The sequence below is a fragment of the Adiantum capillus-veneris genome, chromosome 9, assembly GCF_014529385.1.
Source record: "Adiantum capillus-veneris isolate H3 chromosome 9, ASM1452938v2, whole genome shotgun sequence".
Taxonomy (NCBI): Eukaryota; Viridiplantae; Streptophyta; class Polypodiopsida; order Polypodiales; family Pteridaceae; genus Adiantum; species Adiantum capillus-veneris.
In genome coordinates this window covers 153,883,186-154,027,364 of record NC_140939.1, presented here as the reverse complement: position 1 = coordinate 154,027,364, position 144,179 = coordinate 153,883,186, and the positions used below count along the sequence as shown (strand labels likewise).

Below are 144,179 nucleotides of genomic sequence, written 5' to 3'. Positions count from 1 at the left end.
CAATGAGCAACTTATTTCTGCAGGTAAAGTTATTTCAGACAGTTCCCTTGTGCAGACTGTTCTTGATGCCTTACCAGATTCTTACCAGACTTTTGCTAGTACTTGGAGACTTATGACCCAAGGAAATCCAGAATTTGTCAAGTTTGATGCATTATGCACATTGCAGTTGCAAGAGTCACTTTCCAGAAAAAATAGGACTAGAGAGCGTGCAGTTGAACAGGCTTGTATTGCTTCTCAAAGAAAGGGTGGTAACAGCAATGCATCCACTTCTTATGGTTTTGCTGCGAGTGGCAAAACTTCTGTTCCTAATGCTTCTGCTGGCAACAATTTGTCGGGCAGTTCTGGTGACAAGGGCAAAAAGAAGATGCGTTGCCATTATTGTAAAGCTAATGATCACTTGATCAAGTCGTTTCCTAAGTTGAAGGCCAAAGAGGCTAAGAAGAAAGAGGGTGGTTCCACTGCAAATGCTGGTTCCACTACAAATGCAGCCATTGTTGAGTCTTCTGTGAAAGGAGATTGTGATGCTGATGTTGATGCAGAATGGGCTTTTAGCGCAGAGTGCACTTACAATCCTGATGTCCATGATGCATGCTTGTCGATTGCTGCAGATTCACATGTGTGGTATTTCGACAGTGGTGCTACAAAGCACATTACCTCACATCGTGAATTTTTTACCTCTCTCAAGTCTGTCCCTCATGGGAATTCAGTCACTTGTGCAAACAACGCCTCTTATCCGGTTCAGGGAGTTGGAAAGATTGTGCTTACTGCTGCTAATGGTAGTTCATTCACACTTTTTGATGCACTTTATGTACATGGGATCAAGAAGAATCTCTTGTCTGTATCCGCACTTGCTAGACTTGGACTTGTAGTCAAATTTGTGGATGACAGATGTACAGTTCATGATCTCAGTTTTGGTGATGAAATCGTTGCATCTGGCCTTTTCTGTCGTGGGCTGTATAAGCTCACTTTATATGACAAGTGTGGACAAAATTTTGCAAATGCTGTTGCAGATTCAAGAGCTATTTCAAATGCAAAACTTTGGCATGCACGTTTTGGTCATCTAAATTTTGCCAGTTTGCTGCGTTTGCAGAAATCTGATATGGTTGCTTCTTTGCCACCTCTTGAAGCACCTGTCAAACATGTTTGTGAAGGCTGTATTCTGGGTAAGATGCAGCGTTCTAAGTGTCCAAAGCATGGTTCAGTCCAGGCCACATGCAGGTTGCAGCTTGTGCATAGTGATGTTTGTGGGCCCATGCAAACTCCGTCCTTGGGCAATTACCTGTACTTCGTGACTTTCATTGATGATTACTCCAGGCATGCATGGGTATTTCCGCTTAAAGCAAAGTCCGAAGTTTTTCTGTGCTTCAAACAATTTCTGGCTATGGCTAAAAATGTCTCGAAATGTACTATGGGCACCCTCCGTTCCGATCGAGGGGGGAGTATATGTCTAATGAATTTCATGCATTTCTAGCTAGTCGTGGGATAAAACACCAATGTACAGTGCCTTATACACCTCAGCAAAACGGTGTTGCTGAGAGGAAAAACAGGTCACTGTCGGAAATGGAACGATGTATGGTCAAAAGTAAAGCTTTGTCGCATTCTTTTTGGCTTGAGGCCATCATGTGTGCCACTTATGTACTTAACAGGTGTCCTACAAAAGCTTTGCAGTCTATTACTCCATATGAAGCATGGCATGATAGAAAGCCTTCTATTGAGCACATGCGTGTTTTTGGTTGTTTGGCATATGCTTTGGTACCACAAGTGCAGCACAGAAAATTGGATGATAAGCCTGTCAAAAGTATTTTTGTTGGTTATAGTGCTGAAAGCAAAGGTTACAAGTTGTATCATGCGCAAACAAAACGTATTTTGGTTTCACGGGATGTAGTGTTTGTGGAAAATTCTGTTCAGCCCTTGCTGTCATGTTCTAGAGACAGTAATGTAAGCTCACAAGACATTTATGACACTTTGTTGCCTCTTTTCAGTGGTGGAAATACAAGTGTAAGTTCCAATGAGGCAAATGTACAGCCTATGGGGGTTTCTGAAAATGTTATAGATCAGCCTATTACTGATGCAGAGTACATGATGTACTTGATGAGGAAAGGGCTGAAAATTAGTAGGCTAGAGGTATGCCAAAATGGCTGGTGCACACGTTGCATGACAGTAAATTGGATGCACCTTTGTCTAGTCGTACTTTTTTAGGCTCTCACCATGCATCTTATGCATCAGATTGTTATGCTTTGGTTGTGTCTAGTTTACATGATGTTGAGGAGCCTCTGTCTTTTGATGAACCACAGAATTCAGAAAATTGGATGGCTGCCATGCAATCAGAATATGATGCACTTATAGAAAATGACACATGGACTTTATGTGATTTGCCTCCTAGCAAAAAGGCCATTGGTATGAAGTGGGTTTACAAGTTGAAACACAAGCCGGATGGTGAGATCGCTCGACTTGTTGCAAAGGGTTATGCACAGCAAAAAGGCATAGATTATGAAGAGACTTTTTCTCCCACTTGTTGTATGACTACTATACGTTTTCTATGTGCATTGGTAGCTCATTTTGGTTGGGATGTACATCAATCAGACATTGTTACTGCTTTCTTCAATGGTGACATATTTGAGGAAGTTTATGTAACGCAGCCTCACGGTTTTTTCATAAAAGGACAAGAGGGCAAAGTGTGCAAATGTAACAAGGCTTTGTATGGGTTGAAGCAATCTCCTCGTGCTTGGTATGAGAAAGCTGACACTCATTTGGTCAAACAAGGCTTTCGTAACAGTCCAACAGAAAGCACATTGTATGTAAAGCGTGAGGGTGATGTACTTCTCATTGTGGTTCTTTATGTCGATGATTTGCTGATCACTGGACCAAATGAGAGACATATTGCTGAATTTAAGGCTGATTTGAATGTTACTTTCAAGATGAAATATTTGGGGCTGTTGCATCATTACTTGGGTATACAGTTTAAGCAGTGTGATGGTTGTATTGCCTTGTGTCAGAAAAGTTACATAGAGACATTGCTATGTAAGTTTGGACTTGAGGATTGCAAACCTATTGCCACTCCCATGGAAACAGGTTTGAAGTTGAGTCTACATGATGTTGGCGATCCTACTGATGTCACTCTTTACCAAACTGTTGTTGGCTGCCTCATTTATGTATGCAACACGAGGCCGGATATTCAGTTTGCAGTCTCACAGGTCAGCAGATTTATGCACAGCCCAGGGTCTAAGCATTGGCAGGCTGTCAAGAGGATTTTCCGCTACCTTAGTGGAACTTTACATCTTGGCTTGTTTTATCCCAAGCGGGGATCATTGCCACAAGACTTACATGCTTTTTCGGACTCAGATTGGGTTGGTTGTTTTGACACGAGAGTGTCCACAAGTGGTTTTTGTTTCATGTTTGGCAGTTCATGTATATCATGGTTGAGCAAGAAGCAACCTACTGTGGTCACTTCGAGCTGTGAGGCTGAGTACAGGGCAGTCTTCACAGCTACGGTTGAGTGTGTATGGCTCAGACGTCTTATGGTTGATTTGGGTGTTGGACAGGACACTGCCAACACTATCTACACTGACAGTCAAAGCGCATTGGCAGTTGCGAGGAACCCAGTTTTTCATGCTCGCACAAAGCACATTGAGGTGCATTACCACTATGTCAGGGAGAGGCTCTCAGCAGGAGAGATCAGCTTGGCTTATGTGCCAACACAGGACAACCTTGCATATCTTTTCACAAAGGCATTGTCTCGTGATAAGCTTGAAGCTTTCCGCAAAGCTTTGGGCTTACTCCCCTTTGTGGACTGATCTTGTCCTCAGGGCATGGCACTTCCCTTTACTCATGTGCTAGCTCTCGTTCACCGCATCACTCCTGGGTGGATTTTTTACCATATACATGTGGTAGTGATGTGTGTGAACACACTAGGACCGCTGGGGCATTTTTTCCCTCTTTAGGAGGTTCCCCCGAGCATTGTTTATACGCCCATCACTCTAGGGCTATCAATATTTCCATTGCACACTAAGTAACACACTCTCTATTGTGTGCCTTGAGCTTCCTTCATCTTCTCCAAGCTGTGTGTGTTTCTCTGCAACCCTAATTCCAACAAAAGGTACCAACACTTATTGAACACAATTAAAAAACATAAGGAACCCTAACCTAATTATTTGCACTCCCTATAGAGAGTCAAGGGAATAGGATATTGTAGATATTGGGGGAGAACCCTAAGGCTAAACCCCTATCCTCATCGTCGAGAAAAACAAAGTCATCATCCGTGAGACCATATGTGCCATCCGTGTAATCATGTAAATCTTCTTCATCATCAGAGGCACCAATGTTTACTAAGAAGGTCACTAGACGCCTATAGGCATCTTGGTCAAAAGGATAGGCTTGTGCAATGGGAGAGACACTCTCTACTAAGTATGGATCAATCGTGGTCAAGAGACGTATCAGCCATTCTAACTCCTCGAAATTCCTCTCACATGCTAGCGTATCTACCAAATCCCATTTACAGGCAAGCATCGAAAAGACCATGTGAAACACTTGTGAAAAGTAATGAGGGTACCTCTCACCCAAGGCAGGAGTGGATGACTCTAGCGTACTAGCCATATCTGTACACATAGATAGATGATGGTTAGAGTGCAAATATTACAAGGGTCGTGTTCTTGTGCATAATGCGTTTTTATGATTTTGTGTTATGTAAAGAACTTGTAAGTTTCCTCATTATTGTTTGGTGGCTCTTGCTCTTTTACTTTTTTATCTTGTTTTTGTGAGTATAAGGCTTTATATATACATTCCCTAGGATTGGAGATTGAGAGGTCAAGGAGGAAGGTTGAGAGAGAATCAAGTGAATGATGGATGTCAGCAAACACTCCCCCCTTCCTTGGGTAGATCATACCTTTTGGAATGATGTAGTCACCTTTTGAAACCAATTGTTCCAAGTTGTTATGGGTGAAGCCTTTAACCAATAGTTCTCAACCACCCTATGCGCTTCATCTAGTTGCAAGGGTGGTAAGGTACTCTCCCATGATTTTATTTGCAACATTGTTGTAGGTGGCGAACTTACAACGGGAGGTGAAAACTCTTCCTTGTTTGTATGGATATGTACAATAGTAGGTGGAGGTTTTGTCGAAGCTTCTATTTCCATATAGGAACTACGTGAAGAGCAAGAAGCTTCATTTGACTTCCCTGTTCTTGATCTAGGTGGAACAAATCGTTCTTTCTTTGGTTCCCAAACTAGCTTTGGAGCGGGTATGTAGCATTCCGTGATTTTTTCATTTCCGCGATCTCCAATTCGTTTTGGAGCCACAGGATTAGGCTCACATGGGCCAGGTGACAAGTAAGAGCACAATTTATGTTTTGGCACCCAGATTTGATCATTTCCTTCATAGTAGCCTTGGGCTTCCAATAGTCATTTTGGAATCCATCATGATTTGGTCTTGACTCTCCTAGAGCGCACTCTTGGTTTTCCATGAGAAGCTTTTCTTGAAATGGGTGGAAGGGTTGAGGTATCTGGAAGTAAGGCCTTGGGGACCCATTGATATGTACTCTTAGGTCGTGCAAGTTGAGTACTTGCAATATTACTGCTTGCTGCAACCACAGGTGTTGAAGTGCTAGGTTCATGGGCAGCCGACAAGGACGAGTTAACCACTTTGGTTTGTGAATCTTGGCTATCCTGCAACTTCACTAGAGTCTGCAACGTAGGTGACTTTGCTTCAATGATAGGGGTAAGAGTCGGTGGTCATGTCGTGACACTACCAGTACCGCAATCAATAGTGCATTTGGTTGCCAACATCCACGTGCGTCCAAGGTTTATGTTATCCTCCACAGTTCCAGCAGGCATGACCAAAAAGTCTTGAGCTACAACCCCATTGTCATAAATTAGAGAAGTGTGCCAAAACCACAATTTTTTTCTTGTTGACACCCTTGACTTGGATAATACTCTCAGATATAGGTGGCTTCCCTAATTGACACCAAACTTGACAACAGATTAATTTAGCACCCATGTCCAATAAGGCATTATATAGCACTTTTTCAAAGGCGCTATTTAGCTCAATGGGGTATCGTAGAGGTGTGTCAAAGTCCGACCAATCATCCTCTGTTTCAATATGGAATGCATGTGTAACTCCAAGGTTGGCCTCTTGTTGGCGTCTTATGTGTTGTTGTCGTTCTTTAGCCTCAGCTTGAGATTGTATCTTCTTCAATTCTGTTTGTGCCTTGGCTGCCTTTTTTTAATGGATGGCACGTAGCTCTTCCTAGCTTAGAGGATCATAGTACCTTTTGAATTTTCTCCCATTGAGGAATCCAATGGTTTCAACTCCATCTAGAGTCTCAACACGAATGGTTCCTTGTAGGGTGATTTCACATACTCTATATAGTCCTTTTCCCACATATTTCAGATTTTTCTTTTCGTTACGCACTCCATACATAAGGACTTTATCACCAACATTGATATCTTTGTTCTTTAGATGACGATCAAACCATTTCTTCCTTCTATCTTTCTCCACAAGTGCATTTTGCACAGTTAATTGCCTCTCTTCATCTAGTCTTTCAAGGATATATAATCACTCACCTAAGGAGTTACCATCCCAACCTTCTTGAGAAGCTACTCGAAGACTAAGAATGACAAACTCCCATGGCATAACCGCTTCTTGGCCATACACCATCTTAAACCGTGTGCAGTTAATGACAACTTTGTACGCAGTACGATAAGCCCATAGAGCTGATGTAAGCTTTAAATCCCAATCTATACGATGAGCCTCAACTGTCTCTGTCAAAATGGAGATGAGATTTTTGTTGGTACTCTCAGCTTGGCCATTTGCTTGTGGATAATAAGGTGTGGACTTATGGTGAGCTATCATGAAGTTGGTAGTGAGTTCTTTTATCACTCCATTTATAAAATGAGTACCATTGTCACTCACAATCTCAAAGGGACAACCAAATCTTGTAATAATGTTCTCAAAGAGAAACTTGGCAGTTGACATCGCATCAGCCTTACGTGTCGCCCTGGCTTCCGTCCACTTTGTCACATAGTCAGTGGCAATGATAATATATTGAGATTGAGTGCTACAAGTTGCCGGACTAATTGGGCCTACAAAGTCCAAACCCCATTTTTCAAATGGTTGAGTCACTTTAACAGGATGTAAGGGCATCCTATCCTTTCATTGAGTGATCTTGTAATGTTGGCATTCATCACATCCTTTTGCAAAAAGTGATGCATCCTTGAATAAGGTAGCCTGATTGCAACACCTTTCTAGCTGTTAGTTCCCCTGAGAAATGTCCTCTGGCTATACCCATGTGAGCTTCTTGCAGTATGTATAAATACTCATCCTCACGGGCACAACGTCTAAGAATCTCATCATACCCTAGCCTGTAGAGAGTTCCTACAATGAGAGAGTAAGGTTCACGTTCTTTTAACAGTTTTTGAGCTATGTCCTTACGAAGCTCTTTGGGTGGAAAGCCATTAACTAGAAAGTTACAATCTTCTCACTCCATTCAAGTATGGTTTTGATTAGGAATAAAGAAGTATCGGGCAATTCAACATCGAGTCCAGTAGGGGCTTCACCATTGGGTATGCGAGACAAATGATCCGCCATGACATGTCTTTTACCAGGCCTCACCACAACGGTAAAATCAAACTCATGGAGAATTAACAACCATCGTGTAATTCTTCCCGTGGAATAAGATTTATTTACTAGATACAACAAGGCTTGATGATCAAGATAGAAAATAAACTTGTTGGAAGGTAGTAGCGAAATTTCTTCATTGCGTAACTCATACCTAAACCTTCTCGCTCTGTAATGGTTTAGTTTCTCTCGGCATCATTCAATTGACGACTTGCAAAGCTAATGGGGCAGTCCAATTTATGTTCTCCTGGTTGAGCTAGAACACACCCAATAGCAAAGTTTGATGCATCAATATGCACATGGAAAATTACATTCCAATCGGGCACTCGTAGAATAGGAGCACTAGGTCTTTTTCAATGACTCATAAGCATGGTCACACTCTGGGGTCTAGTGGAACTCAATAAGAAGTTTGTATAATGGACGAGCTATCTCGGCAAAGATTAAAATAAACCATCGATAATAACCAACATGGCCCATGAACCTTTGAACTCCTTTATAGTTTGTAGGTGCTGGCAATTCAGCAATGGCTTTAATGTTGCTTTCATTTGTGGAAATACCATTTTTGGACACTATATACCCTAAAATGACTCCATGTTTAACCCAAAATTGGCATGTGAAAGGGTTTAAGGAGATGCGATACAATCTGCACTTCTCAAACAATTTTCGTAAGCCTGATAGATGTTCTTTCCAAGAGGAATAAACACGGCCATCTAAGAAAGCTTCACAAAACTCCCTCAAATATTCTCTAAAAGCAGTGTTTATTAATCTTTGAAAGGTAGCAGGGGCATTGGTTAAGCCAAAAGCCATAACACGAAATTCGAACACTCCAAATTTGGTTATAAAGGCTGTTTTAGCTTGATCCTCTAGCACAATTGTGATTTGATTGTAGCCAGAGTACCCATCTAAAAATGTATAAGCTTCCTTCCCTGCAACTCTTTCATGAACATGTTCTGAATATGGCAAGAGGTAATGGTCCCTCCTAGTGGCGGCATTGACCTGCTTGAGATCCACACACACTTTGAGTTTCCCATTCTTTTTTGGCACAATCACTAATGGAGACACCCATTCTAAGTGCTCAATAGGGTATATGAATCCACATTTCACAAGCTTATCAATCTCTTCTTGAACGATCTTTGCATATATAGGATTCATTGGGTAGGGTCGTTGCTAAACTGGTTTAGCCATGCTATTCATGGGGTTTATGTGTTGCACCACGGAAGGTGGAACACCTTTCATATCATGATATGTCCAAGCAAATATATCCCTGAATTCCTTGAGAAGTTCTCTAAGTACACACTCTTCAGTCTCTTTCAGATCTTGGGTAATGAAAACGAGTTTGGACTCTTCTCCTGGGTGTGCTAGCTCTATTTCCTTAACTATCACTAGACCATCATAGACTCCATTGCTTCCATCAATAGGTTTTCTTTGAGCCTTTGTATACACAACCTTAAGTTCCTCTGTGGTGTAGGATTTGAAATGTTCAGGTGCAGGGTGTAAGTCTGGGGGGTCATGTTGTTCTGTGGACTGTGATTTTACTTTCGATTCCTTTGTTGTTGAGCTAACTCTCGATTTTGTCGTCTCCTTACGGCGGCTCAACTTTGGCTTCTTTGTAGCCTCTAGTTGTGTGATTTCAATGGGTTGTGGACTACACCACATAACACTTTGAAGGTATTCACCCCAGTTATCTACCAACTTTCGATGAGCATCACATGCCCCTATATAATTAAGCCATTTTGCGGTAGATTTCTTTTCATCTATTCTAGCACGCACATTTTCTCAATATCGTCGCCTCTTATATCTCTTACTCTTCTTATCTAATTTTCGATTACGGCTGATCTCTAGTGAAGAGTCACTAGATGAATCGCTACTTGTGTCTTCTGCTCCCTTGGATAGATTGTCATCTAGGGTACCACTGGGCCTTGAATAGTTTTTCCCCACAGTTGCACTAAGATTTAACTCAGATTCTTCGCCCTCAGAGTCAATTTCAATTGATGATTCTGACCCCAAATCGTGTGGGCTATAGTCTTGTGAGACGCTACTGGTTCCAATGCCAGTCAAACCTTCATCTTGTAGGTCATCAGAAGCTATATGCATAGCTTCTAGCATATTTAAGGGTACGAGTGGTGGCATTTCATCCCCCTCAGGTGTTACCCAGGTCGTCCCCCTATTTTCCCAAGTGTCTATGGTTGCTGCTAGGTGGACCCAATCCACATTGTCCGACTCAGTCATCCCAGGTAGTACATCCATATAAGGAGAATCTTCCCCAACATCAGTGTCGGCTTTACATGTGTAACAATACTGCAATGGGACCGAGTGAACTGTGTTGTCAGATCTATGATCAATTATAAACATGTTCCTAGAGGATGTGCTCAACCAATTACAAGATCTACTCGAATAACAGAATCTTGGAACTACAAGTAGATATGGTTTTTAGACCAGTCATGCACCATTTTTGCTTCCCTCATGAAAGGACATCCTAAGATCATCTCAGATGCCATAGTGTGCTTGGAGAAATCCATAACAACGAAGGTAATTCGTATTTTATGTCCAAAGACCTTGATATTGAGATCTTCTAGCATCCCAATAGGTTTAACAATAGACCCATTGGCCATCTTTACTACTATGGTTGTGGTCCCAAGGTGAGGTCTTCCCATAGTTTCCCATCAATTTTTAGTCACAATGCTAAACCCAACGCCACCATCAAGGATTCACTTCACAGTTAATCCCTTAGTAGTGATTGGTATGGTCGCATTGGATTCATCGCCCTGAAAGTATTGTCCCAACTTGTTAACAGGTTTTCTACAACAAGGTTCTTATCTAAGCTGGGTTGTGGATCTGAGTGTTCCTCCTCTATTGGCATCTCCCTAGCTCCATCCATGTGTGAAAGTTGTCGTAGCCCGACCTTCAGTTCTCCATTGAGGAAAGCTTGAAGAGCTAAGAATAGCTCAGGGACCCCATATAGTTTGGACATGATGGTGGTTCTAACTTTTGAAGCCATGAAATCCATCAATTTGGCAATATTTAACGGCATCTTTTGGGCTTCAGTCCCTTCACACGGGGAAGATGGGATCTCCATTTCTTTGATAGGATCAGGTAGTCCCTCTGTAAACATTCTTTCCAACAATAAGTGAGTATGCCCACTTTCCTATGACTTTAAGTCACTTTCTTCTTGGATGAAACTAGGTATAGCTAAGGGTCTATGGACTTGGTGAGTTTGTTGTTGCGTAGGGAACATTGTGTCTGTAATCTTGATCTGCCTAGGTGCTGGCTCTAGATCCCTTTGGGTCTCTTCTACCAAACTCATTAATTGCTTCACTCGCTCGATCTCCTCTGTAGGGTTTGGATAAGTTCCTATCTCTTTCTTGGATCCTGGCTATTGTGGCTCATGACAATCTTCCTTGTTGGTTTCTTTCCTAGTGGTCGTTTTGGTCTCCATGGTTTTACCTGCATCAAAATCCTCTTTAGTGTTGTTAATATATACGGGGTCGTCACCAGTCCCTATGTTGGTCTTCGAACTGGGGTCTGACTTCGCTGCTTTTTGCGATATGTTCCTTCGTGTTTTCTTCTTCTTCTGAGATTGGGCAATTCATGTCGTGTCTCTTTTTTCAAGAATATAATTTTGTTTTTGGAGCATCGATCGTGTGAGTACGTTTACTGGTACCACAGGTGTATTTTGTGATGGCTCCTTGGTAACCTCAATCAAGTTTAATGGCGTGATCTCCAGCACATTTGGATTATTTGGACATTGGGCAATCAAATGATCTATGCCACATTGATTACACATGAGTATCGGCATTGTAGACGTGCTCGCTTTATTGGTTTGCATTAGTGTGGCATTCTGTTGTAGCCTAATAGGACACTCGGCCAAACGATGTGGACCTTCACACTCATAGCATTGAAGAGGTGGTCTCTTAGCAGTGTAATTAATATCTTGGCCTCTTGCAGCAAGAGCAACTACTTGATAGACAGGTTTGACTTGTCCCCAATAGCCCTCCATGTAGTATTGTGGACTTTCGTCAAGCGCATCAATCCCATAGACAATATTAGGGTCTATATCTTCCTCACAGCCTTTTAAACAAGCAATAGATGACTCACAACCCACTTGATTCACAGAAGTGATTCTCGGATGTGGTGGTTGCGGTCATAGCACTCGAGGTGGTAAGGGTGTTGTTTAAACAACATTTTGGGCCCTAGGGACCATGTGTTGTGACATTTGAGGTGGAGCTGGCATCAATGCATGCATTCGAGGTGTATCAGTCCATGCTAAGGTTGGTCTATTGGCCATCGTGCACTTAAATACTATACAATCCTTAGCTTGATGACCATAACTCCCACAGGCATTGCAATTCCCATTGAATTTTACTCTAAAAGTAGGGCATTCACTGGTACTATGCGGACCATAGCATACCGAGAACCATTGTTGCTCCTTTCTTGGATACATATGATTGTTTTGTGGAGCACAATTGTCTCTAAGACTCTCTTGAATAGCCTTAGTGAGGTCTGCTAAAGTCATCTCAGATATATTTGGCTCCTTAGCAATAGGCTTTAGGGTCATTGGCTGATGCCCCAATGCTTGCGAGCTAGTAGATTTGGACTCAACAGACACTCTTTCTCCTTGACTCATTAAATTATCCTCCAATTGGATCGCATTGGTGGTGACTACTTCCCAAGTGGTGATACCTCTAATGACTAGGCCATTGTAGATATCCTCATGTCGTAATCCTTTAATGAATCTATCAAGCAATTGATTATTATTGAAGCACTCATTTGGATTACAATGAGAATTCGAATGCTTCAAGCGACTAATAAAGTCTCTCACCGACTCTCCTTCCTCTCGTTGGACTTTCTGGAGCTGAGAGGCTACCCCCAAAGCACTCCCTCTCGTATGTATTCTTTCAAGAACAGTCTCCTAAGAGTAGGGTAAATCGTTTTTTCTTCCGCCCTTAGGGTTCTATACCAATCCCTAACCTTTCCACTTAAGGTTAGGCTTAAAGCATTACTCTTATGCAGGTCATTGTGTTCTCCTAGAGAATCGCATATTTGTTGAAACACTTTGATATGCTTTCTCACATCCCCGTCTCCACTAAATTTGTGTGTGAGCTTGGCTATTTCTACTGCCTTACTTCTAGGTTCTCTATCGGGCGTGTTACGCATATTCTCGGCAATAGATCGACCAATAGCTTGAGCAAATGTTGCCAAGTCACCTAAGTGAGCAGGCACCGGGGTGAAGGCTCTCAAGAGACTACATGTGGAGTAGGTATTGGCATTGGGCTTGGCACATAGGAAGCCCCTGGGTTCCACATTTGGTACGGTGTTGTGTCATGTGGTAGCCCAAAGTTCATAGGTGTGGCCCTAGGCATAGCAAACATCGGATGTGACATGCTAATGCTAGCCAGTATGGTCCCATGGAAATAAGATCTTGGGTGTTGTGGTTGTGGAGCATAGGTTGTTGAAACAATGGGAGGGGTAGGGGCTACATGAGTACGAGGACCTATAGGTGTATACAATTGGTACACACTTGTAGATACTGTTGCAGGCATTGAGCTACCATGCAGCGGTGCTTTACTAACAAATGAGATCCATGGCATGTTTCTTGGCATGCCCATCATTGGGGTAGGCATGGTAGCCATGGTGTCATCAAGGGAAAGATGAGCTAGACTTGGAAAAGTAAAGCTATCACTTGTGGGTTTAGATTGCACTGAGACCCCTGGCAAAACAACATATGGAGGATCCAGTGGACTTATCGAGGGAGTCTCCATTTGCAATAAGGTTGGTCGTTTAGCCTTCCCTGTATCCAAGAATCTCATGAGACCCGTTGAAGCCATGTGGATCCCCTTGTTCTGTCTCTCTAGCTCAATAACCCTATGGATGACCTCACAAACTCTTTGTTGTTGATCCTCCACACTAGTAGCACCCGTTGTGGATTGTAGGACACCTAACCAACCCACGTAATAGGTGTGACCTGTGTATAGGTCGGTTAGAGTTTTTGTTTGTAGTTCGTACTCCTAGTTCTCATTTAAGAACGCTCCATCTAGGATTGAGGTGCTAGGGGTGTCTTGTGAACTAGATGCAATGTGGCTCTCTATGGGTTGACCCTTAGTGGTGGCTAATTCGGGAGCACTTGACTGCTCTCCTAGCAAGGATATTGACACAGGAGCTTTCGCTTTTAACTCTCTTTGTTGCTCCGCCTTGCGTAAGCTCTCGATTTCCTTTTCCCTAGCCGCAATGATATACCGCTCAACTTCTTGTACTTCGGCAAGGCTTCTACCATCACGTAATATAACCTCGGAGGGGAATAGCTTTGAAGTGTCAAGGGGTGCAGTGAATGGAGTATTCACGTGCACACTCTCTAAGGGCATAGGGTCTATGTTGGTCATGAATGGTAAATTTACTTTCCCACCCCCTCATTTACATCGTTAGCTCCATGTTCAAAGCGAGTGGCTCTTCTAAAGGTTTCCTTCAAGCGGCTAAGCATGCTCAGCCCGGACCGTGGGCCCATGGCATGCATGTCTTGGCTTGAGCTGTCAAGATTAGGCATTGGGTAACCCTCCATGATGTCGTAGTCAGAGGAAGAGTCACTAGACGCTATGTGCGGGTCTTGAGTGGTACTACCTTGGGTTCCCGTCGACGGCCCGGAACCTAAAGTAGGTGGATATTGAGAACTCGCATAAGTCAAAATGCTCGCTAGTTGCTCAGCCTCTAACACATGACCAGAGTGAAGATGCATGTGCCTTTGGCACCCTACAAGCGTTGGCGAATACCCTCGAATATTAACCGCCTGATTTTTTGGGCGTTTTACACCCCGTTTCACTCGTTTTTTTATTTTTTTAATGATCGGTTTTTGGATTAGAGTGTGTGATAGCTCAAAATGAGTGTATCGCTCAGAGGGTCGAGGTGTGCTTTCCAGCACAGTGTTCGGTTACCCGAAGCTCCGTTGGTCCTCAAAAGGGTCGATCTTTACTTAGACATGAGGCTAAATAAGTGATTTCAAAGAGGGGACAGAGGCCTGAGCATGAGCATGGGCTTGGGCTTGGACCTAGGGAATATTTTTGATCCCGTTCCTACCTTTAAAACTTTTTTTTGGGGGGATAAGGTCGTCGCGATCGCGCTGGCACATGAGCACACACACACCTTCCCTACCTACTTACAACTAACAGAGCTACTATTACACACTAACACAGTACTACAACAACTCATTAGCTAACAGATCTACTTACTGTACTTTACACAGAGCTAACATTATAGACTTACTACCTTAATTCTAACACCTTATGAACAGAAAACACGATACCTTTCAACACCTTATTAACAAAAACAGTACACTGCAACACAACAAATGTCACAAATCCTTCTCAACAGAACACACACCTTCTTTCTCTACCTTTCCTACATTTCATAATGCACAACAAAGCAGCATAGAGTGCTACTCGAGCTTAATGTAGGGCATTTCCCCGGCAACGGTGCCAAAAATGTGCGCGTCTGTTTGCACGTGTCAATGCAAGGGACTTGCCGTACAATGTGTGCGAGCCACAAATGGCTGCAAGCACACAACCAGACTAATCTAGCAAGCTCAAGAGAGCAAGGGTGTGTCACTCACCGCCCTATGCTCGCCTTCGTGGAGGATTCCTCGCCGCGAAGAAGAAGGAGCTACCGCCGTACCGCGCTCAACCGCCTCGCCTCGACGTGCCGTCGTCGCAACTCTCTCTCTCTCTCTCTCTCTCTCTCTCTCTCTCTCTCTCTCTCTCTCTCTCTCTCTCTCTCTCTCGCATACACACACACACATAAGGAGATGAAGAAGAAGAGGATGGAGATGGAGCAAGAGAACTCTTCAATTGCACAAATGAGAGAATGAGTGATTTTTAGGTTTAGGTGACTTTTATATGAGCTCGCCCATTCACACTTGGGCGCCCATGCTTAGCCAACTAACCCTTGAATGTTCCACTTAGAGTGCACCTCTCATCGGCGATCACTCTTACCCTTTTCCTATTGGACCGACAAGCTCGGCCCATGACTACTAGAAGTGGACGCCGGTGGTTAACAATGAAATAAGGGGATGTGGCTGCTTGGTATTGCAATGGAGATGGAATAAGGGGATGCCGCTGCTTGATATTACAATGGAGGGATTGTAAGGTTCCTCACAAAAAAAGAGTAGAGTGTTTTACATCTCTGCACATGGCTGCTTGCATCTCTGTTCTCAAAACAAGTTGACTATGTAGTAAACACCAAATTTTATGGGCACAAAGGGATAAAGTATAAAATGATGTCATTCTAATAATCTAGTGACAATTATACAAAGATGTTAACCCTCACAGACACCCTATCACCTTTGAGGACGGACGCTTTATTATTTATTTGATTAAGTCATGGACCGGGCTTGTCAGTCCAATAGGTGTGTAGGTGATCGCCGATGAGCGGCGCACCACTTATCTTATTTTTACAGTAGTTTTGCAACAATCGACCACTGTGGATGCCCATGTGTGAATGGATCAAACTCTTATAAGAGGTCCATTTGACCTAAAAATCCTCATTCTTGGAGGTGCAAGCTAAGAAGTGCTCTTGCTCCATCTCCATCTCCTTCTCCTTCTCCTTCTCCTTTGTGTGCTCACGAGTGTATGTGTGTGTGTGTGTGTGTGTGTGTATGCTTGAGAGAGAGAGAGAGAGAGAGAGAGAGATCGAGCATTGCGGCAGCATCGACGGCGGTGAGGCGGTTGAGCGCGCATCGGCGGTGGCTCCTTCTTCTTCATAGCATAGGATCCTTCATGACGGATGTTTTATACTTGATGGATATTTTTCTAGGCGTGGATCCTAGAGCAGACCCGGAGAAGAAAAACCAAGCAAGGATAATTTTCAAACCACCAACCCAAGCCCACGAACAAGGAATTATGGCTAGAGATGTGCTGCTAAAATCTGTTGCCCAGGAATGTGCAATGTAGTCTCAGTGTTAGATCTCATCAATGACTATCCACAAACAAAATGATCACTTCACCATTCAAAAAGGGAGATGAATAAGAGAGAGAGGTTGAACATCGCCGTTATTTCGAAAGAGAGAAAAAGGCGAGAAGAGCACGAGAAACTGTGAGAAATTATTGTGTAACTATGAATATTGGAATTGTTTTTACAATAAACGCAGCAAAACTTATCTTTTGTCTTCAAGAAATTTTTGTCGAGGCAACTTCGTAGGCTTCCAGAACTTTGAATGATAGCGACTCAAGGCTTACACCCTATAGGGCAGCGCACAAATTTTGCTTACACCCTATAGGGTAGCACAATCTTTTTGGCTTATTCTCTACTCTCTCTTATCCCCTAACTCTCAATATGCACCCTGGGCAAGTGCCCTGTTTCTCTCTCTTCCATTCACCATACATGGAATATTTATCTCTCTCTCTCTCTCTTCATGCTCTCGATAGCCTTCAAGGGCTTTCTCTCTCTCCTCTCTCTTCGGTTTTTAACCATACAAAGGGACTCTCTCTCTTTCCTTGATTCTCTCTCTTAATTAGAGAGCAAATCTCTCTCTCTCTCTCTCTCTCTCTCTCTCTCTCTCTCTCTCTCTCTCTCTCTCTCTCAATCCTCCTTTTGATAGCAACCACCGAGCTCTCTCGTTCGATTACGGCCTCTTCCTCCCTATGGAAGAGCCCCCTTAGATGACTTTAATGAGTTTTTTTTAAATTTCCCTCTTTTCGATTCTCTGCAGAGGGCTCAATATCTCTCTCTCTCTCTTGGCGATTCAAAGTAGGGTTGAACCCTCTTTCTCTCTCCCTCCTCGCTCTCGGCAACCCACAAAGGCTCACCTCTCTCCTGCTCGCGGCTATGGCCAAACAACCCCTCGTGATCTCTCTCTTACTCTCACTCCATGCAACAAAACAGTGCCATCTTTAGCCTCTAACTAATCGCCACCCTCTCAACATGGGGACTCGCTCATCTTCGTTCCCTCTCTCTCTCTCTCTCTAACCGCCAAGCACCATCTCTCTCTATCTCTCCCTATTACACTTGGCGATCTCTCTGATGTACGTCTTCTAATGGAGATGGGAATGAACTCATGACATTGTGGGGGAATTGGTGTTGGTTATGGCGAGGGGTTGAAGGATGGACCTGCACATGACGTGTGTTCAAGTCCGCCGGCTTGCATCCGATTTTGATGAATTGTGCAGTCAAAATAAAGATTGTCTCATTCTTGCCCTCAGAGGGAATTGAACCCGCATGATGGCCAAGCCAACAAGGAGCCCAACCGCCAAGGTAACGCCTCTTTCTTGTCAGAGTCGATTAAACACAAAATGTGAATATCTAACATATGCAAGAGGCTGAAAGCACAATCGTTGAGTCTCTGGGGGGGAGGCATTTTGCAATCGCCGCCTCAACGATCTACCGTCCCAACAAGCTAGACACGCTTCACATTGCGCGCCAAAATTGGGCTAAAGTTGTGCTGCCTGAATACACTGCACTGCTCGAATTCATCCCTGATTGCGTTGCATGAATCTCGAATTGCATCAGATCCAGTCCTGGGCACGTGGCATGCAACCATGAAGAGGCACTTGCTTTTGAATGTGCAACCGCCACGGTAGCTATGTTATTTTTATTAACACACATCTAATAGCATTCAATGGCAGTATTCTCTGTGAGCAGTAAATCGATCGATTATTTCATCCCCAATGTCGTTTGTGTCATCCACCATCAATCACACAGTATATCCTTCTAGTTTGGGAATTCGTTAAATTTTCAACTAGATAAGAGGCAATCCCCACGTTCTTGTCAGGGAGCTCATGAAATGAAAAATAAAAATAAACTCTATGTGCATGTACGTGGTCAGAGAAGCATGCTATAAAACTTACGCCCGAGAAAATTTTTGCTGCAAAGCCTCGTTTTAGGCAATTTTAACATGCGTATTACATACTTTAAGTACGTTGTAGACATAAAACGACACCATGGGAAAGAAATGTAAGGAACATTGTATTTTTTGTGGGGAAAGTAACCACAAATGGGAAAAGTGCTACAATAAACCGTCGGCACAATGCAATCATGATGATCATAAAGCTCGGCATTGTTCATTAACATTATTGGAGAAGTTTTACATCTTTAAGTATGACATTGTACACAACAATTTTCATAAACCCAAGGCATGGGTGACCGATTTTATTGGTGCAATAGAGAAAGCATATGTATGGTTTCACAAGCATGGAGGGAGCACACACAATGTGTATCTGCATTTGAATCTCAATAAAGAGTTGCACCAAAACACTCAAAATTTGCATGAGTTTCTTCATCAACAAAGGTTTCTTAAAAATTTGTTGAGAGCATGGCATACCATAGCCAAGGAGGGAGTAGATGATTCTTCAATTGATGATGACGACCGTAATGAACATGGGAATGGTAGAAATGGGATGGAGATGGAGTGAACAAAGAGGACCCTATGAGCCAAGAGAGCCAAGGAGAGTCCCTGAGTAGCCCCGTACTCACATCTTGCACCATCAACCAAAGCATTGTGGGTCGAATTCCATCGATTTTTGATGGAGAGTTGCATAGTTTTGATGTATTAAATGATGATGATGATGACATAGATTTGTTTGTTGATTATCATGAGATGAATCGGGAGATTATTGTTTGCAACTCTAAAGTAAATGAATCATTTGATGAGCTTTGTGATGAAGCATTGAAGAATAATCATGATGAAAATAAAGTTCCCTCACTTCTTGATGATGAAGAAGATGATGTCATCGATGCTTTTGTGAATTCTCTTGCACTAGGATACGATTTTTGTGTTGCTCATGATGTTGAAATGTCAACTAACCAAAATGAAGTTCTTCTTAATGAAATGTCCAAACATGAGAAACAAATTGTGATGTGTGTGAAGCAACCTATTTCACAAACTAATGCTATGCTAAATGAATGCTTGCTTGAGGCGATGTTGTGTGATGGGATATGTGTATTTATTGGTGCCTATGTAAAGCATGAAGGGGTATTCATACCTAGCCATGCAATGACGCTTGAAGGATGAAGATGTTTTTGCTCATATCTTTATGATGATGGAGTATTTTTGTGGATCATTCTCCTAATTTCTCTTGAAGAAGTCATATTTGGTTTGTTATTTGTATGAAAATGCTAATGCATGAAGATTTTTCGGTTAACCAATGCCTAAAAGAAATGGAGTTGTTTTTGCTTGATGCAGGTTATACATTTACTCATGCTGATGGAAGTTTTCTTGATCGAAAGTGTGTGATGGAATGTGTTTATCTATCCACACAACTACTCCTAACTTGAAGCATGATGGGGCAACTTTCCTTATCCATGCCACATGGTGGAATAAATGGACATTTGTATATATCTATGTTTACAATGATGTTAATATCTTATGGCTATTTCTTATAGAAGATTTTGGAAGATATCATGTTCTCTACATGTACTCAATTTTTGAATCCAAAGATGACAAGGTGTTTAAAAATGCTCTTTATGTAGAAAAGGCCAAGATGGAGTTTGTTAGCTATTTGTTTGCTAACAATGTTGAAAATTGCAGAGTGTTCTCATGGAAGATGGTGTCTACTGTATGTCAATGGAGTAGCAATATGCTTATAATTTTTTGATTTCAAAGGTTTCTCTTGTATGAGTTCAAATGGATGTATCTCTAATTGATGGGTTCCCAGCCATGGCATGTTGCCAATAAATGGTGCACTTGTTTTCACCTTTTGGTGAGAAGGCACACTATATCCGGTTTGGTGATTGTAATGCAATGAATAACTTTAGGAAATGTATTTGTGCATCTTGGATTAAGTTCCAGGCACTGTGCTTTGCATTTTCTAAATGCTTGGGGGGGAAAAGGGCGTTGTTTCATGGAATATTGTGGTGTATATGTGTACCTTGGAGTAGACTCCAGGCATTGCACTTTGCATCATGGTATTCTATGAGCACTGAGTTTTTGGAACAAGGGATTTGTGGCTATCGAGTCAAAAGTTTTTGTCTTTGAAAAAACTTTTCACCACCAGACTGTGCCAGGTGTTAAACCCTAATATATACAGTGCATTAGTCCCTAGGATTTAGACTAAGGTCTATGGGAGGAATGAAGAGTCACCTTGAGGGAAGTGCCAAGAGACATGAGAAAGTTATAAATGTGGAGTCTTGTTGTAAACGAAGGATGAATCAATCATGTGAATCAATGAGCAAGTTGGTCTCTCTCTCTCTCTCTCTCTCTCTCTCTCTCTCTCTCTCTCTCTCTCTCTCTCTCTCTCTCTCTCTCTCTCTCTCTCTCTCTCTCTCTTCCGCTCTCTCTCTCTCTCTCTCCTAACCGCCAAGCACCATCTCTCTCTATCTCCCCCTATTACACCTGGGTGCACAGACACCAAGGCATCCCCCTCATCCTCTCAGGTTGCATCATCTACAAACGGTGGTTCCCCCCTCATTGACTACTCCTCTCTGCATGCTCACTTTCGGCGTTTATAGCCATGATACACACTCACTCTCTACTTTCCCTGTCTACCGCCCCACTTTCTCTCCCCAACAGTGCATCTCTCTCACTCTCCATTATCCTCCTCCACTTCCCCCTGTTTCTCCCAACAGAACCCTCCTCCCATGCCCAGGCCACATCCCTCGGCGACACCTCTTCTGCCTCTCTGATTCACGCCGTTTCAGAGCTTGCTTGCCACCCCTTCCAGAGCTCATTAAAAAAAATATTAATACAATTATATTTTTCATTTAACAAAGGTCTCTCTTCAAACTCCTGTTCACACACGATATGGGCCTCAGCTTCCTCATTGCATCTTCGTACATAGGCATACCCACAATGCATGGGAGCTAGGGAAGAATTTTAAAACTTTTTGCACCTTTCATCGGCCTTCTGCACCACAGTGAAACATAGAAGGCACAATCGCCTTGATGTCATCAAGTTGAACGAATGTCTCCAAGGTTTCTTCTCGTTAAGCATGATGATAACAAGTTCGTCGTCTTCATTGCTTGTCAAAAATAGCTCCTCAAGGCAGATCAAGTAAGATCGTCATCATGCAGCAGATAAAATAGCAAACAGTGGCAAACGTTTGAAGTGCAAAACGATCATGTATCAGTGCTCCCCGGCGCTAAAAAAAAACTCCAACAGTACTTATAACAATTTGTTGTGTTATTTACAAGCGTTTTTGCAGTTTTGATGTAGGAGAGTTATGAGCCTAAAATGCCCTTTGGTGATTTATTGTCTCCTTCTATACATCAGCGTCTTATTTCTACCTTTTTGAAAGGTGCTTCAACTAGTGTTTTCTATGTTCAACAAAATTATGTTTGTTTCAAGAGTGTAGCACCTTTTTTATTTAGTTAGATTGATGTTACCATGGTGTTGAGTAGACAACCACAGAGTTGTGAGAGTCACTTGGGATGCTCTTTCTATAGAGGTTGCAAGCTTTGAGCATCACTTCGTACTATAGGTGATGCATCTTATATGTGCTCATGTTATCCCATAGTGTGAAGGAATACTTGCATCATCTTTTCCATAAAGGGTTGTTATGACGTTAAATTTGCCATCAAATTCATTGATGACTCCATGAGCTACTTTCACCATGACTCCCCAATTTCCACAAGTGGATGCCATCATGAAAGGTGCATTCTCTCATTCAAACATGATGAATTCTATGTGTCAAAGTAAACTTGTTGTTGAGAAATTTGAAGCTTAGGTATGTATTGCATTTTTCTCATAATAATCTAATATTTGATGTTGTGTTCTTTTGTTCAAAATGCAGTTCAACATTTCACTAAACATTTTATTTTCTAATTTTCTAAAAATCCATAAGATTTGGAGTGGAAGCCATGCTAATAGTGGGACTCCTAAACTGTTCTTATTTGATGCTTTGGATTGCATGAGATTTTTCTTGCACTACCTCCTCTCGGTGCCCTTCAACAATATGTTTGGCTTCCATCTCTTTACCCACTTTTGTAGACCAGCTATTATGGTAATTTTTTATCTTTTGGGTCAATGTAGTATGTAGTTTCTTCTTTGGCGTATAAACTTGATGAAGTTGATCAATTGTCATTGAAAAGGTCCACTATTACTTTGGCATTTGGTAGTGATGGGTTTGTCTACCACATCTAGATTTGGTATTACGTTATGCAATTTTTTTTGCTTACATGTTTACATTTAGAGAAATTCCTGATTTTGGGAAATACTCATGCTCCTCCACCCCACTTCCAATATGCTGTGCAAGGAAAGCTCATACCACAATTGCATTGATTCTTACAAAGCATTTATAAGACCATTTTTAAGTGCAAACACTTAGGGACGTAACTATTATAAAAAATTGAAGCATCATTGTGCTTTGTAGGTTGTAGCACCACTTGCAAACTTACACCAAGACCTACGCTAAAAAACTTGCATCTATATATATATAACCATAACCACAGGTTGATGATTGACTCGAACTTTGAGCAACATTACACAATTAGTCTTTGAATCATCGATTGCGACTACTACATAACCTTGGCCATTGGGTAATGTAGAGCATTCAAGAGGGGAGATGAAAATCTAGCAAGTGTAAATCTCTTATCGATATAAGCCATACCACTTTTTGCTGGTTGCATTACGGGTTTCTCAACCAAGTGTTTCCGTCTCATGCAAAGTCTCTTTTAGAGTCCCTTTCCACTTTCCCCCAACTAATTCAGATGTTGCCAACACAAAGAAGTAGGAATAGCTACAAAATATTCAATAACAGAGGAGATTGAAACGTATCTTGTATCAACAACTAACAAGTTCTTCCTCTTTATTTTCACCATTTCCCTGCATGTCTGCATGTTTGAAGTTGCATTTTCACCTACAATTTAGCGGAGATCGTCCTGTTTTGATGACGTTCTTACCTTTTGTGGTTGTGTATCAGCAAATAAGGATTTTAGTTGCCTTTACAGCCCAATTGACATCGCTTCCATCGCCTTTGAAACTCTCTAGATGAATGCGGGTCTCTATGAAAATTATTACATGGACATGTCTGCAGCTTAGTCTAAGTAGAATTCGCATGGATGCATCCGAGCACTAGATAGAAAGGTTTATTGTCAAAGCTTTGCATTAACTTAGAAAAAGTTTTTCCAGCAACAATGTATTCAAAGCGCAGGCGGCCCATACATTCTTTTATGTGTCTCCATGGAAGGTCCCTTGAAAGAACAAGTCCTCTTGTTGTTGGTCTCTTGCATCCATTAGAGATCCCTAATGGTAAATAGGAAAGTATCTCTATGGATTTCATTGTGGGTTTACCAACCACCATAAGAGGTCATGACTTGGTATGGATGGTCGTAGACTGGTCCACTAAACTATGCAAGTTTATTCCAACCAAGTCAACAATTAAGACTCCAGAGTTAGCTAAGTTATTTATGGACAATTTGTACAGGGTGTATGGATTGCCAAGTAACATTGTGAGTGATCGTGATCCCAAGTTAAACAATCATTTTTGGAGGGTTGTGTTTAAACGATTGGGTACACAACTCAACCTAAGTACAACAGATCATCCTGAAACGGATGGTCAGACTGAAAGTGTCAATCAAGTACTAGAGGATATGCTATGAGCATACGTTAGCAAGAAGCAATCAGACTGGGAAGATTATCTATCTATTCTTGAGTTTGCTTACATCAGTGCTAAGCATGTAATGACTGAATTTAGTCCTTTCATGCTAATGTCCAGTTTTCAACCTAGGTCACCAATTATGGTGGGGTTAGCAACTGAAAAGATCCAACAGGTGAAGGATTTTATTGAAGACCATATGGATATGCTGAAACTGGCTCGTCAAAATGTTTGGCAAGCACAGGATTGGTATGAGAAGTACGCTGATGAGAAACATCGGTAAGTTATTTTCACAAAAATGGAAAAGTTATTTTTGCGTGTGCCAGAGCATTTAGAAAGTCAGAAGACTGGGGCAACACCTAAATTATCTCTGAGATATTGTGGGCCTTTCAAGATACTCAAGCGAGTTGGTGACCAAGCCTACAAACTCTCGCTACCTGCACACTCTCATATTCATTTGGTATTTCGTGTAAGCTATTTACCTAAACGCTTGCATGGGGATGACAATGTCAATGACCAACACATTTTGGTTGATTTCCTTGAACCTCCTACCCAACTGCATGAACTTAAGCAAATCTTAGATTATCATGATTTATGTACGCATCATCATGTACGTCGATAAGCTTTAGTCAAGTGGAAGATCAACCTGAAGAAGGTTCCACTTGGGAAAACATTAGTGTTCTTAAGAAGCAGTTTCCCACTTTTGTTTTCGAGGACAAAAACACTTGTCCAAAGGGGGAGTAGTGTAAGGACAAGGGCAGGTGGGTCATGAACTTAGGCCAAGGGGCCGACTGCTAGGTATGGGATAAGGGGATTCTATAGAAGATGACCATGGGGCCTATATGATGGGTGGCAAGGCGGAGAATCTCTCAAGGCAGTCCCTGGGTTCTCACAACCCTTCATATTTTTGAGCTCAAGGGATGACTTTTCTGACTTAGATATTGATTCAAACAGAGAGATCTGCTTGCTTGTCATCATTCTTCTGTTTGATCTTAACTTTCTTTTTAAAAACAATTAAATCCTTTTATGTTTCCTTTACAGCACCATCCAAGGATGAAAACCATTTGCTTCAGTCTAAAGGAACTTTAAAAAATTTCCAGGACCTTTGCCTTTACGGAAGCCACTTTAAATAAAGGACTATCCAAGGGTGGCCAGCCAGCTTTGAAAGAATTCTCACCTTTATGAAGTTCAAACAATAGGGGTTTGTGATCAAAGATACATATAGAGGAATCAACCTTACAATTGACCATCCAGTGCTTTTGCAGCAGATCAGAAAAGTACATTTTCTCCGGCCTAGCAACTTTGAAGTAGGTACCCTATTGATTATTACCTCAAGTGAAAACCAGTGTTCCCTGATGAATCCACCAAAGTGTGTCTGTCATTTAATTCTTCCCAACAATGCTTTTCGTTGCCTTGTATAGTCTAACCTAAAGCATTCTAACGATCGTTAAGAGAAGTAACCATGCTAAAATCACCAACAATAAGCAGTAGGGAGCTTAAGGCATTAAGCTTTGTCCATGTGTGGCTCCTTTCAAATAAGGAATTAGAAGCATACGGACTGACAACAATGTAAATGAAAGGCTCCTTTAGTGTCACAACAATCCATTGCCCCTTTTGGCTACGTATGACATCAATGATAGCATGCTCATGTTTGAGATTTATTCCAAACACAACATCTCGTTTACATGTAGAATGGTTAGTAACAGACCATTTGTGCTCCTTAGTGACTCTCTACAGGTTAGTTTCCAAAACAAAGCCTTTAACTATAACCTCCTGCAAGCAGATGAAGTCCTTTAGAGTCAAGAATCCGTTTTTTAATGCTTACAACTCTCAGAGGGTCAATTAATCCTTTTTAATTGTAGGATAGGCCTTTGATGTGTTGAGTCATTTTTTAGAGGCTTTGGAAGGCTTCACGAAGGAAACTGAGGCTAAGCTAGGGTCAATGTTTTTCTCTTTTTTCCTTTTTGTTCGTCTTCTTGGGTCATAAGGATATCCACTGAGGCATTAGGGGATTGAGAAAATTTATTTAGTTCAACATTATCATGTTCTTGAAGTTCCTTATAGAAGTTATCTTCCTCAGCTGCCCCCCTTGGTAGGCATTCCGCATGATGCACATAGGCTTGGAGGTTCTGGGTAGCTAGTATACTGAGCTCATTATCTAAAGAATATGATTCTAAGGATAATCCCCTAGCTTTATCCATGGGGCTTTTTGGGGTTATCATATCATTTGAATGCATAGGAAGTTTGACTGATTCTTGCTTAGGTGAAACTTTATGTTCCTCATCTTCATTAGAAGTTTGTGAGGCATATGCATTATCTGAGAGAGAAGGGTCAAAATCTTCATCTAGGAGAGCACCAAATTTGTTGATGTATCTAGTGTTGTTGTTCCTTCATAGATTCCTACTTCTGTAACTGCTTCTTCTGCTGACTTGTTGGAAACCTTGGTTACTATCCTTGACCTCCTTACTTTTTTCATTCTCCTTCTGTTGTTTGCTTGCCAGCTAGGGCATCCTTTCATTAGATGACCCTGCTTTAGGCAATGGAAGCATGCATTAGGTATATTTTTGAACACTACTTTCTGCATGTGGAGAATTTGCCCCTTTTGATCCTTAATAAGAACACTATCCCTAAGAGGGCATTCAATATCCACTTCAATGAGGAGATGAGGGTCCCACTTTAGGTTGATGCCATTGGGGGCATTTTGCCCTAAAACTTTACCTACTTGTACACCCAAATGTTTTTATCCATGGATATAATTCAATGGGAAAATCAGGAAAATCTACCCACATAGGAATATTAGAAGGCTTCTTTTCCTTGGGACCAAAACCCATATGCCATTTGAAGATTGACATTGGGGTGTTTCTCAATAGCCACTAGCCTTTGCTAATTACTTGTAGAGCACTACCAGAGTCTTCAAATAAGAACAAGTAACAGTTATTAGGGAGGTATTGCACTTGGGATGGGAAAATGTTCATGGACTCCCATTCTTGAGCAATCCATAGTTTCAACACTTCAATTGGTGGTTGAATCCAATGGCGAGACCAATAACCACTCGCACCTGTAATTGTTTAAACCATTGATTTAGCTCGACGATGTTTATCGCTACCTGCGCTTCCACTGGTGCTTGTTCTTCAGTATTGGGGTTATCCTCTGCATGCCTTGTTTCTTCTTTATTCTCATTGTTAGGATCCTCCTGACCATTTGAAGGGGTTTTGACGTTGCCATCGTTGGGAGATTGGGGGGTGAAGTGTTTATCCTCATGAGGTTGGGTGGGGTTGTCAATGTTTTACTAGACATTAGATATTAAAGAAAATGGACCATTATTTGATAGCGGGTGGAAGCTTACATGATGATTCTGATTATGGTTAAGAATGAGGGGTGTTGTAGAGTCCCTTTGAACTGCAATGTTGGGCATTGGTGAGTGGCAGAGATCCTGCTGCTGCAGATGTTGTTGCATGAAGGTTCATGGGGTTGAAGCTAGGGTGAGCTTGCACAACATGACTGTACTACAAAGGGGTGTGTCCTCCAGCTCTCGGATGGGGCGTGATACCTCCAAGAGCTTGCAACTAGGGAGGCAGAGAAAAGCCCCTTTGAGGGGAGGTCGCATACGAAAGTAGGGAATTCATGGGGTTACCTTCCATGCCTGTAACGCCGTTTATGAGCACGTCTTGGAGGGCTATCCCTCATACCCCCCCCCCCCCCCCCTCCCCAGGAAGGAGAAGGGGAGAAGGGAGAATCAGTAGAGAGAGTCGAGGGCTTGTCCTTAGCGAGTGAAAGGGGAAAGAGAGAATGTGTGAGAAGGGTTGCATGAGACAATGAAGGCACTCGTATGGAGCACAAATTACCAAGTTCCCCCAATAGATTCCCTTATGCATCTCATGGGCTTATCTTGCCATTTTGCTTTGGCAATGTGTAGTAAAAACCACCATTGTTACTGTTTTTCTTTATGTAAACACTGAAGTAGGGCTCGAGCTTAAGGCTGCTGTTTGCCTACGGTTTACTACAAACCCTGTAAGAGTATGGACGACCGAAAGGAGAAGCTCGAGGACGAAGACGAGGGCGAAGATGAAGACTTTAGCTTTGAGGACATGGGATTGGACCCTCAGCTCTTGCGCGCCATCGCTAAGCGGGGCCTTTCCAAGCCTACTCCTATCCAGCTCAAGGCTATTCCTCTTATCCTGGTAGCGTTCTCTCTCTCTCTCTCTCTCTCTGTGTGTGTGTGTGTGTGTGTGTGTGTGAGAGAGAGAGAGAGAGAGAGAGAGAGAGAGAGAGAGAGAGAGAGCACGGTGACAGTGTATTATCATCCTGCCTCAAAAGTTGCAAGAGTGTTATTGCCTTCTTGAATCCATGGTCGAATAGGAGAGAAAATTCTCTCTCTTTATATGCCAAAGAAACAGTGGTGGAAAACAACACCAGATTTGAAGACCAGTTGGGATGAAAAAGTATGCAGAGTGATAAATCGCACCTGATCCTAGAGGAGAGAAGAGACCTATGTGTGGGTTGAGTAGTAGCAATGCATGCACTTCCGAGTCCCTTACGGTTCTGTTTTGATAAGAATGAGAATGAATGATGAATTTGTAAGTTGGTGGGTGGCTTGATACAAGATTTGTAGAGCACGTATGTATCTCTACTTAGTGTCGATAAGCACTCAACAATGTGCAAACTTCTCAGAAGGTAGACTTTTGTAAGAATATCCGCAAGGTTGTCACCTGCATGAATCTTGACAAACTTGCATGCACATGTCCTCATGCACCCCACGATACTTCACAGTAGTGATGTGCTTCGTCTTTGCATGATACAATAGATAACACTTTGATTATCACACTGAAAAACGAGAAGGTTTGCAACAATATCCAAATCTCCTATTAGATGAGTATGCCATATAGCTTCCTTAACTTCTTTGCCGGCCTCTCACGTAGTAACATACTCCACTTTTGTGGTAGATTGAGACGTACTATCTTGCAAACAAGATCGCCGTGGAAGTGCTCGCCAGTGAATGCAAAGACAGAGCGAGGACCTTTTCTTGTCCGCATTCCTTGTATAATTTGCATCCGTGTAGCCAATTTCACATACTTTTAAGCCTTCAAAGTAAATTCACAACTTCTTTGTATCATTCAAGTATCTGGTCCTTTCCAATGCTTCTTGCAATAATTTGTAGTAAATCTGCTATTGACTTTCATTGCAAACGTAATGTTCCTAATCATGGCGTAGAGTCCATACATACTATTTTAGAGACAAGTGAAGAATCTTCTTGGTCAAGTCTACTGGAGATATGCCATCACCATCAGGTGGCATCCTAGGTTGGACATCATCTCTGTATGGCCATAATGGCCTTGTCTATGCATTTTTAGCCGATTGTGCCCATTATCGGCTTTTTACTTGCTATGGCATATTTTAATGTGTGCTGGCACATTTATTAGCTTTTTATGTCAGTGGTGATTATTTTGATGATATGAAAGATTTTTAGAACTAGTGAGTCCTAAACTGGGGTGCTCCCTATTTCCATAGCTTTAGGTCACTTAAAGGTATATAAGTGACCTCTTGTCGCTTCATTCTCATTATCGAGATGTATGAGCACTCTTCAATTATTGAGTCTTGTTGGAGTTTGGAATATTTTTGGAATCATTCAATTGGTCTTGATATCGTTGAGGGACAAGTGACAGGGAGTGAGGGCTATTTTGTGGCTGTGCTTGGTCGAGCAAGGTAGAAACTTTTTCTGGCTTGGCCATTTCGAGCCTTGTCAAGCTTGGATCGCGGCTATCTAGCCTCTTGTAGGTGTTAGGTATTTTTCCCAAGCCTTGGATATTTTTCTACGGTGCACTACTGCCTTGATTTACCCTATTTTCCATATTTTCTTTTTTCTATCCTATTTTTTGAGGTCTCAGGACTGATTTGGGTTGGCTAGGCTGGTTGTGGCAGTATATGAGGGCAAGGCGATAAACCAATCTGATCACCATTTGATGGCCTTTGAGGCAGCCCCCTCAACACGTCCCCAAGAGAGGGGTAGTCCGAGCCTAGTGAAAGGGAAAAAAACTATTGGACTTGTACATGACATTTATGGCATCATGACTGCTTCAGATTCTCTAAGGAAGGTTAAACCAGTGGCCTTACCTCTACCTTCAGATTGTAGGGAAAAGGTAGAGCAGGTTGCTTTGCAGCCAAATCTTAGGGATCCAAGACAGATTGGACACAAGTTTACATAGGAATCTTTGAAGGAGCTTTAAATTGGTTGTGATGAGTTTTTAACTCCTATTGAGAAGAAGTGCTTTGAGGAGATGCTTTCCAGACATGGTAAGGCATTTTCATTTAACCAAGTGAGATAGGATGTGTTGATCAAAGCATTGTTGCACCTATGGTAATTTTCACTATACCTCATGCACCTTGGAACTTGCGGCCAATTCGAGTTCCAAAGGCTCACCTGCCGAAGTTGATTGATTCGCTTAATGAAAAGATTAAAATGGGCATCTTGGAGCCTCTTGCACTCCATATTCAAATAGATGGTTCATTGTGCCAAAGAAGAATGGAGCCTTGTGCTTCATTCAAGATATGCAGCCAGTAAACAAAATCACAATCAAGAATGTAGGTAAAGGGTCTATTGTGGATGAATTCGCAAGCATTTGCAAGAAGGGCAATATACTCTATGGGAGATTTGTACTCAAGGTATGATCAATTCCAACTAGCAATGGAAAGCAGGGATCTGACCACCATGAAGACACCTTTGGGATTGGTAAGGATGTGTACCTTAGCAGTTATGATGAATGGCATGAACGAAGTTTTACGGGACTTTATACCCCAAATTACTATGCCCTTTCTAGATGATGTGCCAATTAAAGGATGCGACATAAAAGACAGATGAGGCTTTGGATTCAAAGGGGTGCCACAAATTTGTGGCAAATTATATAGATGATTATGAGAGGTTACTATCCACATAGAAGAGGTCAACCTTACCTTGTCGGGAACAAAACCTGTGTTTGGAGTAAAAGAAGTGCTTTTGTAGGGCATTTGTGTGGTCCTGATGGTAGAAGACCTCGTCCCGCTAAGGTTGATGCGATTCAAAGAATGAAGGAGACGTAAGTGTCATTGAGGTGCAGAGATTCTTAGGTGCATGTGTCTTTTATGTCATATGGCTTCCACTGTCACGTGCACATCTAACCCTATGTGCATGTGGACAAGCTATACCTACTTCTAGGGTTTAGGTAGCTTAAGAAGTGTTATGGCACCTTTGTGAGCCTGTTCGCAGGCCGTGCATATCCAGGCACTTAGAGTAGTTGCATACCCTCTGATTGCACAACCACTAGCATTATCATCAATACCTAGCATGAGCAATTTTCACCACATGAACCCATTTTTGCGACGGCATGTAAAACACCTCTTATAAGTCATTTTATTGATAAGTGACTTATTATTTACCAAATTGTGGGTGCCTTACTGATGGTTACTTGACCCAATTAATTACACCTTTAGAGGGAGGCCAAGGGGCATTAGTAGAAGCAGAAGACAGAGAGGAGCAAGACCCCGATAGTACCAGGCAGTACCCGCATGAACCAACTCTAGCGTTTTCTCAGCAGCATGAACCAACGTTTTCAGCCAGATATCAGCGTTTTGAGTTCAGCCCTTATCCTCGCAGATCCTGCACCCAATCACTGTAGCAGAACTTTGCTGTGACGACCACCAAGCGGGTATGGCATTTCCTAGGGGAAAACCGTCGGGTTTCAAAGGCAGTTTAGTGAGGTGAGCGATAAGTTACCTGGAGGAGGCAACTCCAAAGGGAAGACCGAAGCAAGTCCCGCAGTACGTGGGCCTCTGAACAGAGGTACTTGGTCGCTGTCACGCCCAAATCAAGTTGGCGAAATGGGTCTCTTAAGGGATTAGTCATGGCCCTAAGAGTGTAGATAATTCTGGACTCTCGTAGTCCAGAGGAAACTAGTGACAAAAGCGTCTGCCTTTGGTTTCTGGGTGCATAGTCCTGGTCGTTCTTCTTGTATACTTTTTTTGGTGTATGAGGGGAGCGGCCGGGCGTGCCCTACCCGACTCCGAAAACAAAAAACAAAACCACCAACATTCAAATCCCAGCAGTATACCTAGCGTTTTCAGATTTTAGCAATTAGCCTCGCAGATCTTGACCTTGACGTCGACATCGTCAAAGTCATCTTCATAGTCATCATCGATATCGTTGTCGTCGACTAGTTCCATTGCATTCAGGACCACTGTACCAGATTTGTACAATCTAAAGTAAATACCTCTCTGTTGCTAGAGAGGGGGGCCCTTGGAGGGGGGTTTGGGACCCCATCTGGTGTCGTCTCTTCTCTCTCTCTCTCTCTCTCTCTCTCTCTAGCACTGTCATGCACTTTGCACTCACAGTTTCCACTCTTTGTTTTGGTCATTGCACAATTCTCTCTAAGTAAGGACGGTTCTCTCTTCCTCTTAAGTAAAAGGATTCTTGAGTATTCATTGTTCACTCATCCTGAGCTTACACCGTCATTCATTTCCGCTGCACATTACATTGGTATGAAAGCTCTTTGGCAGTGTTCGGTATCATCACTCAAGGAAAGAAGCAAAAAGAACCACAATTCTTTTTGCTTCTTGTGATCGCACGTAACCCAAGGCCACTTGGGCGTTGTCAGGAGTTTTTTGGAGCAAGGGATTGCGCATATGTACATACACAAGCATGGTGCATCAAATAAAGGATTGCCCATTTTCCAGAGCCAGGTGGTTACGTGGGGCCCACATGTGTACAGGTAGGACAGCATGTACATAGTGCATCGATTTTCATCGTTACCAGTACCAGTGTGTTTTTTCTATAATAATGAGGAGTTGGTAGCGCGTAAAACTTCTCGAGGAAGTTACCGGCGGGCTGACGACATGAGGTAAGCAGGTGCGTCAGATGGCATCTAGTGGCGTCAGGAGGTCGAATGGGGTCAATACTTACACGTGGAGGAGTACGAACACAACGTGGGTGTTTTCTTGTGAGAATTATGCAGAGAGGTCATCATGAGGACCACTTTTTGGAGCCACTCCACGTGGTGGCGGGACGCATTATTGGAAAAAATCGAGTGCCAGGTGTGCGTATGGATGCAAAAAGGTGACAACTATGCACTGCGAGGTCAGTTTTTGGCCTGTTTGGGGTCCGTTTGAGGTCATCTAAAAGGCCAAGGGTGCCCAACTAATAAAGCTAAGTGTGGGAACTGAAAAAACAGAGAGAAGACGAGAAAAAACGTGGAGAAGAGAGGAGGAACAGCCGCAGGTGTGTTTTTGCTCATTTTGGAGCCTGTTGTAGCCGAAAACTGCTCATCTGAGGTCGGATTTGAGCACTTTGACATTGTAGACTGGGGTTTTGGGCCGTTCCGGACGCGATGGCGCTGTCCATTTTGGCAAATTCCTCACTCTTTTTCTGCTGTTTTGGCTGTGTAAGTTTCTCCTATGAGCGAAGCTTCTTCTCCAATTTGTGATTGTATCTGGTATCTTTTACCCATATTGTGTGAGCTGTTTGTCCCATTGGTGTTGGCCCAAGCTCATTTGTATCTAAACATCAGAAGTTATCCTCTTTTGAGCTGAGTTTTTTGGGTGTGTGTGTGTGTGTCTCTGTGTGGAGTGGGCAAGTGGATAGTCTCTCTCCTCTCGCTCCATGGGTGTGTTTCCTGTCTCGGCCAGGAGGGTTGTGTAAGCCGAGTGGTGTCCCATAGTGTGTGTATCTTCCCAAGAGTGTGTGTCGAGTCGTTATAGAGGCGTTCTGTGTGTTTCCATCCCGCTCACATTCTTTTGGCGCCCCTACTGAGGATCTTCTTCGAGTACCTTCTGCTTCGAGCTTCAAGCTTCAAGCTTCGAGATTCGGGATTACAGGTTGCAGATTGCAGATTACAGGTTACAGGTTACAGGGACAGATATAGGTATAGGTGATTCTCACAGGTACAGGTAGCTGGAGTTCAGTGATACATTGGCAAGTGGGAGTCACTTGCAGTTGCCGTGGGTATGCATCAGTTGGCGCTTGTTTGAGCGCATTGTCTGCTGTATTGTACGTTACTTGTGGAAACTGCCATTGTACGCATTTGTGGAGCCATACTTGGTTTTATTTGGCAGTCCCAGCCATTTCTGAGACTTGGTCTGGAAGATAGTCATTTCTGAGACTTGACTATACGCGATTTACGTTAGCCTTCGTGTGAGGGTCGATAGCGTGAGGTTTGATTGAGCTGGGGGATTCTCAAATGTGGAGATCCTTTCGGTGATACAGGTAGCTGGAGCACCCTTTTCGTGACCTCGCCATAGGCTATGTACTAGTGATTCCTACTTGATGCTCGGATTCTATTGTTGACAGTTTATGCATACATATACAGTCTATATTTTGGGTTCTCACTGCTCTACTTCAAGGGAAACTCTGTCAAAATTTTTCCAAGTTATGATGGCTGGTTTTTTGGTCTTTTAAGGCATTTATGTTGTTATGCTACTGAAATTTTGGCAAAATGAGAGGATAAGACAAGTGTGCTTTCTTGGGAGTTGCATGGTTGACTTTAATGGATGATCAAAATGGATCTCAATTCACTCCTTTTCATTTAACTCAAAGAATCCAGATAAATGTTCATGTGTCCAGGAAGATTTTTTTCCAGCAGCGCATAGTCTTTATGTTCGGGCCAAGAAGATTACGAGAGATCCTGGAATGTCCTTTGCCTGTTGTAATTCCAATGATTAACTATGAAAACTCATGCATGTGTTTGTCCTTATCTAAAGCTGAGCTCCATTGAAGTTTCTGGGAATTGAATCAGTCAAAAGTTTTGGGTTCTTGCCCGTGTGTTCGAAGGGGTTCTCGAAGCATCGTAATTGGGTAGCCATGGCTTTCTCTTATCCGGAGTTTCATGGAAGAAGTGATGAAGATGTGGAAGACTTTTTGGAAAAGATGGAGGTTGTATGCATTAGCAACCAGATTCACGACCCGGCGCAGATGTTACGCGTTCTCCAAATTTGTTTGAAGAGTGATGCACGAGTTTGGTCTAAAGCATTTGAAGAGGAATTGCGTGTGGCTGATCCACCTGTAAGATTGAGTTGGGACAATCTAAGGCATGGATTGGAAGTGGAGTTTGTGAAGATAGAAGATCCTGACAAAGTGTGGCAAGAAGTACAGACTTTAGTGCAAAAGGAAGGTGAGCCGGTAGATGCATACATACGAAAGTTCTCATTGGCATGGGAGAGAATGTGCAAAGCCTTAGCACCACAGGTACCCCCGCCTGACATGATGAAGAAGGACAGGTTCTGGGCTGGTCTTTGGGAGAATATACGTTGGAGAGTGGAGCTAAAGAAGCCTAGGACATATGAAGATGCATTGGAAGTAGCAAGGAACAAAGAGTGGAAGCTGAGGAAAATGAGCCAGCTAGGAGTAGAGTCTTTGCCCATGAGGTCTGAATTTCAGCTTATGGACTCTTTACAAGGTCGCATGCCAGGGATTCATCATGAACCAGTGGTTGCTGTTACTCCTCAGGTTATGCCAGCAGTGGTCACTACAGCGGTGCAAGATAATGGACTAAGGCAAGACATGAGGCAAGTGGTAGATTTGATGAAGAATCTCAGCCTAAACATTCTAGGTCAAGTGGGAAATAATCGAGGTCGAGGGAGGTTTGCAAATCAGCCAGGAGGTGAAGAAAGACCCAGGAATGGTGCTGGACAAAGCAATGGTAGGTTTTGGAGGCAGACGCCGACATGTTATAATTGTGGAGAGTTGGGCCACATCAGCCCGCAATGTGATAAGCCACCAAGGATGGGTAGAGACATGTATCCATTGCCAAGACAGGTGCTAACTAGGTCAAATGATTATGGCATCGAAATTAAGGGAGATGAAGGAACCAGTGGATTAACCCAGGAGGAAAAGGGAAAGACAAAAGTGCTAAGTGTAGTCACCTTGGAGAAGGCATCAAAGCTAGAGGATACATTAGTGATGCCTATTGGGAAGAGGACGACAGAGGACAAGGAAGGAAGAAGTGCCCTAGGTCCTATTAAGAAGAAGGGAAAGAGTCATGAAGATGAGGATGTCAAGGCCAAGAGGAAAAGGAGAGCTCGTCGAAAGTTTCATGTTTCAGATTTTCCACTAGGGGATGGGCAATTAAGCTATGACTTGAAGGAGGATCTGACAAGCAGGAAGGCAGATGTTACTTTTGGGCAACTTATAGAGATGGTGCCTAAGCTAAAGCGACAGTGGAAGAGGATGGTTAACCCAATGGAGAAAGAGTCAGAGAGAGGTTCAATTAAGGTGTTGGCAATGGATGAGCTACCAGACATTTGCCCAATAGATGTGTGGCATAAAAGGAAAAATTTGGGACAAGGTTATGTGGATGGTGGAGCCCAAACATGTGTCATTACACACTCATGCGTTGAGAAGATGGGTCTTACAGTGTCTGGGGGTGTCAGGCTTCCGGATTAGATTGACAAACCATCAAAAAGTAAAATGTTTGGGTGTTGTAAAGATTTAGAAGTGGAGGCATATGATGCAAAGGCAGTGGTTGATTTTCATGTGATGCCAGCGGGGTTGGGAGCATATCCTATTATACTAGGCAGACCATGGTTACGTGCAGTGGGAGCTGGGTCAGGATTGGCGACATGGTACGATTAGCCTCTATGGAAAGATAGGTGCCAAGAAGCTATACAATATGGACACAAGGAAACGATTGGAAGAGCTTTATGAAGATGAGGATGGGTCTAGTGATGAAGACTATTCCACAGTTTCTGATGAGGACAGTGATAGTACTACCAGCAGTGATGAGGATGCTGATGTTGCATTTCTCTTGATGGACAAAGGAATCCCGGAGTCTGGTGTAGTCGCATTTGCAAATGACGTTGAAGATGAAAGTGAAGGGTCTTATGAAGTGATTGAAGGGCTGATGCAAACCAAGGTTGAGTTGTCAAAGAAGCAAGCATTGATAACACAAATGATAAGTGGAGACCTCTCAGCTATGGAGAAGGAGAAATATTTGCACATGCTGGCTAGTTTTCCTGATTTGTTCATTACTTCATATGATGAGATCAGAGGGTTCAAGGGTGAAGAGATGCATATAGAGCTGAAAGAAGGTGTTAAGCCAGTGCGGCAAAGGCTAAGAAGGATGGGTCAAGAGCAAATGGAAGCCTTGCGGGTAGAGGTGGACAAGTTATTGAAGGCAGGGTTCATAGTTCCAATAGAGACCACAGAATGGGTGAGTCCAGTAGTAGTCAGTCCAAAGAAGGATGGAAAGTGGAGGATTTGTGTAGATTTTAAGCCCTTAAATGCATCCACTAAGAAGAACCCATATCCTCTTCCATTCATTGATCAGATCTTAGATTCAGTGGCAGGTTATGAGAGGTACAATGTGTTTGATGGTTTTTCAGGCTATTTTCAATTGAAGATTGCTCTTAAAGACCGCACAAAGACAACTTTCATTACGCCATGGGGCTGCTATTGCTACATAGTATTGCCGTTTGGGTTGTCAAATGGACCATCTTTCTATCAAGAGAGAGCAAATTGGGTATTGGAACCTTTTATTGGTAGTTGTGTTAAGGCTTTTATGGACGACTTCTGTGTCTATAGCAGTAGGGCTGAGCATCATGAGAAGTTGCAGATGGTATTGGCTCGATATGATGAATGTGGAGGACAACTAAATCCCAAGAAATGTCATCTAGCACAACCAAGGGTGAAGTTATTGGGTCACATGGTGTCAGAAAATGGCATTGAGGCTGATCCAGACAAGGTTAAGTCTATTATTCTTCTTCCATCACCTACGAGTACGAAGCAATTGGCAACCTTTATACACAAAGTGAAGTACATGGCAAGGTTTATTCCATTGTCTTCTCAACTTCTTTATCCATTACAACAAGTGGCAAAGCATGATCCATTGCAATGGGATGACAAGTGTGAAGAAGTGTTTCAAGAGGTGAAAGAGGTGCTAGGGGGGTTGTCAGCCATGCAGGCTCCTGATTGGGAGAAAGTTTTTTATGTAAATCCATCAGTAGGGGATGATGCCATTGGAGCCATGCTATTGCAAAAGGGGAAGGGCAGCCATTATATGAGGCCAGTGTATTGTGCAAGCTGAGTGAAGTTGGTAGCAGAGAGAAAATTCTCGGAAGTAGAGCTAGTGATGGCCAGTGTGATATTTGCTTGTCGACGATTTCGTCATTACTTGCTACCACGACCTTTTGTTTTCTTGACAAGTTATGCCTTTTTGCCACAGTTAATTAATGGTACTAACATGTCAAATGTGGTGAAGAAATGGGTAATTGAGCTGCAAGAGTTTGAGTTCTCTTTTCTAGTGGAAGACAGTACAAGGGCTACCCTAGCTGATTTGTTGACCTACAAGGAGAATCCCCTTATTGTTAAGGAGGAGGTGGTGAGAAATGTAGTTGAAGAAGTGCCACAGATCAGCAATGCACATGTGTTGTTCTTTGATGGTTCATACAAAAAGAGCCATGATGCCGCTTCAGGGGGTATAGCACTTCATGATCCAGAGGGGAAGCTAGTATGCAAGAGAGGGTTCAAGTTGGATGCGCATAGTAACAATGAGGCTGAATATGCTACTTTGGAAGCCGGATTACACATTTGTTTGAAGCATGGGATTAGAAGGTTGAGCATAAAAGGTGATGCCTTGTTAGTTGTGAAGCAAGTGCTGGGTGTGTGGAAGAGCAAGAACACCTCATTGAAGGAAATGTGTTTCAGAATTAAAGGCCTGTTAAAAAAGTTTGAAGCATGGAGCATCAGACACATTGAACGTGCTCTAAATGGAGAGGCACATGAAGCAGCTCAAGGCATGATTGGGGAGCTATTTGTGTTGAGGACCACTTTACCTCTTTATCATGGCCGGGAAAGTTTGGCTCAAGAAGAGGAGTTTTTGCTAACAGGAATCATTCCAAAGGAGATTCCGAAGTCTAAGAAGTATGGTTTTGTGCGTAGAGCATACAGGTACAAATTGATTGGTGATGTCTTGTACATGAAAGAGGCTGATCTTGTGTTGAGACGTGTACCTTGGCGGGAGGAGCTGTATAGAGTGTTGGAAGAGAATCATGAAGGCGCATGTGGCGGCCATTTTGCTCTAAAGATCACCTTGCGTAAGATTTTGCAAGAGGGGTATGTATGGCCTAGTTTGCACAAAGATGTTCACCATTGGTGTAGGTCTTGCAATAGGTGTCAAGCATTTGGGAAGAGAGTGTTGAAGCCAGAGTTACGAAAAACCATTATGGCGTTTGATGTGTTTGAAAAGTGGGGGATTGATGCAATAGGCCCGTTACCTATCACAAGCAGGGGCAAAAGCTATATTTTGATTGCAGTGGACTATCTCTCTAGATGGGCAGAGGCTATAGCAGTAAAACAGATCACTGCAAAGGATGTGGCAAAATTTGTGTATGATGAAATCTGTTGCAAGTTTGGGGTGCCATTAGAGCTACTTTCAGATAAGGGGCCAGGATTTAGAGCTAAACTGCTAGACTTCTTATGCGCAAAGATGAAGATTAGGCACCAGCATACCACTCCTTATTACCTGTAGTGTAATGGCTTGAATGAAAGATTCAATGGTGAGTTGGTACAAATCCTTTCAAAAGTGACAGAGCACCCAGGAAAGAATTGGGATTTGGAATTGCCTAGTGCATTATGGGCTTACCGTACTGCAGTGCAGACAGGTACAGGGTTTACTCCATTTCATTTGGTGTATGGAAAGGAAGCACTATTGCCTGTGGAAGTAGAGTTGCCTGCAGTCAAGATGCTAGAGAAGTTGCTTGGGCCGCCTAGTGATGCATTCAAAGAGAGGCTCTTGCAATTACAAGAGGTTCAGTTGGATAGGATGAGCGCATTGGAGCATTATGGGCAGATGCAGGATAAGGCTTTGGCAAAGATAAATGAAAAGGTAAAAAGTAAGGGTATCAAAAAGCATGACTTGGTTTTGCGCTACAACAGTAAGCTGGACAACACCTTCCAAAAGAAGTTTCAAATTAAGTGGGAAGGCCCTTTCAAGGTAGTGGAGTGTTTTCCGAATGGTACATATCAGTTGGCTAACCTGGATGGGGCTCTACATAAGTCAAGGGTAAATGGATTGCGTCTTAAACTGTATCATGCCAGGTTGATGATGGTGGAGCAAGATGTGTTTTTTGAAGAGCAAGTGATGTCTGTGAGGGATGAGGAGACCTGTGATGAGGCGAGCCTCATATCTCTTTTTGCTGCTGCTGATCATGAATGATCTAGCAGGCTAGGGGATGGGCAAATTATGTCAGGAGTTTTTTGGAGCAAGGGATTGCGCATATGTACATACACAAGCATGGTGCATCAAATAAAGGATTGCCCATTTTCCAGAGCCAGGTGGTTACGTGGGGCCCACATGTGTACAGGTAGGACAGCATGTACATAGTGCATCGATTTTCATCGTTACCAGTACCAGTGTGTTTTTTCTATAATAATGAGGAGTTGGTAGCGCGTAAAACTTCTCGAGGAAGTTACCGGCGGGCTGACGACATGAGGTAAGCAGGTGCGTCAGATGGCATCTAGTGGCGTCAGGAGGTCGAATGGGGTCAATACTTACACGTGGAGGAGTACGAACACAACGTGGGTGTTTTCTTGTGAGAATTATGCAGAGAGGTCATCATGAGGACCACTTTTTGGAGCCACTCCACGTGGTGGCGGGACGCATTATTGGAAAAAATCGAGTGCCAGGTGTGCGTATGGATGCAAAAAGGTGACAACTATGCACTGCGAGGTCAGTTTTTGGCCTGTTTGGGGTCCGTTTGAGGTCATCTAAAAGGCCAAGGGTGCCCAACTAATAAAGCTAAGTGTGGGAACTGAAAAAACAGAGAGAAGACGAGAAAAAACGTGGAGAAGAGAGGAGGAACAGCCGCAGGTGTGTTTTTGCTCATTTTGGAGCCTGTTGTAGCCGAAAACTGCTCATCTGAGGTCGGATTTGAGCACTTTGACATTGTAGACTGGGGTTTTGGGCCGTTCCGGACGCGATGGCGCTGTCCATTTTGGCAAATTCCTCACTCTTTTTCTGCTGTTTTGGCTGTGTAAGTTTCTCCTATGAGCGAAGCTTCTGCTCCAATTTGTGATTGTATCTGGTATCTTTTACCCATATTGTGTGAGCTGTTTGTCCCATTGGTGTTGGCCCAAGCTCATTTGTATCTAAACATCAGAAGTTATCCTCTTTTGAGCTTAGTTTTTTGGGTGTGTGTGTGTGTCTCTGTGTGGAGTGGGCAAGTGGATAGTCTCTCTCCTCGCGCTCCATGGGTGTGTTTCCTGTCTCGGCCAGGAGGGTTGTGTAAGCCGAGTGGTGCCCCATAGTGTGTGTGTATCTTCCCAAGAGTGTGTGTCGAGTCGTTATAGAGGCGTTCTGTGTGTTTCCATCCCGCTCACAGCGTGTCGATCCCTAATCTGTGTTTTTGAAGAGTGGCAAGTAACCCAAGAAAGAAGGGCTTGTGAAGCCTTTTCTCCTTCCTTTTTTCCACTCATTGAGAGCGGACCTTGCACTTAGCTGCAGGCCAATCGACGTGAGGTGGGAAAAAGCAACCTTGGTGTGAGCGCAAGGCCGCCAAGGGGTGCACCTGCAGGAAGGAGTAAAGCCTTCTTAAACGCAGATTGCAAGCCAAGAACTCAAGAATCTCAAGAACCTCATAACTGAAGAACCTCAAAAACTGAAGAACCTCACGACCCTCAAGAACTCAAGAACCCAAAGAACCCCAAATACCCAAGAACTCAGTGTATGGTCATCACCCGAAGCGGAATGGATACTTTGTGTGAAGGTGGTGAGAGTGGAGTTGGAGAAGACAAAGTTTCTACACCAAGGTATTGCTCCCCAATTCTCCCCCATCGTCATCTATGCCATGGATTGCACCAAAGTGACCAAACCCTGTGGAGGCTTTGATCAAGTCGATGACGGAGATGATGCTATAACTGTCACAGGCTTGGGCACCCCAAGTTGGGAATCCGACACGACACACGAGAGAATCACTTAAAATATTTCACAACTTTAAAATCACAGTTTACTTTGGTTGACACGGCCCGACGTAGTTCCGTGCCCAGAGAGATTGGCCCCAAAGACTGGCACCGCTTTCGGTATTTCTTTTACATTAATGCTTGCTCAAAGTACAACTCCCGCGGGTCCTCAGCTCTCAGACTCTGCGTCCAAATGCTTTGAAGAGTGAGGCCCATGGACTCCTTTTTTTCTTACAAGGGATGCCAAGAGCAGAGCCCCAAAAGCAATTAAACTCAAAAGCAAATTGTCCCAAAAGCAAATGGTCATCAAAATCTTCCAATAAGCATCAACGCAAATTGCGGAAATCCAATTGTAGGCTCACAATGAACGAGGAGGGGTCCAAATCGAAAAATTCTTGAAAGCAAACTGTCCGAAAAGCAACTGTTCCTCAAAATCTACCAAAAAGCATCAACGCAAATTGTGGAAATCCAATTGTAGGCTCACAATGAATGAGGGGGCGCCCAAATCGAAAAATTCTAGAAGGCACGTGAGGTCATTGAGTAGTTTAGAGGAGGAGAGTTCGTCCTCTTCTGACAGTGAACAAATGGACAAGAAGACCAAGGAGTCAAGGATTGGGGTCAAGCAGTCAAGTTTGACACGTTTTCAAGCTACCAGGGGTCCATATAGTAGTTTGACGTCACCTTCTCAGGAAATCGGTTTTTGGAACGCTCCAAGGTGTGAAAGGCGGCATCTACTTGAAAGGAAATGTATAGACTTGGTGGTCTACTCTTGTTACGCAAAGAAGCACTTAAGAAGTGGCTAAATTCAAGAGCATTTTCACTTTTGCCTGGATAATGGAAGAATATGAAGAAGGTGTCATTACGGCTTGGCATCATCTGAGAATGACTAAGAAAGACACGTCGGATGACTACTGCCAGAGGTTTTGGGATACCTATTTGCCAATGTCCTTGTTTCAGAGGGTCACTTTGAGGGGGACCAAATTTAACGGTTTTGTTGTGGTTTGCCAAAAGAGATTCAATAGTATCCGGGTATTGTAAGTCTGACTCTATTCAAAGACTTATGGGACATGCCAATCAAGGTTTTTAATTACATGCCCGCTCATTGACTTATCCTACGAATAAACCAATGTCCACCTCAACAGGGCAAGAGTCTTCCAGTGAAGAGAGAGAACCAATGGAACCGGATGAAAGTTCATCAAAGGATTCCGGAGAAGTAAGGGGATGAGATGATAGTGCATCGGAGGGTTTTGACGAACAAAGGGAACCGGATGCAAGTTCATCAGAGTATTCTGAAGAAGAAATAGAATTAGATGATAGTGCATCCGAGGGTTCCGACAAAGTACACGAATCTGTTGATGGCTCATTAGAGAATTCCGACAATTCAGATTGAGATGGTAGTGGATAGGGGAGGCTAGCAGGGCTATCAACAGGTTGGAGGGCACAACCAAAGAACAAAGGCAAGTAGAGGGGGCTAGGAAGCTGTTCACCAACCCCCCTCACATAGAGACCCTCTCTGTGTTTTTGGAAAGTCCTGCTGATCCTTTAACTTCTTTACGCGGGGAACTGGAAGCCCTAAAGTTACAGCGAGCTCTTCAAGAGGAGAGGTCCTTCTCTCTTAAACAAGAGAAGCCTCCACATCACGAGGCGTTGGAACAGATTAAGTGCGAGCTAGAAGAGCTCAAGTGTCAGCAAGAGACTAAGGCTACGGTTTGGTGTAGCTCATGCCGCTCTCCGCCGCTCTCCAGGGCACCCTCCACAGGAATGCCCCCTTCGGGTTTACTGCCACTTCTGTGAAAAATCTGGACATGAGGACAGAATTGTTACTACCTCAAGGGATTGTGACAAATACAGCAAAGTCTTGGTCCTTCTCTTTAGCAAGGGCCAACACCTGCATCCAACATGGTTTCTCCCTGTGGCCATCCACACCATATGCCACCTTTGCTGACAGCCCCTCCTATGCAAGGTATGCAAAGTACTTTTCTGTCTCAGAGCTTTTATCATACCCATGCTCCCGCATCACCTCAAAGCTTCTATGCGTCCACCTCCAACTCAATGCACCAGGAGCAAGGACCACCTCGCCCTTCGACTCGCTCTTTGAATCGGCCCATTTTATGCTACAGATGCGGAGAGTATGGGCATACCAAAGCAAATGCCTTCTGCCCGGAAGGGTCCCCTCCCTGCCGTCATTGCCCTGATATGAAAGATCACTACAATACGGATTGCCCTAGAATTCGTGCATCCATGGCTTCGAACCCAAGTCAAAGCCAAACTGAGTTTGCCTTTCCCAAGCTCAATTTGATAGCAGTTAGCACTGTTTCTCAGCCGCCCCCTTCTACCCACGTGGTTACCCCTCAAAATAAGCCGCAGGAGTTGGCAGAGGAGCCATCGGGCGTCCTCACCCGGGCCCAGAGAGCCGCTCTCGGTCTTACCATTCCATCAAGTTCAACTCCCCCACACATTCTCACACCAGTGAATACCCTGCCTGCAGCTGTTAACAAGCAATCCCCCAGTGCTATGAAAGAATCCAAATCTTTGCTCTCAGATATTGATGAAGCTTTCTTGGAAGCAATTTCCGATGTATAGAAGATCAAAGTACCAAAGGAACAACAACAGGTAGAAAAAGCGAAGCATACAGCAGAGACAGTCTTGAAGAACACTTTCCAACAAATGTCCCTCCATGACATGCTGCGGCTAGATGCGAGTTTCAGAAGTGACACCCTTGCAGTGATTCAGTCACTTTACCCTGGAGCAGGTCCTAGTGGTGGGCACCTCCCAGTGCGACCGTCAGAGTCCTATATGATATCCAATCCTGCTGCTCCACTCACTAATTATAGAAGCCCTCGCCTGACAGTGTCCGTTTTAGGTCGGCAATTCTCAGGAGTGATAGTGGATGGTGGATCTGGCATCAACTTGATGCCCGAGTTCAATATGTTAGCTCTAGGTCTACAGCATACTCGCCCTGCTCCCTTCACAGTTACATTGGCCGACCTGCGGACAGTCTACCCAGTGGGCATAGTGGACAATGTGCCTCTGCAGGTACAAGACTTTACTTTTAACTTGGATTTTGTGGTGGTTCGTCTTCCCCAGGTTGAGGGCGGATTTCCCTTGCTTATTGGAAGACCATGGCTGCGACACACTAAAGCACTCCACGATTGGGGAAATGATGCAATGTGGATACATACTTCTGGCTCCTCGATGCAACCCACGCTCTTAGAAGGTGGTATGGATCCCGTGGTGCAGCAAGTTTCTTTGTCAATGGAAACCAAACCTGAACAAGAACAGCCTATTACACCTGAAGGGTCAGATGAAGATCTGCTCGAGTGGTTGGAGGCTACAAAATCTATGCCTTGTTATGGAGTCTCTATTCACTCTTCGCCTGAAGGAACACCCTCTTCAAATGATTCCACAGTAACTAAATCTAATGTGCCACCTGAGCCTATGAAGAAGCATAGTAGCAGTAAGAAACCTCCTCTACATGAGTTCACCCCCCCTAAAACATCAACCCTTTTGGCGTCTGCTTCTCCGACTAGAAGAAAGCTCTCCTCTGTGTCTAGCAAACTCCCTTCTCAAAGCCCGTCCTACAAGATGAATTCCAAGATCTTGATAGCTGTATTGCTCCTGATAGCTGGGTGCTCTTTGTTTGCCACTATCTACCCTCTCCCCCTCGCCCTACCCTCCCCCTGACCCCCTGGCCCTAGTCCCTCACCCTCCCTTCCCCCTCTTCCCCTCGCCCTCGCCCTCGCCCTACCCTCCCCCTCACCCCCTCGCCCTAGTCCCTCCCTCGCCCTACCCTCCCCCTCTCCTCCTCGCCCTAGTCCCTCCCTCGCCCCCTACCCTCGCCCTACCCTCCCCCTCTCCCCCTCGCCCTCCCTCCCCCTCTCCCCCTCGCCCTCGTCCTACCCTCCCCCTCGCCTAGTCCCCATCACTACCCTCGCCCTCGCCCTAAGTCCCTCCCCCTCACCCCCTCGCCCTAGTCCCTCCCCCTTGCCCCCTCGCCCCTAGTCCCTCACCCTCCCTTCCCCCTCTCGCCCTCGCCCTACCCTCCCCCTTAAGCCCTCGCCCCCCTCACCTTCCCCTTGCCCCTACCCTCCCCCTTAAGCCCTCGCCCCTACCCACCCCCTTAAGCCCTTGCCCCCCTCACCTTCCCCTCGCCCCTACCCTCCCCCTCACTCCTCTCGCCCCTACCCACCCCCTAACTCCCCCTCGCCCCTACCCTCCCCTCACCCCTCGCCCCTACCCACCCCACCCCCTCTCGCCCCTACCCACCCCCTTAAGCCCTCGCCCCTACCCACCCCTTAAGCCCTCACCCCTACCCTCCCCCTCCTTCCCCCTCGCCCCTACCCATCCCACCCCCTCTCGCCCCTACCCACCCTCTCCCTTCCCCTCGCCCCTACCCACCCTCTCTCGTCCCCTCGTCCCTAGCCAGCCCCCCTAGCCCTCCCCACCCCCTCAACCTCAGCATATTTTTTGGGCTATGGTCATCAACCTTTCAAGCTTATGGTCATCCCTCCTTGCAGTGTTACGCAAGCTTATGGTCATCCCTCCTTTCGAGAAGAGTGTGGCAAAATTATCTGCAAGCATGGACGAGGTCATTTTTCTCTCACTATGGTTATCAATAATAAAGATGCGTTGGATCCAAACCGAGCATATCTCTTTGCTATGGAGCTTTATTCTGTTTAGCCAATTGGATTCTTGGATTATGCAATCATATTGAGTCCCGCCTATCCAAAGGCTTAAAACATTTGCAAGCAGTACAGTGTGTCTAAACTCCACTTTTGGGCCTAGAACCTGCTTCAAGAAATATGTGCAGATGCAGTACCTAAGGGTTTTCTTTCACAGTTTTTTCAGTATTTCCTCTCACCGAGACGGTGAGCGGTCTTATGGCGGGCAACCTGCTATAGTGTCACTTTCAGAGGACACAATTAGTACAATTGGTCTAGGCTGTTTCACATTGGACGGACCCTCTGGGCTAGGAGTGACACGTGGCAGTGGCAAGGTACCGACGGTGGTCTAGTGGACATCGTGGCCAGGTCACCACATGGCTGACATTTATGAGCCATTGGTGGCCCTTTATGGTGTTACATATGAGTAGTAGCGGTTGGTCATCGGGATCAGCTTCTTCACCTTTGGTCCAGCATCGTTCTGGAGCGTAGGGAGTCTATACACAGAGCACGTGTTCACCATCCCTGCACATCTGAGCCTCGACACCCCATTTGTACCTGTGAGTCCTGGGCTGGAGTTGAGTGCGCTGCCACGCCAGAGTCTGTATCGGTGCTTTGAGATAGTCGAGTCACTTGTTGTGGTCTACTCTACTGCTGCTGTTGTGTCTATGTGAGCTAGGGTGTGTCTATTGTTTCCTGTTTTCAGCCTGTTTTGAGTGAGATTGTCACGCACATTGCACTGAGGACCACCCACTGTAGAGAGCACGACACATTATCCGCGCTACAATCACCGCGGTAACTCCTCAAGAAGAGGCACCTCCGGGGCTGATTTGATGCACCTTGGATCCTTCTCGATGTGGGATTGCGGATGGCCGTCAAGGGGCTGATTTGCACTCCCGAGATGAGAGGAATGAAGGGCTGAAAATGTAGATCTCGACGATGCCGATGATGAACAGCAATGGAGCACTCGATGCCGGCGAGGGAATGTCCGAGGTGAGGGCTCAATGGGCTGCCGAAGTACCGGATCGCAACGGGAAACGGGCGTAGGTAGTGTTCGAGACGATCCGTCGCGAGAGGATGGGCTGAAACTGAACACGCTGGCCTGATCTGCAGATATCTGCTGGCGCTAGGGCTGGAAGCAAGAAATGCTGGCTGTTTTGCTGCTGTCCAGAAAACGTCAGGGCTGAATGGGAGAAAATGCTGGCTTATTTGCTACTTGCTGATGGCGATGGCTACACATTCGAAAACACTGCCTGATTGGAAGTCCAAAAACGCCAGGCTATTTGCTCTCCACTTGCGCTTCTTCACTTGCCTCAAAAGGCCAGGCTCATGCTGCTTAAGTATCGGTTATTATCTGGGTCGGGCAAACTGTCCACCAATTCCAACAAATAAATCATTAAAATGATTTATAAAAAATAGGTCAAGGGCGGTCCAAACTTGGGTGCAACTGTCGCACATTCGCCCACCTGGGAATCCGACGACGCGGGGAATGGCTCGTTGGATTCCTTTAACCTAAAACTACATGCTCGTCATGCCAGATGCCCACCGTTGTGTAACAACACCTGTCAAAACGTGTGTACAAACCATTGATGCAAGAGGGTTCCAAAATTGGAAAACCTAATCCAATGGACTTGTCCGGATATGCAGGTCCTGCGAGCAGGCTCACAAAATTGCCAGTACTAATCCTCTTAGGATTCTAGACATCCCTATCTAGGAAGAAGGGAAAAATTGGCTCTGGAAGTCGATGAAGCATGTCCACGTGGCACACAGAGCCATGTGCATGTGACATCCCCTCCTGCTTAAGGTGAGGTACAGGTACCGAACTCCATGCACACCATAAGATGGCCTCCGATGAAGTTCCTGCTAGATGATGTCCTCCACCGCGACTTTTGATAGGCTCCCTTGGTTGATGTGGAAATGTCCAAAAGACAAGGATGGTGATGACGCATCTACTCATAAACAATGGACTGCCTCTTGGATCAACAATGCCCTTGTTGGTTATTCCCGGTCAACAATAACCTTTGCTGCCCCAACTCGGATGGTGTGAACCAAACTGCAAACCGGATGGATGCTCATAGAGCGAATGGGTGGATACGCAAACAACGATGTCCACGAAGACCGGCCAGTCCGATCGACGTGGGGAATGGCTCGTTAGATTCCTTTAACCTAAAACTACATGCTCATCTTGCGAGATGCCCACCATAGTGTAACAACACGTGTTAAAACGTGTGTACAAACCATTTATGCAAGAGGGTTTCAAAATTGGAAAACCTAATCCAATGGACTTGTTCGGACATGGAGGCCCTGTGAATAGGCTCACAAAATTGCCGGTACTAATCCTCCTAGGATTCTAGACATCCCTATCTAGGAAGAAGGGGAAAACTGGGTCTGGAAGTCGATGAAGCATGTCCACGTGGCGCACAGAGCCATGTGCACGTGACATTGCAACATTTTGTTTGATTTGTTAGAGATCAACAAGATCTGGATTTGATGGCTAAGTGAATGTGAACTAAATGTTGTTCTAGTGCATCAAGATGTCTATTTGGATGAGATGACTGGATACTTGTGTGAGTGCATCAAGAGTTCCGGGAGGATGAGATGGCTACAAAGTGATCTGGGTGCATCAAGAGTTCTGGATGGAATAAGATGGCTAGATTGAATGATTGAAACACACTGTTGAGTGTAAACTAAGTGTGTGATTTGTGAATTGCATGCTATTTGGATGTATAGCTTGTGGAGATGGTCATGGGCATGGTTTGCTTGATTGAAATGTGAAAAGAAGGGATATGAATCTGATAGTAACAAGATTTAGGAGATCAAGACATCTGTCTGATGTGATTGCTAAATGGTTACAATGATCATGATTTGTATTTGAGACCTCAACGGAAATGTGATTGATCAGTGATTGATGTCTTTGTGACAGTGCTGGATTGGTGGAGTCTGGGGCATGGGTACTCATAGAATCAGTGTCTACCAAAGAAAATTTCTGTCCTTTGGCTGTTTTGCAAGCGTAATAGAGGGCAGTAAATTCAAGAGGGGGAAATGTCATAAAGTGATGATGGGGCGTGCCCAATTGGCAGAGAAACGGCCGAATGGACAAGAGGAACTGAGACTTGAAGAATTGAACCTAGATAGTATGGCCAAGGGGCCTAAACTGAAGGGGTTAGGATTTTTAAATAAACCTAAGCGTGCCCAACATATGGAGCATCGGCTGAGGGGCCTAAAACCTTAGAAGTCAAAAGCTTGAACTCTGGGTTGTACTTCCGTAAATGGTGCTGACATGATAATGTGGCAGGCTGTACGGATTTCTGTGTTTTGCGTTGGCAAATTTTGGGGGTTTTCATGTGGAGCTTTTGAGAGTAGATGCTGTGCTTTTAATATGATGCTTTTGGGGTTCTACTTTTGGGCATCCCTTGTAAGTTTAAAAGTGCCTAGAGGGCTACTCTTTTGGAGAGCATGTGGACGTAGAGTCTCGGAGAGAGTTGGACCCTTGGGAGTGTACTTTGCGAGGAGCAACAAGAAAGAAATACTGAAAGGGGCACCGGTCTTTGGGGCCTGTGTCACAAAACGGGCACCACGTGTCAATAGAAAAGAACAGACTGAACAGACTTTTAGCACTTCAATAACAACTGAAACTGAAAGAGAGAGAGAGAGCACACGCGACACGGAGCGGCATAATTCCACCCCAGAGAGTATTGGCCCCAAACCTTGGCGCCCCTTTCGGTATTTCTTTACATTTCATCAACACAGTACAAGCCGGTACTCCACGCTCTGCACCTTCTCCCAGAAGAGTGCCAAAGAATGAGCCCTAGCCTCATATTTAAAGGCCCTTGGTCATTAAAAGCAATTATAGTGAAAAGCTTCAAACTTAAAAGCCAAAAGCAGGTGCTCAAAAGTTGCCAGCGTAAATCACGGAAATCCATACAACTGCCACGTAAGCAGTCAGTGCAAAACGCGAAAATCCGTACAGTCTGCCACGTCATCATGTCAGTGCAAAATTTGGGTTTTCCGTACAATTGCCACGTCATCAGACCAGTGTAGATTGCGGAGATCTGTATAGTTGCTGCCACGCCATCAACTCCACGCAAATCCTTTTGTGTGTGTGTGGGTCTTGCTTTATTTATATGCCTTTATGTCAATTGGGCCCCATTGGACGGGGTCCCATAAGTTGGTAGGACTTCTTTTTCTGCTGTTGCTTGTTCTTCTTAGGGTTTAGGCCCCTCGGCCGTGATCTAAAGGTTGGCTCTGTTCTTCACTGACTTGTCACGTCAACAGCTCCACACAAATCCTTCTGTGTGTGTGGGGGTCTTGCTTTATTTATATGCCTTTATGTCACTTGGGCCCCATCGGACAAGGTCCCAGAAGTTGGTAGGACTTCTTTTTCTGCTGTTGCTTGTTCTTCTTAGGGTTTAGGCCCCTCGGCCGTGATGTGAAGGTTGGCTCTGTTCTTCACTGACTTGTCATGTCAACAGTTTGTGACAGGCTGTTCGTCTTGGCTTGGAACTCCGCCGTGTCGACTCTCCTTCTCTATTTAAGTTCAATGATTTTGCCTTTTCTGTCCTTGTGTTGCTATTGAGTTCTCGCTTTGAGTGTCCAAGCCGGTAACACCAAACTTTGATCCCTAGGTTTAGCAGAAGCTTGTTTGCGTCACGTATGCGCATGTGACACGTCCATGCATTAGCCGGGTTGTAGAGCTTGCCGCATTGACGCATTATTTTGTTGGTCTTTGGTGTGTGTAGCTCTTCACTATGCTTTGTGGTTGCACAGGGCTGACACATGCTCTTAGGACCTTGCTGACAGGGTTTATGTTTGCATGCATGGTTGTGTCTGTAGTTAGGTGTAGGTCCACTTCTAATTAGGTCTAAATTCCATATACGTTTCTCACCTTGCAAAGTTAATGATGATTGTCTGTAATAACCCATCAACTAGGAAGTAGCTTAAATTTGACTTCTGCACTTGCATCATAGGCCCTTGTTTGATGAGATTTCGATTAAAACTTTACATGTTGGTACAAGTCAACAGATTTCAAGTAGGAGGTCAATCAATACATCAAAGCTTAAAATTCATGTGGTCCCTATTAATGATATTTTGCTGCAAGTGTGCGTGATTATATTTAGGTGTGATGCAGGAAGGTAAAGATGTTGTTGCTCGAGCACGAACAGGGTCTGGCAAAACACTTGCATATTTGTTGCCCTTGCTTCAAAAATGTGTGGTTTATCACAAGGGTACAATGGTTGGGCCATCTGCTATGGTTTTAGTTCCCACCCGGGAATTGTGCCAGCAGGTGCATTCAGAGTTATCATCACTGCTGGAACATTGTGGAGGATCATGGAAAGCAGTACAGCTGACTAGTGGCATGTCTCAGTCATCTCTGGTAAGGTTTAGAAGAAGTCCTTGATTTTCCCTTGCATTATGTTTTCCCGTCTTAATTTTGGTCTCTTGGCAGAGATCAGTATTGTCTGCAGGCCCTGACATTATTATTTCTACACCAGCTTGTGTGGCCATATGCATTACAGAAAAGTTCCTTCGAGCATCCACTCTGCAAGAAAATTTGTCGACGTTGGTGCTAGATGAGGTAGTCCTATCCTTTTTTGTATGTGGTTGGGTGATTCTTATGAAACATGTTGATACTTAAGCCACTTTTTGGGAAGTGAAGAACCCATGCATGTAGGAATCCGATAGGAATTAGATTTCTACAGGTAAACTTGGAAATGTAAAGAAGCCTCTCTAACCTTAGGCAACACCAGTACGCACAGAGCATCTGAATGAAAGAGTATAGCAATAATAATGCTGAAGCTGTTAAAAACAGGGCAAGACACTAAACATTGTAGAGAGCATTCACAAACTTCTTGCAAACCTTTTGCTAATGGATAATAAGAGGCCCTTAGTTGTGTTGAACACATTGTTTAGAATGGACTCATGGTATTCTCTAGTCACAGATGTCCCCTTCTCTTGGATTAAAGCGTGTTTTTGGCATTAAGCGCCAAATGTATAGATGTTGGGCTGTCATTCATAATGCATGCTGTCTCTAAATGGGCTCGGGTTTTTATTACTTCAATCACTTTTCACACAAACCCTTCAAGCAGGCATGGTAGTTGTGAGGGCTTTGTTTAGGATTTGATAAGGTTTCACTGTTGAATCAATATGAATAGGCCTAGCAGATTTGGTAGTGTCAGCTGAGTTTACAAATTAGTCAACTTGCTTGTAGATTGAGCCAAATTTGGTTGTTTGATTGTAGGCAGATCTTCTTCTTTCTTATGGCTATGAAGATGACATTCGAAGTCTTGCACCACATGTACCACGAAAATGTCAGTGTCTTCTGATGTCGGCTACCTCAAGGTGTGCTATTGCTTTGTCAACAATCTCGTTTTTCCGATAATAGTTTCTGTAGCAAGCTTACTTAAGGCAAGGAAGTCATAACACTAAGATGTGGTCTGGAATGTTGGCAGTGCAGATGTGGAGAAGCTTAAAAAACTCGTCTTGCATAATCCAGTGATTTTGACCCTCACAGAAGTAGAGGGCACGGGGGATGAGATCATACCAGATTCAGTGCAACAATTTTTGGTTAGTAAGCCAGCATATGGCTTCAACAGATTATGTGCTTAAATTAGGCCATTGTGTAACCGTTTCTCTGCTGTTGAGGGTCGTCATGTCTTTCCTAAGTAGTGTTGAACATCCACTGTTTAGCAAAGGTTGCCTTACAAGCATTATGGAATTTTCTTTTAGGAGGAGGGACAGTGTGCTAATGTTGCAAATCTGGCATGTTCCACAGATTTTATGTAAAGCTGAAGACAAGCTGCTTAACATTCTAGCTTTGCTGCATCTTGAACTTGTTCAAAAGAAGGTTCTCATTTTTGTCAATACCATTGATACAGGATTTCGACTAAAACTTTTCCTCGAGCAGGTTAGTGTCTTAAACACTAGTAAGTCTCAAAAGTTCTGTTCAATAGTGAGCTGATGCTCCAAAAATGTTCTTTTCACAATGACACAGTTTGGTGTGAGGTCAGCAGTCTTGAACGCGCAGCTGCCACAGAATTCTAGACTGCACATTTTACAGGTTTGCAATGCCGATGTTATTATCATAGTTTGGAAAAGTGTCACAGTCATAGAATTTACAGGGATTGTTCTTGACTACATCAGGAGTTTAATCTTGGGCTGTTTGACTACCTAATTGCTACGGATGATGGCAACGACACCAAGGAGAAAGTTAAGGAAACTGATAAGCCTGGTAAAGGCATGAAAAATGGTGGCTCCAAGCCTGTTGGAAAGAAGAAAACTGGAAAGCAGCTTATGGTTGACTCTGAGTTTGGTGTGGTTCGTGGCATTGATTTTAAAAATGTGCGAACGGTAAGTTGTTCGAAGAATCTTTGAATTTTAGATGACTATGATTGCATTTCATCAGATGCTCAGAGGTTGATAGTAGAATGAAAGATCTTTGCATTTTCGCAAAAATGTTCTTGATTGTAATGCCTCAAATTGTTTGCATTGATTATTCTTCTACGTGTAAGAAGAATAAACTGCTGTACATAGGTTATCACTAGAGGAGTAGGGTACTGCCAAACTCTCAGTATTGTGCTCAAGACGAGACCTCATGAGTTGTGGAGCAATTCTGGAGAGCCCCAAGTTCTACATGCCTTTTGTGGTGATTGATGCCTTTTCCTGGATATAAAAAATGCTCTCGGGCACTGATAACATGAGCAGGCTGTTGTCTAGGCTATGCATGATGAAAGTGATGATCTTATTCTTCCTGTTTGGACAAGCAGTGAAGTTAACGTTGCATGCTGTAAAGTTTTCAACATTGTATACTTTGGCTATGTTTTGCCTTTGCTAGGTTGGTAGGTAGTAGTTTCTCATTTAATCTTTTGCTTACATTAGGATTGAAGAATTTGTTCTTTTGTCTTTTGTAATGTGTTGTGGTGTGGAGTCTGAATTCTAGAATTAAGTCTTTGCGCTGTCTTATCCATGATGTGATTGTTGAAGTTTCGTTTTGTTTCGTTTCAAAGTCTCAGTCAAGTAAGCTTCACTAATTTGTTTTGTGTAAGCCTTTTCTAACAGTATTGCCAAGTAAATAATTTTATCTATTTTTTGTTTAGAAACAAATAAGGTGGTTTAGTTTTTTTTCTTTCTCCATTTTCTTGTGTGCCTTTGTTTCATGCTTTTGTATTTTGTGGGTGTTATAGTCTCTCTTACAACCCAGAAGTTCAGCCTTTTCTGACCTTATAAAGGTACATCTATTAAAGGGAAATCACCAAACTACTCTGAAATATGCGGAATTTTCCTAAATATTCCTGAAATATTAAATAATTTCCAAAATACCCTCGTACTATTTTTTGATGAAATATACTTCAATTTTTTGATAGTTTATTCTTTTTGACAATAGGGATCTCTCTTTATTTGTCCTAACAAACTTCTTTGCCACTAAATCACAATTAGAGGCATTTGTGTCTACAAATACTGAATTGTTTCATCTTGAGATCCCACAATATTATATAAAATCTTAGTTCTATCATCTTCTATCTATAGGGGTATTTGGGGGAATTTCAGAAAAAGTTAAGGGCATTTTGAGATTATTTTTGCAAAATATGAGGATCTTTTGGGAAATTTTGATTTGAAACTTGAGGGGCATTTTGGGAATGTCACAAATTTGAAAGGTATTTTGGTAATTTTCCTGTATTAAAAATGTGTAAAACATTACTGTGTAAAATATTGTACCCCTCTGTCATCTCTTTGATGGTGCTTTACTGATCTTTAGTGTTGTTGATTTAAGAATTTCTCTTGTGCTGACTTTTGTTTCTATGTTTGGGCTTCAGGTTATAAACTTTGACATGCCCAGAACTCCTTCAAATTATGTACATAGAATTGGAAGGACAGGTCGTGCCCGATCCACAGGTGCATCCATCTCCCTCGTAAGTATTTTCTAGTTTTTATGTTGGTTTGTAATGTAGACCATTCTGGTGGGGGCCTTGTTCTGGGAGTTTCCTTTGCAAAACATATTTATAGTGAGACTGCACCTCGTCATAGCTGTAAATTTTGCTCACCGCCAGCCATGCTATTCGTTGTCGTTCGTTGGCTCCTCTGTACCACTTTTGCTGTAAATGTAGCATGCTGCTTATCCATATGTATGAACCATAATGTACCAATTTATTTCACTATTACATGTTAGCGGGAAGAGATCTAAACTTTTACTACCAGCTCCAAAGGTGCTATTGTGATACTAAGATTTACAGAGACCTTTGGGCTTAAAGAAATTTAGTCAATGCTTTAATGCATTTCCAGGTTTCTACAGAGGATGAGGAGAATTTTACAAAGATAAAAGATATAATATCTGGAAGCAGCAGCGGTGATGATAAAAAGGCAACACACATTGTACCATTTCCGCTCCTTACCAAGGAAGCCACAGAATCTTTGAGATACAGAGCTGAGGTATATCTGTGTCGTCAGTTAAAGTAGTGATAACAGCAGGGTCATCCTTGGCCAACTTTTACTCTTATTTGTTCGTAGATTCTCTTAAGTTTCCGACGATTAGGCCAATTTTTCATTGGTTCATTTTTTTTCCGAAATCTATAATGGAAAATGTATATTGGTAGTCAATTGCATATGAACTGACAATCACATTTTTTAATAATCCCATTGGTCGTTCGATGTGTCCATCTGTCAATTGCAATTTTATCCTTGTTTTCCTAATTGCTGGTCTTCAACAACTCACCCAATGTTATGATACATTGAATAGGTGTTGACATGATTGACTGTAGGTTATTCATATCTAAAGTTTGCTTTGCCCGATTGAGTTTTGTGGACTTGCATACCAATGATGTTTCTTCGTTATTGCCGAAGTATGAGGGTAAGTTCTTGATTGTTTAGGCTTTCGACAAGCTTGACCGCTTCGATCTCCAAGATCCAGACAAAGAGGAACATGCTTGATTCCATCCCAAAGAATCTAAATTGTCCTTGGGAAGATCTCATGCTAGAAATAGGAGAGAGGCATCTTGATGAGCTTTCTGTTTAAAATGTCATCTCTTGGAATGCGTTGATTATAGAATATGCCCAACATGGCTATAACAAGGACGCTTTGGGCTCATTGCTCCTCTTACCTCTACTACGACATCTTATTCAACCTAACTAGAGTAGGCTGTTACTGCGGCGGGGTCCTTAAATATTGTGTTCTTGTCGAGCCAATGAAGCTGCGTCTTTTAACTGAGCTGGATTCAAGTGTCTCAAAAAAGCAAGCTACTGCTGCTCCACGAATGGGCACCCCAACTATGTTTCAGACTTAAATTGTTTTTCTTTAGATGGTCAATAGTGATAGATCAGTTTTCTACCAGTAAAATTCAGAGAGTCATTGCTGCTTTAATGGTTTGTAGATCAAACTGTCTCTAATTTTTGGCTTCTCGTGAAAAGGATGTTGCCAGGGGGGTGACAAAAGTTGCAATTAAGGAAGCCAGGGCAAAGGAGCTGCGGTTGGAGATTTTGAATTCTGAAAAGTGAGGCTAATGATAATAATAATCTTATACTCTCTTGTTTTTTTCAGGAATTGTTTTAAGAGGGTTATGTTTTTTTTTTGGCAGGTTGAAAGCCCACTTCGAAGATCATCCTACTGATTTAGGTGGGTTTTCATTGTCCAAGGTAGAAGATATAATATCTGATCTGTCTCAAAACTTACGTATGAATATTAATAATTGATATGATAATAGGCTCTTAGGAATCTAAGTGTACATAGTGATGCATTTGTGAGCAAGTTGGCTGTGGGAAGTGGAACAATTGAGATTAAAATAATCTCGCTGGCCCCTAGGGCTATTTATTGCCGGTGGCTGTTTTGCTTTGTTATGGTGGTTTTAACACCTTGAGCTGGGGCTACCCTGTCTTGGGCAAATTGCTGGTAGGTGGGTGAGTACCTGCGGGCCTTGTGCCCCGGGCACTATTGGACACCTCTTTGTTGAAGGGGATCTACGGTCCCAGATTATTGATGATTCTGGAATGTCATATTCTTTTGGTGGTGATGATGGTAAGTTTTTTTTGGGGTGGGGGGGAGGGGAGGTGCTGGGGACAAAGGATCAGAGGGCCTGGGATTCTTGGCCTTCCTGTTTCAAAGCAAAATGCTTCTCAATGTGCAAGTGCACATGATTTATTCACACCTAGTTCACAATACTAAAGATGCAATGCACACAATGATTACGCTCGGGTCCCCTTTTATGGTCAATTAAAGTTCACACCTAGCTCACAATACTAAAGATGCAATGCACACAATCTGCAGAAATCACACCTACCTAGTTGGAATGGGAGCGGGGAACAGAGGCCGGAAAATGGCCATTCCCTGTAACTATGCCTTGAACAAATGGTTCAGAAAGGGATCTTTTTTAACCATCTTCTCCTTTAGCTACTAGGGCACGTTTATCTTTTTGTAGGAATGGTTTTTCCATGGTTTTGAGATTTTATATCAGAATTTTTTTTTTCATTTAGGAAGGAATTTTCCTTGACTTTTCCAGAATTTGTATCAGATTTCCATTTCACCCTTGGCCCCTCGTGGTTGTATGGGAGTGACCCCTTCCTAAATTATATTCTCTTGACCTTGAGTCATAGTTGTATGGCTTTATGCTTCTTCTTGTATTGATCATCTTTGGGGCAGCTGTTTTGGGCATTGCAAGTGCCGTCATTAATGAAAGCCCCCCCCCCCCCCCCCCCCCCCCCCCCCCCCCCCCCCCCCCCCCTCTTTAGAAAGAAAGAAAGAAAGAAAGCTTCATTAACGTTTTCAAGAGGCCGAATTCAGCCGATGAGACAAAACGGCGCACATGTGATTGTCCTCTGGGTATCCAGCAAAAAGGACAAGTGCTTAAAATAAACCTGCTATGAAACAAATAGACTGACATGGGGGTGTGTGTGTATGTATATGAGGGGTGAGGATGGAGCTCTAACTTTTACGGATGTGGAACTATATGCATAGGGGAGTACAACCATGATATGCAAAGGGCTAGATAGCTCCATATGGTACGATGGGGGTGTAGTATGGCGGTATAGGTGGGTAGGGAGTGAAGAGTCCCCACAGGAGGGGTCTGAGAAGGCCCCTTGTCTCTCCTTCTGTCTAGTCTGCTCATGTCATAGTCGAGTGGTGTGGATGGCCTTGTGATGTGCTCTCTGGGCTGGGTTTCTATGAGAGAAATGAAATGAAATGTTATATTAACGTCTTCAAAAGGCCAAAATGACCTATGAGACCAAAAAGTTACAATTGGTGAATTTGATACCATGTTTGAGTACGGAAATTGCAAAGTTACAAAGAACTAACACTAAAACACTAAGGAGAAAGGAAATGTGGGGGGGGGGGTTGGGTTGTGGGTTCAGATGAAATCTCTCATCGGTCGTTGTCGGATCTCATCGACCTCCTCCATGGTCAGTACTCTGGTTGGGCGTCTTGCATGTCGAGTTAGAGTGATCTGTATCTTCTGTTGCAGCCTTCGTCGGTAGTGGGAGACCCCCCGAGGTCGTGGACGTCTAGATATGCCAAGCTCAGTGACTTGGTCAAGCAGTGTACCTCTAGTATGAGTAGGCTCTGAGATCTGCTGTAATGATTGCTCCGTTGGCTCTTCTCTGGCTGGTGTAAAGAAATCTGTGATTCGTCTCTGAGACTGTCTTTCCCGTGATGTCCTCAACAAGCTCTCCCTAAGTCTGCGCAGCTCTCCCTCGGTGGGTCTGGGAGTGGAAGGGGTAGGGGTGTAGCTCTCCGAAGGAAATTTGTAAGTTGTGACTGTCTCCCCCCCCCGAGGTCTCTGTAGGTGATTGCAAAAGTGTGTCCCTGTGCCTCGGTATCTCTAGCAAGTAGCGCCCCAACTGTCTCTGATCTCGAGAGTGCATGATATCTCGGAAGGTAGGCTGCCCTCCGAATAGGGGCTCATATCGGCCTCTGATATCTGCATAAGCTGTGCATCTGCAAACAAAATGCTCCTCACTCTCCACTTCCTCTTTGCATACTCTACACACTCTCTCCTCCTTGGGAATGTCATGAGCTCGCCCCACCTCGATCTCTAGTCTACGTGATGACACTCTGAGCTGACCAATCGCCACCCGTGAGTTGTGTGGCATGTAGGTGTCCATGTAGCGTGGTCGTTGTATGAACCCGTCCTCAAGTATGGTAACTTTGTAGTGTGACATCTTCCGCCGGAGGGGAGATGTGATTCAAGTGTGTCTGATATAGAGCTGCCAAAGGTCCTGTTGGATCACCATGTGTCTCTCACTACGTGAGAGATGAAGCTGGGGGGAGTCGGGGTCGTACTGGACAGGTGGCAAATTCTCCAGGTCAAGGCCATGTGCTCCGAACCATACTCTAGTGTGTGTAGCATGCTTTGTCGTATCCAGCCTTTGATATTTGTATAGGTGACTCAAATGCTCGTCGTGTGAGTCTGTTGGTCGGGAGCTCTCTCACTCTTTGGATGAAGCAAACCGTCTGGAAGAGTGCCTCCACTACCATTGGGGGGGGGGGGGGGGGGGGGAGGGGCAAGCTCTGCCCTGATGATGTCCGCGTGGTACTGTTTGCTTGCCTCGAAAAAAGCAAGAAATTATATAGATCTGTGGTCTCTCAATCTGTGCCCACTGGTTATCTGTCAATTCGGGTGCCCATACTACTGTTGCATACACCAAGGGTGGAGTGACTAATGTGTCGAGTAGCCACCCCTTCGTGCGGGGTTCCTGAAAGTGTGCCTGATGGCATCTCCGCTCTAGCGTGGCCAGTGCTGCATATCCTTTGGTGAGTCTATCATTGGCTGTGTGGTGTGATCTTGGTTTTCCCAAGATTCACAGTGAGTCCCCTGTCTCTACAAAACTGATCCTAAGCTCTCAGATGGCTCTGTAGGCCCTTTGGTGATTCTGAAATCAATACAATGTCATCAGCATATAGCATAATGTGGATTGTGATACCTGCTAGGTCCGCTCCTGTCCCTCCCGCTCGTAGGATGTAGTCGGAGATCTCGTTGATGTAGAGTCCGAAGAGGGTTGGGGAGAGGGGCCATCTTTGTCTAACACCAATGGGGCTAGCTATAGACTCGAACACACCGCCTGGGTAGGGAACTCTCCCAGTCACTCTCATAGAGAGCATATATGGCCCATATCATCTCTGAAGATATCCCCAAACTCCGGAGTCGTCGAAAGAGCCTCTCCCGTGGGACAGTGTCAAACGCTTTGTGGAAATCCACAAAGTAGCAGTAAAGCCTCTTCTTGCGCACTTGTGTAACAAACTTGGACACCCAAGTCAAGATTCTACTTCGACATAGCAGAGATTCACTTCAAACTTATTCACAATTCACAATAAAGTCGACACGGCCCGACGTAGTTCCGTACCAAGAGGTATTGGCCCCAAAGACCGGCGTCCCTTTCGGTATTTATTTTTATATTTATCTTTGAGCAAAGTACAATGAGCCCGCGGGTGCTCACTCTCAGACTCTGCGTCCAGATGCTTTGAGAAGTGAGCCCCAAAGGCCACTTATAAAGAATTTACAAGGGATGCTAAAAGCAGAGCCCCAAAAGCTTCTTAAACTCAAAAGCAATAATCTCCAAAAGCTTGTCTCAAAATCTGCCCACTAAAAGCAGCTAGTGAAATTTCTGCAAAGCGTACGGATTGCCACGTCATCAACGTAATTTTTGAAAAAACTGTACGAATAGTCCAGTACAAATTCTGGCGGGATTTCCGTACGTGTTGCCACGTTAGCGTGTCGGCGCATTTCGGGGGCTCCTTGTCCTCTTGAAATTTGTGTGTGATTTGTCACCAATTTGTGACATACCCCCCTCTTGAAAGAATTGTAATCGCCCTCGATAACGACGCAAAACAAACAGAGGCCATAAACTGTCTTAGTAGACAGTGATTGTTAGTACCGACGCACTAGATACAACACATCTAGCACTTGTACAAATCGACAGTCACATTACCGGACATCACATGACAAATCACATACAAATTTATTCCAAATCTCAGATCATGATTAATCGGCAACGTATTTAGTAATCGCATCTAGATCTAGTCGAGACCTCACAGATGCCCGATTAACTAATCTTATTGCAATCATGTCTATAGAGATTTATGAGACTGAAATGTTGCAGTCATTTTGTCTTTCAGTTCTTGGACTCAAACAAGTTAAGTATAAATCAATCATTTTCATTTTCATTTTCAGGAATTCTAGTTCATAAAGTCATACAGCAAAGTACTGTCAGCCCATCAGTATTCCTGAAATCCAAAGGGACATCAATGACTCTATTCAAAATCGGGGTAATCCGTTGACAAAGGAGCGGAGTGACTCCCCTCTTGTGCAAACCCGTTGCACTAGATTCACCCATGGTGAAATCAGGGTTCTATTGGAGTAGACTATGCTAAATGGAATGCTTCAAGGTAAAGTTCCAAAATCTGAGGAGTATCTTCTAGGTCCTTCTCCTCCATCCAATTCGCATCCAATGTAGGATAGTTCTTGAATTTAACCAAGAACCTCCTAATCACTTTACCTTTAATCTTTCTATCCTTGTCTGTCAATATCTGTTTTGGAACGAGTATCTCCTCGCTTTCCTCCACTTCTGGTTGCTCATCTGGCTCCCCATCATCGGGCACATCGCCTTTAAAAGGCTTCAATAGACTCACATGAAATGCATTGTGAATCTTCCAAGTATCAGGGAGCTTCAGTCTAAAGGAGACATCATTTATCTTTTCTTTTCTTTGGAAAGGGCCATAATACCTCATGTAAAGCTTTGGAAAAAGCCGCTCCTTTCCTTTTCGTTTTCTTAGGCGTGCCTTCTCAAAACGTAAGAGCACCCAATTGTCCTGCTTTAATTTCAAATCGCAACGATGTCGATTTGCTGCCTTCTTATGTCTTTCTTGAGATTTCTCTAAAGCATCCCGGACCTTGGCAAAAGCAGTGTCCAAGTCTCTCGTGTACTGGTTGACTTCAAAAAATCTTATCCTGGGTCTGGGGAATGTTCTAATCTATGAGTTGATTCCCTTTTTCCTTTCTTTCCTTGTGCCTTGGGACCTGCGGGTAGCGTCTTTGGCTTCCATGTCCATTGGCACGTCAGAGTCAGTCATCGAAACCCTAAGACGCACTATCATCTGATTCTGCTTTCTGTGGAATCCTTTGATGAACTTGCATTTGGTTCCCTTAGTGTTTGAACCCTCTGATTCTCTAGAATCTTGTGATGAGCTATCATTTGGCTCCCTTGATTCATTCTCTTCACTGGCAGACTCTTGCCTTTTTGAGGTGGATACTAGCCTGCTCGTCGCAGGATAGTAAATGAGCCGGCACGCATTCCAAATCGTTGCTTAGTCATGTCCCAAAAGTCTCTGAATGGAGTCATACTTCTGGTTTAAAGCATAGTCTTGAATCTCTTTAGCAAACCATAGCAAAACCGCTTAATCTGGTCTTTCAAAAAAATCTTCGACAAGTATCTTAAAACCTCTGGACAGTAGTCATCCAATGTATCTTTCTCAGTCATTTTCAAGTGATGCCAAGGCATGATGACATCTCTTGCATATTCATCGTTCTTTTCAAGTAAGATGCCGTCTTTCACTCCCTGGAATGTTCTGAGAACCACGCTCGAGAGAAGGCGACGTCAAACTGTTATTCAAGTGGTTTTCTTGTTGCTTTGGTCATTGTCAAAAGAGGACGACCTCTCCTCCTTTAAACGGCTAGATTGCCTTCTATGCATTCAAGAATTTGTTTTAAAAGTTGTCTTCAAAAGAATCTTGTCTTCGGTGCTTAGAAATTGAAGAAGCTTCTTAGCACCCTCGAACACTTATAATGGCATCTTTCCCGTGTGTCGTTGTAGGCAAACTCCACCAAGGGCAAATACTTTTCCCATGTAGTCTTCTGATCCAAAGAAGAAGACTCCAACAAATTTAAAATCATTGAATTGGCTATTTCCAAATTGCCCATCTGTCTGCCGGTGGAACGAGGACGAGAACTGCAACCACGTGCCAATGTTCTTCCAGATTGCCGTCCAAAACAACTAATAGATCGGGGATCTTTGTCAGAAACAATGGACTCAGACATGCCAAGTTTTGCCAAAGGATCGGGCTTAACTGTCTTCTTTACTGCGAGCAGTGAGGTTGCTTAGTGAATCTGTTGATGACCGTTGAAAGGCCATCATGCCCACTTTGTGTCTTTGGGAGATTAAAAATGAAATCCATAGCAATACTTTCCGTAGGGGCGGGTGGGAAGGGGTAAAGGTTGTAACAATCCTGGGCTTTATGTCTGTCAAACTTGACCTTTTGGCATACCAAGCAACTACGTATGAAGTCGTCCACATCTTTCTTGAGGCTCGGCCAAAAGAAGTAACGCTCCACTCCTTTCAAGGTGATGTCGATGCTGCGGTGACCCCCGTAAAAAGGTGGACAATGGCATTCAATCAGAACCTTTTCCCTCAACGGCTGTGTAACACACAACATCGCTTCTTCATCAAGTAGCCATCCCGTATGGAATATCCCGCTACTACCTCTCCATTATGTATTTGAGTGAATACATCTGAAAAATCCGGATCTATGGCGTACCGATCAACCATGTCCTCGAAGCTTCTATGATGAATTGTGGAAATAGCCAAGACTAACGGCTTCCGGGACAAAGCATCTGCCACCAAGTTTGAACATGGACAATCTGGAAGTGAAACTGTGACAAGATGTTAGCCCACCGCATCTGCTTTTCCGAAAGCTGCTTCTGTGACAAGAAGTAGCATAAACTCTGATGATCAGTGAAGACCGTAAAATCGGCTCCAAGTAAGTAATGTCACCACTGAGTAAGAGGATGGATCACTGCCAAAAGCTCTTTCTCATAAATCCTTGCTATCAATTCTGGCATTGAAAACAATCGGCTTTCATAGGCAATCACATGACCTTTTTGCATTAAGACCGCTCCCAGACTATGACCACAAGCATCACAATATACTTCAAATGAATTTGCGAGTCCGGCAAAGTCAACAATGGTCTAGTGGTCAGTTTTTCTTTAAGTGTCTGAAAGGCAGTCACCTCTGTGGATCCCCACGAGAAAGGGACTCCTTTCTGTGTCAAAATGTGCAAAGGGGAAGCTACCTTTGCAAGCTTCCGAATAAACCACCTGTAGTAAGAACACAAGCTTAAGAAGCTTCTAATTTCATGAACATTCTTCAAGTCAGGCCAATCGCGGATAGTGTCACTTTTGGCCAGATCCATCTGTACCCTTTCTGTTGAAACGATGTGTCCCAAGAAATGTATCTTAGGTAAGAAAAACTCGCTCCTTTTCACATTTATAAGCAATGTATGCTTCCTTAGTGTGTGGAAAAAACCCACAAATGATCGGTATTCTCTGAAAATCCAAAAAGTCGTCCTGAAAGCTAACTTGTAGACGTCTCCAAGAGCAATACAGATCTGATGATAATCACTCTTCATATCAATTCGGCAAGTAGAATTCTGACGTCTGTAGAGTATATCATTGATCCTTGTAATGTGGAAATCTGTTTTGATTCATTGTTTCTTTATCTTGGCCTCGGCTAACACTGTAAGGTGGTCGGTTCGGTGGTGTACTACCATGAATCAATCATGTGATCTTCACGACGTAAAGGAGGTAACTCGCTTTGTACGCCTTCAGAGAAACATTCAACCTCTATTGCAGAAAAATCTTGTCGTTTTCTTTTCGAGGTCAAACATATTCGACCTTCAGTCATTATTCAGTTCTCTCAAGAAAATCGAGTAAAGAAATATCAAGTACATTCTCTCTTGCCCTTCATGTGTCAAAAGGCGCTTTCTTAGCCCGATAGTCAATCACGGCGTTGTTCTTGTGGTACCAAGGGAGTTCGAGAAGGACGTCACAACCTTCCTAAGGGCATTACGTAGAAGTCCTCGTGTCCTAAATACCCTTGACGTTGCAAACGAAGTTTGCCAATGATCGGTGTAATGGCAACATCCTGTCCGGGTGCCACTAGAACTGCCTCCGCTTGTGGCCTCAGCCTGTCGGGCGTAATTGCAAGTCGAGCCGCCAATTCAAGTGAAAAGAAGTTGGCCTTGGCTCCTCTATCAAAGAAAAATGAGGACTTCCTGATCTTTCACTTTGCCCCAAGGGCGGCAAAGTTTTGTACTTTCGTTCATCTGATTCGGTGCGGGCCCCACTCAATGTGGTACCAGTTCTGCTTTCATCTTTCCTTTTCTTCCGCACTCGGCTGCTGCTCTGTAACTCTCAAGTTTATCTTCTGGTGGTCCTTTGGTTCATCTTCTTTTCAAGAGTTCTTGTCCATCTCTTTTTGCGAGTACATGTTCTGCTTTTCTGCACTCGTCTGTCCTTTCGGCTTTCCTTCTGACTTGAGAGGAGAAGCAATGGCCACACGCCATCTCGAGTAAATCGTATCAATCGGGTAATTCTTCAAGTGTTTCGCCAATCTCGGGTCCCTAGAGTACTTAATCAATCTGTTCACAGATATGCCAATCTGCAGTTGACGTTTGTACTCCGTTCTGGTAAACTTGTCCGTCGCATTTTTTTTGCCCAAATCTTCATTCTTTTCTTCAATTTCCGCACCGGATTTTCAACTTTTATTTGCCTTCCCATCGAGAGGTTTCATCTCTGTCAGATTCTTCACGAGAACCCATGTGTAATCTGGGATTCTTTATGGCTTTATGTCCCTGTAAGACAGAGCGATGAAGAAGCGCGCCCGATGCGCGATGTATGAAGGGTGGGAGTGGCTAATCAGTCCGGGGTCGACCCGTGGCGATTCTTTCCCAAAAGCTGTGTGCGTTGCAAAAAGGATTGGATCCTCCGTAGAAGAAGAATCTTTTTGTGCTCTGATACCACTGTAACAAACTTGGACACCCCAAGTCAAGATTCTACCATGACACAGCAGAGATCCACTTCAAACTTATTCACAATTCACAATAAAGTCGACACGGCTCGGCGTAGTTCCGTGCCAAGAGGTATTGGCCCCAAAGTGTAAGGTGCAGCGGAAGTGAATGTTGAACTTTGCTCAAGATGAGTGCTGCGAACTGTGCTCAAGGGTTCCTTTTACTTATGGAAGGGAGAGCCTTCCGTTCCTTGGTGAGAGAGTGCAATGGACACAAAACAAAGTGAATAAACATTGTGAATGAAGGTGCATGCGATTGAGAGATAGAGAGAGAAGAGATTTCACGTGACAACCAACCCTATGTGTTCGTGGACAAGATACAGCAAGACAAGGGTTTAGTCAATCCATTCAGTCTAGATTTAGAAGTGATCTGGCACTTTTGTGAGTCTATTCGTAGACCGTGCATGTCCAGTCACTTAGTTTAGATGCATATGCTCTGGTTGCACACAACATGATCATAAGCATTCCCATAATCCATCAGAATCCTTCAGGGGAATTTTCCAGTGCATTTAGCCTATTTTCCCTATTTTTGACATTTTTCACTTATTATTTTTAAGTGACTTTTGTTGGAAAGTAGGTAGGGAAAATTGAGTAAGTTTGTATATAAGCAAACCTAGACTAGCACTAATTGGAGAAGAGGCAACAGGAGCACCTTGCTCAAGAGGCAACTTCTCAGCAAGACCAACCCCCGCAACAGCCTAGCGTTTTCTCTCCACAGAAGACCTAGCGTTTTTGCATCAGATAAGCCTTGGCGATTTGTGCACAGCAGATCAGCCCCGGCGTTGTCAAGACACAGTAGATCAGCCTAGCGTTTTGCATTTGCAGAACAACCGGCGACAGCATCAGATTTTCAGCCCTAGCATTTTTGCATCTACATCATAACCCAGCGTTTTGCAGATTCTCCGCGACGGAAACTCAAGAACCATCAGCGTTTTCAGTTTTCAGCCCTTAGACACCGGAGATCAAGTCCTGAACCTCGCAGATCTCACTCTCCCGTAGCAGTTCCTCGCCGCACGATCAGTTTCCGCAAGGTTTACAGTTTCAGCCTGGAAAACGCAGATTTCAGCATCTGCGTTTTCAGCGCGTCGTCGTCGCATCTTTGCCATCAACATCGTCATTGACATAGAGTCAGAATTCAGCAGATAAAGATTTGCAGATTTCAGCCCTTAGCGTATTCAGTTTCTAGCCGTCTCGTCGTCGTCCTCATCGTCGTCGACATCGTCGGCAAGTCCAAGCATTGTAGAGATTTGTGCAATCAATAGTAGACCGCTCTCTCCATAGAGAGTGGGGCCTTCGGAGGAGGGTTTGACAACATTCTGGTGTCGTATTCTCTTCTCTCTATCTCTCAGTCTCATACACTTTCACGCACAGTGTCCATTCACTTTGTTTGTGTTCATTGCACTCTCTCATTAAGAACGAAAGGCTCTTCCTTTTATAAGAACAAAAGGAACCTTGAGCACAATTCAGAGCACTCATCTTGAGCAAAGTTCAAACATTCATTCCGCTGCACCTAACATTGGTATCAGAGCTTTGGCAGTGTTCTGTATCACTCAAGGAAAGAACCACAAGAATCACAAGAAACTTTTTTGCTTGTTGCGGTCGCATGAAACCAAGTTCACTTGGGCGTGTCTATTCCTAATCGTGTTTTTGAAGAGTGACAGGAATGCCAAGAAAGAAGGGCTTGTCCAGCCTCCCCTTGTGCCTCTTTTCACTCATTTAGAGCGGACCATGCACTTAGCAACCGGCCAATCGACATGAGGTGGGAAAAAGCAACCTTGGTGTGAGCGCAAGGCACCAAGGGGTGCGCCTGCGGAAAAGAGCAGAACTCGGGTGAAGAGAAGATCCTTCTCAAACACAGATTGCAAGCGAAAGAAGAACCTCAAGAACCTCAAGAACTCAAGACCCTCAAGAACTCAAGACCCTCAAGAACCCAAGACCCACAAGAACCCAAGTTCCTCGTGAACTTTAGAATCCAAGACCACAAGAATCCATAAGAACCCGCGACTTCAGAATGGTCATCACTCGAAGCGGAATGGATACTTCGCTTAGAGGTGATGAGCATGAGAGAGACGAAGAAGAATTTTCCCCACCAGGAGGTTTTTCCAACCCTCCCCCTTCCCTATCTACGTCAAGGATTGCACTAACTCCTATGGAGGCTTTCGACAAGATGGTGATGGACATGAAGTTAGAACCGAAGCAAGACATGCAGAAATGGATCGTAGACACGCAGAAAGCAAAGCAGAAAGAGAAGCAGAAAGAAAGGCAGCCATAGAGCGTGAGCATGAGCAAGCTCGACACATGCAAGAGTTGTTGCGACTCTTTTCTCAAGTGCAGACACAGATGCAAGAGATTCAGGAGATGGAGACTCTCTCAGTCTCTTCTTCTTCCAAGCATGACACACAGGATTTGCATGATTATGAGAAGCATGATGAATTGAATGATAATGATGAGCATGACGATTTGAATGATAATGATAAGCATGATGATTTGGATGATAATGATGAGCTTGATGATTTGGATGACAATGACAAGCATGATCAAGATGTGATTTCTCACAAGCATTTGCATAAAGATGACGTGATTGTTCACAAGGATGATGTGTTAGTTGATGCTTTTTCTAGCGGAGCTAACCTCGTTGCAGATTTGATCAATCACGAAGGATCGATCTTGGCTCTCGAGCCTAGGTCCAAAGCACCCTTTCAGGAAGAACCGATTTTGGCTCTCGAGCCTAGGTCCAAAGAACCCTCACAGGAAGTATTATGTGTTCGCATGATTGATACGCACGCATTGTTTGAGTGTTTCATTCGTGATCGTTTGCTGTATTTTAGTCAGCGTCTTTATGTGATCCCTTTTACTAGGCATGACATATTGTATGTCGAGCACATTTCACTCATGAATGAGCAAGGATGTATGCGGATTGTTTATGAAAAGCTGAAAAGTATGCATTCAAGAAAGTCACATTCTATGTCTCTTCCTTGACATGACATATTTGTAGAAAGAGCACATGAAAGTATGAGCACGAAGCATGGGCATTTCCGTTGTGAATTGCTACAGTTGATTGATTTAGATAAAAATGACAAGATTCGATCTCATTGTTTGTGTGTGTATGGTGAACGGGTTCGCACTCCGTCTCTTTGTTCATCTACATTGCATGCACAGTCTATTAGGACGACATGATTTTCTCCAATCACTTTACATGGAATCGGTATGTTCATGGTTTTGTGTTGGAAGTGGTTTCAGGAATTTTCAGCCATGGAGATTCTTGAAAAAGAAAGAAGCATGACTCTCGACGAAGTTGAAGCATTGAAGGAGCCACAGAAGACTTTGTGTCACTTTCGGCGCGGCCCAAAGAAGCAAGTGTTGCAGACGTTTATGAAGTTCAAGTACCGCACGACCCACACATCGGAGTGGGCCGGCGAAGAGTCCCTTCCAGGATTCCGGATGCTATGCTATTGGCGATCTCCCTCGACGCTAAACAGTTCGGTACCAGTACCTCACTTTGAAAAGGAGGGGATGTCACGTGACACAACCAACCCTATGTGTCCGTGGACAAGATACAACAAGACAAGGGTTCAATCAGTCCAGTTAGTCTAGATTTAGAAGTAATTTGGCACTTTTGTGAGTCTATTCGTAGACCGTGCATGTCCAGTCACTTAGTTTAATTGCATATCCTCTTGTTGCACACAACATGATCATAAGCATTCCCATCAGAATCCATCAGAATCCTTCAGGGGAATTTTCCAGTGCATTTAGCCTATTTTCCCTATTTTTGACATTTTTCACTTATTATTTTTAAGTGACTTTTGCTGGAAAGTAGGTAGGGCAAATTGAGTAAGTTTGTATATAAGCAAACCAAGGCTAGCACTAATTGGAGAAGAGGCAGCAGGAGCACCTTGCTCAAGAGGCAACTCCTCAGCAAGACCAACCCCCGCAGCAGCCTAGCGTTTTCTCTCCACAGAAGACCTAGCGTTTTTGCATCAGATCAGGCTTGGCGATTTGTGCATAGCAGATCAGCCCCGGCGTTGTCAAGACACATCAAATCAGCCTAGCGTTTTGCATTTGCAGAACAACCGGCGACAGCATCAGATTTTCAGCCCTAGCGTTTTTACATCTGCATCATAATCCAGCGTTTTGTAGATTCTCCGCGGACGGAAACTCAGGAACCATCAGCGTTTTCAGTTTTCAGCCCTTAGACACCACAGAGCAAGTCCCGAACCTCGCAGATCTCACCTTCCCGCAGCAGTTCCTCGTTGCACGGTCAGTTTCCGCAAGGTTTACAGTTTCAGCCGGGAAAACGCAGATTTCAGCATCTGCGTTTTCAGTGCATCGTCGTCGCATCTTTGCCATCAACATCGTCATTGACATAGAGTCAGAATTTAGCAGATACACATTTGCAGATTTCAGCCCTTGGCGTTTTCAGTTTCCGGCCGTCTCGTCGTCCTCCTCATCGTCGTCGACATCGTCGGCAAGTCCAAGCATTGTAGTGATTTGTGCAATCAATAGTAGACCGCTCTCGCCATAGAGAGTGGGGCCTTCGGAGGAGGGTTTGACAACATTCTGATGTCGTATTCTCTTCTCTCTCTATCTCTCGGTCTCATACACTTTCACGCACAGTGTCCATTCACTTTGTTTGTGTTCATTGCACTCTCTCATTAAGAACGGAAGGCTCTCCCTTCCATAAGAACAAAATGAACCTTGAGCGCATTTCGGAGCACTCATCTTGAGCAAAGTTCAAACATTCATTCCGCTGCACCTAACAAGAGAATACTGCACCGGGAAGTTGTTAAACCCTCCTCCAAGGGCCCCACTCTCGATGGCGAGGGTGGTCTACTATTGATTGCACAAATCTCTATAATGCTGGGACTTGCCGACGATGTCGACAACGATGAGGACGATGACGAGATGGGCTGAAATCTGAAAATGCTAATGGCTGAAATCTACAAATCTTTATCTGCTGAATTCTGGCTCTATGTCGGTGACGATGTTGATGGCGACGATGCGACGACGACGCGCTGAAAACGCAGATGCTGAAGTTTTTAGGGCTGAAACTACAAACTTCGATGGGTCTGACCGTGGGGCGAGGATCTGCTGCGGGGAGGTGAGATCTGCGAGGTTTTGGACTTCTTCTGCTGTGTCTAAAGACTGAAAACTGAAAACACTAATGTTTCTTGATGTTCCGTCGCGGTGAATATGCAAAACATTGAAGTGTGATGCTGATGCAAAAACGCTAGGGCTGAAAATCTGCTGTTGGAGGAAATCCACTAACGCTAGGGCTGATCTGCTGTCATCAAGTGGATCTACTGTGTCTGCTAATGCCGAAGCTGCTCGACAATGCAAAAACGCCAAGGCTGATCTGTCTTGCAAAAAACGCTAGCTTGATGCTGTTGCAAAAACGCTAGTCTATACTGTTCTGGTCCTGCTGAGAAGTTGCCTGTTGAGCAAGGTGCTCCTGCTGCCTCTTCTGCCAGAAAGTGCTAGCGCTTATATACAAACTTAGCAAAATTACCCTACCTACTTTCCAACGAAAGTCACTTAATAAATAAGTGAAAAATGTCAAAAATAGGGAAAATAGGTCTATGCACTGTAAAAATGCTCCTGATGGGTTCTGATGGAAATCTGATGATCATGCTGTGTGCAACCAGAGGATATGCATCTACGTTAAGTGTCTGGACATGCACGGTCTGCGAACAGACTCACAAAAGTGCCAGATCACTTCCTATTCTAGACTGACTTGACTGAATTGAACCCTGATCATGCTGTAGCTTGTCCACGGACACAGATCACTTCCTACTCTAGACTGACTTGACTGAACTGAACCCTGGTCATGCTGTAGCTTGTCCACGGACACATAGGGTTGGATGCGTCACGTGACACAAAGACTGGCGCCCCCTTCGGTATTTATTTTTATATTAATCTTTGAGCAAAGTACAATGAGTCCGCGGGTGCTCACTCTCAGACTCTACGTCCAGATGCACTGAGAAGTGAGCCCCAAAGGCCACTTCTAAAGAATGTACAAGGGATGCAAAAGCTTCTCAAATTCAAAAGCAATAATCTCCAAAAGCTTGGCTCAAAATTTGCCCATTAAAAGCAACCAGCGAAATTTCCGCAAAGCCTACGGATTGCCACGTCATCAACGTAATTTCCAGAAAAACTGTATGGACAGTCCAACGCAAATTCCGGCGGGATTTCTAGGCTTGTTGCCACGTCAGCATTCAGCCAGTCGGCGCATTTCGGGGGCCCCTCATCCTCTGGCCATAAGAAGGGTGCCACGTCACCAGTTTGTGACATTTGCCCCATCAATGAGGCAATGTAGAACGAAGATGTGGTCGATAGTAGAGAAGGTCCGCCTGAAGCCTACCTGGCCAGGAGCCCATAGGCCCTCAGCCTCCCCGTAAGAACTAAGCTCAGCCTCAAGAGCTGCCCCTTATAGTTTGGCCATTGTATGGCCAATCATGATAGTCTTGTAATTCCATGGGTCCAAGGTGTCTCTGAACTTGTGGATCGACACAAATTCATAAATGAAGTGCTCACTCTGTAACCTGTATGATCTGATGACCGGCGGTGCTGTAGTCGGTGGATGGACTTCTTGACCATCTCCGTTGTGAAGGAGGAGGAGCTCGTGGGTCGAGGCCCAGGAGGTTGTGGAATCAGAGGATGGTTAGGCACCTCATAAAGTTTCTCTGCATAGTTATGCCATACTTGTGGATCCTCAATGGGGGTAGTCGGTTGTGGCTCTTGGAGGGTGTGCCATGCTGTGGCATTGTCCATGCTCATGAATAGATGGTATAGCTCTAGCTCTTATGCCTCCTCAAAAGCTCGCCGCTTTCGGTGTGTGAGTGTCTTCATCTGGCATCTGGCCTCTCCAAGAGTCCGCTGTGCCCGCAGCCGGCGGTAGAGGTCTCTACACTCTTGATCGTACCAACGGTTTTATGGCATAGTCCGGGGAGGGAGAGCTGTATGGGTGGTGTGCGGGAAAGAGCTGATGGCTGATGTCTGAAGAACAGATATGATGTGGGAGGCCAACATAGGTAGTGGTGTAGAGGGGTGGAGTAGGAGTCCCTTCACGACCTCTGCCGAGTATAAGGGGGCTAGCTCATGTGTGAAGGATTGTGGTGTGTGGGGTGCGTGTCATGGGTGTGTAGGGGTGCATGTCATGAAGGAGCGTGCAAGATAGGTGTGATCGGCTCCAATCGGTATGGGTGGGATGGTGAAAGAGCTAAGTAGGTGGGTGGCCGCTATGGGTCCCATGATGTGATCCACGGTACTCCCCCTGCCCCCAATTGCAACTCCATGTGGTATGCATGTCAGCCCTCCTGAAGTCGGCCATTGTGCCATCCGGTTATAAATAACGAGGCAGTGCTAAGAGCCTAATCTGAGCAGATGACCAGTCTGAAGATTATAGCCACCCCTCTTGACCGTCGTGTGGTGTGCTGGCGGGTGCTCTCTCGATGTGAGGACTCCCACTGAAAGCCTTGGATCTTTAGTAGACTCCGCTTTGGACTCTCATGTGTCTCTGTTAGGAGAATGATGTCCCGTCCTCTCATCACCTCCTCAAGCCTCTCTGGATGTGTCCATAGATCCCCGTTGTAGTTCCAAACCGAGGTGGATCTCCTCATGTGTCCCATAGGCCGCGAGTCCCTACGCAATGGTCTTGCCATCAATGATGATCCTACCATAGAGAGAGAGAGATAGAGAGAGAGAGAGAGAGAAAAGAAGAAGAAGAAGAAGAAGAAGAAGAAGAAGAAGAAGAAGAAGAGAGAGATTCCCTTTTGGCTTGTTGTTATTGTTGTATCCCAAGGGTTAATTCACTGCCAGTTCTGGCTTTTACTGTGATGCCTATAGGCTTAGTTGATGCCTTCGGGCTTTGTAATTTGATTATGTATACAAAGGGTCCAAGCCCTCCTTTGAGAGAGAGAGAGAGAGAGAGAGTTTGGGTTTTGGTGTCAGAACTACTGAAACATGACAAAGTGCTAAGTAAGAGGCAACCACTTCCTCATTTGAAGACTGTCCCTGAGTACATGCGGGATCCGACCACAGAAGCAGCAAGCAAAGCCGTGAAGCTGGCAAGAGCTGCCATGGGGCATCCTTCTGGATTCAGAAAGAAGCGAAAGAATAGAGCAAATGATCCTCTCAAGTCATTCTCTGTCAATGTGAGTTCCATTTCTATTTGTAGCAGGCTCTGTCAATTTTGAATGGTCATTTTAATATAATGGCTTCTCAACTCTGAATGGCTTCCAAGAAAATAATATTTACATGTAACATATTGCAAAGCTACTTGAAAGAGAAAGTAAACAGAAGGGAAAGGGGAATTAAACACACATAGCATGCATGCTAGACACCCTCTTTCTATAGAGACTACAAAGAAGATTTTTCGACTCACCAATGTCATGAGGGCTTTTCATCTTCTACATCAGCACCCTTCACTTTTGCGTTTTAGATGTTTTGAAAAGTGTGTTGCTTTTTTTTGAAATTGTAGACCTACTAACGGGCAGCTCCTAATGGCTCTTAAAAAAAAAAAAAAAAAAGCCATTTCTCCTAAGATGTCTTATAAGTAATTTCTACACTTTGATACCATTAAAGCGCAAAGAACTCATAAAAGAGGAACTAAAACTCAACCATAAAAGAAGATCAGGATGGAGCAAATGCATGTTATCCATCCTGTTTTTATAAGGCTTGGGTCTTTGACCTTTCATAGTATCTAGGCCTTTCATAACCTTCACACTCTCTAACCTTCACATTCACATTTGGTTTGCTTTGTTTAGAATATTGAAAAGGATTTTCATTTTTCCGAATTTGTTGGGACATACTGGCTTCTCAAATTTTTTTGCAGTCCAAGAAACGGAAGTCAGACTCAGGTGGTGTAAGGAGCACGCTCTGGTCTAGGAAAAATGGGATGAAGTCGGGTGAAAAGCGTCGAGAACAAAAGAAAAAGAAGAAGCATAGGCGCCACAAGTAGGCATTATGCCCTACTTGTGTTTTGTAGATGGTAGGAGATTACACCTGGCAGCATGCCATTGGCTCCGAACTCTGTCATCCGGTTCATATGCTGTCAACAGCCGGTAGCTTTTAGTCCTCAATGTATAAATCAAACTCTCAAGCTTGTGGTCCCATGAGTTTGACTCTACCAACTGATCTTACACGGGATCATCGACTCTCTCTCTCTCTCTCTCTCTCTCTCTCTCTCTCTCTCTCTTCTAGATTTCATTTTAGCAACTCTTTTTTGTACCCAAACATTGTATCAGTTTCACCAGTTTGTAACGGATTGGTCTCATAGGTCATTTTGGCCTTCTGAAGACGTTAATATATCATTTCATTTCCTCTCTCTCTCTCTCTCTCTCTCTCTCTCTCTCTCTCTCTCAAGTAATAAGAGTGTATGTATAATAGCTAGCATATAAGATACAATGAAGGGTAGCTACCTTTCTATTAAATCAAGGCCTGAGAGTTGGCTGAACATCCCAGCTATTGACGTGGCAACTAATGATCTCTGTTTTTTTGTCTGTTTCTGGTTAGAGTTCGCGTCATTGGTAGTGCGGGTCATTCTGCGGGTGGGGAATATTGGACAATGGGCGAAAGCCCGATCCAGCAATATCACGGTCGTTTGGTTTGCCATTTTGAAGGGATGGACCTCTTGTTACTACTAGTCAACCTCTTTAGTGCTTTTTTTTAAATTCCCGTGGATTATCTAGTTTCTTTCCCTTGCTCAAAGCGTCTGTGACATTAGAGAAAAATGGTACCGTGTCATGGGTATGCCCCAGTGTCAACGTTATCAATCATATATACGATGATTGATTGCTTTGCGCATAGATTATACCATATAGCTGATGTTACCTTTGAGTAGGCAGTAGGCTGGCGTGGTTAAGTAGGCTTTCGGCTCGTGGTTAGTTCTTTCTTGTTTCTTTTGATCAACTATCTATATAGGTGTTGCGATTTCATACGAAGGGCACACTGCATTATGTTAGTGTATGTGGCTGCTTTTTTCATACAATCTAAGGTGTTGCGTGTTCAAAAGCATAAACCAAACATTTATGGATACATGCTCGTGCATGCACACAATGCGCAAATGCACTAAAAATGTGTACGTGCAATCATGCCCAGTGCACACACGAGTGCATATACAAATGCAAATCAACGCTCAAACCTGTTCATATAAAAACATAGCGAGACACACACACACACACACACACACACACACACACACACACAGATGCACAATAGAAACATATGGAGAGATACAGATACAGGGAGAATACTCTCAAAGATAAATAGAGAACCCCCCCCCCCCCCCATCCACCCCAAAACACACACACACATGTATGTAGCTCCACATGTAGCTTGAATTTAAGAACCATATCCTCATATGGGGCATGTAGCTTGAATTTCACTAGATGTTGTGGCAATTTGACATTGTGGCGCATGCAGCTAGAAGTTGGCCCTACTTACCTAGGGCAGCAATTTGACCTCCGCACTGCTTGAAGTACATGGTCCTTATATGATCCGAGAATATGTTTGGGCAAGGTAAAATTCTAAACAGTGCATAAAAGCTACTAAACCATACGGCATATGAAACTAGTGTATGCCAACTGAAGCAGGGGGGTAATACCAATATTCTATCATTTAGATGAGAGATCTCTTGAAATCTGAAGAGGAAATTGTAGTTTTCGAAGTCTTTTGGACTTGAGACTCACTAGCTGATAACTTTTTAATGACATTTAGAGTTGTGTCAAGCTTAAATTGTACATACATTTGTATGTAGTGAAGATACGTTGTTAGCTACGGGTAGTGTTTGTAGTGATGTGAGTGAGTGTTACCATTCACCGAGCGAGGTGAAAAGCCGAGCAAGACCTTCACAAGAGAGAGAGAGAGAGAGAGAGAGAGAGAGAGAGAGAGAGAGAGAGAGCAACAACCCATACGCAAAGTATCAATGAAATGGAAAGAGAGAGTCGATGTAGGCCATGAAAAAAAATCCATCTTTCTATCTCTCGCCTTACCGTCACAAATGACATCTCTCTCTCTCTCTCTCTCTCTCTCTCTCCTCCATGTGCCACCCTCTAGCTTTTTTCCTTGGGAGCTTCCAGCATTTTCTTACTAATGGAAGCACGTTTTCATCTACTCCCATACTGTTGTTGCTTTATTTTATTCATACATTTAGGTCAAGATTGTTCCCAAGCCCATGGATAACAACCCAATGCCAACCTTGTAACCCTCTCAAAAAGGACGATGTAAGATTCGAACATGGATCGGCCTGCTCTAGCTTTGTTACGAGACTCTTCTCATAGGCAACCTAGCGTCCACGTTATCTTCTCACAGTGAGTATCCCTTATTTATTTTTTTAAAAACTCTATTTGTGCCCACAACAACCAACTTTGCACCTCCCTTTTGGGCACCCACGGACACCACTCAACATACAAGCATTGCTAAGGGAAAACACAATTGATCTTGTTTGGATTTGCCCACGCTTGCTACACTTCGCCATTGAGCCAACACCACATCCGAAATTTCAGTATCCCCAACTGTCTCTCCTAGTCGGCTTTTGCTTAAACCTGACAAATCACAAAAATTGTTGAACATACATAGCTCCTACTGGGTCTAAATTCACTAGAACCATTCATTTAGTGAGAATATGAGACGGCAGTGGATTGAAGGGAAAGAGGAGAGGGGGTGCGAGGCGTCAGGAGAGGCAGGGGACCATATGAGGAGGCAACACGAGATTTCTAAGGGCCATGCGCAAGGGAGCCTACACGCGAGCGTAGAATGAAGTTGGTTGCTGTGGACACAAAATATAGTTAAAAAAAAAAAAAAAAGAAGGGATGCTCACTGTGAGACGATAACATGGACGCTAGGCTGGCTATGAGCCTTTTCGCTTCTCTAAATATCAACTTGCACCCGTAAGCAACTATGGGAGGGGGGATGGGAGCACCAAGGAAAAGGTGGTAGAAGGATCAAGGGATGGCTTGTGCAAGGCATTTGAGGACTTGAAGGACATCCGCAACATCTACACAGGGCATTTGACGACAGAGCATTGGTGCTATTTGGCTTCAGCTAGTAGGCATGGAGGAGGAGGAGGTTTTAGCTACTAGGTGGAGGAGGGAGAGGCGCTAACACCCACTAGGTGAGCATGATGTAGATGTGTCGTAGCTCTTAATACCGCTTGCATGTTTTTTCAAGAGTGAATGGTAGCCTTTCATGGTGTGTCTTGGTCAGTGATAGGCATTCTCTTGAGTCTTCATGCACGTTGCCTCTCTACTTCTCTCACTCGTGTGCAAGTTAATCTGTTTGAGAAGCCAAAACCCCTCAAATCAGTCCGCGGCGACGCAGACTGATTTGGGGGGTTTTGACGAGGAAAATAGGAGGACATAGCACGTGGCGAGAGAGAGAGAGAGAGAGAGAGAGAGAGAGAGAGAGGAGTGTTTTGCAATGGTAAGGGTGTTATAGAGCTGGGAATTCTGTGCATTCTCAGTCCTTGCTGTGAACTCTGCGCTATAGAGTTGGGAACTCTGTGCATTCTCAATCCTTGCTTTTTGCATCAGCACGCACAAAACGCCCTCCTCTACCTTGGCATGTAGCACGTTGTTCTGCCTCCCTTGCATGGTGGAAAAAGCCACGAGCACTGGGCGGGGGGCAACAATAGGGTGTCAGCTTGGAAAGCTATATGTAGGAGGTAGTTGAGTTGAATGTTGCAGGCGAAAGGTGAAGGTCAGCAACTCTCGTGTAGGTGGGGATACTAAGCGCGAGGAACAGAGGCTATGGCCAAAGGTGAAGGTGTGGTGTAGTGGAGCAAACCGTGGGAGAAAGGGGTTTCGTTTTATCTCTTAGGATTAAGGATATTGGGGAGCAACCGAGGCCTTCAATGATATGGTGTGGTGGGTGGCACGATCGTGCAGGAGAGGTAAGCAACGGGGAAATTTGGCCTGGCTGAACAGAGGGAGCAATAGGTGGAGTTCGAATGATGGCCGAGTAGGGAGTTGTGGCCAGAAGGGGTGGGTAGTACAAGAATCATGTGGATGTTTTTAGATGCAAAGGAAATGACAACACTAAGCATAAGTTGGAAAGATTGAACGTAGTTTATTAAAAGTGGACTATCTAGGAAGTAGTGTTTGGGTACTAGCTTGTGTGTGAGAGAGAGAGAGAGAGAGGGACACACACACACACACACACACACACACACACACACACACACACACACACACACGGAATGCACACCTATAAGAGAATTGGGCTATTCTTGTAGATGTACTGATGCCTCTAGAGAAATATAATGAGCAAATTTTATAGTGTTAATTTTATGAAATCTTACATGAAATAAAGTAGTGTCAAAATGTATGATATCCTCTTTGATTGGCTAGTTTTGCTCGATTTTTGGTTCGCTCAACAAATCTTGCTTGGTCTTTGGAATTCCTCGATGTGAGTGAACATACATACGTTTGTGGAGGCACTTTGTTCCCTCATTAGTAGGTTTTTTCGTCTTGTGCCTCATACTATGCATGTAAGCACTAGCTTATCTTCATATTTGAATACTATTCAATCCTAGTTCCAACGATTGGTTTCAGGGTAGGCTTTGGCACCTCAAGCATCGTTACCTACAACCCCTTGCTTCACTATCTCATTCAAAGTCATTTCTTGGTGAAAAATTGCAAGGTGATGTATACTTTGTGATAGCTCATATAAGTGATGTTATCAAAATTTTGATTTGAGCTCACTTTGACCTCTATTTTCACTGTAGAAAGCATTATCTAAGCAAATCCTTCCTTTTGTGCAGGCCTTTTAACACTGAAAATATTGCAAAACAAGCATTCCTTAGTGTTGTGTGGATTGTGCAAAACATTACATGTTGGTTTTGTGAAGTTTCTCCTATTTATAGGCAACATTTGTATCATGTGATCATTGACATGGCTAAAAATAAATATTTTTTGTGCATGTGTGAAGGCCAAATTCGATGGAGATCACTACTCTTTGTGGTCATACATAATGCAAGTTACATTGGTTGAAAAGTGCACGTGTGCTATTGTGTAAGATCTTGATGTTGTAAGCTCAGTGTTTATGGAAGCTCAATGTTTATGGATACATGGTTCTGGATAAGAATGTTGGACGCTTTTGTTTCTAGAGTTGTTTTGCACATCTCCGAGCAAGCATGTTGGGATGGTAGGGATGCACTCATGCCTTGATTGAAGAGCATCAGTTGTGTGGAATACGTACGTGCGGTATGGAAGAAGAAGAATAAGCGCACACACAAAGTGGGTGGAACACCTCTCAGACCAAGTGTGAGAGAGCTCCTTATTCTATATCTATAAAGAATAAGGTATCATAAGTATATAGTGAGCGGTTGGCCACTATTGCGTATTCAGCTCGAGGAAGGCACATTGCTTCTATTCCAACATACTCCCACTTATATGCGAGTGTGTCGATAAGTGGACCTACTAGCTAACTCTAGTATACCTAAGTGACATGGAGAGAACAACTCTCAACCTACGTCCACTGGCTCTCTCAAAGTGTATGTACGCAATTGTATCTGCTCTAGTGATAGCCAAATATCTGCATTTAAAACTTGAATGTACATGTTGTAGGTATCATGTATGAACCTGCATAACTCCGCCCTGAGTCATGCCAATGTAGTCTAGAGTGACAATCCCTAAGTGCAAATGCTTCCACTGCAACTGTTAGGTCAGGTCTTGATGATAATTGCGTGACCTCCGCTAGCATAGTTGCCTCAACGCTATCTCTATCAAATGCATCACCATAGGACTAGTCATATACTTGGAGGACCACCTCTCTCTCATCCATAGGGACTTAATGTCCGTGTCTTGGCATAACCATATCAGCTTCTAACATGAATATATCAAAGAATCCATATTATTTATCTTTGATTCAACTTGTTGTGACTCATGAGAGAACTCCTCCTCTACCTTTATATCAAAATAATCCATAGACATCCTGTGCATAGCGTCATGGATCTCATCAGCAAAAGATACATATCGCGTATTTCTACATGTTTATAAGACTACTGTTTCGTACATGAGAAACGTGCAAAGGGTAAATCATGCCACTCTGGACACCTTTGCAATCACTAGCAAACCCCTATGCATATGAAAATACTACTCTCCAAGGAATACATGACAAACACTATTTTGCAACTCTCACTGCGATCAAGCTCTATCTTAGCTTTGGAACATAATGCACATGATGAAGCATGTAAAATGCACCAATAAGCAATGAAAAACATATATCTCTTGCATGAACAATGTCACATGCTGAACCATTAGCAACATCTCTCATTCCAAAAACTGTTGAGCCACTCACGACATGGCATGACATGAAAAAAACATCAATCAACATATAAAAAGTGTGTGCATAGAGTAAATAGCAGGGGAATAGAAGGCAAAGGTGACATCACTGTCACTTGCATACTTAGCCATTGCAGGTGATTGACTAACTAGCGTCACTGCCATATTTGCATCACGTATGCATATCCCGTGTTGCTTCATATGCTTGAAGCAATGTTGCTAAATGAGTTTCACATGACCACAATAGCAAAATTGCATAAGTTAACAAGAACGAGACCGCGTCTCTCAAGAGTCAACCCTGTAAACGCATTACATATCTGAATGCATAGGGCATTGACACATGTTGAGAAAGTTGAAAAAAATCGGACAAAATTTTCTATGAAACTGAGCAAAATAACCAAAAATTAGCATAAACGATGTGCATAAAGAAGTAATACTGTGCCAAAACATATCCCTATGGGGAAATACCACTCTTAAAATATCACAAGTAGTTAAAACTATGTAAAACGTATAATCATATGCATCGCAAAGTATCACACAGTAAATGCTACACGGTCCTTTAACGGTGTCTTAAACACCTATAGAAATTTCAAATCGCAAGCCAATCTGTGGCAAAAAAAAACTCATAATCTCATTGTCACAAACCATAGGAAATCATATCTAAATTGTGTATATGTGTGGAAGACTCCACCTATAGATCGATATCAGTCTATGCCTCAATCGGATCCTAGATCTGTCAAAAACCCCCACCTATAATGTTGTAGTAGAAATCTTTTACCATCACTCACAACCTTCAAACTAAAGCACTCAGCCAATCCATAAGTGTCGATGTCAAAGAGTCCGCTCGTGGGTCTGAGCCTCCCCTTTTAAGCAAAATGCATGTCTAAGAAAAATGCAACCTGTTTCAATGCCGTAAGAGACCATAGTACAAACAATCAATTTAAGCCACTGATCCACACCAAAACATACATCAATCTGCACTCCTCGCATACACTAAGATGCCTCTGGGTGCTCTTACATGAGCATGTGTGTGTGTCTTGCCTCTAAGCTCAAATGAGAGCAATCGAGATGTCGAAACTATAGTTGAGGGGTGTCAAAATCGTTGTCCAAGTTGTGTGTTGATGCCAAGGGACCCATTCTCTGAGAAATCAAATATTGCAATTTCTCTGATGCAAACTATAGACCTTGAGTCTTCAATCGATTCGGAGCGACAATGCACCCGTTGTGGATGTTGATGCGTTTCTTGAGCTCTCCCTTGGGATGAAGTGTTGTCGTTAGGAAGCCCAAAGTTTGAGCTACCTCCTACAACACGGTTGATGTGCAAGCTATTGCTACAAATCCTTGAGGCCACCAAGCACACCATGAATAAGTAGACACACAGAGTGGGTAGAGCAACTCTCAGACCAAGTGTGCGAGAGCCCTCTATTCTAGATCTATAAAGAATCATGTATTAGGTGTATACAATGGATGGTTGGTCACTAGTGCGTGCCCCACTTGAGGAAGGCACGCCGCATTTACCTCAACATTGATCGCACTCTCTCTCAAGTGTTCTATTATCCCAAATTCACTTAGGAAAAAAAACAAATAAGTTTGGGGTTAGAGTACCTATTTTTTTTGTAGGTCATAATGAGGTAGTAATAACTGTTTATTTCTAAAAATAGCTAGGGTCCAAACTATGGAGGATGATACTAATATGGAATTTTTTGTGAGCAATTGATTTTTTCTTGGGAGTTCATTTTTGACAGCTCTCTTACAGAGACAATTCATGGTGCGTTGCTAGTTTTCCATCATAATTTTGCTTCTACTTATTCTACTTAGACTTGATTGAGGGGAGACCTTAATCAATGGAGTTTGATGCTCTAGTCTCTATACTCTCACAAAAGGGCCAATGAAAAAAAAGAGGGCTAACTAGCATGCTATTGATCAAGCCTTCGTGGTTGTGAGAAGAGAAACTAGTAACATTGACCCCTCCAATTTTTCTTCTTTAAGTTGCAGGCTTGCAACCGTACCTCCAACAAACAATCAATCCATTTGAGAAATCTTGTGACAAAGTAAATAATAAGAAGAAAATCAATTACTATAAGGCAACTCATCACATAATCAAGCAATATCCCTGGTTAAAGGCAAGATATGAATCTAGAAAATTAGTATATATTGTTACTATGGTCCTTCAATTCATGAGTGCCAAAGATACAAGAAGTATTTATAGTTTGCATTCACACTTGTAAGACTTGGACTTCCAGTAAAGTTTGTGGATGACAGATGTACCATTCAAGTTGAGGCGATACTATAGTGGCATGCGACACTTTATAAATCAAATGCATTTGAAAAATGTGAAAAAGATTCATCATACACAATTTTTATCCGGAGGCTCATTGGAGATGGACATCTTTGGCAAGTACTTTTTAGTCATCTAAAATTTTGCAAACATGCTCTATTTTTTGAAATCCGCTATGACTGTGTTACTCCTCCTCTTGATGCACCATCTAAACATGTAATTGAGGCTTATTTTTGAGCAAAAATACAACTCTTAAGTTTTTATAGATGTTCTATGCAAGCCGATTGCAAGTTGAAAACTAGTCCACATTACATTTGTGGTGTGATGCATGCTTCACTGGTAAGAAATTTTGTACTTATAAATTTTGTTGATGATTACTTGAGGCATGTAGGGATATATCTAGTTAATACAAAAATCGAGGCATATTCACTCAAAGAAAATTGAGGTGTTTTTGTGCGTTGATTTTCTTTTAAAAAGGCTTGGATGTCCCACCAGTTTCATTTCTTAAAAAGGAAACACTACTGAAATGTCCATATAATTTATGGAAATTGGCCCTTTCTCAAAATTCCCTTTACTTTTTTGGAATTCCACTTGCTAATCTTGTAAACATCTATTCATTATATATGGTGGATTTTTAAAGGAATATTTGTTCTCCCTTGATAGAAGATAATAGAACTAGAAAATTTTGATGGTATTGTAGGCTCATTTAATGAAACTCTTCACTAGTCACACACACACACACAAAAAGAGAGAGAGAGAGAGAGAGAGAGAGAGAGAGAGAGAGAGAGAGAGAGAGAGAGAGAGAGAGAGAGAGAGAGAGAGAGAGAGAGAGAGAGAGAGAGAGAATGGCCAACCCTTCCACATGGATTTTTAAATTCTTGTAGCTTACAAATGAGCTTAATCAAGCTATGTGAATCATGAGCTTGACTTAGATACCATCATAAGAACCAACATAGTATCTTATGGCACTTGGGATGTATAGCCATTAGCTTCTTCCAACTTTTGTGATCACATGGTCATACCGTGTTCTTCAAAATCCCTTTGTGATTTACATGAAATCATAAGGGACAACTTGCATAGTATCCTATGGTTCTTGTGATGCATAGTGAGAAGCTTCTTGCAACTCTTGTAATCACACCATCATACACGTGATCTTTAGATCCACCATAGCTAAAAAACATTTAACATGATGTAGCCTCACTTGCAACTTCCCTTCGTGTCAGTGCTACATCCTTTTGTGATCCACATAAAATCAAAAGAGACATGCAATTATAGATAGCTAGTGCCCTTTCTACGATGCTAAGGCTTCTCAAAATTTACTATCATGGACAGTGCTACTTGCTGCTGGGGTACATATAGGAAGCTGCTTTTAACAAAAGCAATGCTTTTGATTAATTTGCTAAAATAGCTATCCTACTGCTGCTACTTATGACAGCTTATTAGCAAGATGAACTAATTGGTATGTTGAGCCTTTGCTCCACAATGCCACACTTGGAATAGAGTGAATGTCTAACGAGATTTACTCTCAACTGCATCAATCCCACTCAAAATTTGCATTAAACTTCCAAGATCCACAACCACAACCTGCATACCTTCATCTCTAAAAATCGTCTCTTTGTGAATCTCTCTTGGTTGAGCTAAGATGGCTCCCAAGATCCCAATATTCTAAAGATTTTCTCCCATACTCCACACTACCACAAGGTATGTCTATATACATATATGTACATATGTGTGCATGTACATATATGCATCCATAGAGGTAAAAGCTTCTCCACAGTCTCCACCTACAATAGTGGAGCTCCATGAAGCTACAAAGGAATCCACACCTCCCAGTGTTCAACAATCACCTGATGAACCACTTCAAGGTCGATCCAGGGAGAGTACCTTACCACCCTTGCAACTCGATGAGGCACCTAAGGTAATAGAAAACTAATGGCAAAAATTCTCACCTATTACCAGCTAGAACAATTGGTTTCAAAGGGTGACGAGCACATTTCAAACAGTATGACCTACCCAAGGAAGGGGGGAGTCCTCAGTCATGTCAATATTTTGGATCCTCATCCTCTTAAATTTTCTTCCCTGACATCTGAACTCTGCAATTGAGGGACTGTATATACATAGCCTTATACTAGTTCTAGCAAAAAAAAAAAAAAAAGAGTAAAACAGCAAGAGCGACTAGCAACAAGAGAGCACCCTATCAGATCCTACACATAAGTCCAAATTCACCATGTCACATCAAGCAGCACATGAAACAACTCTTATGTTTTAAAGACCTAACCAAATCTATCTGTATTCTCGAAGATGGCTAGTTCACCAGAGGCATGTGCTTATGAAAGGTACCCTTTTTATTTTTCTCAAGTGTTTCACATTTGCTACCCTGTACTTTGTTGCAAATGGGATTTGGTAGAGAGACTTGTGCGTGAGAGAAATTTTGAGGAGTTAGAATTGTTGATACATCTATGGATAACTAGTGATCCCTACCCAATAGCGAATGTTTCTCTAGTGGCACATGCTTATTCTTTTGCACAAGATGAGTATCCACACATAGCAAGGTTCTTGATTTACACGTTGTCGTGCTGTGGCATGTTCATAATGTGGAACTACAATATCTACCTCACTCTCAATTATTTTGTTATGTGGGACCAAATGCTATAATGTACATAGTGTGATATATACGAAAACGGATGCGGTGTGTACATACCTTGCCAGGCAAGCGAGGCCAGGGATGTGGCACCGTTGCATGTTTTAACACATTAAAGCATGTTTAATTTGCTTTAGGAATGTACAAATGTCAAGTGTATCGAAGTGGCACGCTCGTTTTGCCTAGAAAGTTCAATGCGGGCAATCTCGGCCAAAAATAGCAGGTTTCATGCGCGGGCATAAAAGACGTGTCCAAAGTGCTTACCAAGTGGAAAATTGAGGCTCAACATGAAATTTGAGCCCAATGATATTTTTCCACAAATTTACGAATTTTTCCCAGCTCGTTTTGGCTTTTTACGGACAAAAAGGGGCATTTTTGGGCTAAAAATGGCCTTAAAATGGTCAAAAAGCCTAAAAATAGCTCAAAATGCCACATCAACGACAATTCCATCGTTTCTCACGTTGTGTGGAAAGTTTTAGAGCAAAGAGTGAGCTCATTTGGGCATATTATCAAGGAGATACAACCATTCCTTTACAGGGTGCTAGTGTAGTCCCGTGTTGCTTCCACTACATGGTTGAGGCTGTGAGACCTCCAATTAGGGTTTCCCCTCCTCAAATAACTACTTGGGCTTCTCCAATGAAGTACTGAAACTTCTATGAAATGGTCATGATGAATAATTGAAGCGTAAATTTAGGGTTTTTAACTGGTCGAATGAGCACTGCATCTGTGCAATTGGGAGCGAGGCTACACCTATTCTTCACACACACAAGAGTTTTGAGTTGATCTTGGTTCATTTTCAAAGTGGATCTTTCATGGTTGGAGTTTTTTTATTTTTTAGTGTATTTTTGGCTTCAAATAATCTACGCCTTGCTTGAATTTGCTACGAATCCTCACAGTCAGAGGCCCGACGCTTTCCTAGTCGCACTGCGCACTGCTTGACACATTTTTTCTTGGTGAACCCAACGCGAAGTAGGCTAGGGTGAGGGTTCAAAAGCTTCATTGAAGGTCTCAAAACAAAGTTTTAAATCTATGGAGCAACAAGAGCAACAGGGGGTTCAGTTTGATCCAGTCACAATGCAAATGTTTCGAGCCTTTGCAATATTTATGCAGCAGCAGCAAGCTGTGGAAAGGAGGGAGCTTTCCTCAACCAAAACGCTTCAATCTCTGATTAAGAAAATGGACTATCTTCGAGTAGCTTCTCAAGAAGGTTGGGATGGTAACCCCTTAGTTGAGCGATTATACATCCTTGAAAGGCTAGATGAAGAGAGGCAATTAGCTGTGCAAAATGCACTTGTGGAGAAAGATAGGAAGAAGAAATGGTTTGACCGTCATCTAAAGAACAAAGATATTAATGTTGGTGATAAAGTCCTTATGTATGGAGTGCATAACAAAAAGAAAAAGTTGAAATATGCGGGAAAAGGACCGTATAGAGTATGTGAGATCACCCCACAAGGAACCATTCGTGTGGAGACTCTTGATGGAGTTGAAACCATTGGATTCCTCAATGGGAGAAAATTTGAAAGATACTATGATCCTTTAAGCCAAGAGGAGCTACATGCCATCCATTAAAAAAGGCAACCAAGGCACAAAGAGAATTGAAGAAGATAGAAGCTCAAGCTGAGGCTAAGGAGCGACAACAACGCATAGGACGCCAACGAGAGACTAACCTTGGAGTTACACATGCATTCCACGTTGAAATAGACGAGGATTGGTTGGACTCTAACACACCTCTATGATACCCTATTGAGCTAAACAGCGCCTATGGAAAAGTGCTATATAACGCCTTATTGGACACTGCTAAATATAATTTGCTATCATATGGGGTGTGGTGTTAGTTAGGGAAGCCACCTCTATCTGAAAGTATTATCGAAGTCAAGGGTGTCAAAAAGAAAAAAACTACAGTTTTTGGAATCTGGCACACTTCTGTCAGTTATGACAATGGGGTTGTAGCTCAAGACTTTTTGATCATGCCTGTTGGAGCTATGGGGGGTAATATAAACCTAGGACGCACGTGGATGATAGCCACCAAATGCACTATTGATTGGGGGATAGGGGGTGTCACAATGCAGAAACCAATCCTTAGCCCTGCCACTCAAGCCATAGTCCCTGAGATATTACCTCTTAAAGAAATAAAACCCAAAACATTGCATGTCCAAGAGGTTGAACCATATGTCCCCATAGCCTAACTCTCTAGAGCTTCAACTAATGTAGTTGAAATAAAGCTTGAGACATACATGACCCATCCCAATATAACAAAGAAAACATACAAGTGGGTCCCTAAAGCTTCTTTAGTGACCATAGCTAGTGCTAAAAGATAGGAGCATGGTAAGAGACGTCCCACTCACCCCAAGAAATGTTGCGTTGGATTCCTAAAAAACTATTGGAAGTCCAAGGCTACTATGAAGGAAATGATCAAATATGGGTGCCAAAACATAAATTATGCTCTTACTTGTCACTTGGCCCATGTGAGCCCAATCCTGTGGCTCCAAAACAAATTGAGAATCATGAAAAGGAAAAAATCACGAAATGCTACACACCCGCTCTAGAGCTAGTTTGGGTATCAAAGAAAGAATGATTTGTTTCACCTAGCTCAAGAACACGGAAGTCAAATGAAGCTTGTTGCTCTTCATGTAGTTTCTATATGGAAATAGAAGCCTTGACACAACCTCCACCCACCATCGTACATATCCATATAAACAAGGAAGAGTTTGCACCTCCCGATGTAAGTTCACCACCTACAACAACGTTGCAAATAAAATCATGGGAGAGTACCTTACCACCCTTGCAACTAGATGAAACGCATAGGGTGATCAAAAAATATTGGTTAAAGCCTTCACCCATAACAACTTGGAACAATTGGTCTGAAAAGGTGACAACATCTTTCCAAAAAGTATGATCTACCCAAGGAAGGAGGGAGTGTTTGCTGACATCCATCATTCACTTGCTTCCCTCTCAACCTTCCTCCCTGACCTCTCAATATCCAATCCTAGGGAATGTATATATAAAGCCTTACACTCACAAAAACAAGATTAAAAAGTAAAAGAGCCAGAGCCACCAAACAATAATGTGAAAACTTACAAGTTCGATACATAACACAAAATCATAAAAACACATTATGCACAAGGACACGATCCTTGTAGTATTTGCACTCTAACCATCATCTATCTGTGTGTACATATATGGCTAGTACGCTAGAGTCATCCACTCCTGCCTTGGGTGAGAGGTACCCTCGTACTTTTCAGAAGTGTTTTACATGGTCTTTCCGGTGCTTGCCTGTGAATGGGATTTGGTAGGTACGCTAGCATGTGAGAGGAATTTCGAGGAGTTAGAATGGCTGATACGTCTCTTGACCATGACTGATCCATACTTAGTAGAGAGCGTTTCTCCCATTGCACAAGACTACCCTTTTGACCAAGATGACTATAGGCATCTAGTGACCTTGTTAGTAAACATTGGTTCCTCTGATGAAGAAGAAGATTTACATGATTACAAGGATGGCACATATGGTCTCACGGATGATGACTTTGTTTTTGTCGATGACAAGGATAGGGGTTTAGCCTTAGGGTTCCCCCCCAATCTCTATGATATCCTATTCTCTTGACTCTCTAGGGGAAGTGCAAATAATTAGGTTAGGGTTTCTTATGTTTTTTATTTGTGTTCAATAAGTGTTTGATACCTTTTCCCACTGATGTGCCTCTGGAAGGTGGATGTTTGTGTTATTATATACATGTGGTAGTGATGCGTGTGAACACACTAGGACCGCCGCGGCATTTTTTCCCTCTTTAGGAGGTTTTTTCCCTCGTGCATTGTATATATGCCCATCTTTCCATTGCACACTAAGTACTACACTCTCTATTGTGTGCCTTGAGCTTCCTTCATCTTCTCCAAGATGCGTGTGTTTCTCTGCAACCCTAATTCCAACAATTGGTATCAGAGCAGGTCACGTCCTCTCGGGCTTAGTCGCCAGCTGCTCCAGCTCACGCCTGCTCACTTTCTCTGATTTTAGTGAGCTTTGGCAAGCGTTCGCAGGTCGACGAATATTTTGGGAGAGCTCGGTCTGCTCAGAATTTTGATTTGGCCTCATTTCGGCCTTCGTTTCCACTACAGGCAGTACTGCATAGGCTATTTCATGATTTTGTGCAGAATTTTTGTCAGTGCTGTTTTTTGCATAACAGGTGCCTTATAGCCTTCTACGGTTTGTGCTATATAGCACAGGTTGTTCCCGCTCCATTTCTCCTATTTTCAGGCAGTTTTCACATTAGCTGCAACATTTACCATGGCCGACAACAACAACAGAGATGTGTTCAAGATGTTTGCTGTTGAGGACAGGTTGGATGGGGAAAACTACCCTATGTGGGCTTATATGATGCAACATGTTCTTGTGTTAAAGGGTGTCTGGAACATTGTGCAGGGCATTGATGTATGTCCTGGTTCTGAGGATGTAGGCGATATTGAGGATGTTGCAGGTCTTGCTGCAAGGATTGCAGCTGTTAGAGTTGTTTTGCCTACGGTAGAACAAGCTCGTTGAGATATTAAGGATACGCAGGCTCATGCATTGATTGTGTTGTCTGTGAAGTGCACCATTGTTCCTCAAATCCGTTCAGCAAAATCTGCAAAACAGGCTTGGGATATTCTAGCAGGTCTTTATGCAAGCCGCAATGAGGCTAACATTTCTTTGCTGCGTAAAGAGCTGGAGTCGAAGATTATGCATGAGGAAGATGATATGGACACTTTCCTTGCTAGTGTCAAGGATATCAATGAGCAAATTATTTCTGCAGGTGAAGTTATTTCAGACAGTTCCCTTGTGCAGGCTGTTCTTGATGCCTTACCAGATTCTTACCAGACTTTTGCAAGTACTTGGAGACTTATGACCCAAGGAAATCCAGAAGTTGTCAAGTTTGATGCATTATGCACATTGCTGTTGCAAGAGTCACTTTCCAGAAAAAACAAGACTAGACAGCGTGTAGTTGAACAGGCTTTTATTGCTTCTCAAAGAAAGGGTGGTAATAGCAATGCAGCCACTTCTTATGGTTCTGCTGCGAGTGGCAAAAATTATGTTCTTAATGCTTCTGTTGGCAGCAATTCGTTTGGAAATTTTGGTGATAAGGGCAAAAAGAAGATGCGTTGCCATTATTGTAAATCCAATGATCACTTGATCAAGTCGTGTCCTAAGTTGAAGGCCAAAGAGGCTAAGAAGAAAGAGGGTGATTCCACTGCAAATGCTGGTTCCACTACAAATGCAGCCATTGTTGAGTCTTCTGTGAAAGGAGACTATAATGCTGATGTTGATGCAGAATGGGCTTTTAGCGCAGAGTGCACTTACAATCCTGCTGTCTATGATGCATGCTTGTCAGTTGCTGCAGATTCACATGTGTGATATTTCGACAGTGGTGCTACAAAGCACATTACCTCACATTGTGAATTGTTTACCTCTCTCGAGTCTGACCCTCATGGGAATTCAGTCACTTGTGCCAACAACGCCTCTTATCCAGTTCAGGGAGTTGGAAAGATTGTGCTCCCTGTACTATGGTCACCCTCCGTTCCGATCGAGGGGGGAGTATATGTCTAATGAATTTCATGCATTTCTAGCTAGTCGTGGGATAAAACACCAATGTACAGTGCCTTATACACATCAGCAAAAGGGTGTTGCTGAGAGGAAAAATAGGTCATTGACGGAAATGGCACGATGTATGGTCAAAAGTCAAGCTTTACCACATTCTTTTTGGCTTGAGGCCATCATGTGTGCCACTTATGTACTTAACAGGTGTCCTACGAAAGCTTTGCAGTCTATTACTCCATATGAAGCATGGCATGATAGAAAGCCTTCCATTGAGCACATGCGTGTTTTTGGCTGTTTGGCATATGCTTTGGTGCCACAAGTGCAACGCAGAAAATTGGATGATAAGGCTGTCAAATTTTTTTTTGGTGGTTATAGTGTTGAAAGCAAAGGTTACAAGTTGTATCATCCGCAAACAAAACGTATTCTGGTTTCTTGGGATGTAGTATTTGTGGAAGATTCTGTTCAGCCCTTGCTGTCATGTACTAGAGACAGTAATGTAAGCTCACAGGACATTTATGACACTTTGTTGCCTCTTTTGAGTGGTGGAAATACGAATGTAAGTTCCAATGAGGCAAATGTACAGCCTATGGGGGTTTTTGAAAATGTTTTAGATCAGCCTATTATTGATGCAGATGTACATGATGTACTTGATGAGGAAAGGGCTGAAAATGAGCAGGCTAGAGGTATGCCAAAATGGCTTTGTGTGACAGTAAATTGGATGCACCTTTGTCTAGTTGTACTCGTTCAGGATCTTGCCATGCATCTTATGCATCAGATTTTTATGCTTTGGCTGTGTCTAGTTTACATGATGTTGAGGAGCCTCTGTCTTTTGATGAAGCACAAAATTCAGAAAATTGGATGGATGCCATGCAATCAGAATATGATGCACTGATAGAAAATGACACATGGACTTTATGTGATTTGCCTCCTGGCAAAAAGGCCATTGGTACAAAGTGGGTTTACAAGTTGAAATGCAAGCCGGATGGTGAGATCGATCGCCATAAGGCTCGACTTGTTGCAAAGGGTTATGCACAGCAAAAAGGCATAGATTATGAAGAGAATTTTTCTCCCACTTGTCGTATGACTAATGTACGTTTTCTATGTGCATTGGCAGCTCATTTTGGTTGTGATGTACATCAATCAGACATTGTTACTACTTTCTTGAATGGTGACATATTTGAGGAAGTTTATGTAACGCAGCCTCGCGGTTTTGTCATAAAAGGACAAGAGGACAAAGTGTGCAGATGTAAGAAGGCTTTGTATGGGTTGAAGCAATCTCCTCGTGCTTGGTATGAGAAAGCTGACACTCATTTGGTTAAACAAGGCTTTCGTAGCAGTCCAATAGAAAGCACATTGTATGTAAAGCGTGAGGGTGATGTACTTCTCATTGTGGTTCTTTATGTTGATGATTTGCTGATCACTAGACCAAATGAGAGACATATTGCTGAATTTAAGGCTGATTTCAATGCTACTTTCAAGATGAAAGATTTGGGGCTGTTGCATCATTACTTGGGTATACAATTTAAGCAATGTGATGGTGGTATTGCTTTGTGTCAGAAAAGCTACATAGAGACATTGCTATGTAAGTTTGGACTTGAGGATTGCAAACCTATTGCCACTCCCATGGAAACAGGTTTGAAGTTGAGTCTACATGATGCTGGCGATCCTGCTGATGTCACTCTTTATGAAACTGCTGTTGGCTGCCTCATTTATGTATGCAACACGAGGCCGGATATTCAGTTTGCAGTCTCACAGGTCAGCAGATTTATGCATATCCCAGGGAGTAAGAATTGGCAGGTTGTCAAGAGGATTTTCCGCTACCTTAGTGGCACTTTACATCTTGGCTTGTTTTATCCAAGGGGGGATCATTTCCGCCAGACTTACATGCTTTTTTGGACTCAGATTGGGCTGGTTGTTTTGACACGGGAGTGTCCACAAGTGGTTTTTGTTTCATGCTTGGTAGTTCATGTATATCATGGTTGAGCAAAAAGCAACCTACTGTAGCCACTTCGAGTTGTGAGGCTGAGTTCAGGGCAGTCTTCACAGCTACGGTTGAGTGTGTATGGCTCAGATGCCTTATGGCTCATTTGGGTGTTGGACAGGACACTGCCAACACTATCTACACTGACAGTCAAAGCGCATTGGCAGTTGCGAGGAACCCAGTTTTTCATGCTCGCACAAAGCACATTGAGGTGCATTACCACTATGTCAGGTAGAGGCTCTCAGCAGGAGAGATCATCTTGGCTTATGTGCCAACACAGGACAACCTTGCAGATCTTTTCACAAAGGCATTGTCTCATGAGAAGCTTGAAGCTTTCCGCAAAGCTTTGGGCTTACTCCCCTTTGTGGACTGATCTTGTCCTCAGGGCATGGAACTTTCCTTTACTCATGTGCCAGCTCTCGTTCACCGCATCACTCGAGGGGGGATATGTTACCATTTACATGTGGTAGTGATGTGTGTGAACACACTAGGACCGCCGGGGCATTTTTTCCCTCTTTAGGAGGTTTTTCCCCCCGTGCATTGTATAAACACCCATCACTCTAGGGCTATCTATCTTTCCATTGCACACTAAGTAATACACTCTCTATTGTGTGCCTTGAGCTTCCTTCGTCTTCTCCAAGCTGTGTGTGTTTCTCTGCAACCCTAATTCCAACAGTTTGGTGGTGACTATTGTGCAGTTTGTGATGACATACAGATACCTTTGAAAGACAACAACAATGGATGTTTACCTGTTACAACGGATGTTCTTCATTATATCAGGTGTACTACTTTTCTTTATCTATGCTTTCACATTTACATGTTTGCATCTTGTCATTTGAATTCTAAAATGCATAAAATTTATGAAGTTGTGACATTGCCAATTTAGATGCTATAATTTTTTCAAAATTCTAGTACCTTGTTCTTCTCTTTGAGTTTGGCCTATTAGTTGGTTTTAAGTAGGTATTAGGACCTTACGCTAAACTAAGCCACTTAATTGCTGACTTTAATTCCTAAATAGTCTATGAATTGTAGTAACTTTAGTAATGTTTTAGGCTATGAGGATATAATTCTCTCTAGCCTATTCCACCTAAGTGTGACTTGTGTTGTGGAAGTCATGTGTTAAGTTGGTATTTGAGACCTCGAGTCTCTTGTCTAGTTTATGCTCAAGCTGGTATTTGAGACCTCGAGTCTCCCAGCTGTTGGTATTTGAGACCTCAAGTCCCCCAGCTACTTGTAGCAACTATGACAACAACAAAAAAGAAAACAAAGAAAAGGAAAAGAGAAAGCAAATAGCACAAACTTCCTTGTATTTTATGTTGATCACACTTAAGTGGTATAAGTGACAAGACCACTAGTCCTTAGACCCCAACGAGCATTCCTAAGGTTAACTACTCTTTAGTCGACATTTTTTATTTAACATTGGTCAATCTAGTACTTACTTTAGACCTCGCTCTTGTGTACTTCTCTTAGAGTCGACCTAATAGACCCTAACTCAATTGCATTTTATTCATGTACTACGATTGTTCTAGTTGGCAATGTTACAATTCATGAATTTGTTTTTGCATTTCTTAGAATATCAGATATGCATCTCACTTATTGCACACTTGTACATGCTACCTTTGAGCTTTCACAATGTTGTTTTTCTTCTAACACAAGTACTTCTATCGTGGATCCCGATGCTGCACTATTATATTCCAAGGACGGAATCTACATCAGGAAGGGGGGCATGTTAACCACTGGCGTCCACTTCTAGTAGTCATGGGCCAGGTTCGTCGGTCCAATAGGAAAAGGGTAAGAGTGATCGCCGATGAGAGGCGCACTCTAACAGGAACATTCAAGGGTTAGTTGGCTAAGTATGGGCGCCCAAGTGTGAATGGGGCGAGCTCATATAAAAGTCACCTAAACCTAAAAATCATTCATTCTTTCATTTGTGAAATTGAAGAGTGCTCTTGGTCCATCTCCATCTTCTTCTTCTTCATCTCCTTGTGTATGCGTGAGAGAGAGAGAGAGAGAGAGAGAGAGAGAGAGAGAGAGAGAGAGAGAGAGAGAGAGAGAGAGAGAGAGAGAGAGAGAGAGAGAGAGAGCATTGCGACGACGGCACAGTGGCGGTGAAGCGGTTGAGCGCGGCGCAATGACGGCTCTTTCTTCTTCGCGGCGAGGAATCCTCCACGAAGACGAGTGTAGGGCGGTGAGTGACACACCCTTTCTCTCTTGAGCTTGCTAGATTATTCTAGTTGTGTGCTTGGAGCCATTTGTGGCAGTGTATCAACAAGTCCCTTGCATTGACACGTGCGATAGACGTGCACATACTACTTGAGGATAAGGATGCGGAACAAGGCTTAAAGACTAATTGGAATGAAGTTGAAGATGCCATTTCACTGCTAACTAAGTGACAACGACGAAAAGACAAGATGATAATCAACCCTATTCAAGTCCCAAGTGTTCCTGAGAGTCCCATAAAGCCTGTTATTGTGGTCCCAAATAGTGACAAGTCCACTCAAGATGATATTGTCAAGGAAATGCAAGAGTTCAAGTTAAAGCTTACAAGGCTAGAAGAAAAGGGGCAACCATCAGGACAATCTACAGGGCAAAGACCTCAAAATAGAGAAGGCTTTGTAAATAGATGCATATGGTGTGATAGTACTCACCATGGAAGGAGGAATTGTGAAAGTTATAAAGACGCTTTGACAAAGGAGCTTGTTTTCTTTAAAGATGGAAAAATTCACTATAGTGAAACAAGTAAGCTCTTGGGGACGAACTTTGGAAAAGGCGGGATGAAGAAGCTAGTTGAGGACATGGCTACTAGCCATGCCATCTCAATGGTTGAGGCCTATGGGTTGAAGGTGGATCCTATTAAGAAAAAAGGATTAGCCAAAGTTGGAGAAGAGGAATCTAATGGTATTGGAGAGCTATGGCCATGCGCTATAGAGTTCGCTATGAAGGGTAAAATAACTACAGAGGTTTAACATGAAGCTGGAGATTGCATTCAGCTTGAAACAGGTTGGAATGACCCTGTGGACTCTTTGTCAGTGCATGCATACATTGCCAAAGGTCAAGCAAATGAGGCCATTGTTGAAGAGAAACGTAGGTGCGAGAATGGGGATGAAGGGCCTTCAAAGCAGGCCACGAGGAGTGGAGGTAGAAATGACACAGTGTCTCCTAGATCACCTTCCCCGCAATAGATGTCTGTCCCCGAAGTGCCTATGCAAGAAGCCTTTAAAGAAAAGAAGAAGGATGCAACAAAACCTAAAGCAAAGGGTTCGGCCTATAAACTCCAATCCGATATAGAGGTAGCAACGGATCTCAAAAAGGTTTTGGAAGAGAGGATTCTAAATAGTAAGGTGGAATTTACCTTGGGTGAGGTCCTTGGTATAGCAAAGCGGAAATTCCACGAAGAAATAATTGATATCATAAAGAGAAAGTGGCAGTCTCTTATTGAATCTATCCATGTACAAGGTGAAGAAGAGAGTTTAAATGCACAGGGTGTACACGTCTATGGTGAGCAAGGCGAAGAAACTGTTACTGGATGCTACAAGTCTAGAGGAGGAGTAAAACACGTTCACTTTTTGGATGATGAAGATGAAGTTGAGACCACTCACAAGAGCTACTACTTGAAGAGTCATTGGGCAAGAGCAACTACTGAGACCGTGGTAAAAGTGGGAGACTTAGAAGAGCCATACATTGTGTTGATAGATCATGGGTCAGAAATTAACCTCATGTCAAAGAGTCTTTATCAAAAAGGAAAATGGCCAATTGATATAAATCATGGATGGATGATTCGTGCAAAAAACAACTCATTAGGGGAGCTGTATGGAGCTTGTCCAAATGTAAAGGTGACTATAGGGGATGTGAAAGATGACCATAATTTCTTTGTGCAGGAGATGTCTGCAGACCCTCTTATCCTTGGGCAGCCATACGTCACTGCTACTCGCATGGAAACCAAGGTGATGGATGATGGGTCGGCTTATGCAAGGATCAGGAGCAGGGATGGGAAGTGTGCAGTACAGTTCCTTATTGTTTGTGTGGACCATGAAAGGAACCGTGAAAGTCTTAGAGAGCAACCCTTGCCAAAGACAAACAAAGAATTCAAGGATTACAGGGATATGAGGGGTTTTGTCCATGTACCATTGTAGAGCGGGATTGCAGTGCTACAAGAAGAGAAAAGTTCTTGCATGATGTATATGCAAAAGAAAAATTTTCTACAGGTTTTGTAGGATTATCAGACTGTGGATCTATTGATTTTACAGAGTATGAGGACTTAAAGCGGGGTGAATGACAACATGTAAATAGTGTACAAAGAGGTTTGAAGATCAATGGTTTGCTAGAAGATGATGAATGCATTGCAGGTGTGTTTGATGAGTGTTCATTTGTGGATACTATGCAAGATTTGGAGTCTTTAGTGGATTGCAATTTTCATATGGGAAGTGAGGTTGTGAAAGTATGCTCAATAGAAATGTACAAGGTCGTTGAGGATTTCAAAAATGCTCAAGGTGTTGATGTACGAGTGGAGACTAAGTATAAGTCCGTGGCAAAGAAATTGAAACCAATGGCATTACCTCTACCAAAATATTGCACAAATAAGATGGAACAAGCTGCTTTGCAACCTAGCCTTTGTGACCCAAGCAAGATTAGACACAAGTTCACACAGGATTCTTTGAAGGAGTTAAAGGTTGGTAGCGAGGATAGTTTGACAAAAGCTAAAAAGATATGCTGTGAAAAGATGCTTGCCAAACACGGAAAAGCTTTTGCATTTGAGCCTTATGAGATAGGGTGTGTTGATCCATCCATTGTTGCTCCTATGGTGATGTTCACTATCCCTCATGTACCTTGGAACTTGAGGCCTATTCCTGTTCCAAAGGCTCATTTGCCAAAACTCATTGAGATGCTTAATGAAAAGATCAAGATGGGTATTTTGGAGCCTTCTTGTGCTCCATATTCAAACAAGTGGTTCACAATTCCGAAGAAAAATGATTCTTCACGCTTTATTCAGGATATGCAACCTGTAAATAAGGTGACAATAAAAAATGTGGGTATAGGGCCAGTTGTCAATGAGTTTGCAGAGGCATTTGCAGGAAGGGCAATATATTCTATGGGAGATTTGTACTCAGGGTATAATCATTTCCAACTAGAAATGGAAAGCAGGTACGTGACTACCATGAGGACACCCTTGGGTTTAGTAAGGATGTGCACCTTACCTCAGGGGGCAACTAATTCAGTTGCACATATGATGAATGGTATGAACAAAGTCCTATGTGACTTCATACTGGAAACTACAATGCCTTTCCTTGATGATGTGCCAATCAAAGGATGTGATGTAAGCGATATAGGTGTGGCTCTGGACTCGAGGGGTGCCGCAAGCATGTTGCAAACCATATCAATGATTGTGATGAGATCTTGTCAAGATCGAAAGAAGTGAACCTTACCTTGTCTGGCCAAAAGTCAGTGTTTGGTATAAATGAAGTTCTTATTGGGGAACATATATGTGGGCCATATGGTAGAAGGCCTTGTCCTGCAAAGATTGATGTACTTCAGAGAAGGAAAGAGAAATGTATAAATGTCACTAAGGTTTGAAGGTTTTTGGGTGCATGCGTGTTTTATATTATCTGGATTCCGCATTATGCACATGTAGCAGAGCCTTTGTATCAACTTTTGAGAAAGAACCAAAAGTTTCAATGGGAAGAAATGCATACCCATGCCATGAGAAAATTAAAGGAGTTTTTGCTTATGTCTCCAACTTTGAGGAAAGCAAACTATGAATGTGGAAGATATGTAATTGTGACAGTGGATACTAGCCCCACATGAATTGGACCCCAATTGGATGGGCGATTAGGCAAGATAATGATGATGGCAAGCAATATGTGGCAAAAATTAAAGAAGTTTCTGCTTATGTCTCCAACTTTGAGGAAAACAAACTGCGAATGTGGAAGATATGTAATTGTGACCGTGGATACTAGCCCCACAGGAATTGGATGGACGATTAGGCAAGATAATGATGATGGCAAGCAATATGTGGTGAGGTTTGGAGCAAAAGTCCTAAGTGCTCATCAACGCAACTATCCACAGGTAAAAAGGAGAGTTATGGGGAGTAGTCACAACTTTGAAATGTGACAAACAGTATTTGATAGGAGCAAATTTGATAGTGGAGACTGATTGTCTACCCCTTCTTGGAATGATCACAAGCTGCTCAACTCCCGACATTGCTATGTTGAGATGGATTGCCTACATAAAGTCCTTGAATCTAGAATTTAAGCATATTGCAGGGAAAGATAATCCAGTTGCGGATATGCTTTCAAGAGCAAGGTATGAAAATGAAGAAGACATGGTTGTTGAGGGCGATGATGTAGGCACACAGTTCTATAGTATCTCTCATGCGAAGGGTGATCGTGTTTGCCTGTCAAATGCACTTGAGTCATTTACCGAGGACCTATATCAAGGTGACTGATTACTCATTGGACGCTATTTTAGCACTTTGACAAGGCAAGAAGGGTGGACTAATCAAGAGTTCAAAAGAATACGGAGAAAGACCTATGGATACTTTTTGAAAGATGGGTACTTATGGAAGCGTCCAAAACAAAGAAATGGAATGCCGATGAGAGTTGTGAATGATAAGGACGCTCAAAATGAGCTTATGAAAAAATTTCATGAGAGTATTTATGCTAGACATAGAGGTGTATGGGCCACCTTTACTAAAATGAAAGAGAGGTATTGGTGGAAAGGTATGTATAAAGATGTATCTCACTTTGTGGAGTCTTGTGAATCCTGTCAAATGTATTCAAATGTACGTCATCGTGATGGGCTGCACCCTACTTACCCATTGTCCATGCACTATAAGTGGGTAGTAGATCTTGTTACAATGCCATTGGGCTTATGGCAAATGAGATACATATTGCTTGCACGGGAAGATTTAACCAACCAAGTTGAAGGTCATGCTCTAAGAACAAAAAGCACCGAAGGGATATGTAAGTTCCTCTTGGATGATGTAATTAGCCGTTATGACTGTGTTGGGAAAATAACAACGGACAGGGGTGAGTTGGATGCTGACAAAGCAAGGGAGTTTTTCTCTAGTTTGGGCTCTCACTACTGCATATAATCTTGAGGGAAATGGTAAATCAGAGCGTGGGAATCCTCCTATCATTAAAGCTTTGGCTAAGGCCTGCAAAGGTAAAATGGGAGAGTGGCCTAGGTTATTGCCTTATGCTTTATGGGCTGATTGTTTAACTCATAGGTCAGTTACTGATCATATGCCTTTTGAGTTGATGTATGGTCAGAAACCTATAATGCCAATTGAGGATGTAATTGCCACATGGAATGTATTACCTTGGGAAGATAGAATGAGTAGGGAAGACCTTCTTGCTTTGCGCATACAACATTTATAAAGAAGGCCCCAAGATATTGAGATTGCAATAGCACGATTGAAAGTTGCAAGGTTAAAGAATAAGGATAGATTTGATAAGAGGCATAGGCTTAGACCTAAAGCTATTGAGGAAGGTGATTGGGTGTTGGTGTATGACAATAGTCTTGAAAACCAACATTCAACAATAAGAAATCTTTCAAAGAGAAGGTTTGGTCCGTATGTGGTTCAACTTATACCTTGCATGAATTAGATGGGACAAAAATGAAGATTCCCATTGTAGGGAAAGAATCAAGTTATTCAAAAGAAGAGGTGATACAGATCCCTTTGATTCACAGGAAAGTCAGAATGAAGGCTCTAATAAAAATGTTATGGATGTGGATGAAGAATGAGAGGATGATGCATTAAATTTCATTGCAAGTGGTGACGAAATTGATATGTATGTTGACTTAAATAAAGACTAAACCTACAAAAGATATCTGTGGCACATGCCGGAGGATGTGCAGGTTTAGAGGGGATGGATGTCATGCCGTGGCATGTTCATAATGTGAAACTTCAATATCTACCTCACTCTCAATGCTTTTGTTATGTGGGACCAAATGCTATGATGTACATAGTGTGATATATACAAAAACGGATGCCATGGTTGTAGGTGTGTACATATCTTGCTAGGCAAGCGAGACCAAGGATGTGGCACCATTGCATGTTTTAACACAATAAAGCATGTCTAATTTTCTTGAGGAATGTACAAATGTCAAGTGTATTGAAGTGACACGCTCCTTTTGCCTAGAAAGTTCAATGCGGGCAATCTTGACCAAAAATAGCAGGTTTTGTGCGTGGGCATAAAAGACGTATCCAAAGTGCTTACCAAGTGGAAAATTGAAGTTCAACATGAAATTTGAGCCCAATGTAATGTTTCCACAAATTTAGGGATTTTTCCTAGCTCGTTTGGGCTTTTTACGGACAAAAAGGGGCATCTTTGGGCTAAAAATGATCAAAAATAGCCTAAAAATAGTTCAAAATAGCTCAAAATTCCACATCAATGATGCTGCCCTCGTTTCTCAAGTTTTGTGGGAAGTTTTAGAGCCAAGAATGAGCTCATTTGGGCATATGAGCAAGGAGATACAACCATTCCTTTACAGGGTGCTAGTGTAGTCCCGGGCTGCTTCCACTCATGGTTGAGGCTGTAAGGCCTCCAATTAGGGTTTTCCCTCCTCAAATAACTACTTGCGCTTCTCCAATAAAGTACTGAAGCTTCCATGAATGATCACGACAAAGAATCAAAGCATAAATTTAGGGCTTTTAACAGGTCGAAGGAGCACTGTATCTACATCTACACCTAATCTTCACACACACAAGAGTTTTGAGTTGATCTTGGTTCATTTTCAAAGTGGATCTTTCATGGCTAGAGTTTTGTTCTTTTTTAGTGTGTTTTTGGCTTCAAATCATCTACGCCTTGCTTCAATTCGCTACGAATCCTCACAATCAGAGGCCCGACGCTTTCTTAGCCACACTGCGCACTTCTTGACAACACTTGCACAAGAGGATGATGAAGAAGAAATAATAGAGACCAAGGAAGACCATGGTCTCACAAAAAATGGTTTCATTTATCTAGATGATGAGGATAGATGCCTAGCCTTAGAGATGCCACCGGGTTTATATAATATCCTCTTTCCTTGATTCTAAAAGGGATGACAGATAGGTAGGTTAGGGGTCTGGATTGTGTTTTGAGTTTGTTTTCTGGGAGTTTTAATTCTTTTACACTGACATGCCTCCTAGAGGTATAGTGCCTTGTTGTTTGATATTGTTATGTAGGACTTATATGGATTTCCATCCACATGGCTGAGGACATCTACTTCGACGAAATGAGAAACTCCATACCTCTAGGTGTACTACTTTCCATGATTCATGGTGGTGGATATGTATAATTGCTAATTGTGGTTTTTCATGGTTTGTTTGAGTGCAATAGTTATGTTTATTATCTGCCATTATAGATGTATAAATTTGTCTTTGCTTAAGTTGATTGAACTAGAGTTTAATCTTATAGACGAGACTTGAGATTAGGAGACCGTGACTTTAGGTTAACTCATTTACTTGACCACTAGTCCTAGTTGATAAAATTATGTCAGTGTTTGAGACCTTAGGAATGTTTTAGTCATAGAGAAGCTTGCTCACTTAAACAACAAAAGACACTAGTGAGAATACAAGGAAATGGAAGCAAAAAACGTAAGTGCCACAAAGGAAAAATCTTACGCTAGAAGAGAAATCCTGGCTTGATTTGGTACTTCACTCACATGTATTGTCTATGATACTAGAGCCCTAGAGGTTCCCAGTGTAGGCGCTTTTCCTTGAGAAGAAAAAAGCCCCGGAGATACAAAATAAGCACACATGTCAAACAATTGTGAACCAAAGTAAAAGAAAAAAGAAAAAAAAAAGACATTTAAAAGACTTCCATCGAGCTTACAGTTAAGCTTTTGTTTGGAGTTGTGAGAGCTAGTTGACTAATCAAAGCTAAAAAGCACAATTAGGGAATCTTGCATTTAGATAATCTTCTTAGCTTAACTAGTACTAGAGTAGTTGTTTTAACCTTACTCATACCTAACTATTTGAAAAACTCACCCATAAGCCTAAAACTCTTGATTAATTAATTTCATCAAAATGCAATTTATTTGTCCTTAATGGCAGTCTAGCATTTCATAAATCTTGCATTTACTCATTTCCACATGTACTTTACATTCCTCTCATGATTTATTGCCATATAATTCCGCTTGCATAAAATAGTGACTTTGCCTTGCAGATTCAAATCCAGATGCTCTACAACATGGACAAAACGGGATTTCTCTCACTAGCTTCTGAGGACGGAATCTACATCAGGAAGGGGGGCAAGTTACCACCAAGCAACCACCTTTTATGTAGCCATGGGCCGGGCTTGTCGGACTCGCTAGTAGTGTATTATGTTATTGGCCGGGCTTGTCAGTCAGGTAGGAATGGTTAAGAGTGATCACCAATGAGAGGTGCACTCTAAAACTGGAACCTATAATGTTTGGGTAAGATTAGCTAAGTGTGGGCGCTCAAATGTGAACGGGCAAGCCCATATAAAAGTCAATTCAAACCTAAAATACATCATTCTCTCATTTGTGCAATGCAAGAAGAGTGCTCTTGCTCCATCTCCTTCTCCGTCTCCTTAGTGTACTAGTGTGTGTGTGTGTGCTTGAGAGAGAGAGAGAGAGAGAGAGAGAGAGAGAGAGAGAGAGAGAGAGAGAGAGAGAGCATTGTGGTGGCACGGTGAGGTGGTTGAGCGCGACGTAGCGGTGGCTCCCTCTTCTTTGCGGTGAGGAATCCTCCACGACAGCAAGGGTAGAGCGGTGAGTGACACACCATTGCCATCTTTGAACTTACTAGTTGAGGCTAGTTGCGTGCTTGGAGCCATCTGTGATTCGCACACAGTGTTAGGCAAGTCCCTTCCTTCAATAAATGTGATAAAAGCCCACACTTAATCACTCTAATAACATAGCTTAGCTTAGTAATGTGCATGGTAGAGGAGATGAGCATGCCATTGAAGCTTGGACCTTGATTGGATTTGCATTCCATAGCCAAGAGTTGGTGTAGGCATCTACTTCTCAATGCTTGAATAAGGAGATGAAGTTCTTCTTGCACACATGAGTTGTGTGTGTGTGTGTGTGTGTGTGTGTGTGTGTGTGTGTGTGTGTGTGTGTGTGTGTGTTTGTGTGTAGCATTGTGTTAGAGTAAAATGCAGCCGCTTCTCTCATCTTGGTCGACCCCTCTTGCTAACTGCTCATGCTGGCCTCCCATTGGATCCTGTAAAGCCTATCCAATCACACATTAGAAGCATAGTTGATAGCCTTTTGACAAGTTTCCCCCTTTCCCCTTTTGTGAGAGCTTTAGGTATTTAAATAATTCATCTAAACTCTCATTGGACCTTTTTGTCTTCTGGCCAATAAGAATTAGGTAAGCCATTGGGTTGCTGGATGCTCATTGGACCCCTTGGTAGATTGTCCAATAGTCTTCTAGGGAGCATAATTTCTATTGTTCTTTTATCAAGCATTTTTAAATTAATTAGATTAAATTTACTCTAGCCTAATTCTCACTGGTCCACCTCTATGGCGATCCAATAGGATTTGAGGGGAGGTTGGGGCCAACTAGCCTAGGAGCTTGATATGTGTCCAGTATTCCCTTTGTGTAAAGGGGGAGCCTTGGAGTGTGTGTGTGTGTTTCTCTCTCATCCCCTACAATATGGGCTCGCCCCCTCCTTCCTAGGGATGTGGGAAGACTTTTTAGTCTTCCCATGACCATCCAATTTCCCCTTGCTTTGGCCATTGGATAAAAGATTTAATTTTTTGAACCTTAGCCTATGGAAGTATTAATGGAGATGAATCTTAGGTCTGTTAAGCCCCATTGAAGCACATTGATCTTTTGCAAGCTGTCCCCCTTTGGATCCCTATTTTCCCTCCTTTGGATCCCTGACAGAGACTGATCTGGTAGCCTTACCAATATTTTAGCTTTTACCCCCCTGGTACTTCCCCATGTTAAATGATCAGTTTAACATGAGAAAATCATTTGGGAGTATTAGATATTAGTTTTTATGACATTACCTATCTCTTGAAATCATAGTCGTCCTCGACTATGAGGTAGAGAAGATAAATCCTAGCATTAGTCCGTTTGCTAGTGGGTAGAGGACCCTACGACTAGTCCATTTGGTGCTTGAGAGGCGTTAGCTTCCGCAAGCATGTCTGCACATTAGTCCGTATCAATCTTCCATAGTAGAGTGACAAGCTCTACTTGGTGTTCGGGAGACGTCATCTCCACAAACATGATCCTAAGCATGCATACTTATTAAAATTTGTGCACAATAAAGAAAAAGAGAGTATTATAAGATAAAAACTTTGTTCATTTATACATAATTACATTTGCTTAATCTAGGGAATCATTGTAAGCATTGACAAGTTTTAAGTTATCCTTTAATTGTATGCCTTGCATCCATCTAGCATCTTCAAAAGGATAATTATCGTTGGATAGTCTTACCACCTCGTAATACCTTGTCTTTGTGTTTGAGAATGGACTCGGGTTACAATTCCTCTTCTTGGTCCTTGATTCCGGCGGGTCTTCAATAATTGCTTCTTGAGGTGGCTCTCCTTCGTAAGAGGCTTTTATAGGCTCACGTGCAAAGCATTGTGTATGATCCAATGGCTAGGCAACTTGAGTTGATAGGCCATCTCATTGATTGGTCTAAGAATCTGGAAGGGACCATAGTACCTTTTTGCTAACTTAGCATAGTACTTTTGGTGTACTGTAGGATTCTGGCCCGTTGTGTGCCTTAATCAAGCCTTGGGAAACTTAAGCAAGACCCAATCATTTTGTTTAAAAGCTAGGGCTCTTCTGTGCTTATCAGCAACAACCATTTGCCTTTACTGAGAGATGGATATAGAATCCTTAATATTTTGGAAAGATTCTTGTAGGTCTTGGCTATATTCATCTGTAGTGAAGATCTTCCCATGTACCTTGAGTAGCAAGGGACTTTTTGATCTTCCCTCTATCACATCAAAAGGTGCTTTTCCCGTGGAAGTACGTACAATGTTATTGTAAGCATACTCCACTACGGGTAAGTACTTCTCCCATTGGGACTTTTGATCTACTTTTGTGACATAACTTTTAATAGAGAATGGTTAGGTTAGCTATTTCACTTTGGCCATCCGTTTGGGGATGATCGATCGAAGAGAAGTTTAGCCTTGTACCTAAATTCATAAAGAGACCCTTCTAGAAATTACTGGTCATTCTAGGATCTCTATCTGACACTATGGAAATTGGCAAGCCATTGTTGTTACCATATACATGTGGTAGTGATGTGTGTGAACACACTAGGACCGCCAGGGCATTTTTTCCCTCTTTAGGAGGTTTTTTTCCCCGTGCATTGTATATACGCCCACTCAATTTAGGGCTATCTATCTTTCCATTGCACACTAAGTAATACACTCTCACTTGTGTGCCTTGAGCTTCCTTCGTCTTCTCCAAGCTGTGTGCAATTCTCTGCAACCCTAATTCCAACAATTGGTATCAGAGTAGGTTGCATCCTCTCGGGCTTAGTCACCTACTGCTCCAGCACACGCCTACTCACTTTCTCCAATTTCAGTGAGGTTTGGCGAGCATTCACAGGACAACAAACATTTTTGATTTGGGCTCATTTTGGCCTCCGTTTCCACTGTCGTTTTCTGCATAACAGGTCGTTTTCTGCATAACAGGTGCCTTACAGTCTTCTACAATTTGTGATATATAGCACGCGTTTTTCCCGCTTCGTTTCTCCTCTTTTCGAGCAATTTTCACATCAGGTGCAACATTTACCATGGCTGACAAAAACACAAATTTGTTCAAGATGTTTGCTGCTGAGGACAAGTTGGATGGGGACACTTACCCTATGTGTGGGCTTATATGATGCAACATGTTCTCGTGTCAAAGGGCATCTAGAATATTGTGCAGGGCATTGATGTACATCCTTGTTCTGAGGATGTAGGCGATGTTGAGAATGTTGCAGGTCTTGCTGCAAGGATTGCTGCTATTAGAGTTGTTTTGCCTACGTTAGAACAAGCTCATTGGGATGTAAAGGACGTGTAGGCTCATGCGTTCATTGTGTTGTCTGTGAAGCGCACCATAACTCGTCACATTCGTTCAACAAAATATGCAAAACTGGCTTGGGATATTCTAGCAGGTCTTTATGCAAGCCGCAATGAGACTAAAATTGCTTTGCTGCGTAAAGAGCTGGAATCAAAGATTATGCATGAGGAAGATGATATGGACACTTTCCTTGTAGGTGTCAAGGATACCAATGAGCAACTTATTTCTGCAGGTGCTCATTTCATACAGTTCCCTTGTGCAGGCTATTCTTGATGCCTTACCAGATTCTTACCAGACTTCTGCTAGTACTTGGAGACTTATGACCCAAGAAAATCCTTAAGTTGTCAATTTTGATGCATTATGCACATTGCTGTTGCAAGAGTCACTTTCCAAAAAAAACAGGACTAGGCAGTGTACAGTTGAACAGGCTTTTATTGCTTCTCAAAGAAAGGGTGGTAACAACAATGCAACCACTTCTTATGGTTCTGTTGAGAGTGGAAAAACTTATGTTCCTAATGCTTTTGTTGGCAGCAATTCGTTTGGAAATTTTGGTGATAAGGGCAAAAAGAAGATGCATTGCCATTATTGTAAAGCTAATGGTCACTTGATCAAGCAGTGTCCTAAGTTGAAGGCCAAAGAGGCTAAGAAGAAAGAGGGTGATTCCACTGCAAATGCTGGTTCCACTACAAACGCAGCCATTGTTGAGTCTTCTGTGAAAGGAGACTGTGATGCTGATGTTGATGTAGAATGGGATTTTAGTGCAAAGTGCACTTACAATCCTGATGTCCATGATGCATGGATGTCAGTTGCTGCAGATTCACATGTGTGGTATTTTGATAGTGGTTGTACAAAGCACATTACCTCACATCATGAACTGCTCACCTCTCTTGAGTCTGTCCTTCATGGGAATTCAGTCACTTGTGTCAACAATGCCTCTTATCCGGTTCAGGGGGTTGAAAAGATTGTGGTTATTGTTGCAAATGGTAGTTCTTTCACACTGGTTGATGCACTTTATGTACCTAGGATTAGGAAGAATCTTTTGTCTATATCTGCACTTGCTAGATGTGGACTTGTAGTCAAATTTGTGGATGACAGATATACAGTTCACGATCTCAGTTTTGGTGATGAAATTTTTGCATCTGGCGTTTTGTGCCGTGGGTTATATAAGCTCACTTTGTATGACAAGTGTGGATAAAATTTTACAAATGCAGTTGCAGATTCAAGGGCTGTTTTAAGCTGCGCTTGCAGAAATTTGATATGGTTGCTTCTTTGCCGCCTCTTGAAGCACCTGCCAAACATGTTTGTGAAGGCTGTATTTTGGGTAAAATGCATCATTCTAAGTTTCCATAGGATGGTTGAGCTAGGGGCACATGCACGTTGCAGATTGTGCATAGTGATATTTGTGGGCCAATGCAAACTCTGTCCTTGGGCAATTACCTGCACTTTGTGACTTTCATTGATGATTACTTTAGGCATGCATGGGTATTTTCCCTTAAAGCAAAGTCCGAATTTTTTATGTGCTTCAAATAATTTCTAGCTATGGCTGAAAATGTCTTGAAATGTACTATGGGTACCCTCCATTCCGATTCTGAGGGGGAGTATATGTCTCATGAATTTAATGCATTTCTGGCTAGTCGTGAGATAAAACACCAATGTACAATGCCTTATACGCCTCAGCAAAATGGTGTAGCTAAGAGGAAAAACAGGTCACTTACAGAAATGGCATGATGTATGGTCAAAAGTCAAGCTTTGCCACATTCTTTTTGGCTTGAGGCCATCGTGTGTGCCACTTATGTACTTAACAGGTGTCCTACGAAAGCTTTGCAGTCTATTATTCCATATGAAGCATGGCATGATAGAAAGCCTTCTATTGAGAACATGCATGTTTTTGGCTGTTTGGCATATGCTTTGGTGCCACAAACACAATGCAAAAAGTTGGATGATAAGGCTGTCAAATATAATTTTGTTGGTTATAGTGCTGAAAGCAAAGGTTACACGAGATGTAGTGTTTGCAGAAGATTTTGTTCAGCCCTTGCTGTCATGTACTAGAGACAGTAATGTAAGCTCACAGGACATTTATGACACTGTTGCCTCTTTTCAGTGGTGGAAGTTCGAATGTAAATTCCAATGAGGCAAATGTACAACCTATGGGGGTTTTCGAGAATACAGATCAGCCTATTACTGATGCAGATGTACATGATGTACTTAATGAGGAAAGGGATGAAAATAAGCAGGCTAGAGGTATGCCAAAATGGCTAGTGCATACATTGCGTGACAGTAAATTGGATGCTGCTTTGTCTACTCGTACTTGTTCAGGCTCTTGCCATGCATCTTATGCATCAGCTTGTTATGCTTTGGATGTGTCTAGCTTACATGATGTTGAGGAACCTCTCTCTTTTGATGAAGCACAAAATTCAAAAAATTGGATGGCTGCCATGCAATCAGAATATGATGCACTTATAGAAAATGACACATGGACTTTATGTGATTTGCCTCCTAGCAAATAGGCCATTGGTACGAAGTGGGTTTACAAGTTAGAACACAAGCCACATTTGGTCAAACGAGGCTTTCATAACAGTCCAACAGAAAGCACATTATATGTAAAGCGTGAGGGCAATGGGTGATATACTTCTCATTGTTGTTGTGGATGACTTGCAGATCACTGGTCCCAATGAGGCACATATTGCTGAATTTAAGGCTGATTTGAATGCTACTTTGAAGATGAAAGGTTTGGGGATGTTGCATCATTACTTGGGCATACAGTTTAAGCAGTGTGATGGTGATATTGCCTTGTGTCAAAAAAGTTACATAGAGACATTGCTATGTAAGTTTGGACTTGAATATTGCAAACCTATTGCCACTCCCATGGAAACAGGTTTGAAATTGAGTCTACATGACGCTGGTGATCCTGCTGATGTCACTCTTTATCATTGCCACCAAACTTACATGCTTTTTTGGACTCAAATTGGGCTGGTTGTTTTGACACGCGAGTATCCACAAGTGATTTTTGTCTCATGCTTGGCAGTTCATGTATATCATGGTTGAGCAAGAAGCAACCTACTGTGGCCACTTTGAGTTGTGAGGCTAAGTATAGGGCAGTCTTCACTGCCACGGTTGAGTGTGTATAGCTTAGATTCCTTATGGCTGATTTGGGTAATGGACAGGACACTACCAACACTATCGACACTGACAGTCAGAGCGCATTGGCAGTTGTGAGGAACCCACTATTTCATGCTTGCACAAAGCACATTGAGGTGCATTATCATTATGTCAGGGAGAGGCTCTCAGTAAGAGAGATCAGCTTGGATTATGTGCCAACACAGGACAACCTTGCGGATCTTTTCACAAAGGCATTGCCTCGTGAGAAGTTCGAAGCTTTCCGCAAAGCTTTGTGCTTACTCCCCTTTGTGGACTGATCATGTCCTCAGGGCATGGCACTTCCCTTTACTCATGTGCCAGCTCTCGTTCACCGCATCACTCCAGGGGGGTTTTGTTACCATATACATGTGGTAGTGATGTGTGTGAACACATTAGGACCGTCGGGGCATTTTTTCCCTCTTTAGGAGGTTTTTTCCCCCGTGCATTGTATATACGCCCACTCATTCTAGGGCTATCGATCTTTCCATTGCACAATAAGTAATACACTCTCAATTGTGTGGATTGAGCTTCCTTTGTCTTCTCCAAGCTGTGTGCGTTTCTTTACAACCCTAATTCCAACAATGGTACTTGAAGATTTGTGATATAAAGAGGGTTGCCATTTGATGGGCTTTGATAATCTTTTTGACAGGTATGAAATGTGCTTGTTTGCTAAAACTGTCTACTATCGTCCATATTCCTGTATTCCCATGGATAGACTTGGGAAATCCAAAGATAAAATCCATGGATATGCTCTCCCCACGGTGAATTAGGGATTGGCAAAGGTCGAAGCAATCCAGGTTGCTTCCCTCTATCAAACTTTGTCTTTTGGCATACCACACATTTTGAAACATACTCTTGTATGTTTGATTTCATGGTAGACCAATAGAAATATGTTTCTATCCCTTTTAGGGTAGACTGAATCCCTCTATGCCCCACATAAGGAGGAGCATGAGATTCATACATTACTTTCTCACGTAGTGAGTTAGTAGCACATAGTCTATTGCCATAGAGAAGATAACCATCTTGTAGGGTAAATAGTTCTTCTTTCTTCCCTAGTGCAAGGGCTGAAATCACATCTCTAAAATCGGGATCAATAGCGTACTCATCTATCATAGAAGATAGATCATTGTGAGTTGCTATGGAAAGCACATTCACTCTTGGTCGTCTTGAGAGTGCATCGGCTACTTGATTATGCTTGCTAGGAATGTAAGCAATATGAAAATGAAATTGCAAAAGGAAATTTTCCCACCTCATTTGTTTGTCGAAGAGCTTGATCTACGTCATGAAGTACTTAAGGCTTTGGTGATCCATCCGCAAAATGAAAGGAGTCCCCAACAAATAGTGCTTCCACGAGTGTACAACATGTAGAACTGCTCAAATTTCCTTCTCATATATGCCTAAAGCTTGTTGAACAGGGTCGAGTCTTTGACTTTCATAGGCTATGGCGTGCCCTTCTTGGAGCAAAATAACTCCAAGGCAATCACCACAAGCGTCACATTGGACCTCAAATGGCTATGAGAGATCCAGCAGTGTAAGCACAGGTTAAGAGATAAGCTTCTCTTTAAGATTTTCAAAAGCATTGTTCTCCTTGTTGGTGGACCATGTATACCTAACATTTTTCTTTGTTAGGTCATGTAATGGTCCCGCAATTTGTGAGAACTTTTTTATGAAGCGTCTATAGTATGCACACATACCTATAAAGCTTCTTAGTTCATGTAGATTCCTTGGATTAGGCCATCCTTTTATTACCTCTAGCTTTGATGGATCAATTTGGATGCCATCTTGAGAGATAATGTGACCTAAATACTGAATCTCTTGTAAGAAAAATTCGGTTTTCTTTCGATTAATATAAAGTTTATTCTCTTGTAAAACTTGAAATATTACCTGGGGGTGTTGCTTGTGGTCGCCTAATGAATTAGAGTATATTATTATATCATCAAACCAGTAAAGGTTTGGTGAGGCCTGAATAGCTTCTTCATCAAGAGATTAAATGTGGCTGGTGCATTGGTCAAGCCAAAAGGCATGAAAATGTACTCGTAAAGACCAAACGTAGTGCAAAATCGGTCTTTACAATGTCTTAATAAATTATCCTTATTTGATAGTAGCCACTTTTTAGGTCAATCCTACTAAAGTAGGTTGACCCTTGTAGCTTATCAAATAGGTCTTCTACCCGTGGAACGGGAAACCTATTTTTGATAGTGATCCTATTTAGTGTTCTATAGTTGACACACATACGATATGTGCCGTCTTTCTTTTGGACTAATAACACAGGTGAAAAAAATTGAGATGAGCTAGGTAATTGCATGGTTTGGGAGGTAGTTCACAAGGAATATTGTAAATAAAAACATCTTGAAACCCCTTGAGGAAATTGGATAAGTCTAATTCCTTTTGATTATTTATGTTTTCTTTTGCTAAAGCATTAGGTTCATTTTGAGAATCTTTATTAAAAATCATGTACACGGAAATAGAGCTCTTTATTGAATTATTGAAATCTTGCTTATGTACAAGAGGTATAGTACCACCCAACTCCTTAGCTTCTATGTACATATCTTTTTCCCTGAACCTAAAGTAGTTTTGCCTTTCAAGAAATTTAACATTGGCAGCCATGCAATCAAACCATGGTGCCCATAGGATTACATCCTCATGCTTGAGTGGAGAGATAAAGAAATCCTCCTTGTCCACATAGCTTTGGACATGGAGCCTCAATTTCCCAATTAAGGGAGTCAGTGAGGCTTCTTGCCCCTTGAAATCACCATCGGCAAGTAGGACATCTCCCATCTTATAGTCTTGGATGCCCAGCTTGGTGGCCAACTCTGTGGATATGAAATTGTGAGTAGAACCAGGGTCAAAGAGAATATCATGTTCTCTTACCTTTCCCCAAGCATGGCATAGAAGAGATCCTTTGTGATGAGAATCCTCTTCTTGAATTTTGACTCAGGTAGCTCTAATGGTTCATTATGTGTATTCTTGTGTGGGGGCAATCACAATAGGCATGCCCTTGCTCCCCGCATTTAAAACAACAATTATCTTTCCAATAATGCTCTAGATCTTCAGGAGAGAGTTTATTTTTGCCTTTATAAACTCCCTTCTCCTTGGATTTGTTGTTGTTGGCATTGCCTTTGGGAGAATTTTGGACATTGTCCTTCCCCTTAGGCTTGTTATGGTCCTTGCTTTTTGTGGGCTTAAGATTTCTCTTAGCCCCTTGTTAGAAATTTATTTGTGAAGTCACCATGGTATGGTGTATGACCGTAGATACTCCTCCATATCCTCGATTAAATCCACACAAATTTTTGTTATTGCTCTCCAAAATTCATCTTTTTGAAGACAGTGGCTTTGAGATGTAAAGCCCAAAAATTGTCTACTTCTTTGTGAATAGATTCGTAGGGAGAGAGCTTCAAGCTTCGCCATTTGGTGAGTACTTTGTCTTTGGCATCGGTAGCCAAAAACTGCTTCATGATGGAAGCTCTTAAAGCTTTCCACGTTCGTGGAGCTTCACCGTTTGCTCGTAGGCTAGACCACCATTGCCTAGTGGACTTTTGAAAATGCATAGCTACATGACGTAGCTTAGAGGACTCCATTAAGCCCTCATCTCCAAAAGCCGCATCTAATTGTTGGATAAAGGCCAAGACTTTGTCCGTAGCACCAAAAGTGCCATCGTAGGTAAGGAAAGAGATGTTATTTCCTTTCTCTTTGAACTTTTTGAGCTTGGATGACCTCTTCCAGGCGGCATAGGATTTCCTATGATCTCTTCTTTTAGGTGGTTCAAGAGCTGCACCATCACACTCTTCAGAAGAGGAAGAGTATGAGGAGGATGGAGAAGAGGGTAACCTCTTTCTTGCCTTTTTCTTCCCTTGTTCCTCCTTGTTTGCACCATGAAGAAGATGGAGAAGAGGGTGACATCTTTGTTGCCTTTTTCTTATCTTGTTTTCTCTCGTCCCTCTTTGAATTATGGTGTAGAGAAGTATGCGATGGTCTTCTCCATTTAGGGGGTGTTGGAGAGCATTTTTCTCACTGTCTTTGTGGAGCCATCTCTACCACTCACTTCTTTCTCATTCTTGTGGTGGGGGCTCTTCCGTTGAAACTTGGGTTCTCTTGTGGGAAGGAGATGCGTCATCAAGTAGTAGAGTTTTGATCCCTTCATACAGATCCTCTTCTTCTTCCCTTATCGGAGAGAGTCCTCTTTTGGAAGCATCACTAGGAGGCTTCCTAGGTAATCTCTCTTCTTGGTGGGGGGTTTGGAGAATTCCATGGGTGCGCAATTGTTGTAGGACTTCACCTTGGAGGGATGGGTTGCCTAGTGCTTGTTGTAGCCTAGAAACAAGATAGTTTACAAGCATAGAGGCATCATTAGTTGCTCTTTCATTAGCAAAATCAAAGCTATCAAAATTCATTTCCATCTCTTTTCCTTTGTCAACCATACTAGCAAATTTAGGTGTAAAATTTTACTTGTACTTTGGCACTTCAAGCCCTAGTTGCTACTCCTCTTTACCTTAAAAAATAAGCACTCAAGCATCTATACCCGTGGCTCGAATATTATTAATTGCAAGGAATAGAAGAGAGGGTTCAATAGAGCCAAGAGAGCACCGGTTCTTGTCAAGCTTCTAATAGCTCAATAATGGTTAAGCCATAAGCAAGCACCGTAGAACTCCATTATTAAGACCATAGCTCTTGATGGTGTCCCCATTAATTGCATAAAGCAGGCATGCTTCAAGGATGAAAAATACCTATTCTACTAACTCTTTTGCAATCAATAACACCAACCATTTGTAGCAAGCTTGAGGACCTCTCTTCTTGAGCAAGAAAAGAGAAACCAATAGCTCTAATACCAATGTAACATTTAATGCACTAATAACTTGTGTGTATCGAAAATTGATAACATAGTGAGCATTCCATTAAGAACAAGTTCCTAATGAGCATAGAGAGAGTACTTAATTGAGAAAGCAACATAGCAATTTACACCTAGATAATTTGTCATTGACAATACTTGAAAAGAGAGAGAAATAGAACAATTGACAACAATTCATCTAAACTCTCATTGGACCTTTTTGTCTTCTGGCCAATAGTAATCAGGCAAGCCATTGGGCTGTTGGATGCTCATTCATTGGACCCCTTGGTAGATTGTCCAATAGTCTTCTAGGGAGCTAAATTTCTATTGGTTCTTTTATCAATCATTTTTAAATCGATTAGACTAAATTTACTCTAGCCTAATTCTCATTGGTCCAACTCTAAGGCCATCCAATAGGATTTGAGGGGAGGTTGGGGGCAACAGGCCTAGGAGCTTGACATGTGTCCATTATTCCCTTTGTGTAAAACGGGAGCCTTGGAGTGTGTGTGTGTGTGTGTGTTTCTCTCTCATCCCCTACAATATGGGCCCGTGCCCCCTCCTTCCTAGGGATGTGGGAAGACTTTTTAGTCTTTCCATGACCATCCAATTTCCCCTTGCTTTGGCCATTGGATAAAAGATTTAATTTTTGGAACCTTAGCCTATGGAAGTCTTTATGGAGATAAAACTTAGATCTTTTAAGCCCCATTGAAGCACATTTCTCTTTTGTAGGTTGTCCCCCTTTGGATCCCTATTCCCTGATGAAAACCAGTCTGATAGCCTTACCAATATTCTAGCTTTTACTCCCATGGTACTTCCCCATATTAAATGATCAGTTTAACATGAGAAAATCATTTGGGATTGTTAGATATTAGTTTTAATGACATGAAATCTCTTCTTATGCAAGAAAAGAGAAACCAATAGCTTTGATAACAATATAACAAAATATGGCTATAGCATTAGTTGTAGCGGAATTAAAGTAACAACAGTGAGCATTTCCTTAAGAGAATTCTTAAAGAGCATAAGGAGAGCACTTGATTAAAGGTAGAAAAATGAACATTATACATAGCTAGCTTGGCATGAACAATACTTGTAAAAGCGAGAGAGAATTAGAGAAATTGATAATAGTTGAGGACCAGATTTACTTGGAGCCGGTCCCCCCTCTAAAAGGGTTTTGTATAATAGATTCTCCCATGAAGAAAGACTTGGTACAATACATGCTTTGTGATCCTTGCAACCTTGTTGATGCAATGAAGATGGTAGACTTCATGCACCAAATTTATGCCCGTAACTACCTTGCAAAAACATTAACTTGTCCTCGGCCTCAATCCTAAGACCTCAAACACCTTCAAAGGTGGAGAGAGCTAGCAGGGAGTGAGGGAAGGGAAGAGGAATAAGATGTAGAATACAAGAGAGAAGTATTTTCCTCTCATATCATTACTCATAGAGAATAGCATAGCATAGTAATGAAGATGAGGAAGATGGTAAGCATTGTTTTGAAGCATGACTCTTGTTTAGATTTGCATTCCATAGCCAAGAGGTGTTGGTGTAGGCTCTCTACTTCTCAATCTTGGAGAAGGAGATGGAGTTCTTGCTCAACACAATGAGAGAGAGTGTGATTGTGTGGGAGAATGAGAAAAAATGAAGTCCCTTCCTTGCCTAGCTCGCCCCCTCTCTCTCTTTACTCTATCTTGATCCCTATTTGCCCTTGCCAAGCTTGGCCAATCACATGCTATAATCATTTCAAGCAATAGGGGTAGCATTTGGACAAGTGTCCTTCTTTTCCCCTTTGAGAGAGAGAGAGTTTAATTGATTAATTACATGCGTCTAAATTCTTATTGTACCTCCCTAAAGGCCATCCAATAGGATTCATGCACACCATGAGGGCAACATGGGTAGGTGCTTGACATGTGTCCTTATTGCCTATAGACATGTGTCCTTGTGTCTGTTTGTGTGTGTGTTCTCTAATGCTCCTAGCTTTAGGGATTTCCCCCTCCTTTGTAGGACACAACTTTGACTTGAACACCTCAAGCAGCTTGGGCATCAAGCATGACAAGCACATCAAGCACCTTGGTCATCAAGCACGACAAGCACCTCAAGCACCTTAGTCAACTCAAGCACGACAAGCACATACCTAGCTTGCCTAAGGTTTAAAGTACCTAAAGGTCCTAGGTCTAAGGACTTTTAACACTAAACTTTGGAGGTATTTAATGAAGCTAACTCTAAGGTCTTTTAAGCTCCATTATCTGCTAATTACTATTTGATAGACTATCTCCCTTTTGGACCTTTAATGAGAGGTAGCCTTCTCTCCTTTTTGGTCCCATGCTCCACATTAAATGATCTGTTCAATATGAGAAAATCATTTGGGATAGGTAGATATTAGATTTTATGACAATGCTAACTAGCATACAATGTCATACTAACATAACTGGAGATGCTAACTAGCATATGCAAGACACCCAACATACTCAACATGGATGCTAGCTAGCATACATGTATACCATTCCATGTACTAGGTATTCTAACTAGAATACACAATATGCTAGCTAGCATAGCATGTATACCATTCCATGTACTAGGTATGTTAATTAGGATACACAGTATGCTAGCCACCATACCCACTATGCTAACTAGCATACCCAAGACACCCAACATACTCAACATGTATGCTAGCTAGCATACATGTATACCATTCCATGTACTAGGCATGCTGACTAGAATACACAATATGCTAGCTAGCATAACATGTATACCATTCCGTATACTAGGTATGCTAACTAGAATACACAGTATGCTAGCAACCATACCCACTATGCTAACTAGCATATAGGCTATGCTAGCTAGCATACATAGCATAACTAGGTATGCTAACTATCATACAAAGTATGCCAACCATGCCCACTATGCTAACTAGAATATAGAATATGATAACTAGCGTTCATAGTATACTAACTTGCATATCAATATTTTCACGTTATGGTTTTTACTAATTAGCATGTGATGTATGATAGTTATCATATGGGGCATGCTAGATAGTATACCCAATGTGTTAGCTATCATACCAAATATGCTAGCTAGCATACTAGTTGTGCTAGTAAACCAACACATGCTGCAGTTATCATATTGTGTTTCTATTTAGATGTTAGGGCTCATATCCACACTACGCTATCAAGCATACATTGTACTCTAGCAGCATATAAAACATTCTTATAGTCTCCCACAATATGCTAACTAGTATATAGTGTCATGACTAACATAACTAGGTATGCTAACTAGCATACCCAATATACCAAACGTACTCAACATGTATGCTAGCCAGCATAACATGTATAGCATTCCATGTTCTGTGTATTCTAACTAGCATACACAATATGCTAGCCACCATAGCCACTATACTAGCTAGCATACAATATGCTAACTATCATAGATAGGATATTTGGATATGCTAACTAGCATACAAACTATGCTAACCACCATGCCTACTATGCTAACTAGTATACATGATATGCTTATACTAACTAGCATACAAGGTATGCTAACCACCATGAAAACTATGCTACCTAGCATATCAATTTTCTTGTTATGATGGTTTACTAACGAGTTACTAACTAGCATGCTACCATTTATGATTATCTACCAGATTTTGGTATGATTGGATGTCCTTTCCCTGTGATCTTGCAACACCATTTTGTTGGTATCCTCTGCTGACAGGTGGAAGCTATACATTTTGTCCCTAGGAAGCATGCAATAGCAAAGCAGAGAAGGTCATAGCTATGTTCACATGGCATCTTGACCATTGGAATGATTTCCATAGCCAAACACTGGTTGATCTTCGTCCCATTGCATACCCCTCCTATCCTTTTTGTCAAAGTGTCCATAGCTAATTTAGTGTTGAAGAAGGAGCCTTGTAGCATTTTGATTATATGCATGAGTAGGTGCAACTGACTTTCACATATGTGCACTTTTGCTCCTTGCACCTCTACATTAATCTACAAACTCCCCCTCCCACCCAATACCCTACTCTTCACCTTTGATGTTGAGGCCCTCTACCCTAGTATCCCAATCAACCATGGCCTAGCAGCCCTCAAAGCCTCCATTTCTACCCATTTGACCCTCTCAAAATAGAGTTTATCCTCTCTCTTGTGGCGCTCATCTTGTCGCACCACTACATTGATTTCAAAGGAAAATTTTGGAAACAAGTCAAAGTCACCACTCTGGGCTCCAATTTTGCCGTAGTATATGCATGCCTCTTCTTATGCCATTTGGAAGCCTCTTCTTCCCTTTTGAGAAGTCCTAACCTTCTCTACTTCAAGCGGTATGTAGATGATGCCTTTGGGCTATGGATTGGCTCTAAGGCGTTTCTCACCTCTTGTCTGAATGAGTATGGAAACCACTTCAAGATCACATTAAAATATCTAGTTACATCTCTCCCAACCATGCCACTATCCTCGACATAGGATTTTTTAAAGGAACAAAGTTTGTCTCCTCAAGCCTTTTGGACTCTTTCTGCCATCAAAAACCCTTAAATGCTTATAACTACAGCCCCTGGATCTCGTGGCACCCTACACACTTAAAAGTGGCTTTCATTATTGCTAAACTCAAAAAATTTATCATTAGAGAAAGCTCCTTGGAAGGTTTCATTGCTATCCGCAATCTCTTCTAACAACGCCTTAGGGCAAAAGGATATCCACAGGGTTTTCTTCATTATGTGTTTAAAAAAGTCACCTATCAGAATTGTACCTCCCGCATGGAGCCCACTCTTCGATTTAAAAAACGACCCCCCATAACCTTCAAGTTACCTTTCACTCCTTCCACAAGAAGGCTATCACCCTCCCTTTGTATCAACAACCCTATAGCTTCGGCTTGCTAATACAACCCCTCACTCTCACTTCTACCTAGACCCACCATTTGTCGGACCTCTGGGCCCAACCTCAATAGCCTGCTTGTACATACCTTGCACCACCTCGGAAGACTCACATAAATCTTTGAATGGGCTACATGTTTTCCTTTTTGGCTTGCCACCTTCGACAATAAATATTTGAAAATCTCCATTTTTTTGGATACCCCTAACCTTTAAGTAGTGGGCTTTAGTGGTTGGGCCCCTCCCTTCCACTTTATCCCTTATCTTGCTCACATCTATCCTTTCCTCTCCTTGGGTGCTCTTTATTTTACCTCCCCCCCTCCCCCCCCCGCCCCCTGCCCCCCAACACCACTCTTTACTCCCTTATTTTGGGGGCTTACCTCAGTTAACTAAACCCCACCGATCCCTTACCTATCCCCTTCTACACCCCTTGTTAAATCATACGCCAACTCTGCCTACCAATACACCTTTGGTCTACTACATGAAAAATATAAATTGGTCTACTAGCTCCATGAAAAATATAAAATGGGTATTAAAAAATCCTCTTCCCCCTTATTTTCCCCTAAAATCTGGACCTTTCTCTTCACCCTCTATCTCCCCACTAACTTGGTTATCAAATCACCATCATCTTCAAAGAACATAACTCTATTGGGTACAACATGTCTACCCTAAGTCTTTCCCTTTGTACTTTTGTACTCTACCATTAACTCACTTGTCCCTAAGTCTTCCACCTTAACTCTTTCCCTATGTACATTTGTACACTACCATTAAATCCCTTGTCCCCCCCCCCCCCCCCCAAAAAAAAAATAAAAAAAAATCCACCTCAAGCTGCCCCTCTATAAAACCCCATTCACCTCCTTCTCTTGTATATGAAGACTCACACCACTGATGAGCTCAGTATGAGCGAAACGGTTTGGTGTCCCACCCTTTTTACCTTAATCACCCCTTAACCTCCCCATGTATCCCTATCTACTTTAAGGTTCTTCAACGTCCCACCGTTTTTTGTCTCCCTATACTTGGAGTAGTTTCGTATGCTTTCTTATGTTTTTATCTTACAATTTGCTATAATACAAAATTTTTCCTACCTTGGGATGTTGAGCTTGGGAGCTTTCCATGGGCTTGCACACCCCCAATGTCACAAGATAATATGATGCAAGACTATCCATGGCAAAGGGACAAATTTCTATTTATTGGAATATTGTATGTATCTCACATTTTTGTACATATAGGAAATAGTGAAACACAAAGACACAATTAACACCTTATAGATCTTGCTTAAGCAACCCCACTAGAACTTTTACATAAGCTTGAACCATATTTGTGACACAAGTCGTACAACAGCTCAGTTGACACACACACACACACACACATGTGCGCACACACACACACACAAAGGCTCGGTGTAATGTGAGAGATAGTTGATGCCATTCCGTGACACACACACACATACACACACCACGTAGAGAGAGAGAGAGAGAGAGAGAGAGAGAGAGAGAGAGAGTAAGTATTTGAGTCATGATTCCCCTTCCTTGCATGCATGTTCTTTGACCTTGGGGACCCTTGAGAATCAGATAGCTTCACCCTTTTGCGGGGGTGGAGGAGAAGCAATAGAAGCTTTGGTCATCGACTTCCTTTTTGGTGGAGTGTTAAGAGAGTCGTCGGAGGTGGCTGGCTGGTAAGCCAATCTATTCTCCACCTAGGCATCTTGGTGATTTGTGACTGAGGGACTGCTTATAGCTTGCAATTGCCTCTCGCCCCTCTCTCTTACATGTGGTCTCCACGCCCAGCTTCCCTCCATGCATCATGACTGCACCGGACCTTCAAAGTAACGTCTCAGTGAAAACGTTCAAGAATTTGAAAGCACAATACACCTCAATCTAATTTCTTAAAAGTATTTATACACGTTATATAGTTATGATGGTGACCCTCACACTTTAAAAAAAACAATGTCCTTATGCTTACAAGATATGCTTGTTGGCACATGGTAACTAGCCAAAAAAAAAGCATACCACGTTAACATGTTTTCACCCTAATGTACTTATATCTTGTTATAATTGTTTTTGGAAGATCAATGCTATATTAAATATTGTGGAAAATATAAATTGATAGCATTTATGTTTCTTCTAGTATGTTTATTCATGTGCATGTTTTTGTACTTCTTGAAGGTTATCCAATAGTAAGGTACTATGTAGTGTTATGTATTTATCAATGTATGATGCTATCTCATGATCACTTGCATGGTCTAAGTGTTGAGCATTTTCTATCTAGGGTAATTGATGATCATATTGACTTCCTTGACTTTGGAATTTTATCGTCACAAAAAAAGCGATCAAGTACTATTTTAATAAAGTTACGTCTTTATGCAATATTTGCATGAAGCTTTAGAACCAATCTATGTAATCTCTAGCACAAGTAAGATGAAAGCACATTATCTTCCATTAGGCTCTCCTTCAATGCTATATTGCTACTTCATCAAACCAATGAGAAATTTCATGTATCCACATTTTGTAGATGTCCAAGTCGTCATAGTATTGTAAATGTATTTCTTTGGATTGTCTTTATAATCTAGAGATGCGAGAATCACTTTAAATATTATTGCTCTTTGAAAATGTACCCAAATATAAAAAACTTTACTCTTAATGTCATTATTGTTGTTACATATTATGGTAAATGATGTGCGTGAAGATACTTAGGACGACCAAGACACTTTTTCCCTTGCTCGCACACTCAACAATACTACTTTATGTGGTGTGTGTCCTTGAGCTTCTCCTTCATTGTCTCTATGTTTGTGTGCGCTTGCATTTCTCTTTTCAAACAATTGATATCAGAGGAATCTTTGTGCCTTGAGTAGTGGTGCGAGTACCCTTCACACTCACTTTCTCAGATTGAGCTCATAGTTGGAGAGCATTTGTGTCAAAATTTTGATTTGGGCTCCTTTCGTCCTCCATTTTCCACTACTTATAATATAATTGTGCTTTTATAGAAATTTGTCGAATATTCGAGAAGGCACTAAATTTTTTATCGTGAGATTATTCCATGACCTAAATGACAATACGCACTCACTTACTCAATCAAAAATTTATTCAGCCATGGAAGCTCCACTTGCACACAAGCACAAAACCCCAATTCTACACTCGATTCTCTTTTGTTTTTTTGTGTAGCCACCCCTCCAATTGCATGATTATGACACTAGTTTTTCTCATGAGTGGTTGTTATTCTTAACCTCCGATCCGTTTTAGGTACATTGATCTCAAGGGTGGCTATCATAAAATTGCACCTAGGGAGCAACAAGATTTCTTTCAAGACTCTTTGAAAAATTTGAAACTTGGTCATTCATTTGGACACATTTTAGTTGTGGTAACTCATATAAAATACTCAAGTGAGTTATATATAGAGTCTACATAGTGGGTCGATGGTTACACAAAGTAGTTGCAAAGGGACAACAATGTGGAAAATCAAGATGTTTTTCTTGATTTCATTGAATCTCATATTGAACTATGTATCGGTCCAATAGACAGTTGGATCCATTACGGATGCTGTTGTGGAAAACATTAGTGTTCCTAGGAAGATATCACCACTTTTGTTTTTGAGGACGAAAATGCTTCTCCAAGGGGGGAGTAATCTCAGGCCTAAGGTAGGACTAGGGTGGGCATGGCCCTAATCTATGCATGCATGGTCAAGGGGTCTTCTAAAATAGGGACTAGGAGTCTATTTAGGGCAATGACAAGTGGAGATGAGCATGTTATAGTACCTCTATTCTCAAACAATGTACACTAAATGTAGCTCACAATATCCATAGTACATTGTTCTAGCTGTCATATTTTTGCTTGTATGGATAGTTGGTTGCTAGGCACATTTACACAAGCCGACCACATCGTACTTGATGTGCTTATATGCATAGGTACAATGACATGGACATGTCATGCAGTTTACTAGCATTGTGTGAGCCTCAATTATGGAGAGTGATTTTCTGTTGGCTTGCAGGGAACGAAGGATTTGCCCCTCAATTTGGAGAATAGGAAGTCTGTAGGTCCAACCACAAGGAGAACTCTGAGCAAAAGAATTCACAAATGACATCAAAAGCTCAAGGCCAAGTGCTACCGCTTGTGGGACCATTCACCTTTCATGTCTAAGCTTTGGACACACCCTTTCATAAATCATCTACCCAAACAATCTATCCTTCACAACTCCCTCCTCCTTAGTAGTGTCAAATCCTTTTGTATTGTTTAACATTTTCCTATAGTTGAGATGTTTATAAAGAATTTGTTTTAGATGCAATGTTGTTGATCTCATTAGCCATTCTATTGAAAATGCTAATTTTCTTTGAAATAGTGAATTTGTTATAGACAGTGGTATTATGGAACCCACCAATCACGTGAAACAATGGGCTTCAAAACCATGTGTTGGCATATAAGGTCTTTAATTCACTTTTCTTTGGCATGCTCTCTCTTTCACTAGTGTAATCTTCTTGTATCATATTAGATAGTCTAACAGAAGAGATCCCTTGCTAGTGGACATGATCAATCTTCAACATAATTCTCAACATAAGTTGCCTCTTGTTGACAACATGTCGACAACTATTTTACATGATGAGATAAAGTGCTGGTTGCATTTCATGCAGCAATAAGCTAGGAACATGCACAATGAAGAGTTTTTTGGGGCTCTTGAGAAGACTTGTGAAATGAAGGGCAAGATGGCATGGAATCAATTGGATAAATCTTCACACATAGATGACATGGTGGTTCTCAAGACCTCGTTGTTTAGTCTTTGGGGGAGCATGGGGAATATAGAGTCCCACTACACAATGTCTTTTGGAATGACTCTTGACACATGGACCAACAATGGAAGAAGTTTTTTGCCAATTGAGATGACACTACTCATGAGGGCAACCACTTTGGAACACTTCAAAAACATAGAGGAGTAGATTGTTAGAATCAATTCATTTAGAGGTGGAGGTAGAAAATGTGTAGGACATGACAGAACTCATAAACATGTCTTGTATGCAAAAAATACCACGTGTTTATAGGATGGTTCTCTCTCTCTCTCTCTCTCTCTCTCTCTCTCTCTCTCTCTCTCTCTCTCTCTCTCTCTCTCTCTCTCTCTCTCTCTCTCTCTCTCTAACGTCTCTCATTGTTTTTAATGTGTCGCACTCAATTAATGTTTTCAAAAAAGCTCGCCCAAATACCAAGAAAGTGTTTGCTAGAAATTGCTTATCTAAAAATGGCGTTCACCTTGATAAAAAATCTACTTTTGTTTCAAAAATTGGTTAAATGTAATCGGCATTTTCATGTCATGTGTGGTTTGTGCATATCCTAGTTGTAAAATCCATAGTCTTTTTATGAGTAATTAATGCATAAATTTGTTAAAATGAAGATCTTGCTACTTGAGATATTGCAAAAGGGTGGTTGCTCAAAAAACAGTGTTCCTTCTACATATTTTGAGACGAATGCCTTGTACCTCTCTCTCTCTCTCTCTCTCCCTCCCGCTCTCTCTCTCTCTCTCTCTCTCTCTCTCTCTCTCTCTCTCTCTCTCTCTCTCTCTCTCTCTCTCTCTCAAATTTAAAAGTTATCTAAAACAAAGAAGGATGCTTTACATCGAAGTCGGTCGTTTATGTTTGAATAACCTTTCTTGCAAGATAACTTAATGGAGCTTGCAAGTAAATTGTACTTTCCACTACATTCCATGTGCATGTGGTCAAGATTGAATGCGAAGCAAAAGAGTGTGGCTGAATGAGATAGGTCTTTTTGAGTGTTATGAGCCGCTTGCAAAGATGGACTGTCAAAAGACAAAACTTTGGGTCTATCACCCAGGAGGAAAGACAAGGAGTGAAGATCATGCCAAGTAGTTCCTCTTATCTCATGATTCCTCTCCCCAATTGGGTCCAACTAGTGCCGCATGGTGAGGCTAAAAAAGGCTTGCCATTTTAGGATTTACAGATATAATAATGTATATTCTACATATAGTTTGAGCAAATCATACTTAGCAATAAGCGTGCCCAAGTCTATTGTGTGTCGTGATACATACCCATTTAGCAATCCAAGGCCTCCTCACAATATTGTGTGTCCTCTTAGACCCATGCATGGGCTCCACCTATGAAATTTATGCACCAAAGGTGTGCTCTATGCACATATCAATGCATGTCATTTATGCTCCATGTTCCCATATATTATCATGTCTACCTCTTTCAAAAATCATTTTGAGATAATCCTTGAGTTAATCTTTGCCTATGGCTGCTTTGTTTAAGGAGAGAGCTATTTTCCTTTGGAGTCATACCATATGTGTGTATTGTGCTATCTATAAGATTACCAAAATATCTTCATTGATCATCAAAGATACTCCAAAGACCAAGTAGAGGGTTTTTGGGGATGGGCTACGGCCTATGCCTTCTTTTTGTGTGTATATCTCACTCAAAACACCATGAATTTATGCTATAAATAATGAGCACATCATAACTTCAAAACCATAAACGAGTGAGTAGAACCACCAAACTTTGTGTGGGATCAATTGGTCCATCCACCCACATTTGCTTCTGCTATGGACAAAGGAATTTCACTTCTATGGGAGCAAGCCAAAACACCTCCAACTTATCCACATCATAACTTCAAAACCATAAATGACTAAGTAGAAGCACCGGACTTTGTGTGAGATCAACTAGTCCATCCATCCACATCGCTTCTGTTAGGAAATATGACATAGCTAAATAGATATTTGATTAGATTACTTAATGGAGAGAGATAGATTTCACACACAAGAGATTATAGAGTAGAGAGAGAGAGAGAGAGAGAGTACACACGATATACGTGGTTCACCCAATGTGGGCTACATCCACGGAAAAACAGCCACTCAATGGCTTTAGTACTTCAAAACAAGAAGTACTTTACAAAGGGATTATACCCTTAATGGAGCTCCCGCCTTGCTTCACTCTCACCACCTCACACTCACCTTGTTGCATCAACTTCACACTATATAATGTGTGTAGAAATGGTCTCCTTTTATAGGCCAAAAGTGTTGCCCTCTCTCATGAGAGGTAGCCATGTGCAGCCGCCCTTGTGTGAATAAGTCCAAATCAGACCCTCCAATCCGCCCATGTGTGGACGCCCTTGTGTAGACAAATCCGCTTTTGAATTCGGCCGCCGACTACTGGCCATTGACTTCCGACCACCGGCCACCGGCCAACCGATCGGTCATTTTTCGACCATCTTCCGGCCGCCGGCCGGCCATAATATTTCGGCGAGAGAAAAAAAAAGTCTCGGGGGCTTCCGTCCCTGAGGCCCCTAAAGTTGCCCCTGAATTTTGGCTGTGAAAATTTTGGTTTCTGGCGAGTGATTTTCCTTCACGCACGATGGCTTCTCCTCATAATGGGGGCCTTACAAATGTGCATTTTTACCACAGAAATTACAAGGGGTAAATCAGGTTCCATACTTAACAGCTTCTACCACTAACAAAGAGAATTTCACTTCTTTGGGAGCAAGCCAGAACAACTCCAACTTACATGAGCGAGACATAAGCCAAGGCTTCTTCATCTCCCTCCATAAATCCAAATTTTGAAAGGATTCCAAATACTAGAAAATGGTAAGATATCAGCAACGACCATACCAATTTAAGTGTCACTCCTCTTTGTTGTCATGTCGGGTTTTTATTCTAAGGCAAGGGAAGATCTTCAATACATTATCCATCTCATGAGTCTTTAGGATCTGGTACTTGTTGTGGAAGGCAAAGAGTCTATGCAAAGAACGCTATGAGACAAGAGGCAAAGAAAAGAAGATGATGACAATTGACGTAAACACAGGTGCCTTGCACCATGAAGGTACATATGTGCAAGGATTCCACATGTGGGATTTTATTATCTTTAACTACCCACTCTTCAGTTATTCACCTTGGCCACAGCCTCCCACTTACTCCATTGCCATAGCCTACTTCAAGTTACTTTGTTTCTCCATATGAACTACTTGATGGGCTTGAGGTGTGCCTTCCAATTCATTTGAGATACATGGAAGAAAAGAGAGGCAAAGGTAATGTATGGTATTAGGGAGGTGTTGGAGTCTTGCCCGACAATGAAACAAAAGTAGTATAAATTCCCATCTTTTCATATTTTGTTTAAGACTATCGTAAAGATTAATGAAAATCTTGTTTGAAGGTCATCCCCTTCCCCACAGGTACTTTCAAGTGTTTGAAATGTTGCCCCTCTGAACAGTCTCCCCGTTGTTGATGTAAAGGCAGTGTGCCTCTTACTCTGATCAGACGTGCCAGAGACGTCCAACCATTTTTACTAGATAGAAGAATAAGGGGCTCTCTCTCACACATTGTGGTGAGTTTCTCCACCCACATCCTTTGTGCTCTCTCTCTCTCTCTCTCCCCCCCCCCCCCCCCCCCCCCCCCGCAACATGCATCGCATTCACACACTCACAATTGGTATCAGATCTATGGAGACAATTGCAGTGGCATAAAATCCCCCCTTCCTTACATGCATGCACACACATGTGTAGTACATGCACTCTCAATTGGTACCAGCGCGCATGGTTATTGCAGAGAGCATGGCGGTGTTGAGAGCTTTGAGGCAATAGCTTGCTCGCTCTTGGTAGTGGAGAGATCAGGAAAGCTTGGAAGCTTTGTGAGAATGCAATGGAATCTTGTGAGCTCAACCGAGAGTGATGTATGCTCTTGTGGAAGCTCATGAGAAAATGTGGAAGCTAGTGTATATGTGAAGATGCTGCTCTAAAAACTATGTGCACATCAGCACTGTTCAAATTCATTGTTCTCCATGTAGAATGCATATCTATATTTTTTGCCTAAGAAGCCCTTTTGTTTCAATGTGGTCTACAACTTTGTGGAAGCAACTTTTTGTAAATTTCTCACCTATTTGTTGATATTCAGCTCAGACTAACTGCGTACAAGAAATTTCAGATTTTTGTTTTTGTGTAGTGTGCAAGTTTGATACACTTTTGGAAGCATGACATGTGCTCAAAGTTGGGTGCATAAATTTTGAGCTGCAGACGCAATTTCAACTTCTGTAGAGCATGAGGTTTGAGGGTTTTTGGTAGATTTGGGTAAAGATCACGGAGGCATTTACTCACAATCAAAGCGGTCAAGCTTGAGAGATACAATTTTTTGAGCACACAAGTGGAGCTTCTTTCACAGTTTTTCATAGGACATATTGGCAAAATTTTTATTATTTGGCTTATGGTCTTTGCAGATGTTTTGCATTTGGTGATGGTGCATGGTTGGTGCCCATTGTACATGCATTCTGATGAGCACTTTTGACTGTTGATGAGCTCTCTTGAGAGCATTGTATTTGCATTGATTAGTTTTTCCGCATTGCACATCTTTCGGTGCTTGTTTATGCATGGGAACTTCATTGATGTACGTTGAGTGAGGATTGCCATTGTATATGCACATTGTGGAGCCGTTTTGGCATTACACTTTGGCGTTGAGTAGTGGTTTTAGTTTATGTCTTTGAGTCCTCTTTTGGAGACTATAGTGGTCAAAGTTTACTCTCACTTTTCTATATCTTTTGTTGATTGAGAGCTTCTCCCACTTTGGAATCTTGGATGTGGTTTATGGTTTGATGTGACATCACTCTCACTAGTATACATAGACATCTCTCTAGTATGTGTCAAAGTCGTCTCCACATCATGCATACTTCTACGCCACTACCTCATGCACCTAAAGCAACATCGTCTAATGTGGCCTCCGTGACCTCAATGCCAACACCTCAAGTGTTGAAATGAACAAGACCATGTTCTCACATGAGTCATCGTCATGAACTCAAAACTGTCACACATATCAGCTGCCATAAGTGAAGCTACGGCTCTACAATATGTACAAGGTCAATGTGCATAAACCAATCCCGATGAGAAGTGCACCAAGTCTAGAACTAAAAGAGCTCCTCGTCTGCAATTGTTGCATTCATGCAAGTCTCAACTGCTAAAAGTACATGGAACCTGTAACCAGTGGCTATCTTTAAACCATATTCAAGAGACTCATGATTAGAATATATGTTGACTAGATACAATGCATTCCATAAATCTACCTGTAGCCACAGCGATCATACACAAATCTTACTCTTGTGAGAGTAATAACAAGAATACCAATCCGTGTCCAAAAACAACCATATGCTCATCACTGTGGGAGAAAAGTCAACCACAACAAGAAACAATAGCCGTCTCAATCCAATGACCACAACAACATCAAAAAGAGGGTATGGCAATCAAGCCAAAACTATGGCAAGAAATCTAGGGAAAAATGGACAAAGGCTCAATGGCTACTAGATAAGTATGTAGCGTTTCACATCACATCATTTCTACTAGTTTAGCACTTTTGCTAGTGGGCACCTTGGTCATGCTAATTGATGGATCAACTTATGACATAGAGGCTGCAAGAGATATATGTTTGTCATTACCCAATGGTGCATCTTATTATATGCTGTGACATGTGCATTATGTTTGTGAGATTGCACAAAGTTTAATCTTTGTAAGATAATTGAGAGAGAGAAATTGTGGGTTTCAAGTACTGCTTAGACAGTAGTTCTTCCAAATACATTGTGTTTGCTATCATTGCGAGAGGAGCCAATATTGGTTTGGTCTACCCTATGCACATATTTGAGGTGCAAACATCATAGTCTTGATTACATTATAATCATTTCAACAAGAGACTAGACACATATTTTTCACGGATGAGCTCCAAAGTGTTGTGCATGAAATGCCTGTTAGATGCAGAGTTAGAGCCACCATGCTCTAGCAAGACATAGTGGATGGTGATCCTCATAGGACAAAGATGTCTTTTACCATGGAGATAAGCGATATGGAGCTCTTTAATGTGTTCACGATGGAGGCTAATATGGTGATGCTAGGGCATGTGGATATAGCACCTATGGATGATGAGGGAGTGATGACTACCCTAGAGTCATGATTGACACATCTAGGCGCGACTAGTTCTGGTGGTGAAGTTGTGAGCATTGAGATACCTACTACGGATAGATTAGCAAAGGTCATTGCACATGGTGTTGATGTGATTGGCACATATATGCTGGCAGAGATTACGCATTTGTCATTAGACTTTGAGACTCTTTTAAGACTCTCATGTACAACCTCTCAGTATCAAGACTCAATATAGCAGCTACAATAGGAGTGTTTGTAGTTGGGGTTGTCAGTTGTGCAATGATCCATCATGGAGCAGTGCAGGTCATTACAGAATACCTGCAAGGGTATGCATGTTGATTCTAGCAACAATATATGCTTTTGCACACTACTAGTATGAAGCCTAGGGAACTACCTCCTTGGATTCACCACCCAAACTCCCATATATATAGCCTTGGCCTGAATCCCTAGTCCACACTGGTAGCCGGCCGCTTGGCTCAGGTCCGTGACCCCCTTGGGATGCCCTTGGTCTGACATTACTCCCCACTTGGAGAAGTGTTTTTGTCCTCAAAAACAAAAGTGGGAAACTTCCTCTTAAGAACACTAATGTTTTCCCGAGTGGCACCTTCTTTAGGTTGATCTTTCCACTTGATTAAAGCTTGACAACTTACATGAAGACATGTACGTAAATCATGATAGTCAAGAATTCGCTCAAGCTCATGCGGTGGGGTAGGAGGTTCAACAAAATCGACCAGACTCTGTTGGTCGATGACATTGTTGTCCCCATGTAATTGTTTATGTAAACGGATTACATGAAATAGATGGACATGAGAGTGTGTCAATAACGAGAGTTTGAAGGCGAGAGTTTGTCGACCATATTGTCCACAAATAGCTAATTTTGGAGTCTTTATGGTCGACTTGGTTGGAATAAACTTGCATAGTTTAGTCAACCGGTCTACGACCACCCATATTGAGTCATGACCTCGTACAGTGGTTGGTAAACCCACAATAAAATCCATAGAGATACTTTCTCATTTCCCATTGAGAATCTCCAAAGGATGTAAGAGTCCTCCTGCCTTCAAGTGCCTTGCTTTGTTAACTTGGCATTTTTGGAAATGCAAGACATAATCTTGAACAAAGCCATGTAAACCTTGCCAGTAAAACTATTGTCGTATGAGAGAATAAGTCTTTTTAATACCCGGGTGCCCTGCACTTGGACTCTCATGACATTCATAAAGAATTTGGCGCCGAATGTCTGTGGCCATCGGTACACAAACTCTCCCCTTCTGGAGTAGGTACCCATTATCGATGGAAAAATTCTTCCATCGTTGTCGTTCATCACTTGATGGAGGAGAACTGTGTGTGGAGGTTAACAACACACTACCAGCATTGGAGTGAGAAGGATCCCTCATTTGGACATGGCTCCACACTTTAGAGTATGCGTCATCATGCTCATAATTGCCTTTCAGAGAATCCAAAAACTCACTACTGCAAAGTTCCATGAACAAAAGAGAATTGATCTTAGGAATATTCTGACTAAGATCATCAACCACCACATTCTATCATCCTTTATGATATCGGAGATTTGACTTGTCCTATTGGAATTTGGGAATCCAATTGTACGTGGTAAAGCCTGATAAATTATTGAGTTGTTGATTGGATTTTCTCCACCGTCATGGCTTAGGTTGAGGAGTGCCGGCTACTTGGAAGCTTTTCTCAATTGAGTTGGAAGATTGATTGGAAAGCAGTGCTTTGGGTGTGAGAGCGCTAGGTGTGGAAGCGATGCACGGTGTGTGTGGAGTGCGAGGGAGAAGAAGAGTAGAAGACGCACTGTGTGGGTGGAGCACCTCCAAGAATGTGGTGAGGAGCTCCTTATTCTTTATGTATATGAAGAATAAGGAATGTGTATGTACATATAGTGGGCGACTGGGCAATAGATGTGCGGCTTGATGCAAAGGTGCAATGCCTTTACCCCAACAATGTCCCACTTAAAGGTGATGCACCAATAAGTGAGTGCTACTAGCTAAACTACTAGTATGTACAAGAAAATATGCGAGAGACTCTCTCAACCTATGCCCACTGGCTCGCTCAATCAATCTACATGCATATGTATCAGCTCTAGTGATAGGTAATCATGAATATCCATGCTAGAGCGTGTATGTGAATCTTGCAGATAACTCTGTATGGTATGCAAAACTCCACTATGCATCATGCTAGTGTCAATCATCATAAGACTAACAATCCCTATTTCAAATGCTCCCACTTTAGCTACTAGGTTGAGACTCAACACTAATAGGTCATGCATGAGATGCCGGAGCACTGACAAAATTTGCACAACCTTGGCTATCCTAGCCTCTGCTACACTATCTTCATGTACTACATCATCAAGATTACCCATCATGTATGGATGTGTCAGCGTCGAGAGTGCATAGGCAGAACTTTGTGTCTTTGCACAAACTCATTAGCCTCTAGCATGAGCATATCAAAGAGCTCCATGTATGTCATCTATGCCTATGTCTCTAGGGAGAACACCCACTCTACCTATGCCTACACAGACTCTGACAACACCTACTATGTCTCACTAGAACACTTTTTCTCTACCTCTATCTCTATAGAGTCTACTAGCACGTCCTACACAGCTAAATGCTATGTCTCATGAGCATGGTGGAGCTCACCCATGAAGGAGACCCGTCTTGTTTCCTGCTCAAAGCATGCAAGCAACAAAACCAAGACTATGCCGTCTCGAACCTCAGATACATACCTAGGATATACCAAGCTACTGTAGGCTCCTTTGGAAATCACTAATGATCCTCAATGCATCTGGAAAGAGTTCTCTCTAAGAATTGTGTAACATCCACAGTCTGCTAGTTCTCTCATTGAGATCAAGCTCTATCTCAGGTGAGGAACATAGCTCACATGTCGTAGCGCATATGATACGCCATTGGGCAATGACAAGCAAACATCTCCTACACCTGCAATATCAAACGTCAAACCATTGTCCAAGTGTAGACAACCAAAGCTCCCACTAGAGACGGTGCTAAACTACTCTCAATGTGGTGTGACGTGGAAAAATGCATCCTCATCTAGTAACCAACGGGAAGGAGTGTCACCTCTCAAAGACATGTAATTCAAAGGAATGCTAAAGGCAAACATGACATCACCGTCACTGGCATATGAAGCCACTGCTCTAGCATGTGTCTAAAACTCATGTGTATCACACATAGATCTTTGATGTTGCCTCATATGTTTAAAACAATGGCATCTAATGTGCTCAATGTGACCACAATGCCAACTTCGCATATATTTGTGAGACCGAGACCGTTGTCTCTTGCAAGTCATTAGTGTTGACTCAAAAGTGTCACACATATCTGCTAACTGGATGTCAAGAAACCAAACTATGTTGAGAAATCCTGGGAGAAATCTGGTAGAGTCTCCCCTATAATTTGAGCAAAAAACTCAAGAAAAATCTCAATCATCAACCATAACTGGCAAACAAATTGAAAGATCACTCGATCACTACACAATCATGAAAATTATGATCAATCACATCAAAATCGATGCTCACATATGCATAAAATAGCTCCACAATCTGGTATATCTACAAGCATACAATCTGGGACAAACAACTCAATCGAGCGTAAAGCGCATAACCATATATGCAAGTAGTCAGCAAACGTAAAAACGCTGCAAATACCTGTGAACCCTATGACTAGCAAAGTGTGTAGCCACACGAGCACATACAACTCTCACTTCTACGAGAGTGGGTACAAGACTGACAAAAACTATCAAAGTGGCAGTCAAACTTGACCACTAAACCATCAGAGAGCAAAACTGCAGATATGCATAAAACATGGCAAGAATCTAAGAAAAATATGACAAAATGTCCCCTGCAAACTAAGTAAAAACTCAAAACATCTTAGCCATAAACAATCGGCAACACAAGCAATGCATAAAATGCATCAATGAAGTCGTTTCGGTAGCGCACAAAAATAGAGACTCGGTCTCTCCTCCACAAATTTCATACACCAAATCAAAAGTGACTAAACGCTCTCCAATCACGACAAAGAGAAGCAAAAAAAAACCTATGGACCATAATCAAAAAGCACATAAACTTTTTTGAGACCAATCCGTCTCAATCACAAATTCACATATGGCATACATGTACCATAAGCATGGCAACCGAGCTCACTCCTGCACAAGTAGCTCTATGGACAACTCTACCTGTCTGAAATATTGGTATATCTATTAACCTGGTACATTTGAGCTATAACTAGATCAAGATATATCTGCGAATGCATACATAGCATAAATTGCACAAAATTGTGCTGGAACCACTCTTTGGAACGCCCCACACAATCATACAATGCGTACAAAACCGTATCCGGATATGTAATAATAAAAAATTCACATCCCAAAAAATCGCTTGTATACACAAAATCAAGGTGAATTCCCTCTTAAATAGCACCACAGTGTGCCATACATAGCCATAGATGCAAATTGCACAATGCTCTCCAATGTAGGAATCAAATTGCCAAGCTTCAATATGTAGAGGTTGCTGCAGGCTGCTGAAAAAAAAATTATCACTCAAAATTTCAAATTTATTATATGGCCAATGCATCGAGAGCATGCCAAAACCCTAGGATACACTCTTGGATCACATATATCCGAGCCTAGGTCTGAGAGATATGGATTTTAAACATCCGTTTCGACCCAAAAATGCAGTACAAACTTGCTGCTGTTGCACCTGCTATAATTTGATCAGAATTTCAAAAAATGGACATCACCATCATGTTTAAAATGTGCCAAAAGTCCAACTAGACTCCTGGATCATATCTACCAGACTCCGTATGACAAAGATATACAAAAAACACTGTTCCGGGAGCCGAAAACAGCAAAAACGAGCTGCAACACTTCCTGCTCCTGCTTCTTCTCTACAAAGTTCAGCAATGGCTTGCTGCACAAACTCTATAAAAGATGAATTTACATGCCTAAGCTCAGATCTGCAATCAAGGCTGCTCTTGCATACAATGTCGATGTAGAAGCTTCCGTGTACACGAGCAAAACTACTTGCAAACCTGTGATGCGAACACGTTGTCAAGTTGCTCCCTTCTCCCTTCTCTTGAATCCATTACCATCAATACACTTGTTGTTGCAAAGCCTTCAACTCAATCGTTGCACTACATGTACGTAAAACCGAAGCTTTGATACCACTTGTGAGAGCGCAAGGTTCGGAAGTGATGCGCGGTGAGTGCGGAGTGCGATGAAGGAGAAGAGTAGAAGACACAATGTGTGGGTGGAGCAACCTCCAAGAATGTGGTGAGGAGATCTCCATTCTTTGTATATATGAAGAATAAAGGAATGTGTATGTACATACATTGGGTAGTCGAACACTGAATGTCTGGCCTCGGGAAAAGGTGCAATGCCTTTACCCCAACATTAGGTATCCATATCTACTGTGGTTTGGTTGTCATGATTGACTTTTTTACCCAAAATTGCTTAACCCTTCCACCAATTCTTGTAGATGGATGTTGTTGGATAGGTGACTATGACACCTATGGCTTTTCCTCTTCATAATCCTATTGTACATTCCAAACGTGATTTGTCTGTGCCAAGGATATAACATACGATGTATCCTTTGAAGTTGTACTTCATAGTATAATCCTGCCATTCTAGTACTGCTTTGTAAGTGCACATCCATGAATCTCCCAAGATGATTTTCTCATTGAGGTCCGTATTAGCCATAATGTGGAATATATGTGGATAGCCATTACCGTCGATGTTAATTAAGACATTGGCTTATCTCAAACTAATCACTATTCCTCTATTAGTTTCTCTTAGCTCTATCTTGGTCGGTTCTATCATGGAGGATGATAGTTTGAGGTATGTAGAATACCGAATAGCAGTAACGCATGCACTAATATATACAAGTTCTTTTTCGGTCGTTCCATCGACGAGTTGAATAGTGATGCATACATCCATAAATCCAAGCCAATTTTGCTCAATTTGGACTCTGCAATAGGAGGAGAATGTGCTTCTACATGTTGTAGTGGTTTGTCATTATTTATGCTCTAAAATACGCAATCGAGCTTCCTCTTGTGCTTGTCCTTGAATTGCTTGAGCCTTCAAATTCCATTTCTTTGCTTCATGTAGCTTCTCTAACATTTCTTCAATGAGAGGTTGATGATACTTTTTGAGTCTGTATCCATTGAACCTGTTAGACATCATCTCTCCCTCCAATGTTGCAAGTTGTACATCACCACCTTGTGATATGTCGTTGATCACAAATGGTCCGTAACCTCGCTTTTTTAGTTTTTTGGAGTGTTGCTTTAAGGTGTAGACTAAGACATAGTCACCCTTTTGTAAATCCTTGTTTATCACATGTTGGTCATAAAATTATTTCACTTGTTGTTTTTGTATGTAGATGGTTGCAACCCCTTGGACACTCAACTCATCTAATTGGGTTAGGTCTTCCAATCTACCCAACAACTCGTGTCCCATCCAACTTCCTTCTTGTGCCGTGTGACTGCCAGCTCGGTGTCAAAAGCAAAAATGTCCGACCAGATACATAGTCTATGGTGAGGATACTGAAAGAGGGGTCCTCTAGCAACTTGTATCATTGAAAGTGTCTCAACACTTGAGAACACCCCATCTCAAGAAAACCTCACGCAAATGACCCTCTAAAGGCTAAGCAGACTCAAAACTAGTCATAGTCACAAAAAGGGCTCTTTCGATCTAAATCTCAAAACGACTGAGTAACTGCCAAAAAATCGAGCCAAATCAACTCCACAGACAACGTACATAGGTAGTAACCACAACTCAACGTACATACTTGCCTTGCCCATGTATTGGGGACTAGGAAGCCAATCTTTGAGTGCTTTGGGTGATATGTATGCAAAATTTGATGCCATCGTGCAAATAGGCATTCTCTTTAGGATTTTGACTCTTCGAGCGCGATGCTTGCAGACGTGCCCATCATGGTTATGGCTAGGAAGCCTAGCTTTTGGATGTCTAACTTCATGCGAAGGGAAGGCCTTTCTTCAAATGCACCCAAGGGAGCTTAAGGCTATTTTCACCGGATGGAAGGGAAGGCCATTTTTCCATATGCAATCATCAATGCTTTCACCTTCAAGGCATGTAGCCTTATGCAAGACCTTCATAAGTCTAAGAGAATTCACGATGAGGTTCTGAAAGCATTTGATGAGCTTTCTGTCTAGGACCGCGATGTCGTCCCTTGGAGCGCATTCATTGCACCAAGATGACTATGTTGAAGATGCTCTAGACTGTTTTTTCAAATGCCAAGGGAAGGCTCTCTCTCTCTCTCTCTCTCTCTCTCTCTCTCTCTCTCTCTCTCTCTCTCTCTCTAACTATCTATATTTCATTGCTCGTGCTCGCCCTTTTCTTTTCAACGGTACTGCTACTAAAAACTTTCTTCGATGTCAATGACATGGCACATTGTGCTTCCACCATCCTAAAAAACCCTATTATGAAATCATCGTAAAGAAGGAACATCTCTTTCCTTTGTTCCTTTTAACTGAATATGTGAAAGCTTTCAAGCACGACAAATACAACAAAATTGTCACTCAAGTCATAACCAGCTCTTTGTGGAACATTTAAGAAATGCAAAAAAGAAAAACTTTCATCGAAGAAAACATACTCCCACATGGATGATGACTCTGCTTTGTTGGGAAGGTTCTCCCCCTCTGCATGGGTTTTTTGTAAATGGTATCTCGGATGCTTCAACCCTTTATGTATTTGTGATCCAATGACGTTTTGTAAAGAGGCCTACTCTGAACCCCTTCCTTGGGATCCTGTGTTGTATAACTTATCTTTTTTCTAGTACAATTCACCTTTCTTATGGTAAAAAAACAAAGAAAACACATTTTCCCTGTGATCCAACTTCATTTTCCTTGGTTGTCCCAATTTCCTCTTCACTAACTCGTCTTGAGTTCAAAAGTCGAAATCTTCTTCTTCTCTGTGTCTCTCTCTCTGTCTCGACAGGTTTCGAGTTAACGACTTCAATCGTGTGTTGATTATGCCGCCATGTTGCGGAAACTGCAGGAGTGCGCACGGCTGTGCGTGGGTGAATAGTTAAGCATGCCATTGTTTCTGATGGACAGGCGCTATAGAGATTCCTTGATCAAAGCAAGCTTGTTATACCCCCCCTAGACCTTGCACCATCAGGTGTGATAGCTGGAAAAGTTTATATTTTCTCATCATGCAGAGAATCGGCTTCCCTTGCAAACATTCAGGGTTCCATTTTCTTCACTTTCTGAAGCCTTTTATGTCGGTTCCCTTCTACAAGATGAGGAGCTCCCGCATGAAGAGGATATGCATAATGTGGGCATCATGGACCAACAGACTCGCAGAACATATAATGCTGGCAGGCAGGTGCATAGGGACACCGAAGATGCTGTGTACGATCATCGAGGAATTTTCTCGAAGAGTAAATCAGCACGGGCTGCTAGCCAGCAAATGCATTGCCTCTTGGCTCTGCGTGGGCTTGATTCAATCTCCAAGTTTGGGGACCATGTCATTCGGTCATTCGCAATGTATGGGAACTTGCTTGATGCCAGCAGAGTCTTTTCCAAGATACTCAGACCAACCAGCTATACATGGACTGCCATCATATTAGCTCATTGCAAGTTGGGACAAACAGACACTGTGTTTAAGGTGTATGAGAAAGCAGGGCAGGAGGATCTCGCGCCATCCACCATTGTGTATTCATCCATTTTGAAAGTGTGCTACACTAATGGAGCCACAAATCAAGGGAAATTTATCCACTCTGATATTGTCAAAACTGGCTTTGAATTAGATCCAATGCTTACAAGTATGCTAATCAACATGTATATAAGATTCGGTAGCTTAGATGAAGCGAGGAATGTGTTTAATACCTCACCATCCCATGATGTGGTTTCATGGGGAACCATGATAGCTGGATATACTCAACATGGGAAGGGCCTTCAGGCTATTGAGACATTTAATAAGATGCAGACTGAGGGTGTAGTTCCAGACGAAGTCACTTATTCTTGTATTTTAAAAGCATGCGGAAGCATCACTGCTGTTGAATTAGGGAAGCTAATACATACAGAAATTATAAAAGGTGGAATGGAGTTCGATACTGTGGTTGGGAACACCATTATCGACATGTATATTAGCTGTGGCAGACTGCTAGAAGCACGTTATTCATTTGATTGCTTATTACACAGAAACTTAGTGACATGGGGTACAATGGTTGCTGGCTATGTGCAACATGGACATGATGTCCAGGCCCTTATGCTATTCAAAAGAATGCAAGACATGGGAGTATACGCTGGAAAAGTTGCACTTTTGTTTGCTGCAAAGGCATGTTGTAACATCAGAAACATAACAGAAGGCCACTCATTGCATGGGTTTATCCTTAATTATGGATTTGATGCAGATGCCTCAATTGGAAGTGTGCTTGTGGAGATGTACGGAAAAAGTGGGATGGTTGATGAGGCACAGGCTGTGTTTGACGGTCTACCTGAGAGGAACGTATATTGTTGGAATGCCATGATATTAGGCTACACTAGTGCTGGGCTATGTCCCCATGCTTTTCATCTTTTCGACAAAATGCGGGAAGAAGGTGTGAAGCCAGACAAAGCCACTTTCTCATGCACATTGACGGCATGTGCAAGTCTAGAAGCTTTAAGGGAGGGTAGGTTACTGCATGATCAAATACTCAAATTCGATCTCTCTTCAGATGCGATTGTCAATAATACACTCCTAGATATGTATGCCAAGTGTGGGGATTGTTTGTCTGCAAAGAAGGTTTTCGATAAGTTGGCCATCAAAGACGATAGAACACAGGGCATACTAATTGCTTGCTATGCACAGCATGGGCATGGTCGTCATGCTCTTGAGGCTTTTGTAGAAATGCAGTCAAAGGGCTTGAAGCCAGACAAAAGCACTTTCGCAAGTGTATTAAAAGCATGTGGACTAATGAAAGATGTGCTAAATGGCAGGATTGTACACAATCAGATAATCAGGGGTGGGTTTGAGCTTGATGTGATCATTGGAAACACCTTGGTTGATATGTACGCGAAGTGTGGAAACTTAATGGAGGCTGGTAAAGTTTTCCAAACACTGTCTGACCGCGATGTTGTGTCGTGGAATGCGATGATTGTTGGGTTTGTTCACCAAGGTCAATACCAATATGCCATTGAACTCTTTGACAAAATGCAGCAAGAGGGGCTGATGCCAGACAGAATCACTTTCTCATGCATTTTGAAAGCATGCAGCAGCCTGGGTGCAATAGACGATGGGAGACTGATTCATGAGCAGCTAGTCAGAGATGGTTTTCAACCAAGTATGGTAGTTGGAAGTACTCTTGTTGACATGTATGCCAAGTGCGGCAGCTTGGAGGAAGCTCGTGATTTGTTCGACCAAATGCCACACCGTGGATTGGTCTCTTGGGGTGCAATCATTACAGGGTATGCTCTTCATGGAAATAACTTTGAAGCTATCAAGCTGTATTGGAAAATGGAATCAGAAGGGTTGCAGCCGGATCAGGTAATTTTGCTATCCGTGCTGAAGGCGTGTTGCAGCATTGGGGCCTTGGTACAGGGCAAGTTGGTTCATATGGAAGTAGTCAAGAACAGTTTTGATGCTGACATGGCCATTGGGACCATTCTTGTTCACATGTATGCAAAGTTTGGGCATTTAGAGGATGCACAAAGGCTGTTCAACGACATGCGGAGCAAAAGTATTGCAGTTTGGAATGCAATGGTTGGTGGATATGCACAGTATGGTGATTGGAAGCGAGCCAAAGAATGCTTAGTTGATCTGAAAACAGAAGGAATGTGTCCAGTTGGGACTACCTACACCAACGTCCTTGCAGCTTGTAGTCATGGAGGCCAGGTAGCTGCAGCTCATCAATCTCTGCAAATCATAACAGAAGCAGATGGGAGGGACTCTGAAGTGGAACATCTTAATTGCTTTGTAGATGTTTTGGGGAGGACAGGATGCTTAAATGATGCTGGAAAAATGCTGGGTAGTATGCCCGTCTTACCTAGCGTCATTAGTTGGATGTCTCTGCTGGCTGCTTGCAAGACATACAGGCAAACTGACCTTGGAAGGGCATGCTTCCATGAAATTATCGAACTAAATCCCAATGCAGCTGCTGGGTACACCATCATGTCAAACATATATGCTGAAGCTGAAAAATGGGAGGATTTCTTTGCTACACAAGAGCTTCGAAGGTGTGTTGGGGCCTGGAAATTGCCTGGGAAAGCTTGGATCGAGGTAAACAATGAAGTGTTTGAGTTTGTTGTGGAGGACAAGCTCCACCGTGAGAGTGCACGGCTGCTTCCCATGCTCAAACACATGCATGTTTTGGCAAAAGCTAAAGGATATGTGCCGTATCTGGACTCGGCTTTCAAGAATACAAAACTCGACATGATCGGGCGTTATGAAAGTTGAATTGGTCTCAGTGGTTGAGTTTGAGGGCAAAGTCAGCTAGCCTGCTAAAAATGCCCGATAGAAGCAGTAGCTACAGCTTTTCTCCTTTTCTCAGTCCACCACCAATGATCTGTAGTATTTTTGGAGATACGATAGCCAAGCATATGGCTGTTAGGGTATCTGTTGCAGTGAGTATTCCAACATGGTGTATTTGAAAACCTCCTTGTTTGCTTGTTCTGAGCTTAAAGCTTTCCTCTTTATTGAATAAGCGTGGTGGAAGCATGCAGTGCAACAGGTGGGGGCCCTGCAAATACATGAAATTAATGCATATGAAGAGCATACATTGAAAATCATGTGTATGCAATGGCCTGTGAAGCACACAAGCAGTGAGAGGGAGAGCACGAGACAAAACTAGCACGTTGTTGCACATGCATGCGAGGGAGAAGATGAGAGACAAAAAAGTGACACAAGGCAAGGACAAAGGCTACTCCCCTTACATGGGACCTTCAATGAATCCATGAAAGACCTATTTATTATCTGAAAGGGTACAAAACTACAAAGCAGTTTCAAATAGAGTGTGAAAGGTGTCTATTAAGAATAACATGGCTTTATTGACATGTGCGCCCAGTGTGAGAGATCAGATATGAGGGGCCCTCTAAGGATGCAGATCCGTTATGCGTCAGCCATGCATGGGTCATCAAGGAATATGATCCTCTCTTTGTATGTAAAGATGAAGTATGATATAGTACAAGCAAATAAGAAAAGGAGACCTCCTTTTCAAGAAGATGACCTTGTCTACCTTAGAATAGAGAAACATAGACCACACAGCATAGAAAAGCACCCTGAAGTTACTCCCT

At 42.5% G+C, this 144,179-nt stretch overlaps 2 protein-coding genes across 2 annotated transcripts in view; both read left to right on the top strand.

Annotated features, from left to right (window-relative positions):
• Window positions 1-28,066: 28,066 nt before the first annotated feature.
• On the top strand, window positions 28,067-75,833 carry LOC147451422 (P-loop containing nucleoside triphosphate hydrolases superfamily protein). The gene is made up of 14 exons (XM_086520331.1): window positions 28,067-28,299; window positions 51,822-52,067; window positions 52,140-52,268; window positions 52,932-53,032; window positions 53,143-53,257; window positions 53,466-53,597; window positions 53,685-53,750; window positions 53,834-54,040; window positions 55,504-55,599; window positions 55,970-56,116; window positions 57,092-57,174; window positions 57,259-57,296; window positions 74,459-74,661; window positions 75,342-75,833. Exons 1-14 carry the CDS (start codon window positions 28,138-28,140, stop codon window positions 75,465-75,467), a joined length of 1,851 nt encoding a protein of 616 aa, XP_086376457.1. The 5' UTR covers window positions 28,067-28,137; the 3' UTR covers window positions 75,468-75,833.
• A 63,979-nt stretch (window positions 75,834-139,812) lies between these two features.
• Window positions 139,813-144,179, top strand: part of LOC147451421 (pentatricopeptide repeat-containing protein At4g04370-like) — a 4,695-nt gene continuing 328 nt past the window's right edge. The window contains exon 1 of the mRNA XM_086520330.1: window positions 139,813-144,179. This exon is cut by the window's right edge and continues 328 nt beyond it. Within this exon, the coding sequence (XP_086376456.1) occupies window positions 140,233-143,343 (3,111 nt within the window). The 5' untranslated portion in view covers window positions 139,813-140,232 and the 3' untranslated portion in view covers window positions 143,344-144,179.

What these genes read in the sequence shown, in the direction of transcription:
- LOC147451422 (XM_086520331.1), top strand. Translation starts at nt 28,138, where the DNA reads ATGGACGACCGAAAGGAGAAGCTCGAGGACGAAGACGAGGGCGAAGAT. An exon ending in CTGATGTCGGCTACCTCAAG is followed by an intron (nt 53,033 to 53,142) that starts GTGTGCTATTGC and finishes GAATGTTGGCAG; the next exon opens with TGCAGATGTGGAGAAGCTTA. An exon ending in ATTTTAAAAATGTGCGAACG is followed by an intron (nt 54,041 to 55,503) that starts GTAAGTTGTTCG and finishes TTTGGGCTTCAG; the next exon opens with GTTATAAACTTTGACATGCC.